Genomic DNA, 132,278 nt, shown 5'->3' on the forward strand with positions numbered 1-132,278 from the left:
TAGGCCAGAAACACTGGTTCACGCCAATCAAAACATAACACGCCAGATATTTCATAAACATGTCCTTCCTTGACGCACGTGTAAAAGACGGTAAGCTTATGACTGACCGTAAACCATTGAGTAAAACCAGACAGTATCGATAAAAGACTTTCAAATTAGGTTCAAACACACTCATTATATATTCATAAAAATACGAGAAGAATTTTTAAAACGGTAAAACTCACTTTTCTGAAGTTCAAAACACTCCCGTTTTCGCCAGCACGTCAATTCGCTCACCATCACACGACAACAACAACACAAACTTTGCCGAACATACTTTCGCTTAACAATTAGCGCGAAAATTACCGAAGGATGCATGGTCGGCACTCTTCGGAAAAGAGAGGCGAGAGCAACCTGAGGCGAGGCGAACATGGATGGGTTACGTAACCGCTTCACGCCTTAAACAATACCCGTTGCGAATCTGCCTATGTTTGTTTGTGTTGAATTCAAGGTCTTGAGGTCTTGAAGGACAGTGACCTTGTGAATTTTCTAGACTAACTTAACTCAGGTCATGAGTTTGGGGGAAATGACCAACATAACACACCCATGTTCAAAAAAGAAAATTTTTCAAAGAAAAAGCGTTCTTTTACAAATGTGATATTAAAGGAAATAAGAAATATAAACTCTAAATACGCGAGAGACAGTCTGCAATTAAAGTTTTAGTCTCTGCCCTTGATATGTCTAATATGAAGGTTCAACTCCTGCAACATTAAACTCCATCTTAACAATCTCTGATTTTTTCCTTTTAATTTCTACAGGAAAACAAGAGGGTTGTGATCAATGTACACCACTATAGACTGATTTGAAGAAGTAACATAAACTTCAAATGCTGTAAAGCTAATATCCAGAGTTTCTATGCGATTTTTTTAAATTTGCGTGAAAAATAACAAACAGGATGATCTATCCCATGACTATCCTCTTGTAACAAAACAGCAAGAGCAACCGCATCACTATCATCTACAGCTTACTTGAATGACATACTAAAATCTGATGTAGACAAAACTGGAGCACTTTGAAGTATGGCTTTAAGTGTATCAAATGCCTGTCGGCATTGTTCTGACCAAACAAACTTTACTTTCTTTTTAATGAAGTCAAAGGCTCAGTAATTGTAGAGAAATCTGGACAGAATGTTCTGTAGTAACCAGCCATACCGAGAAAGGGCATCACTTGTCGTTTGCAATTTGGTATGGGAAAACTTGAAATTGCACCGAATTTGGCATACATTATTAGTTAAAGCGATGAAATTCGTTTCTTTGCTTCGATAAAGTGTGTATGTGTGATGTATGATAGTGAGCATGCGTTCGTGAGTGCTTCACGAACTCTACAACGTGTTGAGCGGTTTCAGTCAGAAAAATGTAACAACTTAGCCGGCTGTTGAACCACTCTTTTTTGGGAGTGGAGATTTAGCCGAGCGGTTCTGTCTGTTGCCTCTCAGCTAGGCGACTGATGCCGTATGTTGTGGGTTCGAATCCGATTGAAAACTAGCCGTATTATGCACGGCGAGCTCCAGTTACTTTTACTGGGTGCAATGAAGTCATTGTTCAACAAATATTTGACGTCTTCCAGGAGATGTTTCACTTTCGTTGGATTCAGTCTGTATGAGTGTGTTTCACAGGCTTACTCTCTATCACACGTTGTGATAGATGATGTTTGTCTTCGTTGGAAACGTCTTAGAACAAGTGTTCGTATTTGTGGATCAGTTCTTTCACCTGTTATTGTTGTGAAGGCTGGAGGTGTGCCAACTTTGTAGACTCAAGATACTCAAGGATTTCTGAATTCTAGAGTTCGACCGAGCCCAGCTTTGGTTAAGGGTATTTTTGCTCAAGTCAGTTTCACTATCACTACCTTGATATGGTTTGAACTGACTGCACTGGCAAGCTTTGTTACAGCAGAATTATTCCTTTCTAAATATAGCTTAAGTATATTTATATGGCATAATGACTTTTGTTTTCGTCTGTCAGGTGTAAATATGATGTAATTTAAATCACTTAATTTCTTACTAATTAGATAAGGACCAAAGTAACGAGCATGGAGTGGTTTGCCAGGAACCGGAAGATAAACAAGAACTTTTTGACCTTGTTCAAACTTCCTTTTTGCAGTGTTTTTATCGTATTCGATTTTCATGGACTGCAGGGATGACTCAAAGTCTTCTCTGGCTAATTCAAATGCCTTACAGAGTTTTGTACAAAAATCTGACACATATATTGTAAAATATTCAGAAAATCATTTCGTCTGATAGAAATTTCTCTTTGAAGAGCTTAAGTGGGCCACGGACTGTATGTTCAAATACAAACTCCTGAAAATGGGCTGAAACCAAGAGACACTTAAATTGACTCTCTACAGCAAAGAGTAAAAATTGAATTCCTTCATCCCACTGCTTCTCTGTGTCAAAACAGTAATCCTAATCATATTTTTCAAAGTTTGATGAAATCGCTCGAAAGCAACCAGACTCTGTACAGGAATGCGTCAGAAGTGTGTCTCTGTAGAGAAAGTGTACAATCGTCCTCAATCTACATATTGTCATGACTTTGGTGTGCATCTTTAATCAACTGAAGACAATCGGCAGATGCAAAGGCTGGAAGGTCGCTCCCATCAGTAAATGTGGACATTGCGTCCAGTCAATGCTGATGATTCACCTGTAGCAGTTGTCAAAACAATACATTCACTAAGAGACGTTGGGCGGTTACTTCAGAAGTCCGGTTTCTCAAAAAGGGGAGAGCATTCTCACGATGCATCACGTGAAGGGTTAATCACGGTCACTCACAAAAATAACGGTCAGAGTCATTGTCAGTCGTGAAAACAGATTGATTTAAAATATTTGGTGAATCATAATGTGAAAGGGATATTTTTTAAAAAACACAAGTCAAGGGTAAGTATTCTGTTGTATAACTTCGGGATGTTAAGAATTTTGCAATAAAATGGGCAGCCGGATTTGCTGCAGTGAACATTGAGTTTGCGACAAATGTGAACGAGAGTGAACCCTAGGGCACACCTGACGTAGCAGTGTACCATTTTGACGAGCAACTACCGAACACCACCCTCTGTCGTCTAAGCTGGAGATAAGAAGCCAGCCAACTATACAGATTACCAAATATACCGATTTTGGCGGCTTTGTACAGTAAAAGTGAGTGACAGAGACAGTCAAACGCCTTGCTAAAGTTCGTGTAAATACAATCTACCTCTTGTTTATTGTTCAATGAAACAGAGATGGAATCTGTGTAATCTACTAAAGGTTAGTTGTATTATATATATATATATATATATATATATATATATATATATATATATAATATATATATATATATATATATATATATATATATATTATATATATATTATATTACATTCGCTTTGTGGTAAAATTGACTCTGAATAAAGCTTAAGCATTTTTAAGAAACATCGAAAATGATGCTTATTCAGCTTGAAAAATACGAACAACGATGGCCATATTTACTTTCAAGTGAGAGAGCATTAGTCAAAGTTTGACGTATGGTATTGTTTAGTGAATATCATTAAACTAATGGTGGCCAATACGTCCCTCCGGATTTTGAAGCAAAGTTTGCGTATACTTCAATCAAATTTCATGACGTTTCGTATGTCAGGATGCTCTTTCTTTTACTCCAATGTTTGAAAACACAGTTTTCTTACGTGTTGTATGTTACAATGACCTTAAGAAGCCACAACAATAAGTACAAGAACTAATATTCATATGAAGGCTCCATAGAGGAGAAGTATAAAGCCAATACAACCAAAGGGTCTACCAGCCATAGTATCAAATCGCATCTCGAACGCATTACATTTTATCTACTTTAACTGCATGTCCTGTTACAGTGCGTTGTTGACAAGAAAACCTCTCAAAGGCTGTGTATGATGAGAAGCGAACCAATTTCTCAGTTACCGTATGAAACGCCACATTATCTGAGTCTTGATTGAACAGATAAAGTGAAACGCCACCACTAAGCAATATTTGAATATATAGCGAAGACATTCAAGTGCATATACAGCTGGCTTACTTTATTTTTTGAATGTCAGGAGAAACTGTTTTTACGTTTATGGACGGTCTAGAGCATGTTATGGATTTACGGTATAGAAATATAAATATCATCATTACTATTTAATATTATTATTATCTGCTTAGTCATGCTTAATTCAGGTGCTGTCCGATTGAACTCATATCATCCTATAAGCCTTTTGTGCAGCAAACTCTTTCTCTCTGTTCCCGATCACTGCCTCTCTTTGTCATTATCAGTGTCTTTCTGCGTGCATCTGTGTCCCTCTCTGTCTCTTTCTCTCGCCTCTCTCTGTTACTCTACCTGCCTATCTTTGTCTGCTCTGTCTGTCTGTCCGTCCGACAGTCCGTCCGTCCGTCCGTCTGTCCGTCTGTCTGTCTGTCCGTCCGACTTTGTGTCCGACTGTCTGTCTGCCTGCCTGTCTGTCTGTCTGTCCGTCCGTCCGTCCGTCCGTCCGTCCGTCCGTCTGTCTTCTGTCTGTCTGTCTGTCTGTCTGTCTGTCTGTCTGTCTTACTTTACCTGCGTATCTTTGTCTGCACTGTCTGTCTGTCCGTCTGTCCGTCCAACTGTCTGTTCGTCTGTTAATCTCTCTCTGTCTGTTTGTCTGTCTATCTGTCTGTCTGTCTGTCCGCCTGTCCGTCTGTCTGTCTGTCCGTCCGACTTTCTGTCCGACTGTGTGTCTGCCTGCCTGACTGTCTGTCCGTCCGTCCGTCCGTCCGTCCGTCCGTCTGTCTGTCTGTCTGTCTGTCTGTCTGTCTGTCCGTCCGTCTGTTATCTGTCTGTCTGTCCGTCTGTCTGTCTGTCTGTCTCTCTCTGTCTCCTGTCTGTCTGTCTGTCTCCAAAATTAATACATCTTCAAAAAGGCCTATGACAGCTGCTGTGATAAACACATTACTGAATTTATATAGGTTCCTGAGATCAAATAAGTTGCCACAACAAACACGTTTTTATGTGTGATGATAAAAGAGATAATTTCTTCATTTCTCTTATAAGCGCCTTTCAAAATAACCGTTCCCCGAAAATGTGTGTCATGCATCGTACACAGTTCTCCAAAGCTGGAACAGTCTTCATTTTCAATCCCTCACGCATGGTACCGAGCTTTCGGGCATTGTTAAGCTTTCCTTTTTCCAAGTTTACCAAGCTTCATAAAAATTATATCTATGGAATACATTTCGTTTGTACCATGCATACCATGTATGAGATGTGTGACAATGTGTTTGTGAAGAACTTGCGCAGAGCGCAGACGTCGACCCCTTATGTTGTAAATTTTAGCACGCATGAAACTTTCAAAAAATATGCGACAGGTAGTCAGAGCTGCAAAGCACTTTGGGAGAGTGGTTAGGGTGCCGGTCTCATTATCAGAGGATGGTGAGTTCGAGACTGGGTAAGTCCAAAGTAACGGAGTCACTGTCGAAAGATGATAAGTGTGAGACAGGGTGTAGAGCAAAGCATTTTACTCCTCATTGCTGCATTGAGGTATAGTGTTATATATATATATTATATATATATATATATATATATATATATATAATATATATATATATATATATATATATATATATATCACATTCGCCTTATCGTAAAATTCACTCCGAATAAAGCTGAAGCATTTTAAGTTTGATCGAAATTGATGCTTATTCAGCTGGAAAAATACGAAAAACGATGGCCATATTTACTTTCCAGTGAGAGAGCATTAGTCAAAGTTTGACGTATGGTATTGTTTAGTGAATATCATTAAACTAATGGTGGCCAATACGTCCCTCCGGATTTTGAAGCAAAGTTTGCGTATACTTCAATCAAATTTCATGACGTTTCGTATGTCAGGATTCTCTTTTTTTTACTCCAATTTCTGAAAACACAGTTTTCTTACGTGTTGTATGTTACAATGACCTTAAGAAGCCACAACAATAAGTACAAGAACTAATATTCATATGAAGGCTCCATAGAGGAGAAGTATAAAGCCAAAACAACCAAAGAGTCTACCAGCCATAGTATCAAATCGCATCTCGAACGCATTACATTTTATCTACTTTTATTACATGTCCTGTTTCAGTGCGTTGTTGACAAAAAACCTCTCAAGGCTGTGTATGATGAGAAGCAAACCAATTTCTCAGTTACCGTACGAAACGCCACATTATCTGAGTCTTGATTTAACAGATAAAGCGAAACGCCACCACTTAGCAATATTTGAATATATAGCGAAGACATTCAAGTGCATATACAGCTGGCTTACTTTATTTTTTGAATGTCAGGAGAAACTGTTTTTACGTTTATGGACGGTCTAGAGCATGTTATGGATTTACGGTATAGAAATATATATCATCATTACTATTTAATATTATTATTATCTGCTTAGTCATGCTTAATTCAGGTGCTGTCCGATTGAACTCATATCATCCTATAAGCCTTTTGTGCAGCAAACTCTTTCTCTCTGTTCCCGATCACTGCCTCTCTTTGTCATTATCAGTGTCTTTCTGCGTGCATCTGTGTCCCTCTCTGTCTCTTTCTCTCGCCTCTCTCTGTTACTCTACCTGCCTATCTTTGTCTGTCTGTCTGTCTGTCCGCCTGTCCGTCTGTCCGTCCGATTTTCTGTCCGACTGTCTGTCTGCCTGCCTGTCTGTCTGTCTGTCTGTCCGTCTGTCTGTCTGTCTTTCCGTTCGACTCTGTCCGCAGCCTTTACCTGACACGTGCGTATCTTTGTCTGCACTGTCTGTCTGTCCGTCTGTCCGTCCGACTGTCTGTCCGACAGTTAATCTGTCTGTCTGTCTGTCTGTCTGTCTGTCTGTCTGTCTGTCTGTCTGTCTGTCTGTCTGTCTGTCTGTCCACCTGTCCGTCTGTCTTTCCGTTCGACTCTGTCCGCAGCCTTTACCTGACACGAGCGAGAAAATTATTTGCTAGTTGTGTCCCTAAAGCTGTTAATAGCAAAAATCCCCGACCTCTGACTCAATATCATGGCGCCATAGCTCCACACAAGTGCATGGCTTTAAACACTAAAAAGACTGGAAACCAAATATTAAATATAAAATTACTCCCTCTGATACATTATATACAATAATTAGTAGGCGAAGTTTGGAGATTTGTCATTGGCTTGTGCTGTGACCATTTACTGTGTCAATCGAAACGTAAATAATCTATAGATAGCGCCACAGAATTTAAAATCTTGCCCATTTTGGCCGTCTGCCTCATCTTATATCAGCAGATATGACCATTTAAGTAACGGTACTGCAGACGAAGAAGTGAACTAGAAACGTTCATTTAGTGTAAGTATTATTGTAGACAAAAGAAATCAAGCAAGCTCAATCAATCATGGTGCATCCGGGTACACAACTGTGGATTGAAAAGCCTGGTACACACGACGAAGAGATACATAACTATCATATCACGAATGCACAAGACTTAAGTTTTTTTGAGTATTCCTTTAATATTTAGATACAGCACTTACATTAATTACAGTACTTCTGAGAAACTACAATACTATAGACGAACCCCTTTTGCAACTAAGACGTCCGCATGTCAGGAATCGATTCTTTGGAGTGTGTTACAAGTGTGCCTCTCATAATAGTGAAGCTATGGGTAGAACAACACTGAGAATATTTTCTTCATACATTCCTTTGTCAAACTGCGAATTCCCTCACAAAATCCTGGGCTCCAGTAACCTCCATAGAGTGCTGGGTCGCAGTTTGGACTTTCAGGGGGAAACAGAGGCGGGACCGGCACCTCTCGGTATGCATCAAGTTTACTTTGCAGGAAATGGACCAGAAACGGATAATCATCCGCCAGGTTGCACTCTTCATAGGGGTCATCTGAAACATAAGAAACATGAGAGTATGGATATTTGTCATCTTCCTTTACCACTTTGAAAATACAATTAGCTGTAACGTTTGCTTTGCTTTAAATAAGTTTGCTTTGCGTGTACGTTTCTTGCATACTTTTAAACCTATGTCACAATTCTTTGAACGCTGTCTCTAGGTGGGAAACGCGCTGTGATTGTTAAGAACTAAATTTGAGTCCTTAAGACAATAAACGTGTCAAGAAAAACATACCATATTATTCATGATGGACTGATAAGACTTTGTATTTTCAATATACTTTAAATGGAACAAATTTCATTGAAATATGTAAAAAAGTAACCTGTAGTGTATAAACCCCTTCAATATAAAAGAAAGCCGAAATGAGATGATGCAGAAAAGGAAGGTCAGAAATAGCATGAAAAACAGGCAGAATGGATAACAAAATATGGCTTTGGGTTTGATATCAAAGTTAACACAGACAACTATTTGGCCATCGAAATTCCAACACAAACTTTAGAATAGGGAATGTTCGGGAATAACGGCAGTGGTGCAGCAATACACATACGTATCCGAACTAAGTCCGCCGTATTCAAAAACAAAAGATACAGTTACTTACATCGCGAATCAAACAGCCACGATGTAGTATTTGCTATAGGAAGAGAAGCTACAACGTTCATATCATTGTAAGGAGGCTTGTGCCGATCGATTGTAGAACGAACAAGAGAAAATTATACATAAGCGCGCCATGGATTACCCGATTGAAAACTAGCCGTATTTTCTACCCTGGGTTGGTAGCTCTGCTGATGGACAGAATTGCCCCCGAGGTTATCGCTCGCCCAGATAAAGCGATGTAGTCGTTGCTTCGCTTTGATAAAGTTTTCATGTGTGATGTGTGATAGTGAGCATTCGTGCGTGAGTGCTTCATGAACTCTACAACCTGTGGAACGGTCTCAGTCAGAAAAATGTAACAACTTAGCCGGCTATTGAAGCACTCTTTTTTTGGAGTGGAGATTTAGCCGAGTGGTTCTCTCTGTGGCCTCTCAGCTAGGCGACTGATGCCGTATGTTTTGGGTTCGAGCCCGATTGAAAACTAGCCGTATAGTCATTGAGTACGTAAGTTCCCTAGCCTTCCAGACGTCCGTCTATCGGCTTGCCAATCCGTCTTCACCCTTTCTTCTTTGTGTCTCTCTGATTTTTTTTTTTTTTCGTCTGTCTGTCTGTTTGTTTGTTTGTTTTGTTTGTTTGTTGTTTGTTTGTTTGTTTGTTTGTTTGTTTGTCTGTCTGTCTGTCTGTCTGTCTGTCTGTCTGTCAGCTAATGAGCCTATCTTTATTACTTATGATATTGTTTTGTATTACACTATACATAAATACAAAAAGACACCAAGCAAGCTATGAAAAAATACAAAACTAAGGTAACGCCGACTGTGCGAGTATCTCTAGGGCAAGTGTTTGCAACGAACAGAAGTTCACTTTTTCCAGATACGCGGCTATCTCAAGAACTGCAGGAAGCAAATTGAGTGTTTTCAACATGCTTTGAAATTTTTATTGTATCAAGATTTATCAGTCATTGATTTTTTTTATAGAAATGTCGATTGATTTCGCCGATCCTGCAGTAATTATATTAATATCTTGACAAAAGGGAGAAATACTCACAAAACGCCCATTGCGGCTGTGTTGAGATGGCTGGGTAACCTTCGATCAGTTTCCAATCGCGATATCTGTTACAACATTGAAGAGTATGTTACACACTTGCTGCAATGTAGACTTCCAGGTTTGATAATCTTTGACAGCTATTAAACATAGTCATATTTATATTGATATTTATTAAAGCATATTTAAAACTAACGTCAAGCTTGCCCCGAAAAACATAGCCGATGTCCTGCCCAAAATTCACGTGTTTCATACGACTGTGAAGTCAATAGCGCCCCTTACGTCCTTCGCAATATACTTTGACAAACATAAATAAAACAACGGTGATAACAGCTATATTTCCAAGGATGTTGATGAAACATCATACCTAAGAGCTGCTACTGTGGTATCCTGTGGTATAATAATCACAATGAGGAACTCATCACGGGGAGATTGGCAACCCGTGGACAGTGATTGCCATATATCAACACCGTCGATTTCATCTATCATGGTCGATGGTAAATAAAGCCACCGTTACATTTGCACACTTTGCATTCGATTTCTTAATTTAAATTTGTGTTTGGGTTTCAATATGCAGAATGGAATGCTATGTGATATCGTTAATCTTTTATCGACATCCCCTCGTTACCATTTCCGGTCTATTTTGACTTGAGCAAAGATCAATCATAGAAATTTTAGTCTGAACCTAAATTCCTAACGTGGTGATCTCCTTGCTGGTTGATGATTGCCAAATGGGTGTCAGTCGAAGTAGAAGAGTAAAGAGAAACACTAACATTGAAAATCATTTTTTCGGAATGAATTTATCTGAAAGAAAATACGAATATTGGTATAGTGCCTTTAGTGACAGATTCTTCAAGGGTTGGGAACATATCGGTCACATGAAGAGAGAGTTGACAGATACATAAATAGAAGCCAACGGTCTACGGAGATCTGTGTCATAAACGGCCAAACGAAACTTTGTTTGTGGCAACTTGTTGCGTGGGGCCTTCCGCTAGTGATTCGAGATAATTGCCGAAATATGAAAATGATCACAAAGATATCGATATCCTACCAATCTATGCGTAACTTTTTTCAGATGATCCCTATGAAAAACGCAACCTGGCTGATGATAATCCAGAGATGGACGACTTCCTGCAATATAAACTAGACGAATACAGAGTGGTGTCGATACCACCGACCTACAACTAAAAATTGGATTCTGGAGCCCGGGTTTGCTGCTAGAGAATTTATCTTCACAAAACAGTGGTAGCGACATCGTCTGTATAGCAGTTGCAATTGTTCAAAAATATATAACGCTCTTTTGTGGGGTAGGGGCCGGCAACAAGAGATAGTCTGCTTGGTGACTTGTACGTGCCGTACCGAATATGTCGACTGTCTGGACACTCCCAACTTGTTTGAATCTGTGAAAGGAATAAAAAGTGATCTGCTTTTGTCGTTTACACATAATGTTTGTACTTCTGTTCTCTTGGGCCTAATCACTTCTTGTTGATCAACACTCGTTTCGTTTCCTTCCCACCCTGTATGACTTAAATGCGTAGATTTGCCTGAAATTTTTGGCGTCATTTCTATGTCTTACTTCTTTAAATGCAACAAACGTTCTTGATATCGGATCTGGATACTTGAATAATTATCCAATTCTTCTATGAAGCGATGGTTGGGAAACTTCTCCGAAGAAGACTGAAAACGGTGCACGCCAATCTTTAAAGATAAGGCGATTGGAACTAATTTGGGAGAATAAGATCTTTATTGTTCAAATTTATCCCAAGTGTTAGGTGCCCTATGGCTGAAAGTTGCAATATTCAAAAGTTCAATATTTGCAAAATTTCCCATGAAACAAAGTGCATTGCCAAAAATTAGATGAGCTTAATTTCCTGATTGGATAAACATTATTACAATACTATATTCTCAAAATTAGTTCCAATCATGTTAAATTTGTATGAAAGGACAATCGACAAGAATTCAGGGACTTTTGCTTTGAATGCTGGGAATTCTTACAGAAAGAAAAGTAAAATACAGGGATTTCGTTAGGCCAACCCGAAAACTCTGTATTAGAATAAAAATGACACGAATCAACAGTCATATGCATCTGCACAGAAAACAACCATGAACAAGAATGGGCAATGCACGAAATGTTGTATAGTGGTTGACCAGAATTTTCGGCTCTAGAGATTCTGCTGTTTAAAATCGGGAAGTTACAGGACCGTGGGCGCAAAATGGGGGATTACTGATGACGTAGCCATTTGTATACATTGGCGGGAGTTTTTGAATTCTCATAGCATCGCTTTGATCGTATGAGAAACTTGAATAATCATGATGGGCATTTTCGTGACATTTCCAAAGAGGGGTCAAAGTGGGGTCGTACAGGGAACACATTTTGAAACATATGCGTTCTCAGAAAAACGGAACATTTTCCAGACAATATATGCAAGATTCAGTGACAATGAAAGCCTGAAACATGGCAAAATTATGAGATTCTGGGACCAAACACGGCACTTCCGATCAGTAGCGTGGCCTTTTTTACATTTGCATATTAGATTTACTATAATCCGGTTTTTATAGTGGAAGTTCCTGTTTAAACCTGTTAGTCCAAGAACAGCGCATTGGCTTCTGAATCTACATGTATCTACTTACTTGAAGTAAACTTACTCAGCAGTTTCTTGTCTATCGATGTTCACCACATATTCAAATATATGTTAGAAAGGAAAACGATAGAAATGAGAATAATTTAGGAATAAAGTATGACGTGCTACAATAAAGCATTGGTGGACAGTGAAATTACGGATAAGTCTGAGAAGGAACTTGGAAACTAAAGAATTGTTTTGGTATTGTAAAAAGTTACAATACAGTGTATGAATTGTTTTCGTCTTATCTTGTCGGTCTTGGGAGTTTACTAGCTGCTGAGAGGTACTTTAATATCTTCGACTGAGTAGAGACTCACAAAGTTCTTGGGTGTCAATCGATTGTGGTCTATGGCTGAAGTGTCTGTCATGTTTCACAGAATCAGTTCTTACCGAGTCTTTAATCTCGTAATCGATTTCCGAGTACCATGTTTTCGTTATCAGATCTTTGGTCGTTGTGATCGTAGTCGGCTGCCAGTTCTGGGACGGCCATCGTCAGAGAGTGTCTGCGATGAAGAGTTGTCATATACTTAACCATGTGAGCGTGCTTCTTACCCGGATTCTCCACCATGTGTTGCCATTGACAATTATCTTCCTCGGGGAATCACCATGCGAGAGGATGTCGGGATACAGAAACAGCGTAGAGACTCCAAGTCTTCAAAGATAACATCGTTGATTTCTTATAAATGGATGCTACATATTGCCACATAGTTCCTTCTCTCAAGATGTTGTCCCTTCGTCTGAGCTGGTGTTCGTAAAGACACCTTGTATATACAATTCAATGCGTACAATCCTTATTTACATACAAATGAAATGCAACGTCTCTCCCTGACGTATTTGGTGCCAAGGTACCCACATGTATCAATGGCCAAGATCATAAACACCAGAACAGTATGTACTTGCTAGATTTCTTACAAAACACTGAAACAGTATGTACTTGCTAGATTTCTCACCTAAGGTATAATCATCGCACATAATTAATAAGTCTGAACCTGTCTGAACCTGATAATTAACCTTTATACAGAATTGACGCCAAAGTCAACGAACTCTGTAACAGAATAACGGAAAGTTGCTGTGGAAAGGTTACATAAATAGGAATGATGAAATTAAAGGTCGCAGTCAGGATCAATGGAGAAAAGATCGGCTAGGTCGACTCTGGTAAGCTACAACACATATATTAACACTTCAAAGGACTTGTTTAGCTCAATACTCTCTTATGAAATCCTTACCCAAGCAATGAATCCCATGGAAGTGAAATGTTTTGGTGGAAATCTCCATTCTCCACTACTTGGACCAAGCTTATTTCCTGTTTCTAGTCTCGGACAACAGCGCCCTCAGACCAATTGCCTTCACAATGCTTTCCTTTTGTTCTTGAGCATGTGCTGTTACATGCTCTTCTACTGGCGAAATCCTGTAGTACCAGTCCTTTCAATCCAACTTTGTGTACCGGATTCTCCACCTTGATTGATTGATCTTGCTTGATTTCTTTTTACTACAATAATACTAATACTACATTAAAATCTTTTCTAGTTCACTACTTCTTCTGCTGTATCCTTACTTAAGCGGTCACTTCTGCTGATGTAAGATGAAGCAGATTGCCCAAATGGGCAAGATAAAATTCTGTGGCGGTATCTATAGGTTGTCACAGTAAATGGTCACAGCACAAGCCATTGACATATCTCCAAACTTCGCCTACTAATTATTGTATTTAATGTACCAGAGGGAGTAATTTTATATTTATGACTTGATTTCCAGTCTTTTTAGTTTTTAAAGCCGTGCACTTGCGTGGAGCTATGGCGCAATGATATTTAGCCAGAGGTCGGTTTTTTGCTATTAACAGCTCTGGAGACACATCTAGTAAGGAACTTTCTTGGTGGTGTCAGAAAGAGGGCGCTTTGCGATGTGGTCGCGAACTCCCACTTAAAAACCTAACAGATGTACCGGATTTTAGGCAAAACTGACACAACAAACTGAGACGGATGTCCATACAGTGGACAGGCTTTGTCCGCATCATTTCTGAATGACGGTACTTTGTGACTGATGCAGTGTTTATGAATGTAAGCGTGTATTGGGCCAAAAATGGAATGAATACTTATTGTTCTGACTTCCCTCAACTAATTCAACGCGTCGTGGCAGAAGGTTTGATTCACAAGTGTTCTGCGCTTTACGCATTTTCAAACTTTTAGCTTTACTTTACATGTAAATACATTTATCACATACTGCATTCCCCTCGAAAATTAACTTTGGGCCTTCATGTCGAATAGAATGAGTCAAATAATTCAAAAAGTATGGTCAAGCACACATAGAATCTATGATGATAATAACCTCTCTGCTTATTGAAATACGGGATGTACTCAGTCAGTGGAAAAATCTCTAGAAATAGAGTTAATTTTTTACATACTCAGGAATTTTTCGTAGTCAAAGTCGAAAAGAAGATATATGAAAATCCGCGAGCATATCACTTGCTGTCCCTGCTACAGCAATACTACTCAGTTAGCTTTCCTAAAAGACGCAGCTATCCATTTTCCTGCTTTTTATTAAATAAAAAATATTTTTTTTACTCAATCCATCATCCAACAGGCGAACGCCCAAATACACGATGAGGTACCATTAACACACTACCCTAATGGAGCAATGAGAAGTAAAGTGTACATTTGCTCAACACCGTGTCTCACACTAACCATCTTTTGACGGTGACTGCGTTACACTGCACTTACCTGGCCTCGGACTCACGATCCTCTAATAATGAGACCGGTACCCTAACCACTGCCCCATAGTGCTTTGCGGCTTTGACTACGGGTCACGTAATAAGCTTATCTGAGGGTTTTATGGCGTACAAAAATATTCCACATATGAGGGCGACCTCTGCCCACGTGGCACAGCGCAAGGTCTCGCTGAACACACTGGCACACATCTCACACATGGTATGCATGGTACAAACGTAATAAATTCCATAGATATAATTTTTCATGAAGCTTGGTAAAGTGGGAAAAAGGAAAGCTTAAAAAGTGCCCGAAAGCTCGGTACCATGTGTGGGGGGATTGAAAATGAAAACTGTTCTAACTTCAATGACACACATTTTCGGGGAACGGTAATTTTGAAAGGCGCTTATAGGAGAAATGAAGAAATTAACCATTTTATCATCACGCTAAAAACGTGTTTGATATGGCAACTTCATATAAATTCAGTAATATCTTTATCACAGCAGCTGTCGTGGGCCTTTTTGAAGATGTATTGGTTTTTGAGACAGACAGACAGACAGGAGACCGACAGAATGATAGAGACAGACAGACAGACAGACAGATAGACAGACAGACAGTACAGACCGACGGACGGACAGACAGACAGTGCAAACAAAGACAGGCAGCAGAGTAATGGAGAGGAGGGAGACAGAGACAGACAGGGACACAGATACACGTAGAAAGACAGAGATAATGACACAGAGAGGCAGAGAGAGGGAACAAAGAGAGATGGATTGCTGCACAAAAGGCTTATAGGGTGAAATGAATTCAATCGGACAGCACGCGAGGGAGACATGACTAAGCAGATAATAAATAGTAATAATAAATAGTAATAATAAATAGTATCATATAAAGTATATTAGTCGCGCCAGCGGCTTACTGACTACGCATGCGCAGATTCATAATATACTATGCGAGTAACCGAAAGTGTACCAGACTTTCATGGGTCGGGAAGTGTACCCGACTTTTATTATCCACCATGTCATTGATACAAAATATCATTACTATCACGCCTACAAATAGAAAAAGAGAGAAAACTGTCCTGCATATAAACGAGGACATACGCAAAGAATGCTGGGATTGAAGTTTGGAAAAGTGCCCTCTGTGTCAATAACTAGATGCAAAAATTTCCAGTTTTTAGACGGAACGCTAGTTTTCAGCTTGCAAGTCGAAGTTGCAGGGCAGTGCAGTTACTATTGCAACGATGATGGCACAATATATCCCTTGATAAACACAATAGGTAGTTATCATGTTAAAAATTGCCAATCTTTGTCCAATAGTTTTACACATTGAACAGAAAATCTATACCTGTAGGGTCTGACATCGTGTACGTGAACAGTTTTCATCAGAGGGTAAACTGGGCATAGTTGTCGTTCAAACGTATACAGCAAGTAACAATTAATTCAATTTTATCCTTTCCAACAGTCTATCGAGTTAAATAAAGTCTAATAATAATAATAATTACTAATATTATATAGGGCTCAGCCCTTGGTGTCGCGCCAGGGGTTAAGATTGGCAATGTTATTTGTATTGATTCATGATAAAATGTAATTAATTGTTACTTCATAAACGTTTATATGACAACTATGCCCAGTTTCCCTCTGATGAAAGCAGTTCACGTACGTACACGATGTCAAACCCTGCAGCAGTGCAGGTAGGCCTATAGATTTTCTGTAACGTGTAAAAATTTTGGACAAAAATTGGCAATTTTTACAATGATAACAGCCTATTGCGTTAAACAAGGGACGTATCATGCAATCATTATCATTGCAATGGTAACCGCACTGCCCAACTTCCACTTGCAAGCTGAAAACTATAGCGTTCCGTCTAAAAACTGGCAATTTTTGAATTTAATTATTGACACAGGGGGCGCTTTTCTAAAATTCAATCCCAGCATTCTTTGCGTATGCCACCGTTCATATGCACGACAGTTTTCTCCCTTTATCTATATTAACGATATTTTGTATCAGCGACAAGGTGCACAATAATATTTATTGGCTAATAAAAGAGGTATATTTTATAAATGGCATGTTATATAATTTTAATTTGTTTCGTATTTGTTTATTTACGAGTACTCAAAAAAACATGGCGGCGCTCATGAAAAAAGGGTACACTTCCGGTTACTCGCATAGTATATTATGAATAAGCGCATGCGTAGTCAGTAAGCCGCTGGCCCGACTATTACTAATCATGAATCAATACAAATATTTCTAATTTAAACCCCTTGCGAGACACCAAGGGCTGAGCCCTATATAAATATCAATAATATTTATTTTTCCTATACCGAAATCCATAATATTACCTTAGCAGTTCACAAATGTAAATACAACTCCCGACACTAAAAAAAGAGAGAAAAGTAAAGCCAGGTATAATTTATATGCACTTATATGTTTTCGCTATATGATAAAATATATCCATGTGGTATATAGCGCTTCGCTTTTTAACTGTACTATCAAGAGTCAGATAATATTGCGTTTCATACGGTAATTGAGAATTTGTTTTGCCTCCTCATCCTACACAATCCTCATAAGGTTTTCTTTTCAACGACTGGCTGTAACAGGATATGCAAAAAATAGATAAAAATCTAAACCATGTATCAGTGTATGTCAATGCGTTCGAGATGCGATTCAATATTATGGCTGGTAGACTGTTTCGTAAGTTCAGCTTAAGAATATTAGTTCTTGTACTTATTGTTGTGGCTTCGTAACGTCATCATAACACACAACACGTAAGAAAAGCAGTGTTTCAAACATTGGAGTAAAATGTGAATCCTGACATACGAAACGTCATGAAATTTGATTAAAGTATACGCAAACTTTGCTTCAAAATCTGGAGGGACGTATTGGCGACCATTAATCTAATTGTGTCCATTAAATAATAGCATATGCCAAACTTCGACTAATACTCTCTCGCTGAAAAGTAAATATGGCCATCATTGTTCGTAGTTTTCCAGCGAATATAAGCATCAATTTCGATGTGTCTTAAAAATGCTTCAAGCTTTATTCGGAGTCAATTTTACGACAAAGCGAATGTGATATATATATATATATATATATATATATATATATATATATATATATATATATATATATATATATATATATATATTATAATAATATATACCACAAAGCGAATGTGATATATATATATATATATATATATATATATATATATATATATATATATATATATATATATATATATATATATATATATATATATATATATATATATATATATATATATATATATATATATATATATATATATATATATATTTACCAGAAACATATATTTACCAGAAACACATCGCTATTTCCGAGGTCGTAGGCCAAGGGGTATAGCGATGTGTTTCTGGTAACACACGGCCACGAGGGAAAACAAACGGGCGCTATAGCCCGTATAAAGACCAGATCATAGGTGTTTTATAACACACCACATGCTCATGTTGTATTATGTTATATAGTTTTTAATGTGTTTTGAAATTTTGCACCGCAACAATCCATTGTGCCAAGTTAGGCGATGTTTCCACAGCAGTTTCAGTTGTACGTGGTACGACTTTCTTTCGGAAAATATTCTAAGCATATCTAGCGACATCCTTAGTGGCACTTTAATCTTTTCCGTCGATAAGCTGTTCAAGTTCCTCCGCTGTTGGAATGTTGGAAAATGTTGGAAAATCTGTTTTAGAGAAAGTGTCGTCGCTTATCCCGGACGCACATCACATTCTAGTCACCCGCCATTGTTGCAAAGCTGCAGATGACACTACGGTCACGTGACCTGGCACTTTTCCAAATTTAGTCAAAACTTTTTCCCTAGGGAAATACCTTTTTCAAAAATACCCTCTGACGACAATTTTGTCGATCTGGTGGGGACTTGACGTATCTATTTTATCGTCATGTGACGTATTCTGGCGAATCGCGACACGGAATGAGCATGTGGTGTTTCATACATACATACATACAACATACATACATACATACATACATACATACATACATACATACATACATACATACATTATATATATATATATATATATATATATATATATATATATATATATATATATACGGTAAAAAATGATAACAAGTAGAACACAGGACTTAGGCGTTACTCAGAGTTTCACGCTACATGTGCTCTCTGTATATATATATATATATATATAATATATATATATATTATATATAAATACATCGAAATATACAGATGTCCTCGAGGAAAATTACAGTGCTCCATACTAAAGCATAGCGTTATAAATAATAACACAAATTACTTCAAGTTCAAATTAATAATATATTTCACTAAAGTTTCATACATACATACATACATACATACATACATACATACATACATACATACATACATACATACATACATACATACATACATACATACATACATACATACATACATGTGCATATGTATATTTTTCTGTACAAAAAAAAACAAAAAGTGATATCTGTAGGTCGTCAAATATATCAGCAAAAACAGGAAAAGCAAACCTTATTGTTTTTACATTAATAGAAAGCGCTGCTCTGACGTGCACATATTCCGATATTCCGAGATTTATGGCACCATATTATGCATCCATTAATCAATCAACCAATTATTCAACCAATTGCGAGTAAAATTTTTATATAATGGCCGGTTTATCAGCACATTTTCACAGTGCATCTGCTGCTATCTGATACAACGTGTACGAAGCAATCTGTGGTAAGTATGACATTTCTTGCTCCCGATGCACGCCTTATCATACTGGCAGTTCGTATCATGTTATCGTCATGTTGCGTTTTCGGTCTAGCTCATACGTACCTGTTCGCCGTTCTTAGTTTCTGCGTCAATGGATCTGTCGGGATTTCTTTCTGTTATTGGAGTAACGTTACGTGGCTGTGGCCGACAACTTATCGTCGTCTCATTGCGCGTCTCGGGTGTAAGAAAGCGCTGGCAAGGCACTAACAAAGTGGGAGATTTACGCCGTTGCACAAAAAAATAATATCGATGGCCCGTAGAGGCCTAAGGCCTAGCAGGAAGGCTTCATAGATAAAGATAGGCTTTCTAAGTATAAAGCTCTGATGCTGAAACTCTGTTATGTTTTGATAAAAAGTACTGCCCTACATACCCAAAATAAGTGTACACTATAATGACTTGATACAATTTTTGTTGTCTACTTTTATAAACATTGACCGCTATTGTTTGACATTCAAAACATCGGAAGTTACACGTGTACATAATGATACGACCCTCGTGATGCTGTTATCAAAACGCAAAGTCATACAAAGACAGAGATTGTACGATAATAAGCAATCTGCCACATTGTCACCGACTTTCTTTTCCGGGGCGAAACCGTTATTGACTTTGAGAACTAGATTCCATTTATACACCAGAGACACGTATTAAAACTTGTGGGAAAACAACGGTGGGGAGGAATTTCTTCAAAGTTGCCTCCCCATGTTGTGGCAATCCTCTGCACTCAACTTCGGCTTTTCGGATGTTAAATTATTATATTGATTTTAACAATCGAGTGCGCCCTTCCGTGATGATAGAACAACTCTTTAAATGAAAAACTCCAAATTTCGCTCATCTATATAAGGTGGAGCTTCATGTTGCCAACAAATTTTGTTAAAAGATATATTTCTCATCAAAGATGACTTGGAAACCCCCTCATATCATATATTTTAAAAAACAGAGACTTTAAAGTTTAGTATGGTAGCAATAGCTTACTCGAAGGTTGAAAAGAGTGCATATTTGGAGTAAAAAACCTCAATTTTGGTATTAATGATGTTAATTAATTTAAGTCAAAAACTCGACACTATTTTCTGAAATGCAATTTTGCAATTGAAAGAAGAGTATATGTAGAAAGAAAGGACTTTTTTGTTTTGCATTATCTATCATCATTCTTGAATGGCATGGGTTGAAAGACTGACACTCAAAAAGTGATTAAAATCATGATAAGCAAAATGAAAATGCCTCTTATTCAAAATTAGGAACTTTATTGCCAAACAAAATAGTCATTTTCTTTTTTAGCATTTAAAGAATATAATGTGAAAATTTCGCAAAATTTGACCCAGTCAGAGTGAAGTTAAATTCTTTGGAAATCTTGAAATTAGGAGAATAGAGAAGCCTAAAAATCGGGTGATTTGCTCACATTTGCAGAAAGGAACGATTGTTTGACAAGCTAAAGGGTAAACCCTACCAATATTTTAATCTCTGGTTAACAAATTAATTAAAGTTTAATGAATATTTGCAAAAAAAAAGTGATTTTGAGCAAAATGCACTATGTTGGGTGCAGTGCCCCCTTAAGTTTTAATTTAGTGTGTAATTTTAATTTGTTTCAAAGTCGACAACCTTCGAGTATAGGAAAATGGCAAAAATGGCGAAACCGACGAAAGTTCTGCTCATCATGCTGTTCGTAACACTTACTGCGGGTAAGTACAGGAAAGTGAATTTCATAAAAATTGTTCCCGTCTGCTATTTCTGTGTTAACTGCTGAGTCTGGACAAGTGACAGAGCTTTAAGTTTTCCATTGTCATTCTCACCCTTGTGTTTCCGCTCTTCTTCTGATTTACTTCAAAACGTCAAACTGTCATAACAACATTGGCGAGAGATATTGCTATTCTTAGTATCTTCAATGGCGAACAATAAATCTCTATCTCTCTTTTAATCTGCACTGTCTCATTTATCTGCTGGCGTTTCCTCGACAAACTTTAGCTCTTTGAGATCACTAAGTCTCTTGTATACTCAGCTTTTTCCTATCAGAAATTTCATTCACTTTGGTTCTGTGCACTTAAACCTATCGACAAAAGGTTACCTTCCTGTGTGCAGCAATCTTTACACTAAATTTTGTGGTAACCTGGGCGCAAAACTTAGGAAGAAGGGAGTTTGACGTCTCTTGGTTTTGTTTGATTGTAGCTCCGAGCAAAAATTCTCTGGTAAATAATTTCAACGTATGCTTGTCACGATTGTTCCCCAAGGTTACGATCCTTGTGTAAAATACAGAGAAACAACAAACTAGTTGGAAATGGACATGACATACATAGCTCATGAAAACCCACATCGCTGATTACAGCAATGTTATTTTACGTTTAACAGGTGGCTCTAGTTCGGACTCTGGCTCGAACTCTGCAGCAAGTTCTTCCGAGGAGCAGTCCCCAACACATATCATCTACATGCTTGCAGACGACTTGGGTGGGTTTTCTAGCGGTTGAAATCGTCACCTTTTGTTGCGGACTTTGAATTCTAGTTGAATTCTAGTTTGAAACTAGTGCAATGAAAAATACATGTCATGTGATATATTGGGTATTATATCATAACAGTGTATTGATGGCGGAAATGCTGCGATCTGATTGGTCGAGACGCGATAACAACCATGGTATATTGGCGATATACCATGGCAAGCATGCACGCGAGCTCTCAGCTTAAGTAAAAATCCGTTTTTGACGTTCCACGCCAGAATTTTAATATACTGTTATCATATAATAGCAATAAATCACACCCAGCGACGGTATATCACTCGATTTTGACTAGTTCACTTCATATATGCACTCGCTATCGCCCGTGCATATATGTCGTGAACTGGTCAAAATCTCGTGGTATACCATCGCAGAGTGTGCTTTATTGCTTAATCATAAGATAGCACATGACACAGTCTAACTTATAGTATGTGGACAATCCGTGACAAATCACGGCCAATCTGTTTAATACAACAATATTTCAATAAAGGAATTCGAAAATAGTATTTTTGATTTTCATGCTAGGCTAAAATCTGTCGCATATTGAAATATATCCTATTTCTTTTTTCTATTTTCAATATCAATTTATCATTTCAAAATAGGCATTATGGTGCTGTTGCGTGGCAGAAAGTGGGCAGTCGCCCTGTCCAGTTTATTATCAGGCTAGCGTAAATTGAAAATAAGAAATGCAGGCTATTTCCTATTTTCAATTTGGTGCAGTCATGCGCAATGACATGTAGTGCCGCCAACCCAGACAGCAAAGGGAGTCCAACGTAATTAAATGAAATTAAATGTTGGAAATTAACATTGCATACTTAGCTCATGAAAACCTACAGCGCTGATTACAGCAATGTTGTTTTACGTTTACCATGTGGCTCTAGTTCGGACAACATTTCGTTAAGTTTGTTGAGACTGTCGACAGTCGTTTGCGCCATTTCGTCGCTGCAGTTGCGCTGGATTCGGCTGACTCAAAGGGTCCATGTCTGGGCGCAAGTCTTCGGCCTTTACTAGCATTCCCCCGGTGGCGACACTCTCAGAGAGCATGGACATCCATGCTCATTCCACAAAATTTCAAAATACCCCTAATCTGGGATTTTTCAACAAAAACGACCCCCTTATTTTAAGGAACACGGAAGAAAACGCGACCAAAAGTACCCCCTTACTTTCAAAATCAAGGAGAGGGAGATGTAATGTTAGAGTCAGGTCAATGCTGAATTATTGTTTTCACAGAATTCACACATCAGAGTCTGAAAGAAACTGTCAACTTTGGAACAGGAATGTCAAACTCATAAAATTCATTAGATTTCGAATTACAGTTTTAAACCAGATCAAAGCATAGGAAAAGCACAATGAAACTTTTGGTGAAGTTTGAGTGTCTGATAGGTATTTCCTGGGATATTTCAAGCCTTTCTTAAGCCAGTTTTTTGGAAAAGTACCCCTTTTTTCTCGATTTCACTGACCCGTGATAAGGAATAAAAAACACTCCCCTCCCCGTGATTTTAGGACGACGCATGGATACCCATTTCCCCCAACAGTGACACCACCGGGGGCATTCCTGACTCGCGCCTTCGACGCTACGCTTGCGGCCCCAGTCCCGGGCCCCACCCCAACCCTGTATATGCAAGAGACAATATCAATAATAGAAAAGAAAAGGCGCAAGGGACTGTCGATAGTCTAAGTTTTGTTTGCCCCATTCCAACCAGGCCCTGACAACAGGTTGGCACTTTGACAAATTGTACCAAGAAGAAAGATCTCTCCCAGGCATTCGTTTGGTTTGATAAATTTATTGACTCGTACATAGCGGACCATTTTGGCATATGCGATGCTCTTTATAAACCCGGAACGCGGTCTTGGCACTCACAGAAAAAGCTGGGTACTGATGCATGTTACTCAAAATTTCAAAACAGTCCTTACTTGGATCTTTGGTTTTCAAGAAAAAGGACACCCTTATAATAGTGCGAAATATAGGAGAAATATGAACCAGAAAAAGTACCTAATTAATTAAGAGTCAGCGAAATAATTACAGATACAGTTACAACCATGTCAATGACCAATGACACTATCTTGACACATTAGTGTAATCTTTGTTGTTGTCTAACAGCTGACCACCACTTATACAGTCTGGGGCAACGAGACAACTTTTGGGAAAAGAGTGTTCATGATGATGCCCTTATCAAAATAACCACATTTTCACCTCAGCGCTGAAATGGTTGTACGTGTAAGAACATTGTTTACCAGATTTCAAAGTGTTATTCTAATCTTTTCATGGATAAACCTTTGCAAAAAGTACGTGTTTGCACGGGTCTAGATGATGAACAAAAAACTCCCGCTTTTCCATGATTTTGAGAACATGCTTGGGTATCCAAATTTCCATTAGAGAACAACAATCAGGTTTATAACCCCTTTGTGAAGAGCAAATCTGGCACCAAATACGAATCCACTTCCGGGCTGATAATTCGATGAATGTAATGTACATTCACAGTCCCTCCGAGGAGCTGTGGTACAGTGTAGCAATTACCGTGCGACGCGACGCACCGTCTCTGACGTCTGGTTAGCGATGTAGCATGCCACTGCACATGTCTGCACCAAATTGGAAATAGGAAATAGCCTGTGTTTCCTATTTTCAATTTACGTCGGGCTAGTGAGTGAACAAGACGTCGCGTTGGCCGCAATCTGCTATCCGGAATTACCATTATGCTTATTTCGAAATCATACGCTTATATTAAAAATAGGAAATAGAAATATCAGTATATTTCAGTATTCAATAGATTTTAGCGTACAAGCAAAATCAACAAAACATCTATTTTCAAATTTCTTTATTAAAATTTCGTTGCGGTAAACAGATTGGCCGCGATTTGTCACGGATTGTGGACCTATAGAAGCTTAACCTGTACGTTATGGCACTCAAAGCACTCAAATCGGGGGCAAGGGGTGCCGTTAATATTTTCAACGTCGGTGGTAATATTATCAGTCAACGTAGAGCTGGTGCGATGCCACAGTGCCGTCAAATTTAAGAGCTACATGTTTAAAATCTACAAAAAAGGCTAAATTTAAGCAAGCTGCTTCTCTTTGGTAGGATGGAACGACTTAAGTTGGCATGACAACTCCATGATCACACCGAACTTGCAACGACTGGCTGACGAGGGCGTCATACTGGAGAACTTGTACACGATGGCCGCCTGCAGCCCGTGAGTATTTCCTTTTGCCTCAGTCCCTCCAACAAAAGTGGAGGGACCGTGATTCGACAAATTATGGCTATGATATTAGGGCCGTCGATAATAAAAGCTGACGCACGACAAACGTAATTCCTTCGTTTAGGGGGAGGGGGTAAAAGCTCATTTCGTTTTGTGTGCGTCAAAATCGCATAAGGATTTTGTTTTCGAAGTGCGACTTTGCAGCAATAACACAAAACTACCTTCGCGTTCATCGAGAACAGAATGACCACAAAATACGGAGACAGAAAAGACACCGAAAAGACATGAATGTGAAATAAGAACTTGTATCCTTTTTCAACTTGAAACATGTATGTGAAATATTTTCCTACGTGCGAAATACATTAAAATGTTCTATCTTAAAAAGTGAAACGCGTAAAGTGGAGGTTTATTATTAATTAATGTGCCCTTCCGGTATTTTTTCATGGGCGTGCGGATCGGAGAGGTGCGTGTGGGTTTGTCAGAAACGGCATCATAATGCGAAAGTAATTTCGCATAAGAACTTTCGTTTTGAGGGGGGAGGGGGTTTCAAGTGAAACGAAGGAATTACGTTTCTTGTACGTCGGCTTTTATTATCGACGGCCCCTTAAGTTGCTACAATTGAGATCAAGTCTGTTTCGTTGCTGTATCACTATAAACGAGAGCAAACGCTATAGCATCAATTTCGAGGCTGAATCTGTTTGAGTATGTTCACATCAGAATATCTCTCTGGTAAGCTTAAATTTGTTGACGACTCAAGCGAATTTCATATTAAAAATCAATTATAGAAGAAATTACTACTACTAAAAGAACTAAGCTGGCTGAGATACACTTGGCGATGAAGAATTAGTTTGTGCGGCTAGATTTGTAGGCTTCGCATTGGAACAGCAATTAACAGATTCTTCACTTATACTCCCCCCCCCCTCTCTCTCTCTCTCTCTCTCTCTCTCTCTCTCTCTCTCTCTCTCTCTCTCTCTCATACTGTAATGGTAGGACACGTACATCTCTTATGACGGGCAAGTACGCGTCACGCACGGGAACCCAGGTGAGATTTCATCAATCGACTATCGTACTGATAAGTATTTGGTATGTGATTCAGACGGTCCATTCCACCGCTGTAGCTCTTTTGTAATCAAGTAATCAATATCGCAAACAGTTACCAGTCGGACAATACATAAGAAAACACAGTTGAGGGATAGAAAAAACAATAAAGGGAAAATGTCTACTTTTCCAAAATACCACGATGAGGTCATCATAAACACTACTGCATTTGAGGCTGCGAATTTCACTGCAAGCTTGGAAAAACTAAAATTACGTTAAATCCCTTTTGAATCTTTCACTGCAATATGTTTATGAAATTGTACAATTCTAAGCTCCCAAAGTCCCAAAAGGCCTAAGCTATCACGTTGTTCTTCTCGACTGTCCTCTTTTAGCACATTGTATTCTTGCCTTGTGCACCCACCGGATTACCAACTGACCTTAAAACGCTGTCCGAGTCATTGAAGGAAGTCGGTTACAAGACATACACCGTTGGCAAGTAAGTGGCCAAAATTTCTCTGTGTAAAGTCTCGGTTTTTATTTGTCGTCACAATGTTCTTCCAGAAACTGAGCTCCAAACCACAACTGCGGTTACTCCCGTTTTCAAATTTTAACCCTCATAGTTTGATGAGACTTGATTAAGACGGTTTTGAAAACTTTCTGTCGCTGATCAAACACAAGATCGGCGATGAAACATTTACGTTATCAGGCTCAAGCAGAAAATTGAGATGTGGTGTTTGAATTTGCAATTTTTTAGGTGGCATTTGGGCATGTGCAAGGAAGAATATCTCCCAAACAGTCGTGGTTTTGACAAATTTTATGGCTTCTACCAAGGAGGAATGGACTATTACACTCATACCCTTTCTGAATTCGGTAAGAAATTACGCCCACGCAATTTAAAGGTAGTATGCGCCTATCGGATTCTCACATTTTAATGATTCTTTTCTGATCTACCACTTGTTAGGCTCTTTTTAAAGCCCTTGGAGTGAAAAACTTTTTACTGTCATAGTTTTTTTCGAAAATCGAAACATTTTATTGTATAAACAGAGATAACACAGGGATGGAGGCCACTTTGAATTTCAAATAGGTAAATCTAAGATGATGTGGATTTTAATACCAAAATTTGTTCGGTGACCCCTGATTTTTATTCTTGATTTGGTAAGAGTATAGTTAAGAGTTTCATAAAGGAAAGTTTAGGTAAAGTTGCTTTCACCTTTGAGGCGCATACAATCTTAAAGTCATAGACCCTAGCTCGATTTTTTGTCTGCTGTAGAAAGTAAGAGCCAAAAATCTTCGGAAAACGATTTAATGCATTCAAATGGCGAAGTTTACTTTGTTTTCACTGTATAATACTATTGTACGACGCCGTCCGAGAAACTGAAACGTTAAACAGTCTATCGGAATTTCGATTGATTGCAGGACCGTTCGCACCTGGACAGTTTTCTGGTGTTGATTTGCACGAGGACATTGCCGGCCAAACATCCATTCGGGTCAACGCTACATCTTCATACTCAACGGTAAATATTTTTCTATCCCACATATTCCGTTGTATTTCACGACTTGCATAGCATAGCATATCATGGCAGAGCACACAGCATAGCATACATAGCATAGCGTAGCTTCGAATACACCGCCCGCATACTTTAACAAAGCATTAAGTGACATAAAGAGAATTAATTTTATATATATATATATCATAACCACGCCACCGACAACACCGGGGACAACCTGAAAAACCACAGTCGAACATATATATATATATATATATATATATATATATATATATATATATATATATATATATATATATATATATATATATATATATATATATATATATATGTCCTATTCGTTCTGCGATCGCTCGAATACTATGCTCTCGAATTCAGTTACAGTTAGTGATACAATGTTTGATAATTGTCTTAACTTGAGGATAAAACTGTATCTTTCAACAGGAACTCTTCCGGGATAAAATTCTCCAATACATTGACGACCATGACAAATCTGACCCGATGTTTCTGTTAGTGTCCTTCCAACAACCCCACTCACCCACCGACGTGAGTACACGGAATTAAATTCTTTCCAATTTCTAGAGTTGTAAACTCTCCGACAAGTTTTTGAGTCTGTCTCATGATTATCTTATTTGCTTCATGCCTTTTGTTGTTGTAGCGACAATAGGATCGAACGTAGTTTAGAGGAGAGGTTAATTGATAATCGCAGCGGGTTTTCAAAATGAAGTTTAGCCACCAAATTTCAAAGAATGAAGATGACAGCGCTTAGGGAGGCCTGCTTTACTAATATTGCTTTCATTTTGTTAATCTAATATGTACGTCTCCAATGGGGAATCGAGCAGTTGCTTTTCTCTTTTGCCGATGTTCACATACAACAAAATCCGACTTGCCAGGCGAATATTTCATCACCTCTATTCACTATAATTTCTTTCATCGTTACTGACGCAATGCAAAAATTAAAGAGAGCAGACGTTATAAACCATCATATATGTACTCGGCCCGATTAGCCGATACGACCACCAAAAAAGACCAACTAAATTACAAATTTACATCACACTCAATACAATGGTGTCTTATTTTCCAAGGGAAAGACACGTGGACGATCATTTTTTGATTCATTGACCCAAGCTTCGTGGGAAGATAAGTATGAATAAGTAGATAAGTAGGGTCAACTTTTGTAGGAATAAAGATCTTAAAATATACCTCTCTCTCTCTCTCTCTCTCTCTCTCTCTCTCTCTCTCTCTCTCTCTCTCTCTCTTACCTCTCTCTACCTCTCTCTCTACCTCTCTACCTCTCTACCTCTCTGTCTTCAATATTAATATCTCTGATGGATAATTAGGTGACTGAAAGTAAATTTCAATGTATGTTCGTCTTCCTTTACTTCGTTTTTTTCTTCCAGGTACCGTCTAAATGGGCAGCTTTCTACGCAGACTCCGTGTCAAACCTTGTCAGAAGGAATTACTCAGGTGATGAAGCCCGTCGCCTCATCTATTGAACGTTTCCAAATAAGAGTATTACAAATTCTCTGGTCCCACTGTGACATCAGACAACGCATTTGCTGGGCTTAGAATGCAGGGTTGAAAGTTTGTTACGCAAGGTGGTATAATTTAACACTGAGAATAAAAGCAGCTTGATCAAAATCAGAGCGAACTAACTCGATGAATTTTGATATTGGCAGGTCAAGTCACCCTCATGGATGATGTTGTTGGCGATATCCGTGATAAATTGGAAGAGAAGGGAATGTTTGACGACTCATTGATAATTTTCCACAGTGATGTAAGTATTGTATCATGATGCCGGTTGGTAATTCTCTGATCGAGCGTCTCAAATTGACAACGTTACTTTTAGAAAACGTCGACTAATTGCAATCACACTGCACATATATACTTGAATGGAAGGCAGCATGGCACATACCATTACCATGTAGGTGTAGCAGCATAATACGTAACTTCATGGATCAATCTCTCGGGCTTGAAAAACTTTGTACCTGTCTTTCACCTTAATTTAGAATGGTGGTTCAGTTCGATTCATGGCCAGTAATTGGCCATACAGGGGTAACAAAGGAACTTACTTCGAAGGAGGCATAAAAGCAGTCGGGCTTATTGCTGGGAAAGGAATTCAGAAAACCGGATACAAAAACTATGAGTAAGTATGTTTCACAATCACGAATATTTTATAGGACAGAAACACTGTAAAGGTATAGTTCCTCAGCCAGTGATGTTGACAAATCTCTATCAATACTAATTGTCATTTATACTGTAGAGATTAGATGGAGACACTGTTGAGGTTCACTGTAATTGGCTCTCAAGCAAATGCTCGCTCCGGAACTGATTCCTCAATGAAACTTTCAACCTTGCCAAATCAAGTTTAAAATCGGGAGTCATCTTAAGGATTTCTGTACTACAGACAATTACATAATATCTATTGGTATTTGAATTTCAAAATGGCCGCAATCCTGTCACAACTCTCTGAGATAAAAATAATTTTCGATTTCTATTGATCTAAGACGCTGAAAACTTTATTAAATCCATGAGCTTCAAATGAGTTCCTCCCTCCCGAAGCGGTAGATCGGAAAAGCATTGGAAAAAGTTGAGAGTTTGAGGAGGTGCATTCAATAGCTCTTTTACCGGTTCCATGATGCAGTGCGCGCCCGGGTATACAATGCGTACGTTACGCATAGAACTTTTTAGGCATAAGGTACACGCGGGCTATGTTACTCATAGAGTTCTATGGCAGATTACACCCTAACCTATGTTTTCGTCGCTGATGGATAGATTATACATAGGCCATTATCTGACATTGCAAATTTGTACCATTCTTCAATAGCAATCCGTTGTACAACACAGATCAGTATGTTTTCGTTGTTTTGAGCATATATACGGTACTTGATATATCCACCAAAATGCATTGTGGGATAGCAGGGAAAAGGTCTATTGAATTCATGTTCAAGACACACTTAGGTATGCAGTGTCACTTTCTATTCCGTTTTGTAGATTATATCACGTGACCGATATGTACCCAACCCTTGTGAAATCTGTCGCTGAAGGCACTATTACCCGTGAGTTCGAATATTTACATTTTCTGTCGGATAAATTCATTTCGGTAAAGTAATTTCCATCGCTTGTTTTTTACTATAGACTTCGACTGAGTTCATTTAGCAATCATCAACCAGCAAGGAGATCACAACATTAGGAATTTTGTTCAGACTAAAATTTGTATGAAAGATCTTTGCTCAGCACAAAATAGGCTTGAAATCTTAACAATCAAGGACAAATCAGTGGAGGATTGGTACGACGATATCACAAAGCATTCCACACTGCATATTGTAGCCCCATGACAAATTTAAATCGGAAGAGAGATGTGTTGCGAACGAACTCGACTGCCAAGTATGAAAATATATTTGAGAAAGCACCGATAAACTTGTCTTCTAACATTGCCTTTGTTTACAATCGACCATGATAGATGAAATCGACGGTGTTGATATATGGCAGTCCCTGTCCACGGGTTCCCAATCTCCCCGTGCTGAGTTCCTCATTGTGGTTGATGAAGATATTCCACAAGATACCAAAGTAGCAGCTCTGAGGTATGATGTTCTAACTATATATATATTCTTGGAAACATAAACAGGCAATAATCATGGAGAAAGTACATTTGTGGTATTTATTTGTCAAAATATATGGCGAATTATGTGGGGGGCACTGTTGACTTCACGGCCATACAAAACACGAGTATTTGAGCAGGAGTTCCTCGGGGCTAGTTTGGTTGTCAATGAAGGATATTAGTTTTAAATATAAGGATGCTTAATAGTTTCCCAAGATTATCAAATCAGGAAGTCTACATCCCTGCAAGTGTGATAATAACGTAAACTTAACTCGTCTTACAGATATCACGATTGGAAACTGATCGAAGGTTACCCGGCGATCTCAATGCAGCAGAGATCACCGTTCTGTGAGTATTTCTAACTTTAGTTCTGATGGATCGGCGAAAGCAAAAGAAAGCTCAATCGAAATATCAATGACTGATAAATGTTGATACAAAAAATTTCAAAGCATGTTGAAAACACTCAATCTACTTCCCGCAGTTCTTGAGTAGCCGCGTATCTTGAAAAAACAATGTGAACTTTTGTTCGTCGCAACATGTGCTTTAGAAATAGCCGAGGAATGGGTGTACCTTACTTCTGTATTTGTCATAACTTGCTTGGTGTCGTTTTGCATTTATGAATGGCGTACCAAAAAATGATCGTAAGTAACAAAGATAGGCTCATTAGCTGAGAGACAGACCAACACAGACCGACACAGCAAGCAAACAAACAAACAAACAAACAAACAAACAAACAAACAAACAAACAAACGAAAATAGAAATCAGAGAGACACAAAGAAAAGGATAGACGAGCAGGCAAACAGATAGACGGACGTCTGGAAGGGTCGACGTGCTCAATGATACTGTAATCCATGGCTCGCTTATGCATCAGTTTCTCTTGTTTTTTCTACAGTCGATCGGTACAAGCCTCCTTACAATGGTATGGACGTTGTAGCTTCTCCTCCTATAGCAGATACTACAACATGGCTGTTTGATTTGCGAAGTAAGTTACTGTATCTTTTGTTTTTGAGTTCGACGTACTTAGTCCGGATGCAGCATTTTTCACAGCCGTCAGTGTATTGTTGCATTTTCCTTCTTATTAAAGTGGTAAGGCAGGTGACAAATATCAATACTCTTATTTTCCCCGTGTTTCAGATGATCCCTATGAAGAGTACAACCTAGCGGATGATTATCCGTGTCTGCTCCAATTCTTGCAATGTAAACTTGATGCATACCGAGAGGTGTCGATACCGCCTGTGTTTCCCCCTGAAAGTCCAAATTGCAACCCAGCACTCTATGGAGGTTACTGGAGCCCAGGATTTTGTTAGGGAATTCGCATTGTGACAAAGAAATTTATGACGAAAACATTCTCAGTGATGACGTACCCATAGTTGCACATTTATGTGAGGCACATTCGTAACACACTCCTTAGTGTCGATTCCTTACACGCGGACGTTTTAGTTTCAAAAGGGATTCGTCTATGGTACTGTAGTTTCTCAGAAGAACTGTAGTTAAATATAAGTGCTGTATCTAAATATTAAAGGAATACTGAAAAAGATTTACAGTGACGGCACCAATTATTTTGACGATGAGATACAGCTGGATATTGATACACTACCGAATTAGTTTGTCAGTTTGCTCACAAATTTACCCTTTTAGTGGTCAACTTTTACAACTTTGCGCCAACATCAGACAGACTAAAACAGCAGGTGACGCAGCAAGATGTCTGTAAACTAATTTACTATGTAGTATGTTTATATCTTTATAGCAGCTATCAGTTTCAATGGTGACACACACAGAGACTGGTTGCCAAGTTTTACAAGCAGTTCAAATTCACGGAGAGGTGGTAAAAGAACGACGTTACTGCAAATTTAGACTCAGAGGACAGTGTTCTTTGTAGTTGAATATCAATAAAGTTCATGACTTCAAAAATAATAGAGTGATGTGTAAAATGAACAAACTTTACTTTGGTTATCAACAAATCACGCCTATAAATGCTTGGTTTTACACTTTTGTAGTATTAATATGCTCCAGAACATTTGCAGTCAGTTTTTTACCGATGTTCCAGATGATTTGCCTGGCAGAAAACTGCCAGTTTTCAAGTACCGCAAAACAATGTTGTTGGCCGTTTGCTTTGAAACACCACCACAACGTTTACCAATTTCTGAAAATAACAGACCGTTTAAATACAACTGAACAATCTTCTCTCTCACTTCAGCTGGTGTCGTCTGGGAGCCATCTATGTTGTTTTTTTTGTCTGGTTCAACGTCTGTTTGTACAAATGTACAGATCATTACGCCAGTGAAACTGATAGCTGCTAATTACGTGTCAGCGTATGTATACAAAGCCCCACCATGGCTGGCAATACCAGAACATGTCGTTGTCTGAGTTTTATTAGACTAGAAAGTTGCTGACTCAAAGCCCTGACTTCCAGACATTGCTATCGCTACTCAAACGTTCTGATTCTTTCAGATCGATTTGTGTTGTTAGTTTTAGATTTTTTTTGAAGTCATGAATTTTATTGATATTCAACTACAAAGAACACTGTCCTCCGAGTCTAAATTTGCAGTAACGTCGTTCTTTTACCACCTCTCCGTGAATTTGAACTGCTTGTAAAACTTGGCAACCAGTCTCTGTGTGTGTCACCATTGAAACTGATAGCTGCTGTAAAGATATAAACATACTACATAGTAAATTAGTTTACAGACATCTTGCTGCGTCACCTGCTGTTTTAGTCTGTCTGATGTTGGTGCAAAGTTGTAAAAGTTGACCACTAAAAGGGTAAATTTGTGAGCAAACTGACAAACCTAATTCGGTAGTGTATCAATATCCAGCTGTATCTCATCGTCAAAATAATTGGTGCCGTCACTGTAAGTCTTGTGCATTCGTGATATGATAGTTATGTATCTCTTCATCGTGTGTACCAGTCCTTTCAATTCAACTTTGTGTACCCGGATTCTCCACCTTGATTAATTGCTCTTGCTTGATTTCTTTTGTCGACAATAATACTAACACTACACTAAACCTTCTCTAGTTCACTTCTTCGTCTGCAGTACCCTTACTTAAATGGTCATCTCTGCTGATGTAAGATGAGGCAGACGGCGCAAATGGGCAAGATTTTAAGTTTAAGTTTTAAGTAAATAGTCAAATTAGAAACCAATGGCATATCTTCTCAACTCTGCCCACTAATTATTGTATTTACTGTACCAGAGGTAGTAATTTTATATTTGGGGTTTGATATCCAGTCTTTATAGTTTTTAAAGCCATGCACTTGTGTAGAGCTATGGCACCATGGTATTGAGCCATATGTCGTCTTTCTGTTAATAGCTCTGAGGACACATCTGGAACTTTCACACTTGTGTCAAGAAGAGGGCGCTTTTGTGATGTAGTCGACCTTGAGGTCGCTAACTCCCACTTAGAAAAACTAATAGATGTACAAGATTTTTAGGCAAAACTGGCACAACGAACTGAGACGGGCACAACGAACTGAGACGGACGTCCATACAGCAGACAGGCTTTGTCTGCATCATTTCTAAATGACGATACTTTGTGACCGATGCAGTGTTTTTGAACTTAAGCGTCTATTCGGCCAAAAATGATATACTACTTGTACTGACTTCCATAACTATAGTATAACGCATCATGGCAGGCGGCTTGATTAAAAAATGTTCTACTCTTTATTCATTTTCATACTCGAAGTCTGTTGCTTTACTTTTGTTACATTTTCATTCACTGCATTCCCTCGAAATTAAATTGTTTTGTCAAATAGAGTGAGTCCAGTAAGCAAAAAGTATGGTCCTATAAGCATCTTCCAAGCAAACTCTGTGGAGTCTATGATAATGATAACCTCTCTGCTTATTGAAATACGCAATGTACTCAGTGGAGAAATGCTAAAAATAATGTTATTTTTTGCGTACTCGGGAATTTTTCGTTAGGAAGGCACTTGCTTTACCGAGATGCAGTGAAAGTTGATAAGCAGAAATATGCAAATCCGCGAGTATATCACCAGCTGTCGCCGCTACGACAACGTTACTCAGTTAGCTTTCCTGAAAAGAAGTGACGCTCGTAGCTATCCATTTTCCAATCCATAATCTTTTGTTCAACCCAGCATCCAACAGGCGAAGGCCCAATTGCGGGATGAGGTACCCATAACCTACTTCCCTAATGGAGCAGTGAGGAGGAAAAGGCTTTGCTCAAGGGTAGAACACCGTGTCTAAAACTAACTTACCGGTACCCCAACTACCGGGTATACTGCTCCTCTCTTTGCGACTTTGACTAAGTGTCACATAGTTTGTGTGGGCTTTGTGGCGTGCAAAAAAAATCAACGTTTGAGGGCGACGTCTGCTCACTGCGCCAGTTCTTGCCGAACTCACTGGCACACATGTCACACATCATATACATGGTACAAACTAAATAAATTCGATAGACATAATGTTCATGAAGTATGGGTAAACTGACACTGTGAAAAACGAAAGCTTCAAAATTGTCTGAAGGGTTGTACCGTGGTAATGGATTGACTCTTCTAAGTTTGGAGAACTGTGTACGATCCCAGACAAACACTCACTTGGAACAGAGATTTAAAAAGGCACTTATCAGGGAAGGAAGAAGTTATTTATTTTACCATCACGCTAAGTAAAAGTGTTTGTTGTGGCAGTTTCTTTCATATCAGGACACTGTATGAATTCAGTTATGTTTTCGTTGTAGCAGCTGAATATGTAAAAATTGTTGTATTAATCAGAAATATGAAAAAACTATTCAATGTTTTTTGAAAACAAAATTGGTAACACGGCAAAATATAATCGTTCGTAGCGGGAAAATTTATCAGTAACATTTCAACTCTACTCTGGATACAAAACTATAAAATTGCACATTATACATCAAGAGCCCCTTGTAGCTTGAACGTATGCTCATATTATCAATCTTCTTCTGAGAAAAAAAGCCATGTTAGACAATTTTTGAACATCTTTACGGTGACGTAAGGAAACCTGGGAAGACATTGGAGGACATGGGAATGTTTGAAGATTCATTGATTATTTTCCACCGTGATGTAAGTGTAAGTGTAAGTAAGTATAAATGATCTCAATTTGCCATTCTTTGAATGAGCATTTCCCATCGACTAACTATTTCCGCCTTCTGCAAATGCTCCGCTCTGGCATTTGCCTGCCCTAACTGCATGGCAAACTGTTACAACCTTGACATTCAAGCTCATTGATATAGCATAGCGGTGACGTTCGATTCATGGCCAGTAATTGGCCGTACGGGGTGACAAAGGAACCTACTATAACAGGAGTCACGCGCATTGCTGCAAATGGATTAAGAAAACTGGATAGATAAACTGTGAGTGAAAGTACATACTTTTGAAGAAAATTTTAATTTGTTTCTATTTGTAACAAATAGATACTTTCTCTGATTGATACAGGGGCTCATGTTACTGTAGCACCTTAGCAATTGTTAGATTTAAAGAAACTACAGAAACGGCCTCTTCTGCTTTATATCGGGATATTTTTCTTGAATTTAACTCTAATGGTCACCATTCTTCTAGGCTATTGACAAGAGAGATGATTTCAACTTTAGTGTCATTAATTTCCCACACTTCATAAGTAATGTTCCACTCTCACCAACTTACGGAGTATACATATCCTAGCTTATTCGATATGCAAGAGCATGCACTTCATATAGTGATTTTGTAGAGAGACATAGCCATCTCTCTTACAAACTGTTAAATCAAGGTTACACCAAAGAAAGACTTGTCTCTACATTCAAATGCTTTTCTGGCAGGTATTGCAATCCAGTAGATAAATACAATACCTTTCTTCGACAAATGATCACTGATGGCATAAGAGACATTGGGCCTTAGTTGGTGACTACTACATATTTGACTTACAGAGTGATATATGGCGGGTGCCACATGTGGGGCAGGATGCGCTTACTATATTCGAAACACTTGACATCACTTCTTGGTCTTTTGGCCAGAGGTCCATATGTCATTCTTTCATGAATTTGACTTTGTTGTGTGTATCGGTGATTTACTGTCTGTTCTGTGCTGTTTTGTGTTTATAACTATTGTATTATGAATTTTGACCTAGTGTTATCGGATTATGGATTGGTATGATTGCGATTATTTTAATACCTGCTTTACAGAGATATGCAATTTTTGAATAGATATAGTTGTGTACAAGCATCAGGAAAAAGAAAAATGAATGTTGGATTCATGAAAATTCCTGCTTATGTTGGAAACAAGTATGTAATGTTGAATGTTACCTTAGTCAATACTCATGATTTAATTATGGGCGCAGATTTTCTGAAGCGTTACACGGCTCTTATCGATTTTACTGCAAATAGTGTTAAGTTACAATCTTATGTACCATTGAGACTTGTTGTCGATGTGATAATTCCCCCAGGGCATGAAATGATAATTCCTGTTAAGGTGCCATATAAGTATTCTGGTGGCGTGCAGGGCTACTTTTGTCATAAATATACCCAATTAGCGCCTGTTGTGTTTTAGTGGCGAATGGGTTGGTCTATTCGAATATCAAATCTTTTACCATGAGAATTGTGAATACATTAGATACCGATGTTAAGATCAAGGAAAACATTGTGGGCGTATTCTCTCCCCTTCCTTCACCCAGTGAAATTATTGCACCTGTCGAACCCATGATTAATAATGTTCAAACAAGTCACAGCCCATCACAGTCTGAAAGAGATTATTTAATTAGTCAATTAAATCTTGAAGAGTTAGAAGTAACTGACACACCATGCAACCAACTTAAAGATGTGTTATTGCAAAATATAGAATGCATTTGTTGATTCTAGTGGTAAAGTTTGTCATTGTGATTTTATTAAGCATAAGATTCAATTACTGGAAAGTGTGTGCCCTTTTTACCATGCTCGTATGGGGTTAATCGAGACAAAAGAAAGGAAATATAACGGCAAGTTGAAAGCTTATTAGAACAAGGTGTTATAGAACCACCTATCTCACCTTTTGCTAGCCCAGTGGCTCTAGTTTAGAAACCTGACAAATCTTGCCACTTTTTGTACTGATTTTCGATATTTGAACAAGCTAACTGTATCTGATTTCTTCCCTTTGCCAAGAACAGATGGATCTTTAGAAATGCTTGGTAAAACAGTCAGAAGTATTCCTCGACTTCAGATGTGCAATCCAGATTTTTTCCCATTAGAATTAGATGACGAAAGTAGGCAGAAAACAGCTTTTGTCACATATCAAGGATTGTAACAGTATGAAAGGCTCGCCCAAGGGTTACTAAACAACTCTAGTTGTTTTCAACTTACCATGCAATATGTCTTACACAACATTAATTGGCAATATATTTTGTGTTATATTGCCGACATTATTATTTTTGGCAATACCTTCGAGGAACATTTGCAGCATATTGACACAGCTTTAATAAAGTTACATGGAGCATTATGAAGCGTAGTGTCAATTTTTGGACATATCATAAGTGAAGATGGAATTTCAGTCGATCAAAGAAAAGTAGAAGCTGTTAAGAAGTACCCCCGCTCTCACACAGTCAAGCAGCTTAAGTCATTTTTGTAAAAGGCCAATTACTATTGGAACTTTATATAGAATTTTTCTATCATTGCTAGGCCTTTACACAAATCATTGGGAAAGGGTGTAAAATTTGAATGGACTGATAAATGCGATAAAGCATTCCAGAAATTAAAAGGATTATTGTGTGAAGCACCAACTTTGGGGTAACCTGATATGAACACAGATTTCATTATTTATACTGATTGTTCAACTTATGCGGTTGCATTTCTATTAGCTCAACAACAAAATTGTGTCGAGCCCGTTATTTTGTATGGAGGGAGATGTTTAAACTGTCATGAACAGAATTACTCGATTACTGAATTAGAAGCGTTTGCTGTTATACATGCTATTCGACATTGCGATCCCTACATAAGGAGAAATCATATAGTCATCTAATCTAACATACATGTAAACAAAAGTGACCAAAACGTTGGATTGATCGATGGACATTGCAACAATATGATTATGAAATTATTTATAGGCCTGGAAAGAAACACATGAATGCTGATGGGTTGTCAAGGCGACCATATCAACAGTGTGAAGGTTATTCTTCGGATGTTACCGATTTGAATGATACTCCCGAGATAAAACGTCGGCCCCCATGGTTGTCCAAAACTTAAATTTGCTATGTTCACTTGTTTCAAAGAACTTGCATCGCTACGCCCATACTACGGAAGGTCGTCTACAGCTTAAAGTGAGGCCCGCAGGCCATACATAAATTAGAATTAAAATTACCTGAATCTACTCTCATAATCTGCAATCAGAACAAACATGAAAAAGAATGGGCAATGCTAGAAACTTTGTCAGAGGCTGAACAGTATTTTCGGCACTGGAGGTTCTAATGTACTTGTTCGTCAGAGAACAGCGCGGCTTGCAGAAATACATCTGTTTGTCGCCTTAATCTCTCTATTGACTCATAGTAAACTTACACAGCAACTGCTTCTACATCGATCTTTAACCTAATATTTGAATACCATGGAAAATGTCAGCTACTACCCTGGCTGAAAGCAAACAAACAAACAAGCAAACAAACAAACAATACTACTACGCATACTCATTGAGTGTAAATCAATCACTATGGCATTTTCAATTTGAAACATCTTGTTCTAGTTTGCCCTATTGATCAAAAAATGGCCTATCTCATCATAATTTTCATATAGGACAAGTTAATACGCAGGGCTGAGAATGCGATTAATTACCGTGCATTTCGTCATTTAGGCCATTTAAAGAAGATTCTTTGTTTGCTGTCCTTGGATTTTTGAAAACCTACCAGCCAGCCAGGAAAAAAACAAACACAAACAAAAAACACAAGTGTATTTACATTTAATTATTATTGGTTTCCTGTGGAAAAGTAATATTTTATTATTTGTAATAGTGTTAATATTGTGTTTGTTTTCATAGTTTTCTCTGAAAACCTACAAGCATGCCATAGAACAAAATATGACACTATCATATTTCGACACTCTGAGTATCGAACTTCCATTTGCAGTCGAGAACGTTTTTAAGTCTTGCCTTTTACGAAAAGACAATCATATGACTAAGTTACTTTTCAAAGTGAAAACTGTGTATAAGAAATGCATAGCAAATGTACATAATGCAAAGCGAACGTACCTCATGCGAAGGGTGAGATCTACATACACCATACGGAAAACGTCTCAATTTCACATAGAGTCAATAAATGTACATTGATTTACCAGATATTTTCAGTTTCAGTTTCAAAATTTGACAAGCTACGATCATTAGCAAAAACTTGTAAAGTATTCTCTATTATTGTAAAAAATGGTCAAGTCTCTGTGTATTATCATATGCACGGTAAAAGATTTATCTCATTCATCGCAGCCTCATTATGAAAAAAAAAGCAAAACAAAACACATGTTGGATGGGTGGCATGGTGCTTCATCTTTATTTCCAACACTCTCTGGTGTGAATGTTTTCAAAAAATATAAATTCCAATTTAGTCATTGTTATCCCAAATGCCGATTACATTATCTGGGTATTTTGCCTGGACAGCGACGGAAATATTTTTCAGGAAACACATCAGATCTGCTCAAACATCTGCATCACACACAAAAGAAATAAATGTTTGAGAAAATTCATTTTTTTTTATTTTCAATGAAACATACATTACCAGAAAAGAACTATCTCTGTAAAATCTATATCAGAAAGGAAAACCATAAATATCAGTCCTCTTTAGGGATAAAGTACGAGCTGTTACAATAAACTATTTGGTGAACAGTGAAAATACACAAGTCTGTGAAGGAGGAAAATTGAGGGAATGTTTTGGTATAGAAGAAGGTTAGAACATGAACAACAGAAAGTTGCTGTGGAAAGGTAATATAAAATGGGAATGATGAAATTATTTGAATGTCTATGTGTATGCAAAACGATCTGGACGTATGTCAAATATAATTGAATTCGCAGAGTACGTACATTACTGTAGAGACAAACTATAGAGACGTCGGCTGAATAACGATCTAACAGTGATACCAAACAGTAGATGCAAATCAATGTGGAAATCATAACTACCATAAGCAAGAATATAGCACAGTGATACAGATTCACACTGGTCTCATTGTCCTAATTCAACATGGCCGACTTCATTAATTATGTACGCCTAGTTGTAGGTCACCTTGCCCCTACAGGGAATGACCTCTACTGCCGGAAAGATTTATAAACACTGAGGGGATATTATAGACTATGTAGCATTTCCATGGACACCAAATGCAAATTGGACTTTGAATTCAAATGCAATGCACCATCAGATGCAATAAGTTATGGAGATACACGCAGAGTTACGCTCCCTCCATAAAGTGGCTGAGTACAAAAGTCTCTAGAAGGTGAAAAGCCATGCGAAAGTCACTAGGAAATGTTTCACAACAAATTTACTGTAAAAACTGAAAGTAACAGGTAAATAGACTTTTACGTCAATGACATTTCTTTCAGATTTGACTTAGCAAAGCACACATAACAGAGCACAAAAACACAACTTGTGGTAAATAAGTCCACTGGCCCACTCTGCATTTAGCGGTAACAACAATATGTAGAAAAACTTGAGAGAACAATAATGAACCCCTTATGAAGTAACAAACAACTGAATTAAAGCAGCAAAGTCAGAAACATAAAAAAACGTGCACTAAGTAAAAATGATGCACTTAAGTTAACTGTTTTTGATATTATCATAAATAGCACTTTAGAAGAAAACACGATTGGAACTAATTTGGGATGATTGGATGGTGAAGTAATGCCGATTTAATCTACAAATGTAATCTCATCTGCTTTTCTTTTTACATTACGCACTTGTTTTTATGAGTAATTTGTAATATTGCAACATTCAGCTATACGGCACCTAACACTTTTGAGAAATTTGAAAAATATGAAAATCCAATTATCCCAAATTAGTTCCAATTGTGTTAGAAAGTTATTATGTTAATACACATTTTCATTGATAATTTGAACTATTTGCATAGTCATTATTAGAATTCTCCTATTTGCTACACCTATTAACAATGGGAGAAACATTCATAGTGCTGACTTAAAAATATCCTGAAAATCAGTCAAGGTACGCAAGAATTATCATTAAATTGCTGACAATATACAATACATACACACAGTCATACTTTTTGTATGATAAAAAAATTCCATCAAACATTATTGCCTTCGAGGAACAACGTGAAATGCTTCTTGCTCCTGAATGCATAGAAATGTGATCGATATAAATTATATTTCAGATCTTGGGTGTAATATTGTCATGTATATGTACTGTTGGTACCTGCTCACTTGGGCATTGGGCCTGAGTAATTTAATTCTTTGTTTTACATCCATGAGAAATGTTGAAAGGCAAGCAGTTCAAAAACTCAGAAAATTTGACACTTGCATGTTTTACAATTACTTGAAAGGTTCCATGTAAATTAAATATGAGTGTCTATTCAAGAATAAAAACAGGAACTTATCTTTTCAGCTCCATAAATTTCAGTACAATGTGACAATCTGTAAGCATGCAGGCCTTTTAAGTACATTTTACAAATTTTCAAACAAAGGATTTGCAGGCAGAAAAGCAACGCTGTTAAGTGCTATTCAAATACACTGTATTTTTTTTCAAGGAATACCTCAAAAAAGTTATGGATGTGGGGATGCAAAAAAAAAAATTTATTAACTTCAGCCTTTATAAAACTGAACAGGTTATTATTTGAAGCACAAGTATGATGTCACTGCTATTTGTAAATAGACGAGATCTCACACTAATTGAAATTTGACAAATGTGTACACTCTTTACATTTGCTGGATCTAAGTTTCATAACTTAACTTAGTGCACTATTCAATGCCGTTGCTAAATGGCGATATGTTCCATCTAAAATTTTACCTTGCTCGCTACGTTTTAAAACACTTTAACATTAATTAACTGTGACTATCTTGCCATCATAATTCTAACTCTATACTTCAAATGCTTTGCAATTTATTCCCTCGTGTCATGATTCCTGTTCTCTATAACCCTACATTAACTTTCAAACAGCAATGATCAACATCAAAAATAGAGCACAGCCAATCAGACGTGTAGGCTTGATAACTTTGCCTGTTAAACGGCACACTTATGTTGGTTTTGGAAACATTCAGTGAAATACAGCTTGTCAATCTTCCTTCAGAAAAAAGGGAAACTAGATTTGTAGAATCCAATACTTTAAAGCTATAAAACTACATATGTACATAATCTCCTTGTGGGATGGTACACAAAACTTCAACAAATGTGCTTTCATATTTGTTTCTAAAATTCTGTATTCAAATTGAAAATGCAAGAACTCAAGCTGAGAATTTTGTTTCAAGCCTAGCATATATGCTCTTAAAACAGTACTGTGGCTATTTTACTAGTGGGCAATTTTAAGTGGTGTAAGTTGTAGAACTGGCAAGTAGAAATAAATGACATCATGTGAAATACAAATGGTTAAAAAAAACACTGCTTCTTCTTATAAGTACATGATTTATAGTCCTTTACAACTCACTACATCCATACTACATCCATTCTGTTTTAAATTTATGGCAGTTAAAATAGCAAAGAACTGGCACCGACATGATACTTTCTAAAACTTGCTGTTTTTGCATTCCTAGTGAATTATTAAATCTAGCAGTCAAATTTGATAAACGCATCCAAGTTAGTGATAAAAATTGTTCACATATTACAAAATTTTGCTCATTTCTTTAACAAAATATATCAAAGTTCATGGTTTAAACTTTGATTCCATATTTTAAAATATTTTCTGAACCTGCCAATCGTCCTTGCTCGTGCAGTAGCATGGTGGAGGGAATGGCATCATGTTGATCAAGGTAGATGGCATGGTAGTTTTTATACCAGGAGACCAAACTCGTGGTTTATTCTAGATTTCTACCAGGATATCTTCTCTACAAAATCTTTTAAGACTAGAAAGTATGAAATATTTCACAAGTTCTTACACCAGGAGACCAACTCCTGTAATATCAATATTTCCTCTCAGATACCTTCTCTGCAAAATCCTTTAACATGAGGAAGTACAAAATATTTCACATCATTACTCAACTTTAATAAGACCACATTCTGTGGTACATTTGATTAATAAAAGCACATGGTCACCAAGATAAGATGACTGCCTAAGTTTACACACATTTATATCTTCCATGTTTTACATGCAAACCAACATTCACTGATTTTGAGTCTGAAGAGATCTTTTCTTCACCAATATTTACAAAATACACAGACTATGATCACTATGTGCTCTTAATACCATTATCGCACTTACAATTAGGTCTTTAACTTGGAACTTGCATGTGTAAACTTAAAACTTGATTGACTCAGAGTAAACATGATTTACTCTGAATTTCAATAACATTTAACTATTTGATCACGTCAGTGGGATATTGTGATGGGGGTTGGCAGGACACTGATGCTTAATTTCTGTTTCTCTATTAAGTTTTAACCCTTATAACACACACTGATCTGATATTATTGGGGAGACACCTCTGATCTTCAACTGTATGCTTTAGACCAATGTGACCAAAAAATCAATAATTTTTCATTTAATTAATGTATTTGAGTACAATATTTCAGTACTGAATTTCATATATGTCATGGCTGCTTAAAGACACATGCATACAACTTTTGTACTCCTCAAGTGACCTAAGTCTTGAACATTCTTTCACAGAAGCATTAACGACAAACAAGAGTTGTCAATATTTTTAAAGTCCATAGACAAACACTTTTATCATTGTTTTAAACAATAACACCGTGCAACCAATGAAAACAATGCTGCACCAAAAAATAAAGCTGAAATGAAAACTTTGGTGGTATTTCGGCAGTAGGGTAGGACATCAATATATAACAGAATCGGGGAATCTTCAACAACACACTTAAAAATACATCTTGAAGCATACAACTTCACAAAAACCAAGGTGCATATTGATACATAGAATAGAATTATCACAATTTCTTTCTTCATAATTCTCTTTTGTCTAAAGAATAGAAATCAGGTTTTCCATTTAAACAAAGAAGAAAGTACCCTCTATACATCAGTGATTGTCTCTGTTGGATTGAAAGTGTGCTATACAAGGGGAATGGTGGTTTAGAGGACAGTTATGATTGGTGGACATGTTTCGTAGTTTAAACTACTTTTGTCGAAATTGCAGATATCAACGTTAAAGCTCAGGGAACAGAAAGTCTATATTTACTTACTGAAAGCATCCAAAAAATCTTTTATAGGAAACATTTAGTATCTGGTCCCTGATATTTGATGATGATGTGACTTTGTTTTTGTTTTCTGTTTTCAGAACAACTTTGGTATCAGATTTCTAAAACAGATATTGTTTTACCACTGATTCAAAGTATTATCTCTTTCTTATCACCACTGTGGGCCTTAAACAAGAAGCAACTAAACAAAGAAAGTCTATTCTTGGCACCTTGAAATTGATTTTGCCATCTAGTCATAAATAAAACTCCCTTGCAGTTGGCCATATTTTCAGTATGGCAAATTTTTATGGGAAGAACACATAAGATTAGAGAAGTCAAAGTAAAGTTTTATTTTTCACAGGAATTTAACGCCAGAAATGCCTAAAAAGATGAATAAGTTCAGCTAGTTTCATGAACACACATAACTTTTTGCCTTAAAGTAATAACGTTTTAGCGTTAAAAGTACTCGTAAGGTCACTATCTTAAATCTTGCTTTGGTGAGAAGTCGGTTTTACCCACAATGCATTGCAATTTCATGTAGTTTGCCCTCAGCACAAGATAAAAGCTATTCAAGGTGGCAAGAATTTATGAACACAATGATGTAAATCATTTAAAGGTATACTGTCACCTGTTCCAATTTGCCATAGTTACCATGGAAAGAGAAAATCCAACCAATCAGAGATTTTACACAGGTGGCCACTTTTTAAAAACAGCGCCCTCACATGGATATTTTGAATACTAAGGAACGCCCCTTTGACTATATATGGGCATATTTAGATTACAGGTGACTGTATACCTTTAATGTGTGCTAGCTATTTGTTTGGGAACACTGTAAGGATTTTGTTGAACATAATCAAGGGAGTCAAAAATACATGATGTGCATGTCACAAGGTGATGCTAGCTAATGACCAGAAACAAAATCTATTTTGAGGGCCCTAGTCAGCCACCTCTTTGGAATGTTTACGATTGCATTTGTTTCACTTTGGTTGCTTTTTGCCTTCTTTGATGACATGTTCACAGACCTCTTTCAGCAGCACTGGATTGTCCATTTTCACTAGTCTTTGGAGTAACTCTTCAACAGTGTATCCTTGCGGCCCTACGTAATCAAAGACAGCCATGGTTTTCTTGGTGAAGTTCTTCAGGATTAGCTCGTCAATGTCCCACAGCCGTCCAAAGTGAAACCAATACTTGTGGGTACGATCACTGGGCTCTGGATCAAGTCTTAGGGCCACTTTTTCCTTGGCTTCGTAGCTGAAATCCTGGATCTTCTGATCTATTATTGTGTCATAACAAAAGTAAAAGCTTCAGGACTTGTCCTGTAACTGTGATTATGAGGACTAAAGAAATGTGAAAATCAACTTTACTGTAAGTGAACTGCGAAACACTTCACCTGTATTCTGAGAGCAGACATATTTTGGTCAATTGAAACTATTTAACAGTAATTACCTAAATCAAAATTTCCTAAATTAATTAATCCTAACAATTGTAAAATATCTTTTGTCAGAAAACATTCTGCTTCAGAAAAAATATTAAAAAAATTTAGTTTCTTCTTTTGAAAAGAAGATACCTGCCTGGAACAACATCTATCAACAGTGACATATTAACACAACATACAGATTTTACAGTGTATCGACTGTATTTTCTTTGATTATTTCACACTCGGAGGTTTTACTGAATGCTCTTACAATTCCTGCCTACAACAAAATATCAACTTCTACAACTCTTTAAACTTTAAACTTTTATTTTTTTCAGTGAAATTTTTGAGTTTTACAGCCACAATGAAGATGGAGCAACTTTTTGTACTCCTGAATGGCTGAGTACAGCTCCTGTGTTCCTATATGTCTACAAACAAAAGAATACGCTTACACATAAAAAAGAGGTAAAAGGCCATTACCACATTCCTATCTTGATTTTTATCATTGTGATGTAATAAGAATGCAATGTTGAAACATTTTTACATGGTTTACTGAGCATAATACACTGTAGCAGATATACATACCTTTGCCAATCAAGCATGCCTGTTGGTACACTCGATCAAGTTCCTTGTTTTTCTGAAATAATTAAGACAGAAAGTAAAGTTTGTGATGTATTTGGTGTTGCCCATCATCATCCATAAGTGGGATCCTAACACTAGTGATCAGATTTCTCTCATTGAAATGCACCATGGGAAGGCTGTGTTACACCGTATGTTTATCCAGATGATGAATAAGTCATCATAAATAAAAAAGATGAAGATTTGCCCAATTTATATGTCAATCATTGAATTCTTTCAAATACCATTCACAATTTTATTCTGTAAAAGACTGTATTTTCTAAAAGCAGAGGCAAATTGCTGAAGATTCAATATTTTTTGACCAAATATTGAGATTCTATTTAATACATACAATGTCAGTGTGCATGGCATGTCTCTGGTTCCTTTGGGTCTGTAGCTGCTGGCTTTCAGTGTCTCCAGCAGGTGCTGAGAAAGACCTCATGAAGTTTGGCCGTTTGCTACCCTTGAGGCCATGCTGAGATGACGGGCGGAGCAGTGGTTCAATTTCTGTGGGAGAGTCGTATGGCTCGCAGTCGCTCTCACCAGATCTTGATCTAAAATTACAAATTAGAGTAAGACACTCTTGTTTATTAGAAACAAAACTGCACTGATTGTGTATATCTGTCAGTTTGATTTGGCATACTGTATTGATAAAATGTGATATCAGGACAATTTCATATTGAACATTGTACACAAACATTATTTACAGAAGGTAATAAATTTACTAGTTCACACCTTGAGATTAAACCTTGGTACATATGTGAAATAACTGTTGGAAAGTGCAAGTTGTTGTTGGCCCTGAATGAAAAGGAAACAATTGGTACATGACTTATGTGTATTTTGATCACTTTCTTAAATGGATGAAGCCCTTACCCAATGTCGCCTGTGAATCGTACTCTCTGATTTCTCTTGGGGACAACCATCACTGTGGGAAGAATACATGCAATGCAAATATTGAAAAACATTGAATTCAAGCCAATATAGATGCTAGAATTTGTGACAATATGTAGAAACCATGATTGAGGGAACTGCAGTGTGGTTGAAGATGATATCAATGACAGTAGAGGTATACGGTAGTGTCAGTGACGCTCAGCATCAGAACTGACATACCGGTAATGCATGATGCATGTGTGAACATTGCTGACTTCTATACAGTGGACATTTGCTCCCGTACAAATTAATTGGTTTTCAACAGCATATATCTATTACACTTACACTAAACTTATAACCAAACTGTAAATATGAAAATTTCATAATTCCAAACTCCAGCACATGAATTTTGAAAGCTATATGACAGACAACAGGGAAGATGCAACATGCAAATTTCATGATCATTTCATCTCACAGAAATCTCACCATTCATCAGAATCTTTGAAACCAAACTTGAAAGATATCAGATACCTAGCTTCACGGCATACAAAACTGACCTTAACATTTGATGCAATGATGAAATTGACTCCTACAGTTATTTGCAAATTTTATCATCATTTCAGGAGACCTGAATAAGGTCAGCTACAGTATCTAGCCTAAAAAAACGTACTAGCAGCTCCAGAGAAGAGTTTGGTCAAAAATGGAAACACTGGCCAGAAAAATTTGCAAAGACAAATGTTATCATGATTTGAAAAATATCTGAACAAATTAATACTGGCAAATTATAGATCAATTATTATAGAATCTTTCAGGCCAGGTGGTTCAGAGAGATTTCCTACTTGGTGAAAATTCTGAAAAAAGTGAATGTCAATGTCAAGAACTCTGAATAAAACCTTCCAAAGAAATTTATGTACTGCAGTCAAAGCTTTTTGGACCAATAGCTCTCTTTTTGATATATTTGATCATTTGGATATTTTCCTAATTTTTTTGCTCATTTTTATGACACACATATAAATTTGAAAAAATACCATCTGTTCATCTGCTTGGATTGCTCAGAACTGTTTAATCTTCATTATGGCCAAATAAGTTAGGAGATGATATTTTGTTATGCTGACAGATTTATGTATTTATGACACAAATGAATGTATGTTGATATCACAATTTTCAAACTGTGCTTTCAACAAATGCTGTTTATGATTTTTCAATACTTTCAAAGAAAATTGTTGGTTTTTGATAATTCTCTTACCTTCTGGCATTTCAATATCTTCAACTCTGTCATGATTGGTTGCACCTGCAAAAGGGGCATCACACTGAAGTATAAATACTTTCCTAATCGGTGAACTTGTTGGATGAAAAAAGAAAGCGATCCCAAGCTGAGCTTTAGGAGTAGGCTTCAAGTTGTTATGGTAAACATCAAAACAGACAACTAGATTCAAATGCAACAAAGCAAATCCAAAGATACCTGTCAAGTTTCCTCAGATCTATGCAAGACTTATCAAAAACTGCAAGAAGAATGAACACGTTTTTGGACAACCTAAATATTTGGTAATTATGATCCAAACAAATTTCAATGTTGTCTTCAGCAGGCTGTCATGTGGTATGAACTAATATTGGCTTACAACCTACCAAACATAAATTCAAAATTTGTGACTAGAATCGATGTGATTATAGCGGACATGATGAGCTTGAAAAGTGTAGCATTTGTTCAAGTATACGATGAAATACTGTTCATGACACAAAATATTGTGTGTAAATTATATTGTCATCAAGGCTCCTAAAAACCTCAAACATTCTAAAATAAACAACAATGAACAGGTTGAAGTCACCTTCAAATGGACTGTTAATAAGACCAGTCATGGTGAAACAATTTATAGTCGCATGAAAACTCTTTCTGTGTTACAGAAACAGGTTTCAAAATTTTTGACGGTTCTTACAATTTCTTATCTTGAAACCATTGGACAATGCATCATAGGCAATAACAATGCATCATTTTCTGTGTAGTTTACTCACTTTTTGTTTTTAAAATACATACATTGAAAGGCTTACAAAACCAGAGTGTTAGGGAAAATTTCTGATTTTGAGAAGTTAACTGTCCTTCTTGTCACCGTTACTCTGATGGGGTAGCGTAGCCGTGTTTTTGTCAAGGCAAGTCTAATTGCGCCCTCTACCAACATTAGTCATCTTTTTTGTTTTTTAGTAAATACTAGTACATCTTTTTAACCGCTATACAATATTCTACTTTCGGTATCTTTTGTAGTAATCTTTTGAAAATCAGATGATTTGGTTGCTGATTTTCAAGCTTTGCCAGATAAATATGAAGTTTGGCAATCAAAATTAGAAAATTAACCAATGTGGAGAGGACAAAAGGAACAAATGGACTTTTACACAACCAGAAATGGGATGATATTTTAACAACTCTTTTTCCTAGAACCACAAAACAGTGAATTTATTAGATGTAATTTGAAAATCTAATGTGCATATAGTCTCCGAGAAGTCTTTACTGACATTTATTGATATCATTGCATTGTAGTGTTTGTAATAGACATGTCTGTACCCTCCCACTATTGAGACTGTACCCTATTTTGATGACCTCATTCAAAAAAAATAAGAAACACACTTTGGAGAAAGAAAGAGTCGCGTAATCTTATGTCATTGGCAAGGCCCTGAACATTTACAATATTTAAAATGCTGTGTTGTATTTTAAAAGTGAAGTTCATCTTTATGTGCACGCTTCTTTCATGTTATGCAATTAAATAGCACTTTTATTGTAAAAAAGTACCAGTCCATCTTGGGCAAACACTCTGAATCCTGAAGGTCAAGCTTGTTGAAGTTTATATTGACATTAATTTCTGGATCAGCTTGTTTATGAGGCTCTCTGGTTGGGTAAAATAGATACTTCTTCACAATGTAATTTGTATCATTTGAAAATCAACATTACTTGACGGTGACAAACTGTGCTTTGCTACATTTAACACACTTCACATATTGTGTACTAGGCAATAGCTACTTGACAGCCTGTCTGCGGCAGGTAAATTTTTAGCATGACAATTCACTATTGCTTGCCCATTGGACAGGTGACAATGACTCTTGATATTTGCTTTTTTGTGATCAAATAGCGAGGTAATTAGGATATACAGCTTGTTATACAGTCACAATCATGCTTTTTAGACAGATTAAAGTACCGTAATCCGTTAATTCCTTTATCAAAATCTAATGAAGAGTGTGCTTATAACTCTGTCGACTATTTGCAAACACTTCCCTTACCGAATTTTAGGCCTCCCGCAAACTGTTACTGCAAATTTGCCGCAAGCTTTGCAGTAAATTTGCAGCAAACTATTTGCCGCAAATATGCGGGTGGTTCATTTTTCAGATGCAAATTAGGTTTCTTGTGAACTTGCTGCAAATATGCAGCAAACTCCCTGCTGCAACGTTGCTGCAAACTCTTTGCAGCAAATTTGCGGCACAATCCTTGCAGCAAACTTGCGGCAAAATAATTTGAATGTTACTGAAAATTTGCCGCAAACTCCATACAGCAAATTATTTTATTTGCGCTGACCATTGTTTCTCGTGAAAGTGGTATTTCAGAGTTTAGTTGGATAAAACACATCTTGTGCTGTCCACAGTCGGCCAATATATAAATATTATTTATCCAACTTAACTTTGAAATACCAGTTTCACGAGAAACAATGGTCAGCGCAAGTAAAGTTATTATAAACAAAAAGATGACAGAGAAAAAAGGTTAAATTCAATTGTGGTACAATTTATTTTATATGCCATGTTCATTTCATGCCACATAAGTGTCATGATCATGTCAAGATTTTCTTTTGACTTGAGAAGTTTCATGTAACATTTACATTACTGTCAAAGGCTGCGATTTGGCTTTCTGTTCTCTGAATTTCTTGTCCCTTTAGTGTACCAGCAATGGATTCTGAAAAATATAAATCGTTCAGGGAAGAGTGTAAGTCTTTACCGTTTGACCAAACATTGTAAATTTCATGAAAGAAATCCATAATTATTTGAAAATGAGACAAAATCAAGTTGAAAATTGAAGCAGAAAATGCATAAATATTCATGATCGAAATTAAATTAATAATGATTAAAATGTCCGACAGCGGACAACTCGCCGTATGTTGTTTACATACACGACGGCGACAATCTGCAAAAATCTCAGCACTTACTGTACTTAAAGTAACTGTTGTGAAACGAAAGTGAATTCAGTATGAATCAGTACTCAACGAAAATTTATCTTTAGGTAAAGATTGCAATACAACGGTTACAGAACATAATTATAGCGATCGATGTACAGACGAATGGTACATTGACTTACATTTCTGAACGGCTCGCAGACGCTGGACGATTCCTGGTCCGGTTGCAGGTCTCACCGTGCTGTGTGTAAATACCGTACTCAGAAAATATAGTCGGCATCTTTACTGCCGCTCGCGTTCACAAATTTAGAACTCCGCCTGTCCCTGGTACTGTATACACGTTTTTGCAACTATGTGATATCATTTGGCTGGCGATTCCATAGGAAGATCACGAAATTGTCCACTAGAAAACTCCCTGCTCACAAGTACGCAGCCGACACTGGCCGATGGTACTAAAATCTAACTTCGCGCCGATCAAGCCTCATGACGATAACGGAAGTGCGATCTATAAATCATTACGCGATTGATAATGTAGTCCCGTTTTTAAATGCTGGAATTGACTCTACATCTGCACCAATCCGTTATATTTCATACTTAATATAGCATTTAATTTATTAGTTTAATGAAAATGGTTATTTTTATCATAGAAAGACTAAAAGAGAGTAAAAATTCTTTCAGCACGAAGAATCAATATCAATGCGCGAACTGACCTTGATGAACCGTGACCGGAGAGTGTAAACATGTCGGCTGCTCGCAGCTGATACACAGGACGTGTTGGACGTTGGTGAAGCGGCGCTTTGAATTTTCGTACAGCGACTCGGGATGGAGTGTAATCCTAAATCTCAAATTTGTGCTCGGCAATATAACTCTAACGCTGAAAACATGGACAAAAGCCTTTTACCTCGACCCATGTTATCAGAAGGCGAGATTTTATCAGCGGCATCGATGGGACAGACTGTAAGCTGCAGTGCATTGTACGTACCGTATACATGTACTATATTGATGGGATGAATAGCTTGGAGCACAGCCACTACTCTCCTTGGAGGTAGTAGCGGAAACATTACTGTACAGATTTGCAGTAACAAAAGTCTACGACGTGTCCTTACAGACCATCATCAAACGCACATTTCGTTCGAAACTGTTTGCATTTTGGTATCATTCGCAGAAATACAGGGTGTAACTTGCAAGACAGACAAGTCCCTGTTTCAAAAATTTGTTTCCCTAAAAATTCAGTTTTCGATCCAACCATAATTTACCCAACCAGATTGTCAAAGGGCACTTTTATTACATCATGTCACTACAGTATATACTATAGATGCACTCTATATCCATGCGATGCTTTCACCAGCATAACTGAAGCTGTTCATTATCTAGCATTACCAGTTATTATAATTTAAAAAGTGGATTGTCTGTTATGAAATAAAGGAACATAAAATATAAATGAAAGATCAATTTTATGTTGCTTACACATGACTGGTCACGAAGTGCAACAGTACTCAGTGTGTAGTGTGTACTCCCTGGTAATGAAATAGTGGGAAATATGTCAATCATGTGTTGCTGCATATTTGCAGCAATAATCTGGTTTGCCGCAAATTTGCAGCAACTTAGTCGTTTACCGCAAATTTGCTGCAAACTGACTTAAGGTTTGCAGGAGGGTCACATCTACCTGCAAACTTCTGCAACTCCTTCCTGCAAGCTATATGCTTGCTGCATATTTGCAGCAAACTTACGGCAAATTTGCAGTAGAAATAATTTTCGGTAAGGGTTTTTAGAAAACAGTCCATTTTGATGGTTTGTCAAGTACGGTATATGGTGAAACACACATTTTTCATTTCTAGGTTTTGAGAAATGAACAATTGTTGGCCGAGTCATACCTGAACCGTTGTTTCCTTTCCGGTGCTTTCTCCACCGTTTGATCCCAATAACTGCTATTGCAACAAAGACCAGTACAAGAACTCCAATAGCCATCAGAGCAAGGGTTTTCCAGCTTCCTGTAAGGCAAGCAAGAAATTTTACATTAAGACTGGGAATCCTCAAAATTACACACTCTATAATTTTAAAATAGGGCGTCATCGTGGGGGCAGATGTTAGGGTACTATCAGAGGATGGTGAGTTTGCGACCCAGTAAGTTCGGAGTAACAAACTCACTGTCAGAGAATGGTGAATTTAAGACTCCAGCATGGTTATTGTGCCCTTGAGCAAGGTACTTTACTCCTCATTTCTCCATTCGGTAGTGGGTTATGAGCACCTGATCCTAAAATTAGGCGTTCGCCTGTTAGATGATGGATTGAACAAAAAAAAATTTCAGATCATGAACTTTTCTAAATAGCTGTATGTGCAGGTGCAGTACTTTTTTGCTTTTATAGGATAAGAGTCAACTGAATTAATGACAGTAAATGGATGTCCATACCCCTGAAAATCCCCTCATGGGGTACCCTGCTATAGTCTATCACAGTCAGGTTACCATACCGACAATACATGTATCAGTTGACATACCTGAATTGTCAGAGTCAGCATATCCATTGACTTGGTCATTCTCAGGCTGCTGGGATGGTCTGGAAGGAGTCACAGAAGCTGACACTGATGGCGTAGTTGATGGAGTAGTTGTGGGAGTGGTAGTAGTGTGAACGCTGGTGCGCTGTGTTGTCACGTCAGGGCAGCCAGGGTGATCATGGCCTTGAAGCTCTGAGCAAGCGATGCAAACACTGGTACCGTCTAACATCACAAAGCTGAAAAAAGAAGGTGAAAAATGCATTGTGGCATGAGCAGCCATTAAATTGTCAGGGCTTTAAGCCCTTTCACCCCCGGTTCCCTGTATACAGGTCCAACTTTACCATAGAAAACAATGGATTTGGGACAAACCATGGTGGTGAAAGGGTTAAGACCTAATTCTGGCTGCAGACTCTATGTGCTGTCCTTGTATGATTCTATGGTCATTGGTGAAAGACTGTCTGTTCTTACGGATCGCACTGTTTGTTTCACTGCACTTATGATTATAACAATGTATTTTCCATTATTACACAATTGTATAGTGTCTAAGCTCAATTTCAGAAGATTTCTAGATAGATGAATTTTGGAAAACACAAATTGGAAGAAGTCAAATCATTGTACACTCAGTGTGACAGTTTTCGGACAGGGTAGTAAATTTCGCCCAAAGTCGTTTCGTAAATGACCAGCAATACGAAATCTTATTACCATACCTTTCGAAACTTTATTGTGGTTATCCTCAAACTCAGTTGACACGACGAGAGTGATATTTCGGGGTCAAAGTTGCCAAAGTTTTGACCCCATGTCGATGGCGTAGTAATCGGACTGCAATCCCAGAAATCGGACGTCGTGTTTGGAATGTGATTAGGAGCTATAAGTATTGATAATTTGAAACTTCAAACCACCGATTTTTAATGTCGATGTGTTTAGAAAGCTGTATATAAGAATATTTTATGATAATTAGTTATGTTTAATCCATGACGACTCAACCATATTTCGACGTGTGTGGCGCTTACTTTACCGCACATGGGCTGTCTGTGTGTGTTGCTTTCGGCACCTTGTATCGTACGGTGTGGCTAACTTCGGTAAGTTTGTTCCGTGAGTATTACTTATAATTGTTTCCATCGCATATTTTGTTTGTATTAGAATCGCATAGGCATTATTTAATAAAAATAGCGAGTATATTTCATCGTATGGAATTATTTACCTGTCAAGTTTTTACACGGTAAGTCACTTACTACGTTCACACGATTATGCTAAATATTTTCTGTCCGAAAACTTGTACACTTCTTACATTCATTAAATGTACTTTTTTTCTCGAAACAACTGCGCAGTTTTAGTTAAAACTACATGCAATCATAACGAACAATGGAAAGATTATTTTCAACATCATTATTCGCCCCCACATTCAAAATTCAATGCTAAATCAGGACTTTAGTCAAAATTTCAGTTACTTTGACCTGACGGCAGTATGTTGACAGTATCACTGACGCGGTGTCAGACGACAATTTGTTACCGCTGCTCGTAGTGCCCTCAATAGCTTCTACCAAAAAAAATATCGAAAACGGGACAACAGTGTCACCTGACGTAATATGAGGTCACATGACCTGTAAAATGCTATCGATACGGAGCGAAGTGAGTGTAACTAACAGCATATCACTAAATGTCCGGAAACTGAGGTCGTCCGAAAACTGTCACACTGATTGTATTGCTGTATGGGAAGGAAAATGACAAGCTTAACAACCATTTATATGACTTGATGCAAATTGACAAACTGAACTTAACAGGCAATATTATAATACTTTTAAAAATGGAGTTATCTTTTGAATAAAACATTACCCAGGTTTGCAGTCACCACACAAAGTATCCTGCTTGGTGTTACATGGTCTCAACACTTCTCTGTTCTCACACTGTTGGCAGTGGCGGCAACGTTTGGCACCATCGTTGTCACTAAACGTTTTCCCTATCACGCACTCTATGCAGGAATAACGCTGACCAACTCCATTCCCACAGCTCTGGAAATGGTAGCAAAGAATCAATCGATTGCATATTCAAGGTACTCTTGTGGTGGATAATCGAAATCGCTGGGATATACAATAGATCTAAAAGTATCCCTTACTGAAATTTTAGGCCTCCCGCAAACTGTTACTGCAAATTTGCCGCAAGCTTTGCAGTAAATTTGCAGCAAACTATTTGCCGCAAATATGCGGGTGGTTCATTTTTCAGATGCAAATTAGGTTTCTTGTGAACTTGCTGCAAATATGCAGCAAACTCCCTGCCGCAACGTTGCTGCAAACTCTTTGCAGCAAATTTGCGGCACAACCCTTGCAGCAAACTTGCGGCAAATTAATTCGAATGTTACTGAAAATTTGCTGCAAACTCCATACAGCAATTTATTTTATTTGCGCTGACCAAATTTGTTTCTCGTGAAACTGGTATTTCAGAGTTTAGTTGGATAAAACACATCTTGTGCTGTCCACAGTCCGCCAATATATAAATATTATTTATCCAACTAAACTCTGACATACCAGTTTCACGAGAAACAAATTTGGTCAGCGCAAATAAAATAAATTATAATTTATAAACAAAAAGATGACAGAGAAAAAAGGTTAAATTCAATTGTGGTACAATTTATTTTATATGCCATGTTCATTTCATGCCACATAAGTGTCATGATCATGTCAAGATTTTCTTTTGACTTGAGAAGTTTCATGTAACATTTACATTACTGTCAAAGGCTGCGAATTGGCTTTCTGTTCTCTGAATTTCTTGTCCCTTTAGTGTACCAGCAATGGATTCTGAAAATATAAATCGTTCAGGGAAGAGTGTAAGTCTTTACCGTTTGACCAAACATTGTAAATTTCATGAAAGAAATCCATAATTATTTGAAAATGAGACAAAATCAAGTTGAAAAATTGAAGCAGAAAATGCATAAATATTCATGATTGAAATTAAAATAATAATGATTAAAATGTCCGACAGCGGACAACTCGCCGTATGTTGTTTACATACACGACGGCGACCATCTGCAAAAATCTCAGCACTTACTGTAGTGTAAGTAACTGTTGTGAAACGAAAGTGAATTCAGTATGAATCAGTACTCAACGAAAATTTATCTTTAGGTAAAGATTGCAATACAACGATTACAGAACATAATTATAGCGATCGATGTACAGACGAACGGTACATTGACTTACATTTCTGAACGGCTCGCAGACGCTGGATTCCCGGTCCGGTTGCAGGTCTCACCGTGCTGTGTGTAAATACCGTACTCAGAAAATATAGTCGGCATCTTTACTGCCGCTCGCGTTCCAAATTTAGAACTCCGCCTGTCCCTGGTACTGTATACACGTTTTTGCAACTATGTGATATCATTTGGCTGGCGATTCCATAGAAAGATCACGAAATTGTCCACTAGAAAACTCCCTGCTCACAAGTACGCGGCTGACACTGGCCGATGGTACTAAAATCTAACTTCGCGCCGATCAAGCCTCATGACGATAACGGAAGTGCGATCTATAAATCATTACGCGATTGATAATGTAGTCCCGTTTTTAAATGCTGGAATTGACTCTACATCTGCACCAATCCGTTATATTTCATACTTAATATAGTATTTAATTTATTAGTTCAATGAAAATGGTTATTATCATCATAGAAAGACTAAAAAGAGAGTAAAAATTCTTTCAGCACGAAGAATCAATATCAATGCGCGAACTGACCTTGATGAACCGTGACCGGAGAGTGTAAACATGTCGGCTGCTCGCAGCTGATACGCAGGACATGTTGGACGTTGGTGAAGCGGCGCTTTGAATTTTCGTACAGCGACTCGGGATGGAGTGTAATCCTAAACCTCAAATTTGTGCTCGGCAATATAACTCTAACGCTGAAAACATGGACAAAAGCCTTTTACCTCGACCCATGTTATCAGAAGGCGAGATTTTGTCAGCGGCATCGATGGGACAGACTGTAAGCTGCAGTGCATTGTACGTACCGTATGTACTATATTGATGGGATGAATAGAATAGCTTGGAGCACAGCCACTACTCTGCTTGGAGGTAGTAGCGGAAATATTACTGTACAGATTTGCAGTAACAAAAGTCTACGACGTGTCCTTACAGACCATCATCAAGCGCACATTTCGTTCCAAACTGTTTGCATTTTGGTATCATTCGCAGAAATACAGGGTGTAACTTGCAAGACAGACAAGTCCCTGTTTCAAAAATGTTTCCCTAAAAATTCAGTTTTCGATCCAACCATAATTTACCCAACCAGATTGTCAAAGGGTACTTTTATTACATCATGTCACTACAGTATATACTATAGATGCACTCTATATCCATGCAATGCTTTCACCAGCTTAACTGAAGCTGTCCATTATCTAGCATTACCAGTTATTATAATTTAAAAACTGGATTGTCTGTTATGAAATAAATGAACATAAAATATAAATAAAAGATCAATTTTATGTTGCTTACACATGACTGGTCACGAAGTGCAACAGTACTCAGTGTGTAGTGTGTACTCCCTGGTAATGAAATAGTGGGAAATATGTCAATCATGTGTTGCTGCATATTTGCAGCAATAATCTGGTTTGCCGCAAATTTGCAGCAACTTAGTCGTTTACCGCAAATTTGCTGCAAACTGACTTAAGGGTTTGCAGGAGGGTCACATCTACCTGCAAACTTCTGCAACTCCTTCCTGCAAGCTATATGCTTGCTGCACATTTGCAGCAAACTTACGGCAAATTTGCAGTAGAAATAATTTTCGGTAAGGGATAATAATTTTTCACTGTTTGCCTTTTGCAAAAACTTTGAATGGTAGACGCTGAAGCATGATGATTGGCTCATTTGTAGCTGTGATATCGCAGCGGTACTTGTGGCGTGTGTTGAACGCGCTCGGGTCATTGGGGTCATCGCCACAGTCCCGCTGCAAGCCAACGCATAGGCTTCGTCGGAAGTTTACTACGACACCGACTGGTGTCGTAGATTTAGCTCGCAAAATAATGAACTATATTAGCTTTTGAATAAATAAACTTGTATCATCTTTATCATTGACTATCTGAGACTCATTCTGTACGCCTGCTAACTACCTTGACGATAAGAACACGTATTTTCGACCATTTCCCGTGAGCCGTCGACGGTTTCTGCGATGTTAGCCCGATCACGCGTACAACACACTGAATATGTTGGAGGTCAAAAGTTCAAATTCGAGCAGGAACCATCGACGGCTCACCGAAAAACTGTCGAAAATACATGTTGTCACAGTCGGGTTCGTTAGCAGGAGTAGAAGATGAGTCGTAGGTAGTCAGTGATACAGTAGGTATAATTTGATTTATTCCAAGCTTTATCTATTTTATTATTTTGCGAGCTAAATCTAGGACACCGGTCAGTGTTGTAGTAAATAATAAACTGCCAACGAAGCCTATGCGTTGGCTCGCAGCGGGACTGTGGCAATGACCCCAATGACCCGAGCGCGTTCGACACACGCCACAAGTACCGCTGCGATATCACAGCTAGCTCATTTGAAATTATCATGTCAAAGCAAGTGATATAGCGACCAACATACCAGTATAGTTGCACTGTGGTATTATACTGTCAATGAAACAAACGAACCAATGAACAAAACTGAAAAAACAGAAACTGAATATCAGCATGCCTCACAATGAGTTATTAAGCTCTTCTGTAAGATTCCGTAGCAACTGTCAAAAGACCTACCCCGGAAGGTTCATATCCCAGAGCACACTGCGTACACATTTTGCAGCGATTTTCCTCCTCGTCCCAAAATACATCGTAGGCAGTGCAGTTTGCTTTATCTAGAATGATGCTGTCAATAGGAACTTCTATGACCTTTAAAAACAGAAATGACAAGGCGTGGTGATAAGTTGCATTTTGTTGACCATTGTTAATCCTAACTATCCTGCCAAGTTCATCTGTCACTCTCTGAGGTCAAGTTGGTTAGAGTCAACTAGGAAAGTAACCAATCACCATGATATGAATATTTGAATGCCACTGAAGGCATGGATACTGTAAACATGATTCTGGTACTGTAACATACCGGTACATGCCATATGTTTTATGAACATTATGTACATTTTGGCTCAAGATCACTTTTATCGACTTGGCAGATGAAAAGTGACAGCTAGGCCTGGCAGGAAAAGGGAATGAAACGTGTACGTATACCGGTACAGAACACCTTAGAACATTACATATACCATCAGCATTAACATCATTACATAATATATATACTACAACACTGGATAAATAGTAAAATACAGGGGTGAGCCGGAAGGAGCACAGCTCTTACAAGTTTGAAAATCATTTAAATACTGCAATATCCTGTCTCATTATTGTGATCATGGATAGGGAATAGATTGCTGTACAGTGGTGCAAGGAAAGTGAAGTGTACCGGAATGGGTTTAAAACTCCGAACTTTGATTCAAATGGAAGCTAGGTCAAGCAAAATTAAGCCATTACAAAATTTCCGACAGAAGGCGATCGATACGTCAATGATTATTTTCTGATGATGGGGAATAATATATAATATGGATAATGAGGTGGAAAAAATAACAGACATTTAAAAAGACATGCTGACTTTAATGTAAGTTCACAGAAATGAAAATTTGATACAAGCATACTCATCCGGCCTCGTTGTGTTCATTTTACAAATTCACTTACAAACAATGTCAATCACATTCTTTAGAGCACGTCCTGTATTGGAGAGACAACAAAGCCAGTGTCAAGTTTAGATTACAGCAAAGTCACAACAGAACATTACTCAAAGTCAAAATGAAATTATTCTTACCCGAGCTACATAGGACAAAATCAATAAGCTGAAGAGGAAGGTTTTTGTTGGCAAACCAGACATCTTGGTGTGGAATTATTTGTATGCTTTCACTGTGTAGTTGATAGCTGTAAAACTGAAAAAAAGGAACATTTGATTAGTGAAGCACCTTGGCATCATTCCAATTCTTGACAACAAACACTCAATTATCTTCCCTTGTAAACAGGATGTGTGCAATCTCAGGTGAGAATTATGCATTGAAGGAAGTGAGAGACCTAACCATTCAAGTATGGGTAAGGCCAATATATGGCAGTTTTGGACCAATCTGAATAATTGTATTGTACACCTGTGTGTGTAACCTATGGAGTTTTATTGTTCAGTAAGTTTTTTTTATCAGAGGACGCAAAGTCCAATAACTTTGATGCGAGTACAAAAACTTGAGATGTTATTGGATGCAATTTGACCTTTGACCTAATAACACCTCTATGTCAACACAATTTGACATCTTTACAAATATTCCTTAGGGGACGTCGATAATAAAAGCTGACGCACGACAAATGTAATTCTTTCGTTTAGGGGGGGAGGGGGTAAAAGCTCATTTTGTTTTGTGTGCGTCAAAATCGCATAAGGATTTTCTATTGTTTTCAAAGTGCGACTTCGCAGCGGGAATGCAATGTTACCTTCGCGTTCAACGAGAACAGAATGACCACAAAATACAGAGACAGAAAAGACAATGAAAAGACATGAATGTGAAATAGACACTTGTATGCTTTTTTAACGTGAAACATGTACGTGAAACATTTTCCTATGTGCGAAATACATTAAAGTGTGCTGTCTTAGAAAGTGAAACGCGTTAAAGTGGACGCATAGTGGACGTTTATTAATTGATGTGGCCTTCCGGTATATTTTCATGGGCATGCGGATCGGAGATCATGCGTGTGGGTTTGTCAGAAACGGCATCACACCCGGTAATACGAAATTGAAATTTACGAAATTTCGTTTTGAGGGGGGAGGGAGGGGGTTTCAAGTAAAACGAAGGAATTACATTTCTTGTGCGTCAGCTTTTATTATCGACGGCCCCTCACGTCACACAGTGAATGATGGTCAGTCCAAAACCTGTGAATTTGAGTGAAATTATGTTGTTGCTACCAAGTGTACTGCACTGCATCATAATACGAAATTGAAATTTACGAAATTTCGTTTTGAGGGGGGAGGGAGGGGGTTTCAAGTAAAACGAAGGAATTACATTTCTTGTGCGTCAGCTTTTATTATCGACGGCCCCTCACGTCACACAGTGAATAATGGTCAGTCCAAAACCTGTGAATTTGAGTGAAATTATGTTGTTGCTACCAAGTGTACTGCACTGTGTGGGTTGAAATTTTGTTCTCAGCGTTTAGCAGATGTACTGAATGCATTTCCAGTCTCATAATCGTGCAACGCAGTGCATAGCAGGCATCCTAAAAACACTATACTTATGACTTGTTTTGGTAAAATTGGACTAAAGACGGGTATAAAATAAGATTATTTGCAAAATACTGAGATTTTTATCTTCTACGGTACGCTTTGGTATTGCCCTCGATGCTTCATGTATCAGACAGTATGATATACCGTACTTCAATATAAATTCGGGTATTTGTGAATAATTATTACATCGGATATTTAATAAGTAAGTAAGTGAATGAGTAATATAGTAATATATTATATTCCATGGGAGTATGCAGTATATGGATTACCAGTAAAAGTGTGATATCTCAAGGACTGCCTATAAAGTAGCATGTAGGACAGAGAAATGGTGAAAAACAAAAGAACTGAGAAATATCAATCAGATGATAAAGTTTTACAGATGAAGAATTCAGAAGAACTTTGTATGCAGTGATGTGTATGTAACAAAAATCTACACTGATAAATCAGGGCTTTTAAACAATCCATATACTTCTAGAAGTATTTTGACACTGTTAAGTGAGATCTTGTTAACTGTGTTCGCGCTGCCCATTCGCCACATTCGCAAATGCGAATTGAAATCAGTAGTGGCGAAGAAAAATCGATCCTAATTCGCCACAGTGGCGAAAGTGATTTTTGTTGAAAAAATTCTGCAAAATAAGCAAAAACGTGGGGTTTTTTAGTCTTTTGTTGATCTGCGCTTCTCTTTCAGCGATTTGCGAAAAAACTATATCTACTTCCATATTGTTCTCTCCGACGTACGCAATTGCAATCGAGCCAAGTCTCGCGAGAGATTTGACGTCAATTTGTATAGTGCACAGCATGCACATAAATGACTATCGCGAGAATTGAAAATGCAGGCAGAAGACGCAATCGCGCCCTAGACTCGCGATAAATTTGACATCATTTTGTCTAGTGTACAGCAAGCAAAGCAAACACTCGCGAGAATTGAAACTTTAGCTACAGCAGCAGTGTTTCCGCTGCCCGCTCGCCAAATCGCAAATGCGAGAAAAAAGTAGCATTTTGCGAGAAGATTTTGGCAAAAGTTAGCCAAACTTGCGAATCGAAAATTGCACTATGACGTCATCACTTTGTCTGTCCGCGCGCACATGTCCTGCATTCAACTTGAGACGTAATGCTTTATCTCTGTGCATCCCCGACCTTATGCGTCAGGAGATCCTATTTGTAACACATACAGTATGAATAAAATTGTAACGAAATAACTCACAAATCAATAGTCCCGTATATCAAGACTAGTTGACTAAAATGTTGTGAAGTTTTGGGTTTGACTACGCGCAATGTGTGCCTACAGATAACTCCGTGCAGTGACAGCCATGTCATCGTCAACACTGAATTGAAGGATCGTAGTGACGGTGAAACTAGGCAAAAGCGGCAAACTTTCCTTTTTGACTTTGGCTGCTCCACCAATATGGGGGGAACCACCCCTACAACACACATTCTAAGCGCAAGTAAAACTATGAAATGGAAAGAAAGATTATGATCAATGTGGGAAAGTCGACCGTGAATTTGGAAAGGAAGGTAGCGGCATGCATGGTCAAAAGCATACGCATGGCATTTTTTAGAACGTAGAGCGAGTAACATGAGTAAGGCACTCCTGAATAGCGAAAATGTTCGTGGTGTATTGCTGCCAACAAGAAAATACCTTTACTGGCGTTAGAAAATTGTGTGAATTGGCTTTGTTAAAGGCAGGGGGAGCCTATAAATACCCCCTATCTCCCTGGGCATTCATAATCCAACATGAGTGGCACATGGTGACAACGTCAACGAATGCTCCCGGAAATCTGGAGCGTTCAACAACCATGGTGTAAATTAAAGCACTGTTCCAACATATTACGTTTTGTGAATACTTGTGGCATCACCTTGTTGGCGAAATTCTCTCATTTTTACCATTTTAAGTAGATTTTTGATGCGAAAACTGCTTCGATGCCATGTTCGAAGCATCCAACAAACAATAGATGAAAGCATTCAACAGCTGCCAATCACGAGGGGACACGCAAAGGTGCAAAACGATCAAACATTTGTTGTGTACATCGGATCGATTACGATGTCAACAATGAATAAACGATTCTTTCAACTGAGCAAAATACTTGACCAACGGTTACTGAACACGAATCTCAGATGAGTTCAGACACAAATGGACTATTTCATGGTTTCAAGCAGATTGCCTCTCCCTGTTTGTTTGTTGATCTGTGTACCTGTAGGCCTATGAATGGGTGATGTGTATGTTGACCTGCAGTACGATATTTTACGATAGATCTCTTTTGGAAGTATATTGTGGCCTAGCCCTGCGTACGATGCCGTGGCGTCCCGGCGTTATACTGCCTCCCACCACAGCTATGTTGATTGCCATGGACAAAACCGGCAACATGCAGATCCAATTTGGACGGAGCACGAAAAACTATTAACTGTTTTCGGCCGAAATCAACTCGATTCCGATCTATGCATACCCAAATCACTCAACCGCTCACAGACTGCGAAAAAAATGCTCTCGTGACGTCCAAAACCGTTGTTTGCTGGCGATGCACGGTCAATGGCCCATGCAGTGGATGGCCATCGGAAACGTTCACGCCACGATTATACAGGTGCCCATGAGCTGCATTATTTCCTGTTGGGTAGGGGCGATGAAACTAGATCGCGATTGATTCATCTGTGTCAGATTTGACCAAAAAGAGACACTTGACATAGATTATAGCACCAAATGTTGACCGTTCAGACTCATGATGAAAGGTCTGAAGATGCCGTGATGTCGTTCTTCTCTATACGTTTTTCTGAGCTTGTTTTTTACTATCTGACATTTTTTTGTTTTTTTTTGTTACCTCTTTTACTTTCATAGTAACTTAGGATTCATTTAATTCGCAGATTTATAGACTTATGTTCTTCTTCGATTGTTTGAAACTGATTTTGCTATCGCGATATAGATATTGCGTTCGCACTGAGGTGTCTCGAAACTTACGTCATTCACTGAATAATTTTCGGACAAACTCAAGAAATTCGACAACTACAAACGAATAGTCGGCAAAATTTACAAAGACTAGCAATAATAATTATGGTCATTCCACCGTCTTTAGCTAAGCGGACTCGCTTGGCGGAAGCAGTATATAACGATCTGAGTTCCCATTTTTACCCTACCGTGTGAGTGTAGTATTCGAACGAGTGAGATCATAATCTTACGCTGTTCCGAGTGCCCTGGAGATTTTTTATAATATACAATAAATTGACCTTATCAAAATAACTCTGTTTTACAATGCTTGGATATTGATATGTTTTCTATACTTTTTTACTTTTGATTCGAAGTCTTTTGATTCTCCATTGGCGGCAGCACATGTACGGTTACAACCGTCATGTGATGACCGGAGTGTGCTTGTCAAGTTGTCAGGAAGTTGTTCAGAAGAAAAAGCATTTTGTATTTAGAGGCTGCAGTTCGGGATTTTTCAAGATGAACAACACATTATACATTTCCTACATTTTTGAAACGGGGATTACGGTAATCTCTTTGCCATGTGTTCCCCCGATGAGTGTGAACTGATTCTTTGTTAGTAAAAATCGTCAGAAATGGTCCAGTGACCGTGATAAAATAGACACAGATGTAAAACCATTGCGAGGAAGATAGTAAGAAATTCACAATATTTGCTGTCGTATTTCTCAGCAGGAATAATCAATTTTTATACGTTGTGTATAAGACCAGCAAGCAGGTGTTTGGCGGTCAATTGCTTCTATCATAATGATCTTGATCGTAGCTGTTTGGCGAGAAGACAGCGGGTACTTATAATCTCGCAAAATTATTGATATCATGTCTTTGTATTGAAAATTTTCAATCGGAGGCAGCTCAAATCAACAGCCGTGGTATATTGGCAATCATGCTCTCACTGGACACCTAACTACCTGCTATCAACAGGTAACATTCGTCGTAATCTTGTCTAATTCTGCCCCGCCTTTTGTACCGTCCAGAAATTTCAAAGCTAGAATTTTTTTACCCTGACATAAAATACGGCGACCTTGCACACTAATGATCATTCAACTGTTTCTGTTGGGATTTGTTGGTTTTTTAATTTGTTCCGAGGCCCGGTAAAATTTTTTCAATACGATACACAGTTTGAATTTTTTTCAAGGTAAATTTAGTATATTCCCAGTTTGTGGGGTAAAGTTGTCTGGAGTGAAAGTTTGAGTTGACGCTGACAGAGTAGACGTCGAGCCCGGTCGGTTTGGGGTCGTTTAGTCCGGAAACCTGCAGAGTTTGTTTTTTTTTTTTTTTTTTTTTTTTTTTTTTAACGTTTTTATTGGAGTTATCAAAATTTTCAAATACATGTCTCGTTAAATCTGAGAAAAAAAAAAGACATTACAGAAGTCAATAAAGTAGTGATCATACATCATTATTGTATGATCACCGTTCGGCATTTGGGTGAATTTTTATTGGTCAAAGTAATTCAGTAACAATATACGCAAGATTCTTTGTGTTGTTTTTGTCACCGTCATACGCGTATATGGACGGTTTTTGATTAAAAACGGTAAAAATATCCAGTGCTCGTAAATGCATGCAAAGTTTATTCAGTGACTGTTTACGCAGCAGTCGTAAATACGGCTAGGATTTACCACCACGTAAGAACTGTAAACACCGCATCAATAGTCCATACGAAAATTTTGTGCTGAATCGAGGGAGATAACAATTGCAGTAGGAAAGGTCAGTCCACCATCCGTCAAAGTTGTTGATGGGAAAAATCTTCACTGTGCACCAACTACATGAGTGGCTGTTATAGTTGTACACATAGTTCCATGGGCTTTCCACTGTCCCTTGTTACGAGCTATGTTCAAAGTGTGTCAAGCTACGAATATTTTCATGTATGGAGTTACAGACATCGGTGAAGTACCGGTACGTTGATTATGTTCAAAACCACTGCCTGTTTGCTCCTCATTGTTTTTTTTGTGTCCCTAACGTCGACTGGCTCTATGTGCGTACAAACATAGCAGTCGGGATTAAGATTTCCTGGATAAATAGATACACTCATCGTTTATTCCGCCTCTGACGCAAAGATACATGCTGTTTTACATGTGCCACTCCTAGGCCCTGGGATCGATTTCCATACCTTTAAATATAAATTTGCGACAATTTTCAGTGTATTACGGACCGTGGTGTATTGTGACGGGACATCGTATACAGAAGTTTCAGAAAAGGCTCTCGCTCGTCCGCCGAGTCGGCCTAGTTCCGCGTTCACATCGTGCAAATAAATACGCAAAGTCTTGTTGCGATATTAGAGCATTTAACTTGATCGTCAGTGAAACAAAAAGATGTTTCTCCATATTTACCGATTTTCTGTAATACAGTTATTTATGTGGTTTACAGAAATCTTTGTGACAGCTTCAGGTAAAAAGAGACGACAACATTTCATTTATGTCAGGAAATCATAGCACGTACGTCTTGAGCAGGTGAACTCTACGGAATTTTCTGATGTCAAAGATGTTTGCTAATGTACAATGATACTCATACTTAACGAGATTTCCTGTCTAAATTCCCGCAGATCACCAAGAAAATCTAAAAATTACTACATGTAATTAAGACTATGTGTAGAAGTGTCGTTTGATGACGTTCTGAACGTCTGTGCCACATGTACGCGACGTCTTGTATGATGTGACAAAGACGCTACGTGTACTGATGGAACGCAATTACGTGTAACCAAACTTCTATTGTAATCGCAGTCTGAACGTTCAGTGTTGCTGTCATGCTGTTGATTTACATTGCGGTCCAAACCTTCCGTGTTGCAGTTCATTTTAATCGTGGTCTTAACGTTGCGTGCTGCTGTCGATTTGCATCGCGGTCCAGAATCAAGCAATTTCCAGTGTTAAAATGAAGACAATTGGATACAAGGTTGATGTGTTGATAGTTTATTCTTGTGCATGCAACCGACATTGGAGATTATAGCATTACAGTAAGCTTTGTTTTCGTAATAATGTGTGGCTAATAAAATTTGTCTGTGGCTAATAAAATTTGAAAATATTCGCCACAGTGGCTAATAGCTTTCTAAACCCAGCGCTAACACAGGTTAATACAAGATGTTTTCACAAAATCACTGGAAACCTTTTCTTAATTATTGCTATAAGCATGTACAGTTTACATGCATAGGAAAGTTTGATGACACGCTATTGTTACTTTCTGCACATGGTGAGCTTCAGCAAAAAGCCACAGGAAAATTTACATATCAATACGTCAGATGCAACAGGTGGCTGCACCTTCAACATTATTATTGAGGTCATCTTTAGAAGCAAAGTTAGAAACATGTTGAATTCTCAAATAATCTCATCAAATTTGATCAGAAATTGCATTCGAAGCTTTCAACATGACTTACATTACACCATGGCAAGAAAAAAGAACACTTGTTCAAATCTTCTTTACAACTAAGTTTTCTTAGCATGGGCTCGGCCACACACTTCACATCAATCATTATATTGATTTTGCTCTCTGAAATAATTGATGGTTCATATTTTGCTTGTGTTATTCTTTACCACTTCAAGTTTTTTCTTTCAAGTATAATTGTAATTGTAAAAGTAGACTGATTGTGGCATTGATGACTTTGGGTGGCCTTCACAGAAAAAGCAATTTGTAACATAACAAGCTACCAAAAAGGTGAAAAAAGGGTATTTTCATTCTGATATGAAATTTTTGAACATTACTATGTGTGGGGAAAAGAAAATGATCAGATACTGATATACAGTTTTCTGCATACATAATTCTCACTAGTCTGGTTCCCTGACCCATTCCCCGGTAGAGGGCGTGGGGAAATATAGGGTCAGGTACCGGGTAGCCATCTTGAACAGAATTTTGTTCAAGATGGCGGAGGTTAGTCACCTGACAGAACATGGTACAATAAATATGGCTGCTAACATGAAACAGCCGGTCAAATTAGACTGGAGCAGAATTATGTTCGAACACTGGTATCCGAACCAAAAACATTGGCACACGAGATGGGAAACATAAACTGAAAGGATTAATCCAGAAGTACGGGGAAATAGAGGTGACTGAGGCTGGCTGTGATATCGCAGCAGTACTTGTGGCGTGTATCGAACGCGCAAGGGTCATTGAGGTCATCGCCGACTGTGGAGTGACCCAATGACCGAGCACGTTCGATACACGCCACAAGTACTGCTGCGAAATCACAGCTAATTGAAAGCAAACTTTGTTGGAACTGCGAACGACGATTGATTTCGATGGATAGAATGGTGTCCGAATTTCGTAAAAAATGCCAGGCATCATGTGGACATTCTAAAAGTATCAAGAGGTGTGCTAAATCACAGTAGTTTAATCATAGAGGTAAAAAGTCTTTCTTTCTACCTCCACGGCTTTGTGGTGCAAACAAGAAATTGGTGTCAAGTGAGCCTGAAAGTGCGAAACCCAAGAAACATGGGAAAAAGTTACAAGTGTTACTTTCATCCAATCACAGCTTGTTTTATTTTAAACCAATAGCGTCCATGCTTACACTAGCAGGTACCTGACCCTATATTTCCCCACGCCTCTACCGGGGAAATGGGTCAGGGAACCAGACTAAATTCTCACAGAACTGAAAGTTCATGACCCAAATTGTTTGGGGATGACATCATCGCATAACATTTGCATACGGCACAATGAAGGGTGTGGCCTTTTTTTACAGTAGTTTTGCCCTTAACATGACCTGAGACACACACACACACCCAGTCACCAGTGGTGGCAATTGACCAAGGAAAACTTCCAAGTACACAACAAAATCCTATTTACTTAAATATAGACATACTGAATTTCAGCCACAGTTCTTTTTCATAATTACAAACTTTTTTAAATCTTTTTTTCATGACAATTGTTATTTCACTTCTACTCCTACCTTTTATTTTTGATAAAATACATGCAACATTTTCTCATGTCTGAACCAATCAATTGATTAAACTGTACCAATCTGAGTTCTGGTTTAATAGTTCTATGGGTATGTTAAGTGGGGCGCAGTACCAGTGATTTTTGACAATTTTTGCATTGTTTTTGACGGAAAAGAAGTCCATTTTTCTTCTCTCTATAGAATGGTGACATGTAAAAGTATACGCATTTTGCAAATTGAATGTATATGGTGCAGAAAACACAATTATATTTTTGTCAAATGAATTGTCTGGCCTTGGCTGAAATTCAGGTATCAACAACAATGCTGGACAATATCTACACCACACAATTCTGGCGGTGTTAAATAGAGTTCACAGATTCAATAGGCATGTTGACATCGATTTGAAAATGGAACAACAGCCTGTATTCTATAAGTGAACATAAAAAGGGGAACTCACCAAGACTTCAACTAATTGAGCTTTAATTGGTGGATGACACAAACATCTACTGGTCAATACATTGTATCATGAACATGATCAGCAAATGACAAACTCAGGTTAAATTACTATAGTTGCAAAACTATGACTACAATGGGCATGTCTGAAATAAGTTGACCTGATCGATTCTACATAAAGAGTTTTGGTTGATGTGATAATAAATCAAGAAGGACAGTCCAGCCCTGGTACTGTATAATACTACTCTGATTCCAATCACATTTGGATATTAAAGTGTTAAAGCCCATACTGCAACTTTATTTTTTATTAATTGCAGTTCAAACTATCTGCCTCAAGTTAACCACTATTTTTTGAATAAAGTCATTATTTCAACATTCAGCAATAATCTAAACAGAGATTTTAGCTGGTTACAGTAATTAATACTGACGGCTAGCTAAGTTGTTTGGAACATTAATTTGTTGTACTTTTCGAGCCATCTTGTGCAGAAATGGTACAAAATGGCATTTCTCTCCGGGGAGCGAAACGTGGGAGCAACAAATATGATGTCCTTTATGATGGTCGAGATGCTAAACAGTTTTTAACATCCACACAGATAACAAATTCACTGCAAGTAAAAAGACATGCGGTACTTGATTCAGAGGAGTAATATTTACGCGAGTAATATTTCGCGGTAGCGCTATGTATGTTGAATTGCTAGACAGGCGACAGTCCCTTTATTTAAATTCACATTTGCTGTAACGACTGAATGTTGGTAGCCCTCTGATTCCCGTCGAGCTTACGCAAACGTTTTGGTAGCAAACGACTTTTGTCATCGAGATACTTGCTTGTTATAGGAGCAACTTTGTGGGTTACAATAAACCAATTTTCATCGAATATTACTCAATCAGCTACTGTTATTTGTGTGTGAAAATGACTGTTCACTTGGCCTTTCGGCATCGTATGTATTCACAGGGTGACGTCATTCATTCACCGCGTCGACCGTGCACTCGTTCATTTGTCAGACGATGAATAAAGTTGTGTTTTGTGAAGTAGCGACAAAAAAGCACTAAAACTTTGAAGCTTGTTTCCATGAGATACATGGGCCAAAATGTAAACACACAATAGAAGTTGTTAAGCTGAGCAAATCTGTGAGAAACATCGTCTTTATATTGCATCATATCACACGGCGCGGCGAGTGAAGCCATACATATCATTGTTGCACAGGACATGTCTCAACATGTTTCTCCATAGGTTTACCACAGCGCGAAAAAGTCGCGTTTTTTAAAAGGACTGACAGGCCTGTTGAACTGTCAAACTGTTTCAACACCACGGAGCAGGAGCAGGAGCAGTACTTTCTGAATCTCAGTCAGTTTTACCGAAGAGACAATTGAAATTAAACACAAATCTAACTTTTGCTCATCGACAGGCTCGAGGCATGCACGGCGTACATGCACCACTTGTATAGTAGTAGTAAAACGTCAGTTGAACGTTGCGTTGCATGCTGACACTGCCAGCTCGGCCCGCAAGCGATGCGCCTTTCTTTCGAACGGCACTGTCAGTAGCGAAAAGGTGTACTACGCACCTTTCTAGTTTTATAAATGGGGAGCGAAACAGAAAGGGAGGTTGAAACAGTATTACTCACCCGAAATAGACATTAGTCACCACTTTGTCGTTGACCGCCTCTCTATCGCTCGCTCAGTAGCGAGCCGCAAGTTTATTTTGCTGAATCAGTAGTTCGAGGGGGATTTCCCCAAGTCATGTGACTGCCACATGACTCTCGTATTATACGCGAGTTCCGTTCCAAAAACGTGAGCGCGAAAAAACCACAGCTAGCGAACATGGCGTCGACCATAGGCAGTCAAGCTGTATTCGCAGGATTCACCGGCTGAAATATATGAAGCGTGTCTTAGGCTAGCTGACTGACACCGTATCGATCATTGTCTGCGACATTGCATCGCAAGAATCTGGTTTTCACCCCGGCGTCTGACACAATTGTGCCGACCAATCGCTGATAAAAAGAGAGGCAGACGACTGTTTCGGGAACAACAAAGCGGAAAGCCAGACCAGACATACATCAGCTATTTCTAGCTCGTCGACAGAGCTTGGCCTGGTATTTCGCGACGCCGGACGTTTGAAGACCATTAAGCTTGTTTTATAATGGATAAGATGTCGAAAAGGTTGGTATAGTCAGATATGACTTCTCTCGTTTGCGATGTAACAATGGAAATTGACCCTCATATGCACATAAAATTTGGGAAATTGTTGAATTGTAGATTGCTGTTGAATTTAGTATCAGTACCCCCACCGGAAGAAGGTCACACATCACGCCTCTTGAAGATGTAGTAGCAATAACCTTCCTTCATTTGACTTGACATTGGTCAAAAATATTTTCCACAGGTGCTAAAAATCAGCAATGAAATATTCGACTAGGGAGTACAAACGTTAGGTTGAACAGCCAAAATATGGCGGGTGTCTGGTTGGTCCCTCCAATCTGAAAGTAGGTTGATCACCAATAATAATAAAGAAACTTAGGGAACAGAATGTCTTGTAAAAATTTAGGCATGAGCACATTCTGCATGTGTCCAATAAGATGATTGTTATCCAATTTCAAGAGGTTCATAATGAAAATCTTATTAGACGATTATTATATAAAATGATATACCAAAATAATGAATAAAAATAAAATGTGAATAATGATCAAGGAAATGATGTATTGGTGTTTAAATATGTTTTCAATTGTATTATCTGAAGAAATAAGGCTCAGAGACTGCAAAATTGAATAAATCACCAGTGCTAATGCATTATTCATGTACTTGCATACATAATTAATTAGACTCATGAATATTTAACAACATTAATAATTAATCGGATAATTTAGTATGCATAACATGATTTATTTGTTTGTTTATGTTTTATTGTCTTGACAATTTTTGTCATGACACCACCATCTAACTGAGATGTGAAAAGTTAAATATACAATCAAGCCTTACTATGTCATATTCTCTTTTGGTATGACAAAATATTTCAATGTTAGGTAAAAATAATTTATTATTTAATCTTTTGCTGTTCATGACTACACCAGCATTCCAACGGCCAAGACCAAAGTAGGAATAGTAGTAGCATATAGGTAATTAATAAGAATTGAGGGTTGGAAAGAAACTGAATTTGAATGAAACTGATATTACATCCATATGCACTCATCCATAAGGGAATCAGAAATAAGGATTATATTTGCCCTTTCCTGTCAGATGTTCAAGAAATTAGTCTTTAGATTTTTTACATGAAAAAGCTTAATTGTAGCTTGAGCAATGGACAGGATGAAACATCACAATGAGCAGTGAGACACCACCAGTTATACTCTAACTGGTTCGATCATAAGCAGTCTGACTGAGTTGCATATCTACTGGCATTTATTCGGTTATCAGCTTGTGAAATTTCAGAGACTTGTGTCTGGTATACATCTGGCGCCACGACAAGTCGTAGATGTGTTTCCCATTGGCAAGTGAGAATCTAGATATACTATGCACTGAGTAGTATCACAGATCTTAATATATCCCATGGTCCCATGGTCCATTAGAGATTCCTCAGTAAAGTCTGACATGTCATCTCAGTGTAGCATACAAACAGCATATAAGGCAGTTTTTCTGTTTATATTATAAAAAAAACTTTTAGGCAGACAAAAATTGTTTGATTGAGAGAGGAGATAGCATTTTTTTTTCAAATTTTCCAACAATTGAGTTCATCAGCCATACATACACTCTGGATGAACCAGGAAGACCAGTTGCTGCACTTTATCAAACACAAGTTCTAATGGATATCGTGAAGAAAGAATAACATGTTATTCCTCAGAGAATTACAACTTCAGTTGGTCATAACTTGCTCATAGTATCTGCAGACCTACATTCTGTACCATGCATATGTGTAAACAAACTGGCGAGCAGGCCATGACCACCAGTGACATCAACGTTTAAGTCATATAAATTTCAGCTTATTGGTTGTAAATCGCTTTAAAGTCAACAAATGAAGGTTAAATTTGATGATTTCATTAAAAATTTCTCTACCTCGCGTGTTTTCACTTGAAAATCGGGATTACAGACTCTACTGTGATATTCAGCATGGCCACTCTATCCAATGACATGATTGACTTTGCATTTCAAACTTCCTAATGACTGGTTGAACTTGATGCAACGTTCACACACCAGCTGATTGCCATGAATCGTAAATTTACCTGTAAAGCGTTTTCAAATTTCAAAATCTGGAAATGGAAGAAGTGGCTTGATGATCTCTGACCTCTTAAACCCCTTCAATACCATACAAGGACTAAGATAATGACACAATTTACCATTTCCAAAAATATATGCAAAACCAGGTCAGGTATTTTTATCCTGAATACATAATTAGGCCAGGTTGCTAAATCAGCTAAAGTGAGATGAGTCTCTGAAAAGTATTGGGCCAAGTGTAACATAATCACTTCCTTCCATTCATATGGCACATGCACACAAGTCACCATACCTTTCAGAGACTAATACCTTGAAAAGCCTTGATTTGCAAAACTTGTTAAAATTGAATAATTTATTATGGCCTTCTCTATCAGAACCGACTCCCCCCAAAATTTTCAAACAGAGGGGAACATTACTCCCTTGGGAGAGAAACTGGAGGAAACACTGGCTTTGTTGTCATCACAATAAGTTAGCCCAAAGTTTCGTCATAATTTTCTTGAAAAGCAGCTTTGAGACTGATAATTATCCATGTCAATGTGTTTGCTTTATAATATATGCAAATTAAGATGTAAAGTAGTATGCAAATTATCCACTCCCTCAGCGATGTAGAAATTTTGGTTGCAGGTGGCAAAAATAAAAGTGAAGTTTACAAGTAGTGTATGTGTCCTGATTTTTTACTAAAACTAAATTTTCACGATCAGCAAATTTCAGCTGAAAGCTGGTTTTTGCCAGTTGCAGGCTATTTTCTTCATCCCTGCCCCTTCTTCTTTGAATTCTTGGAGAATCAGTAATATGTTCACTGCAACTGCATGGCATGATATGAACTTCACAACAAGTTTGCTGTGGATTTTTTTCATTTGAATAAATTTTGGACTGTTCATGATGCACAATGTCAATACTGAGTGAGGGTATATTGAAATCAATGTAAAACATCATATTCACTAAACTAACCTGATGTATTTTGTGTCCTTAGGTCAGGACTTGATTCCATAATAAACAAGTTACAATATACACCTGCTGAACCTGAGAAGAAGGTAAGGCTCATAATTGTTTTGTCTCAAGTTGTGACTTTTTACTAGAAAACAGCAGTGTACGGGATGCATGATGGAGCAAAACGGTTTTGATGAAAATTACAAGCACTATCGTTCATAAAAGCTGCTCTGCTTGTTCTACGGCACAGTGTCTAGACAGTGGTAGCAGTGATCTTATTCAAAATCTACTGTTCATCCATGCATCTTATGACATGCCTCGAAGTGAGTGCAAATCAGTGCATTGATTGAGTGCAAATCAGTGCATTGATTTGAATAGGAACATCTGGGATGTTAGCGGGCCGGTGAACGATGTACTGACCGGTCTCCATGGTTACCCGGTCCAGTGAAGCCCTTCGACATTTTTGACGTCAAAGTAAACGCTTAACGCTAGATGTAAAATATCCATGCGCGCTGCTATTTTGACTTTCATTCAATTCATTCAATATCTTGAATTTCATTCAATATCTGTTTGATGCTGGTCGATAATGGAAAAATTGTTTGAAAAGGCCCTGCATGTAGCTAAATGTAATATAGCATTAACTGTGAAGCAGCAGGAGACAATTTGCCCTCCTGGCGTCGGGCAAATTGTCACCTGCTCTCGGGCACATAAACCCATGTATTCAGGCAATAATATATAGTACTGACAGGTTTCCATGGTTACCCGGTCCAGTAAAGCCCTTCAACGTTTATCCATTCGTGCACTTCTAAACTATTTTAATTTTCGTTAAAATTTGTTTGATGCTGGTCCATAATAGTAAAATTGTTTTAAAATCCCCTGCATGTAACTAAATGCCATATAGCATTAACTGTGAAGAGGCATGTAATAAAAATATTATTGCCTGAATACATGGGTTTATGTGCCCTCACAGCAGGAGACAATTTGCCCTCCATGGCGTCGGGCAAATTGTCACCTGCTCTCAAGCACATAAACCCATGTAATGAGGTAATAATATATGATAGTGAATTGTTAATTTCACCACTGTAGCTACATGTAGTTGAAGCAGATAACCACATATCTGTCAGGGTTGTGCGTTTTTTGGAAATGTGGTATTATCGGTGACACTGAGACTATTGATCATATTGTCTGCAGGGCAAGTATCTCTCGGTACTACATGTATAATAAAGTGTTAAGTATACTCTGTTGAGAATACTTGTCTTGAACTAATGTATTTTTTTTATCAGCTATTTAATCTGTATTTATTAATTTTCAAATTTTGATTAGCACTGCATTCAAATTATTGGTAATTTGCATATTTAATGAATTTCAGTACACTTATGCCCTGATTTCAACTGGATCTCCAAAATTCGTTGATTCATACTTAGATTTAGTCACGTTGAAAATTTGATTTTTACAAGGCATTATAATTATTAGCTCATTTACATATGGTATTGTAGTGAATTTCTGTATTAAGGCTATGTATCAATACTGAATGCACTGATTTGAACCATACCCCTGGTATTCATTGATCATGCATAGGTTTAGTTATAAAGCCTCGCTTTTATTTTCCAGGAACCTGCTAGGACTGGCTCATCGAAAAGGTAAGGAATCTGTCAAGCACATCCTTGGGAAATCTCACAAATGGATTTTGGGCCTCGATAATCACCTGATTTGGCATTTTGTTCAGGAAGCCTTAGGCATGTCAGAATGTTAGAGATTCTGACATGCTTGCTGCATTATTAGAATGTCATGTGATAGTGACTGTTCATTGATCAAGTGGTGCATGTGTGAGAAGTCCAAAGTAACATTTCACAGTAAGAAATTCAAATTCATAGTGATCCAGTGCTGATCACACTGACAACATTGAAACAAAAAGACTTAAAAATATGCAAATATTACTGCGCTCTAGCATTCTGGAAATTGTTATATGCTTCATAGATGAAAAGTATGGATAGAGCATATCAGATTTTAGAAAAACTCTCATTGATTATCAATGTATTATGATGATGACAATGTTATTAGTTTTTGTTATTCTTTTATTGAAACAAACGCAAAAAACTAGATTTACTCAGGCTGTCGGCATGTGTTGCATGATCAAAGGATTTATGCATAATGAGCATCACCACCATCTTGCTGCCTTTTATATTCCACCTACCCTTTAAGATGCTGACAAGGAGGAAGGGTTGGCAGATGGAGGGTGGTGGATGGTTTGCAAAGAGCGCCCTCAAGTGACAGTTCTATCAATTATGTCTACTCCTGCTATGTGAAAAAAAGTTTCTTGATGTGAAGGTATAACAGTTATGTAGATGGGACACTTATGCATCCCATCCTTGTACTCCTTGTGCCATTTCGCTGTTCACCAGGACATCTTCCTTGTCAATGTCAATCGAGATGGACCCAAATGCAGTATTGAAATATTACCTGTTTCTTGCAGGAAACCTGCTGTGACTAGACATGTGTTATCTGGAGACAATGACAGCGATGACGACTTTGTCGATCCGCCACCTTCTCTGATCAAAGCCGACAACTCTGCTAGTACTGCGGTCAGTGAAACTGAAGACAATGCTGATGTCGTCACAGCCCGTGAAGAGCTGCCTCTCGGTGTAAAAGAAGAAGTCAAGCCAAGTGAATCAAGCCAAGGGGAGGACAATGAGGACATGAAGATTGAAGTCAATGAGGAGGGAACTCTCATGCTACCCGATGGTAAATGATATTTTATCAAATTTGGCCAAGCTAACAGTAAGGGGACAGTAGCTGTAACTTTTTAGTCCCCACGGACACCGTCCGGGGGGACTTATAGGTTTAAACATGTCTGTACGTGCGTGCGTGCGTGCGTGCGTCCGTCCGTGCGTGCGTGCGTGCGTCCGTCCGTCCGTTCACGCAGATATCTCTGAGATGCCTGGAGCAATTTCATTCAAACTTGATACAAGGATTACTTTATATGGCATACAGATGCACGTCAATTTGTTTTGTGATACGATCCAATATGGCCGCCAGGCGGCCATTTATTACGATTTTTTCATGTACAGAGCCATAACTCAGGCATGTTCCAACCGATTTTATTCAAAGTTGGTACAAGGACATTGACCAATGTCATACAGATGCACGTCAATTTGTTTTGTGATACGATCCAATATGGCCGCCAGGCGGCCATTTTATTACGATTTTTCATGTACAGAGCCATTACTCAGGCATGTTTCGACCGATTTTATTCAGAGTTGGTACAAGGACATTGACCAATGTCATAGATATGCACATCAATTTGTTTTGTGATACGATCCAATATGGCCGCCAGGCGGCCATTTTATTACGATTTTTTCATGTACAGAGCCATTACTCAGGCATGTTTTGACCGATTTTATTCAGAGTTGGTACAAGGACATTGACCAATGTCATAGATATGCATGTCAATTTGTTTTGTGATACGATCCAATATGGCCGCCGTGTGGCCATTTTATTACAATTTTTCATGTACAGAGCCATTACTCAGGCATGTTTTGACCAATTTTATTCAGAGTGGTACAAGGACATTGACCAATGTCATAGATATGCATGTCAATTTGTTTTGTGATACGATCCAATATGGCCGCCAGGCGGCCATTTTATTACGATTTTTTCATGTACAGAGCCATAACTCAGGCATGTTTCAACCGATTTTATTCAAAGTTGGTACAAGCTTATTGACAAATGTCATAGCTGTGCACGGCAATTTGTTTTGTGATACGATCCAAAATGGCCGCTGTGCGGCCATTTTATTACGATTTTTCATGTACAGAGCCATAACTCAGGCATATCTCAACTGATTTTATTCAAAGTTGGTACAAGGACATTGACCTATGTCATACATATGCACGTCAATCTGTTTTGTGATACGATCCAATATGGCCGCCGGCGGCCATTTTATTACGATTTTTTCATGTACAGAGCCATTTCTCAGGCATATCCGCATGTTTTGACCAATTTTATTCAAAGTTGGTACAAGGACATCGACCAATGTCATAGCTATGCACATCAATTTGTTTTGTGATGCGATCCAATATGGCCGCTGTGCGACCATTTTGTTACGACTTTTTTCATGTCCTGAACCATAACTCAGACATGTATCAAGCGAATTCATTCAAAAGTATTTTTATCACAGACCTAATGAAGAGGACTCTATCCTCTTTGAGGACCTGTAATCAAAATACCGATTAACAAGTGGGGACTGTGTCATCAACGATGACTTGTTGAAAATACTTTTGTTGTCTTTGTTGCAGAAAGCAAACAAGCACCAAACCAGCACTTTCCATATTTTACACTATGCAATCTTATTGTTGATAAATGGATTACATACCAGAATAACAATGGCTTGCTAACAATAACATTTGACATTAGGCAAAAGAAAGGAAAGGCTTTGTTTCTCATCCTCATACATTAGTTTATCCGGACCAGCTGTATCACCTTACCATTCTTTGAAATCAATGCCACATACTATATTAGCAAGGAAGGCTATCACAAACTGACTTTCCTGATTATATAGCTATCTTTGGTACTCATCTGAAAATGTCTTTTTCCTCTGACACTGAGCAGGAAAAATGATGAACAGGTGAACCTTGGTAATGATTAACATGCTCAATGCCATCCTTATTTGTGTTCAAAAGGTCCATCAACAGTCATTTGGGGTCCTATAACGTACCTCATATATTAAATGCATATCAACACACACCAAGGTAGCTTGATGGCCTAGAATGCCACATAGTCATCATTTGGCCCAAACTGACCTGGAATTATTTTCAACTTGACAACTTGACAATTTCCATTTTGCAATTACATATTGTGTATCTCATAATGCTTTTGGGAGTATAACAAGAAACTGATCTGTAGTGTAGATTAAAAACGAAAACTGTGCAAAATAATATTATCATAAGCTACAGCTCTTCATATTGTAATTGGTTGCCGGTTTTGAAATTCTTAGCCATGTATTGTGTCCAGCTGTTCCTACATTTGAATTTCGTACAATTGACATTTCTGTAATATTGGTACAATCATGCACGGCTTATAAAGTTCCCACATGTACTTCAACTAATCTGAGTGTGTTTTGCTGCCTTTCCAGGTACAGTGGTTGTACAGCCAGAACCAGTACCAGACGATAAACCTGACCACGACGCTAGAGGTAGATCGCGATCATCAGGCTCTGTCAAATCAATAGGTAAATAAATCTGTGATATAATCATCAAAATGAGTTTTCTCATTTAGTCGATTGAATGTTCAATTTATAACAGGCTTCTCTTTTGGTTGAAAAAAATGTTTAATATGAGAGAGCCAATTGCAGCAATTCCGTTTTTCCAACGACAAACCATTTTACAGCAGAGAAACATGAGCGCTATGGATTATTAGCACAAGTAAGGTATATCTCATTCAAGAAAGGGAGAAGGTACTTTATTCACATTTTTTGTTATTTTCACATAGGCACTGGTAGCCAAGATGGGGACATTGGCATTGTGCACTGCAGCTCTTGCGGAGACCAGGTGAATCCCAGTAACAAAAGCAATGTCAGAAGACATCCTGTATTAAAGCTCTTAGTGTGTAGGGTGAGTATGGAGATGCACTGTCCAAAGCAAGACAAGATTGGTTGCTGTCGACTGTACTGCAGGAGACAATGGTCCCTAGTGTATCCCTTTTCCTGCCGAGCGTCCTTGTCCGTTATCCTGCCAAGTCAGTAGAAAACCGCCCCATAATATGTGCCTGCAAAAGATTAGCTCTCCTGCATGTTATCCTGCCAGGCATTTTGGCAGAAATCGCCCATTTTCAGGGTAGTTTTAGCCGTACTTATACGTGTTAGACTTCGATAATTTCTACATGCCCGTAGACAGGGGAAGGAGCTCAAGGGTTGCTGCAGAAAAAAATTGAGGTCACCGGCTTTCTTTGCCCCTGGGAGTGCGTCATTTTATTGCCGTTTCATGTTTATTTTTACCTTCTCGTGTCTATTTATAGACAGAGAAGGTATTAGAGTTGAAAACCAATATGCTGCTGTCAAGAACTTCCGTCTGTCAAGACTTCCGTCTGTCAAGATCCGTTGACGTCATGCCATTGTGATGGGTCATATCATAAACTGGTGGGGGTGTTCATGGCTCAGGTTGAGGTGTGGGAGAACGATTTTGAGCTATGACAAAAATCAAAAGGGACTTAGCGGCATAGCCACAGTGTTAAGCCTTTCTCCAAGGTTTCTTAGTTGACTACAATCTATTACAGACTACTGAGCTGACGTTAGGGGTACTCACTTTGTGTTTGCTCACTCTGTGAGCGCTAGTGTTTGGTACTGAGTTGCGTGGATATCCCCTCATGGCCTCACGTGATCTGGGCCTGTTGCACGCAATCTGCAGAGATGATCATATGCCTCCGAGTCTGAAAACTGTCATTGTGTAAGCCTGTCGGCATTTTCCTTGCATTTTTTCTCATTTAATTTTGCAAAATATCGACGAGTACCTCAATATTTCAAGATAACCCTTTCTTCCAAATCGTTTCCTGGAGTTTCAGAGTCATATGAACGAAAATGAGTGAAAGTTTTAGACAGGAAAATCGGACGTCGGCCATGTTCAATGTTTACAGTACAATCAGAAGTTTACGTGGAGGAATTAACTAACAAACACAGGAGTGTTCATGATGCCCGCCCTCTAGAGGCAGACCCTCCTATATGAAGTACCACATTTGATGCTTGTGGAAAGCTTGACCACACAATGGAGCATTTAAACTTTTAGCAAATGACAAACTGAATAAGAAAGTATTCAGAAAATGTCAAATACTGAGGAAAAATGCGCAAATATTCAAAATAAACAGGTTAACTGATTGGTCAGCTATAAAAAACAATGAAAATGTTTATGATCAAAAGTTTTTGAGATGCGCACATTTTAACAAATACAGAAATTATTAACATTATAAATATAAGACCAAACTATTTTTTCAGGGATGGGACAGGTTGGAAATGAGGGGTGAGAGACAAAGGCACTCCTATTGCTGCCTGTGGATGCAGCCACACCATTTCATTTACAGCATACTTATTCACTGTGTTGTGTTCAAGTTCCATATTGTACTGACTGTCATACAAGGATAACATAAGCAAATCAAATCAAATTAGAAAAGGATCAATGCTTTTGTGTGGATTTTGCTGAACATGGCTGATATTTCGCCCTATATATTTGGTATCCAGCAAAGGCATATTTTGATGTAAAGTCAAAATTAACACTACATTGCTGACAACATATTTTACAGTTTCTGCATGAATTTTTCTTTTTTAAATTATAGTATATTAGTACTTCAAACAGATTAACAGTTATCGTGATGTCAACCCTAATTTTACATCACAAAGACTGTAATTCTGCCAATTTTTTTTGTTTTTCAGTCATTTTATAAATTTTGCACTGCACAAGATGATTGAACAAATTGCAATGTTTGAATTTGTAAACTCAAAGAATAAAAATCCTTTGGTCACAAATTAAATTATTTTTTGAAAAGAAATTTACTCTTAAACACTTTTAGCATATATTCTTTACACGGTCATGTATTTCAAGGAAAATATGCCTATTAAAAACAGTAATTTCTTCACTTTCAATTTTTTTCAATACTATGACAATTATCAGCCATGAGGTTATACAAACACAAGACCAGATAGGCGTTTTTCATCATTTCCACAGGACTCTTTGGAAAATCCATTAAAAACAGTTAAAAGTGACTGGAAATGATCACTTGGTATACATTTAATTTACAGATGCCAGGTTGTGTATTTCACATGCACTCAGGTCAGTAAGGAAGTGCGTCATTACTATTTTGGACTGTTAATTCTTATTTCTGAATTGTTTAACTTTTTTCCACATTGAATTATCTTTAGGCAGTTTATACTGTAGCTTCGAATTTTTTTGATTGATGTATTTAATCATCTTTTGGGTTCTTTGGGTCCATATCCCACCTCATGCCCCTACATCATCAACTATTTACCAACAACTCCATGCCAACAACCAATTACCTGACCTGGCCACACATTAGAGAAGGTACAGCGTCATTGACGGTATTTTTTCTGAAATAAACTCCTTCAGTATTACGCACGTCCGTTTGGCACAAACATCACCTCACTCGTCTGTTAGTCAGAGACCCTGAGGGTCGTGCTAGGGGTGCAGCAGCACCGTCAAACCTGTCCTGTTTCCCCAGGGTAGGGGCAATTGAATACGTACCTTCAACGACTTGGCAGTGTAGCACAAAAACTACGTTTTTGCCGTTGTATTAACGACATGGCTGAGCCATTGAAGCACAGCTCCACGTAGTTTAGCCAGCTCAGTTGGGAGTTGGCTTACGAGTGTTACCGTTCATTACCGTTCATTACTAACTTAATCGAGTGGTCCTCAGTCAGGTACGGGTTTGTACCGACATGGCTTCGCTTGGGCTGCAGCTAACCAGTGATAACCAGTCACTACACCCAAGTCTTCAGTTCACTTTTGCGATGCACGGGTGCAACGCAATATGCTTCCATTGTTCTAGCCATCGACGTGTCCACATGCCTGGCAGCCATATTGTACTGCTAGCTGGTTTGCATAACAAAAGCAGTCCCTGCTAACTGCAGGCGATATCCCCGTAGCATATTGACCTTATGTCACCTTTTGAATTCTCTGTACGCAAACAGCGTACGTAGTTACTAATGCGTCGGCAAGAGGATACGTTTGCCTGCAAACCAGAGCCAATACTTCGGACGATGGAATAAATAAGAAATCCAAAGCTACGTCCATTGAATGGCATGGCCAAGGCGGTGAAGGACGTTGCCTGGCTTGAACTTGCAGAGCTGAAGCCCAGCTTAGTACGTCGGACACCAGTTTGTAATGGTATTTCCGAGTCGTTCATATCCGTTCCATCGGAGGAACAAGTCAAGCCGTCCCGTCAAAAATATGTTCTCATTTTCAGTCACGCACAACTGAATAAGTGACTTTCGTCTCGCACCATCGGCACCATCTGCCAAGTCGTTTGCAAGAGGTAGCCTTCTAGATTAGCATTGCCGAGTTGGTCAAGTTCGGCAGCAATCTGTATAGTGCCAGGCAGCCAAGTACGTCCAACTCGCCAGAAAACGTCACCATGCTATCCTGCCAAGTCCGCTAAAAAGCTTTAAAAAAAACCCAGCCCCCCTCGGGTGTTGGGGACTGGCGGACAGGTTTCTGCACCTTTCCCTGTCTATCGACTCCCTGCGAACCCATTTCGAGGGGAAAAGGCGTTCCTTGTCAGAAAACCTCTCCTCGGATGACCCCTAAACGCACAGGGGATAGCAAAACGTAGTGCCGTCTACTTGGCAGGAAAGGGGGTACCCAAAAAGGCCCGATTTCCACCGGGTTGGGAGAATAACGGTCACCAGTGCTTAGATTCTGGCTACACCAAATTTCAAGCGGATTTTCACCGACTTGACAGGAAAAGGGGTATTCAAAGTAGGGATAGCGGACAGTTAACAAATCTGAGCTGGTTTTCCTCAAGACACGCTCATAATTTTATGCAAACGCAGGCCCTGTCTCATTGTCAACTGTCAAGGGATGTGTAAAATTGCTTCTTTTGTATACATACTATGGAAGAAGCAAACTTCGAAAGAGCAAAAAACTTGTCAAACTTTTACAATGTGCCAATTTAAAAATGTTATTTGTCTGTTATCTAGCAAATGCATGCAACAAATGAACAGAAAATGGACATATTGCATGCAGGAGCTACATGTACCACAAGCAGTCCAAACATCTTCGTGTGAGATCATTTCATGGGGCCTTTGATGCTACTAGTGTAAACATTGTATGCCAATCAAACATGCACATACTGTACTTCATATTAGCAATCATACAACTCTGAGGATTATTTTCTGAAAGAAGAATGAATTCCTTGCTCTTTTTCAACAGAGGTGTTACAAATACTATACCAGCGGTAAAATAACACAGGATGAGGATGGTATCGATGAACAGTGTAAGCTGTGCGGGGAAGGAGGCAAGCTGCTGTGTTGCGACTTCTGCACCTCAACCTTTTGCCGCCCCTGTGTGAAACGTGTCCTCGGGAGACGGGAGCTCTCCACCATCGACGAGGCAGACCAGTGGCGATGCTACTGCTGCGATCCTAGTCCCCTGTCTGAACAAATAACTCTGTGCAATGCGGTGTTCGATTCTCTCGAAGGCAAATTGGCCAAGGAAAAGTTGAAGGATGCCAGTATGAAACAGAAAAGGAGAGGCTCTGTCAGCAGTCAGGGGTTAGGTTCAGATACTCAATCAGATGCCGAATCCATTACTGAGGAGGTTGAAAAATTGGCGAATGACACCAAGAGGATCGGTCAGGTCATCAGAAAGAAAGAAGGCAAGACTAAAAATGAAGCGGTTGAAATCTGGAAGAGAAATATCCTCTCCAAACACAGCGGAGGGAAAGGCGACGATGTTGGAAATCTCCGCAGCGCCCTGAAGGACATCAGAGCCAAGGCCAAGCTGCTTGAACAGCAGCTTGAAAAGTACGAGGGAAAGTCGGAGAAACACAGACAGAGCGAGAAAGGCAAGAAACGGAAACAGGACGATGCTGAGGAAGAACCCCAGCCGTCAACTTCAGACGGCAAGCGCAGCCGGCTTGATATTGAATGTGAGAAGGCGCTGCTGGATGAAATCAAGGCTATGGGAGGCGACAGTGATGGCAGTGGGGACGAGCAAGGTGACCGAAGTGACTCGGATGCCAGTTCAGTGAAAAGTAACTTCTCCAGTGACCTGGACAAACACACCAGGAAAAAGATTAAAGTGAAACTTCAGTTTGGCAAACACAAGAAGGCTGAAAAACCAGAGGAATCTGACGAAGATTCTGATCCGGAAATCCAGTTTCCAAAAAGTCCAGCTCTGAAGAAAAAACATAAGAAGGGCAAATCAACCGATGGGGAACCCCATTCTTCAGGCCATGATTCCGACCTAGAGGAGGAAATAGGCTGTCTGGAAAGAAATGTGAAAAACAAATACAAGTCTAAAAAGCATAGATCAAAAGGTAAGTTTGTGGACTCGGATGGGCAGGTTAGTTCAGAAGATCTTCCGACTGAAGCCGGTCTTGAATCAGATAGCAGTAAGAACATGCAAGGGAAAGCTGAGTCAAAAACGGATAAAAAAGATGGGAAGCATGGTAAGGAGAAGAAGAAGAAGAGCCTCTCAGACAGTTCAAGTGGTTCCTCCAGCTCATCAGAAGAAGATGATGTCACTGAAAGAGAGAGTAAGCGGAGAGAAAAGAGGGACCCAAATGTTAGCGACTCAGACCAGGGTTTGAACGACTCAGACCACTTGATGGACAATGATAACGACGACTTTGACCAGCAGGAATCGGACGCTGAGAGACAAAAATTCAAGCAGAAAGACGAGCTGGACTCCAGCGATGATTCAGACAATGAAGAGGCAAAGAGGAAACTGATGGAAGAGATTGACGACAGCGACAGCTCTTCCGACGAAGACGTGGGCAAAAAGAAGAAATCATCGCAGGAGAAGAAGGGTAAAGGCAAACGGCAAAAAAGCGATGAATCCAGCAACGAGGGAAGCGACAGTGATGAAGAGAATGTCAAAAGTAAAAAATCACGGAGGCGCAACAGGCTGCTGGCGAGAAAGTTGTCAGAATCGAGTGACAGTGAAGTGGGTAAAAAAAGGAGCAAGAAAAGGACGCAGGACAGTTCCTCAGATGGATCCTTCTTCAGTTCAGAGTCCTCATCGTCAATCAGTGACAGCAGCGATTCCTCCGTAGATTTTTACAAGCGCAAAAGACGCCGAGGGAGGAAAGGGAGAGGCAGGAAGCGGAGAAACAGATCCCAGTCGGATACGGAGGACAGCAAGAGGAAGAGAAGCTACAACAAAAAGGGGAAGAGGAGGCGACGGATCAAGGTGGCGGACAACTCATCTGAATCTGCAGAATCTGATGAGGTAGTGCACTTTTTTCGGTTGATTTACCAAATTTACTAACCCATGGAAAGTAAAACATTGTGATACTGACAAAAATGAATTAAGTGTCGATTGGTAAATTTCGGTTGAAAGTGTTCTGACATGCATAATTGTGGACCAAAGAAAGATTACCTTGTATTTACTGCAACAGTCATTACACAAGCAAGGTTCTCCATAAGGGCATTTTAGGAGTGGGCCATCCCGCTGTTTTTGGAGCAATCTAGTCGTATATTAATAATAATGCAAAAGAATTCATTTTCACAAGAAAACAATATGCAAATGAACCATTGTTATGTAAAATAGATGCCCTCTGATTTTCAAAACTCTTGAGAACACTGCACAAGTGTACAGGATAACAACTGGAAAATTTATTTTGTTAAATACAAAGCAAGCCTCATTTACACCTTTGAAATATTGAAATATATGGAATATATATGGAATTGAAGTTAGTTTTATTTCTACTGATGTAGAGTTCAGAATCCGGTGAAAATGAGAGCACACCAAAGGGAAAAGGCAGGAAGAAGATCCGGAAGGTGATCAGCAAGAGCAAGTTGCAAGATGAAACAATAAGAGCTGCAAGAGAGGAGGAGGAGAGAAGAAAGAGAATTGCACAAAAACGGCGAGAGGTAAGAAAATTTTGTATCCATGCTCCAATAGTTGGGAAATGATTGGTATAAGGCGATTTGCAAAATACCAGCATTATGTTGTAGGCGTCGGTACGTTCTCTGAGTAACATATCACCAATGATATATGTCAGCACCTTGTACTTGGATATAAATCTTGAATTTGTGAATGACCTTGCCACTATTTACTTTTAAAAGTTAAAATTTGTAAGCAAAGTCAAAAATATTGTGTTTAATGAATGCTTTGTGTGTAACACATTCTGACAGAGGCCACATGTCCAGTGTATTAGCTAAGGTAAGGGAATAAATAATCTCTTGGCACTTAGAAGTAATTTTAGTTGATAAGAATTATTGCACAAAAATTCATAGGTCTTAACTTGTCTTTGTTCATTATATGACATAATAATATAATTATATGACATAATTATCATGAGAAATGTTTCTTAGAAAATCTGAATAGCATCAGACCCTTCCGTTGTTCATATGAAAGAGTTATGAGGTCAAAGGTCAAACACTGTCCAATACCAACCAAGCTTATTGTACTGAGTGTCACTGTTATCAGACTTTTTCCCTGATCTCAAAACTTACTGTAGGCTACACCTTTATAGGTTACAGCAGCAGGTGTACAGTAATGATTTGAATGTGGCATTGATGACACCAAAACTTGATGGCAAAGGTACCGTGGACGCCGCTTCTTTGCTGGCTGCTTTTTCAATGATATCGAATTGCTCTGTCCCAACAGGTGATCCAGATTGAAGACGAATCATCTCCGCAGAAGTGTCCAATCACTACAAAGCTAGTGTTAGAGTCAGACCCTGAAACCAAGGAACCTATTGTCGCTGTCAACCAGACTCTGGTGCGCAAACTGAAGCCGCATCAAGTGGATGCCGTGCAGTTCATATGGGACTCCTGTGTGGAGTCACTGGAGAAACTGAAGAAGGAAGATGGAGGGGGATGTATACTTGCACACTGTATGGGTCTTGGGAAAACATTGTCTGTAAGTGGAGTGTACTGGATTTGTAAGTTTTGTAAATGACTGTTTGTAATTTGTTTGGATGTTTTCCTTCCCATCATGCCATTTTTTCCTCCAGAACACCCTCTTGCATGATTCCCCCTTTATCTAATCAAAATCGTCTTGAAATAGTCACAAACGTGGGCAATGTCACCCCAACAATGAGATCTTGAGATGTTGGTTACACCGAGTATTGATTGTGGTGTTCAGTTCCATGATTAGTGCCCATGATGAAACATCACAGACTACCTCCAGATTACAAAACTGTATGTGAATTGATATGGACAAAGTTCGAACGATCAGTGTAAAGCTACTTATATATTGGTACATGATGGTATAAATATTTCCCACAGAGACAAGAAGAAACAACAGCACACTCAAACCTTAATGTGTGAATACCTAGATAAACCTTAATTTGCATAATTTATTATGCCCCCCCCCCTCAATCAGAACCAAATCCCCCTAAATTTTTCAAGCAGAGAGGGACATCCCCCTCGTAAGAGAAACCTGGAGAAAACACTGTCTCCCTTGTAATTTTTACGAGTCACATTGTTGAGAATGGTTCTGTTAGAGTTTCAGTTTTAACAGAGCTGTGGCATAAGCAGTGATCTCCCCAGGATTTTCTGATAGAGTGGCGGCTAATTTGCATAACAATAACTGTAATTGTTATGGTAATGAGTTTCTATTGTTTACCAAAAATTATAGAGTGGCGGCCACCACTCTATAATAGCTCTGGGGAGAACACTGATAAGTAAACCAGTCTGATGTACACATGACAGAAAGTCACACCACAAATCAAAATTTTTGTTTTTCCCACAGAGTTCACACAGAGATGGCGGCCATTTTGAATTTCAAATTTTGCTAAATGTTAGGCACTTTATTTCTCTAGTACCAAACTTTGCACAGTGACCCTCAATTTTTTTTTGATTTGGTTAGACTGAGAGTCATTAGGGAAAGACTGCATTAACTTGCATGGTACCTGAAACCCGGGTCCTTGCCTGACCTACTCGGGTGACAAACAGAAGACTTTTAATCCCAAAAGGCGTTAACCCTTTTCCTGCCGAGCGCCCTTGTCCGTTATTCTCCCAAGTCAGTAGAAAACCGCCCCATAATATGTGCCTGCAAAAGATTGGCTCTCCTGCATGTTATCCTGCCAGGCATTTTGGCAGAAATCGCCCATTTTCAGGGTAGTTTTAGCCGTACTTATACGTGTTAGACTTCGATAATTTCTACATGCCCGTAGACAGGGGAAGGAGCTCAAGGGTTGCTGCAGAAAAAAATTGAGGTCACCGGCTTTGTTTGCCCCTGGGAGTGCGTCATTTTATTGCCGTTTCATGTTTATTTTTTCGGAAATAAACTCCTTCAGTATTACGTACGTCCGCTAGGCACAAACATCACCTCACTCGTCTGTTAGTCAGAGACCCTGAGGGTCGTGCTAGGGGTGCAGCAGCACCGTCAAACCTGTCCTGTTTCCCCAGGGTAGGGTCAATTGAATACGTACCTCCAACGACTTGGCAGTGTAGCACAAAAACTACGTTTTTGCCGTTGTATTAACGACATGGCTGAGCCATTGAAGCACAGCTTTACGTAGTTTTGCCAGCTCAGTTGGGAGTTGGCTTACGAGTGTTACCGTTCATTACTGACTTAATCGAGTGGTCCTCAGTCAGGTACGGGTTTGTACCGACATGGCTTGGGCTGCAGCTAACCAGTGATAACCAGTCACTACCCCCAAGTCTTCAGTTCACTTTTGCGATGCACGGGTGCAACGCAATATGCTTCCATTGTTCTAGCCATCGACGTGTCCACATGCTGGCAGCCATATTGTACTGCTAGCTGGTTTGCATAACAAAAGCAGTCCCTGCTAACTGCAGACGGTATCCCCGTACATGTAGCATATTGACCTCATGTGCCCTTTTGAATTCTCTGTACGCAAACAGCGTACGTAGTTTCATGCGTCGGCAAGAGGATACGTTTGCCTGCAAACCAGAGCCAGTACTTCGGACGGTGGAATAAATAAAAAATCCAAAGCTACGTCCATTGAATGGCACGGCCAAGGCAGTGAAGGACGTTGCCTGGCTTGAACTTGCAGAGCTGAAGCCCAGCTTAGTACGTCGGACACCAGTTTGTAATGGTATTTCCGAGTCGTTCATATCCGTTCCATGGGAGGAACAAGTCGAGCCGTCCCGTCAAAAATACGTTCTCATTTTCAGTCACGCACAACTGAATAAGTGACTTTCGTCTCGCACCATCGGCATATCTGCCAAGTCGTTTGCAAGAGGTAGCCTTCTAGATTAGCATTGCCGAGTTGGTCAAGTTCGGCAGCAATCTGTATAGTGCCAGGCAGCCAAGTACGTCCAACTCCGCCAGAAAACGTCACCATGCTATCCTGCAAGTCCGCTAAAAAGCGGTAAAAAAAAAACCAGCCCCCTCGGGTGTGGGGACTGGCGGACAGGTTTCTGCACCTTTCCCTGTCCTTGGACTCCTGTGAACCATTTCGAGAGCAAACGCCGTTCCTCGCCCAAAACCTGTCCTCGAACGACCCCTAGCGTGAGCAAGGGTTTGCTACACGTAGTTCCGTCGACTAGGCAGGAAAGGGGGTACCAAAAAGGAGCCCGATTTCCACCGCCTTAGGAGGATAACGGCCGTGGCTGCTCAGCTTCTAGCTACACCGAATTTCAAGCGGATTTTCACCGACTTGGCAGGAAAAGGGTTAATGTTCCATTGTTATGTTTATCTTATCCAGCTGGTGCCATTGTAGGAAAGGCAGGTCTGTGAAATTGATACTCTGATAACAAAGTAGGGAAGTGGAGTATTCCAAAGTTAATGGAGCTTTCCCGTAATGTTTCTGGGGAAAGTTTGAGCAAAAGTTTAAGCCTTTCACTTTTTAGGCGCCCACTACCTTAATATCAGTGTGGTGTGATTCATGAGGCCTTTCACAAACATGAAAGTTACCAACTGTCGATTGCAAATGCCAGAACAGTTACATGCATGTCTTTTGCATTTCAGGTATTTACCTTTTTACACACATTATTATCTACTCGGGTCTGCAAGGTGAGATCAGTATTAGTTGTGGCACCGCTGAACACGGTCTTGAATTGGATGGATGAGTGCATCATGTGGTTGGACAGGAAAGACAGAGTGGAGGTAAGTTCTTCCATTTTCCTCCTACAAGTATATGCACCAGAAGTACATGATGAAAACTTGTACCAGTAAAAACTGTGAGTTTATTTTCTCATATCCTTTGGGATAATCTTGCCCTCTTGCTGCTCAGGAAGCCTTATCTTACACTGCAGCTGTGGTCTGTATTGCATCTAAAAACAATGCAACAGTGTATTTCTTATGTAAAGCCAGGTAAACCTGTCATGATTGAACCATTGCCATGGACCCAGTGTTGTTGTCTGACATAAGAGCCCTCCAACTGATACAACACCATTGGTTACTGCAGTTAAGCTAGACTGAAAGATCTGTTGCCTGAGGGCGCTCTCTACGCTCCCCTCTCTTAACCCTTTCACCACCATGGTTTGTCCCAAATCCATTGTTTTCTATGGTTAAGTTGGACCTGTATACAGGGAACTGGGGTGAAAGGGTTGAGAGAAGGGGAGCGAAGAGAGCGTCCTCAAGTGACGGATCTTTCAGTCCACAGTTAAGCATCCATTGAACAAATTCCCGGATTGTTGTGACAGCAGAACATAGAGAAATGGACTAATCTTGGACAGCCTTCCAAGAGAGCTGAGAGCAACCCCTGATGTTTGCACCGTTGAAAGGCCCATCTCGTGCATTCTGATTTGGTCACAAATTATGCAGATATGGCAGTAGAGCATATCAGCAATGATGTCACAGTTCTCTTATTGATGCAAAAGTATATAGTTACTCTTTGTAAAATGTTATTCTACACTTTGATGTCATACATGCAAGCTTCAGATAGCCAAAACGGAACCTTCACAAGCGTACTGATAAAATTACTAAACGTCACCCATCCCTGTCAAAGGATCACCTGCTTAACGCAACAGGAAGAAAAAACAATTGCACAAGAGACCAAGTTTATCTGCATGTCTGTTGCCTGAAGCCAACATAACAATACTGTTTTCAGTGACAAGCCAATGATAGTTTTATCAAAGCTATGCACAGAGTAGTTGGAAAGAAAGCCAAGGCACGTTCTTCACATTGTCACACACGGGGATGAAATGATGTATTTCATTACTTTGATTTTTTTTTTCATCTTTCAAAGGTTGCTGAGCTAACCAGTGTCAGAGAAAACTGGAAGAGGGCAGACGCTCTGGAAGCCTGGCATGAAGATGGAGGCATTATGATCATGGGCTATGACATGTACCGAATGCTAGCCAAAGCGACTCGCGTCAAACAAAAAAGGCTAAAGAGAATATTCCACGAGTGTCTTGTAGACCCCGGTAAGGTTACGATGAACGTGTTGGCTGTACTTGTACGTAAACTGCTATCATTACAAAACAATAAAACAGTAAAAGCTAAAATAAGAATAGTAGATTGTTGATATTGCAGTACATGCATTTTCTAGCATAAAGAAAAAAATCCAAGTTTAAAGATTGTCTCGAGCAAAATAATGTCAGTCTAGAACTACTTCCTCCAGAACTTCAGTGACATACTCTAAAAGTATCACCATATGACGTAAACTAGCTCATTGTCCACTGTTACATTGTATATCCTTGCAAGTTAGTTGGCAAATTTTTTCAATATGGAAACAAATGACGTTATATTTACCAATGTATGATGTGAAGTTGTCAGTGGCGGCCTGCTCTGTGTTAAGGGTAGTGAGGAACTTAAATTTCAAACTTTCACAAAAGGAAGACGATAAAATCTTTACTCACTCCAAGAGCTTCAAAGTGAGCCCAAAAATGTGATAGATCCGAAAGTATCTGTCCGTAGGTGCATTGTGCCTTCACCTTAAAATTTGTTCGTATTAATCACAAAAGTAAATGCTGTCGACTTTTAAAATGGAACTTTGCTGCAATGTTTATGTAATATGTTCAAACCTCTGTCCAACTATGTCTTAAATCTTATGTTTAACACTGTCTTTGTTAAGTTTGTTGATAGGTATCTGTATATTTATTTGACTTATTTTTTGTTGGCTTTGCAGGCCCTGACATCGTCGTGTGTGATGAAGGTCACATATTGAAAAACGATGCGTCTTCCATATCGGAGGCCCTCAGCAACATCAGGACAAGGAGGAGGATTTGTCTGACAGGCACACCTCTCCAAAACAATCTGTTTGAGTGTAAGGCTTACTCTTTTCAATGGTTCCAAATCTGAAAACCAATATTGAGCATCTGGCAATATCATAAATGAAGATACTCTTTCGTGAAGATTTAAACACTTGCTGCCAGACAATATCACTTACCATCGACCGAGTCAGTAAAAAGCAGCACGAGCCAAAACCATACACATTTTTACCCACTTGGCCTTATATGTTATAGCAGCTTTGTCAGTAAAAATCATGTGTACAGCATGTATGTTTACTGGGGCCTTCAAGTTTTTGTTAAAATGCACCATATGGGGCACGTCGTGCCTCACTACTTTTAACCAACTTGACTTGATTGTGAAATATGAACTTGGCAGGAAGAGGGTTAAATTGCATATACAGCTTCAGCAAAGTATCTGCTGAAATCCCTTGCCAAGCGTTGTACAAGATTTTGTACAATGTTCTTTTTTGTTATTTTACTGATGTTTATAAGGAATATTTGTCATTTTAGTCAATAAATTGTTCGTGACTGCCCTTTATTTGTTAAAAATACATTTATTTTTACTTCCAAATTTCAATGTATCCATATCAAATCAAGAGTCTTGTTCTGAGCCAGACTTTTCACTCATTTCTTTTCTTTCATCTTCTCAGATCACTGCATGGTGAGCTTTGTGAAACCCAGCCTGTTAGGTACGCGCAAGGAGTTTGCCAACCGTTTCGCCAACCCTATCAACAACGGACAGCACTCCGACTCCACTCCTTACGATGTCAAACTGATGAAAAAACGAGCCCACGTCCTGCATGATCTACTGTCAGGCTGTGTACAGGTGTGTTTCCAGATATGTATTTTCTAATCGATTAGTAAAGAGAAAGCACTGGAGCTGCACCAAGTTCGCCCTTTAGCAAAGATTTTATTCATACCGTTCAACATATTTACAGGCTGTTGTGAAATTGGTGAAAGAAATTGACAGGCTGTATGTGTATGTGTTTTGTAAGAGGTCTTTCACTGTATGTACTCACTGACGTCAACGCCTCCCACCCTGCTTATTCTTCCTCTTCTGACAACTTTCCATTTCAGAGAAAGGACTACTCTGCCCTGACAAAGTTCTTGCCCCCGAAACATGAGTACGTGATATCAGTCAGACTCTCAGATGTCCAGATCAAACTCTATGAGCATTACCTGAGAACGATTTCATCTGCCCCGAGTTGTGGTGGATCTGCAGGCAGTGGTACTAGTCTCTTCTCCGATTACAATTCCTTGATGAGGATCTGGACACATCCGTATATTCTGAGACTTGGAACAATACGAGAACAGAACAGGGTAGGTTTCGCTACAGGTACATTGATAAGTGTGAACTCTCAAAAGTGTGTAACCTTCTCTGGTTTGATCAAAAATATGGTTTTGAATATAATGATGCTCATCAATTGGCAATATTATTTTCAAAACCATATTTTCATTTCATTCCAGTTTATAACCATCAATGGGCACCGAGAATGCTTTATGCGTGCTGCCAATTCACTTCAGATACTTCTGTCACTAGTTTTGGTCAGTTATTTTGAGTTACTGATAATGGCCACTGCCTTTGAAATCGAAGGAAAGTGCTGTGATAAGCCATTGCTATCATCCAGTGAAGGCCCAGTGTGCCAGGTAACAGCCAAGAAATATTTGTACACACTCAGACAGTTGGTGAGAATTATTGTCCCCTAAACACGTAATGAACAAAGTGTACATAATATGATTGTATCGTTCACAGTGAAAATACAAATCCTTTGTTTCTAACTCAAACAGTTAGCTACTGTCTCAAAATTACCAGTCACTTGCCATTTGCCAAAGTCGGTTAAAAAAAACAGTATTTAGCCAAAATCTACATGCATTTGTGCCTTATATGGAAGTATGTGATAGCGGATCAAGTCAGTTAACCTTTAAGCAACAAAGTCTATTTTTGTCACCTTCATAAAATATAACGTGGACAACATTTTTTAGATCCTGACATTTTTTTTTGCAGATTTTCCCCAAAATTTTGATCAAAATCTGTGCTGAGTGAAAAGTTGTGTCCATGTGGTCCAAAATTATCAAAAAATTACTGAAAAATTCATAAAAACTGGTATACTGTTGTACTAACATTTTGTTGGAAAAAATAACAGCACTCAAAGGGTTAAAGCCATGTTTTCAGTATCTATTTTTCAGGGGCCTTCCCATGTTCAAGTCTTTCTTGAAATGCAATCTACAGGACGTGTCATGCATCACTGGTTTTAACCAACTTGACATGATAGTGACAGAATGATGAACTTGGCAGGATAAAGGGGGAGGGTTCATGAAAAGGAGGGCATGACTGAGTTTTGCCTTGTTTCACGTGAATCAAAGTTACACTCTGGGACTCATCTTTTTTTTTTGCGATGTCCGTTCTCTCTCAGACCAAGTATTACGACTCGGATTCCATGGATGATTTCATCGCTGGATCTGATGAAAATTCTACCAGCCAACTCAGTGACAACAGTGTTATTGAGGTCGGGGATTCTGATGACAGTGAGAAAAGGAAGAAAAAGTGAGTCTGATGTCACTTGTAATGATCCTGGAGTTAATTTGGTCAATGAAAAAAAGTACAGAATGGTTGTAGGTTTGAGGTTCAAGTGATTGAACTGAAATTTCTGAAATTATTTGCAGTGAATTTTGCAGTGTGTTACCATCTATGTACTAGTATGTATAATGAAATTTGGCTGTTGATGATAGTTCATTGCTTCTGTTGTAGATTGAGTCCTATGGATTCATTCTTCAGTCCATCCATTTCTTTGTCTGTCTGTCTGTCTGTCTGTCTGTCTGTTTGTCTATCTGTCAGTGCATCAAGATGTTTTCAACATACTGCCATACCCGTTTCACAAACAGAGCAAATAAATCCATTTCTTCTATTGGCCACCACAAACACGGTTTTACCTGTTCACCCCCACCCCACCCCCCCTGTCTGTACCCAGTTCCACATTCACCATTGATAACAATAGGTTTTGGGCCAAACATGGGATGGTGATGAAAGGGTTAAAGTTTTGTGTATTGGTGTCGCTGTCTCTTCACAGGTTAAATGGCAAGGGCAAAGGTAGAGGTTATGACTCTGACAGCAGTGTGGAAGTGGTGAACACCTGGAAAAGTAGAACCAGGGGAAAAGATGGAAATAATCTTGAAGAAGAAGAGACAGGTAGGTTGAACAATTTCAGATAGCTCCGGAATGAGACACGGAAAGGGCAACCACAAACTTTCATGACCTCCGTATTTTGCGCCAGTTCAGGGTGCTCCTCAAGGGGATTTTGAGGGATGAGTCACCCCTCTGTTTTTTTTTCAGCAATCTACGTGCTAATAGCCGTAAAAAAGAATACATTTTCCCAACAAAGGAATATGCAAGTCATGTATTGTTATGTAAATTGGTCATCCCTCTGGTTTGCCAGAACACTTGGGTTTGATCGGAATGTTGTCACAGCCAACCATGTATACTGAATTCTGTACCAAATTGCCGCCGTCACTGTCCTTCAGACAAAAAGTCACATTTCTTATCGTAAACTGTTTTATTCCAAAAGCTGTACGAAAGTGAGCCCTCCAAGTTACATCAAAGCAAGTTCTCTTTGACCCAAGAAAATTATGCACTTTAGATATGGTGGTGTACACCTGATGCAATAAAAGTAGATTGACTCGAAAGAGTTCAAAACTGTCAGGCCGAGGACACCCTGTTGTACACCACTAAACTGCAAGAATAGAAGGTCATTTAGGGGTCATGAAAATTTGCAATTCCATTTGTATTTGGTATATATACGTGTCCACAAGTGTTTACGGTTAACTTGCGATATCTTTTGACTATATCTGAGTGTATGTTCAGACACTGCATTTCCTGACTGCCTTTTTGTTCTGTGTTTCTCTGTGCTCCAGAAACCAAAGTGGTGCCAGGTTTAGGCGAAACTGAGAGCAAAGAATGGTACAGTGACTTTGTCAATGCAGACCACGCGTACAACTTAGAGCTCAGTGGCAAGCTGTGTCTTTTGATGGAAATCCTCAGACTGTCGGAAGAAATTGGTGATAAAATGTAAGTCTTTGTAGCATTCTGTCCTGCCTGTCTCTCCTCCTCTGCCTCAGTCCTGTTACACCTCCCTTCTCTGTGCCCTCATCAGTCACTCTCATTAATTATTACATGCCTCGTGTATCGAAGGTCTCACATTCCATATGGTTCAACGGTAACTTATTTGACGACTTTAGGATGTAAAATGTTCAAATTACATGTTTTACATAGGAAATCCAGTTTTTAGAAAAATTATGCATGAAAACTCAAGAAACCATAATAGTGAATTAAATATATCAATGTGCCATTCGATGATGAAAATTGTTCTGTTTTTTTTAAACAGATTTTCATCTAAACATGGAAATAAAATATATGACTGTCATTTGTATGCAGTGAACCCCAAAATTTAGATTGAAAACTATGTAAGAGAGGCATGTAGTAAAAATATGATGGCGCTAATAAGGGACTATGTACCCTAGAGGCAGGAGACCATTTTCTATCCTGACATCAAACAAATGGTCACCTACCCTTGGGCACACAGTCCCCTGTTTAGGCTTTAATATATATTCTTTCCCTCCCAGGCGATCAACATGAGCTCACATACACATTGTTTCATGTTAAGTAATAAGTAATTGTGTTCCAGACTTCAGGGACATGTGCTAATGAACTGTAGATAGGAGGTGGTCATAAACTCAATGATGTTGTGAACTCAGCAAGTTGACATGCTCCATTCTAGTCTGTGTCAAGCAGGTAATTGATTTCAGCCTACAAAATACGTAATAGGCTGCATCAACAGCACAGCCATGATATGACACAGGCCCATATATTAGCTTTGGGGAGGGAGGGAGGGAGGGAGAGAGAGAGAGAGAGAGAGAGAGAGAGAGAGAGAGAGAGAGAGAGAGAGAGAGAGAGAGAGAGAGAGAGAGATCAATTGATCTATAAATGGATAGATTTTGTATACATGTATTAAGAAATGAATGGAAAATGAGCACTAATCTAGTGATTGTGATTTCTGTTATGGTTTCAGTCTTGTCTTTAGCCAGAGTTTGCTCTCCTTAGACATCATAGAAGACTTCTTGGAGTACATAGAAAACAAAGCCGAAGAAGCCAAAGACGGCAAAGAGCCACATCCCATCTTGAAAGTAAGTTCAAAGGTCAGGAGATCTTGTCTTGGGATATTCAGAATCAAGTATGGAATATATATATACCTTACGCATAGTCGCAGTGCACTTTCTCACTTTTCCGACTTCTAAACTCTGTGAGTCAGTTTAGGAATTTGTAGAAAGTTGACTGAGTTAGTCCCATGACAGGACATTTACTAGTAATGTGTAAAATGTTCTTGACTCAAAAAAGAATATTCTTTGTCATTGAGTCGGTGACGTGTCAAATTGGCATAGCAACCACATCACATTGTTGCCTGTCATTCAGAAATGGTGACATTGTTTTAGATTCAGCAATATCCCAATGTTCCCAACCCCCTTCCTCTGTAGAAGGTTGTCCACTCGTAAATTTGTCTCCCAGTTATATTGTGAAGTTGAAAACAGGGAGGCAAATACGCTGCTGATAATGACTTTAACATGGTGCAGACCGTGGTAAATATATTTGATAATTTATATTAGCTACTTGTTGTATTATTATTCTTTCAATACAATCAATAATTTCTGTACTTATTTCCAATTCATGTTATTGTTTGCTATTTCCATCAATAATTCAGTGCTGCGGAAACGGTGCATGGGTGAAGAACATAGATTATTACAGAATGGATGGCTCAACAAATGCTCACAATAGGAAGAGATGGTGTGAAATCTTCAACGATCCAACCAATTTACGGTAAGTTTCCCCCCGTCCCATAAGTTATTTAAAATTTTCTTTCCCTTTAGAGGAGCAGGGAAGCTTGAAGTTGAACAATGACTAGTTTATCAGACAGAGAAGAAAATTGAAACAGACTGGATACACTTGATAATTGTCTTTTTGATGGTCTCTTTAACCTGTTCACTCCCGATTCCCTATAAACAGGTCCACAATCACCATTGATAACAATGGGTTTGAGCTAAACCATGACAATGAAAGGGTTAAACATCGCTAATTGCACGGGATGAGTTTGTGGTAGCAATCAGTTCTACTGTACACTAGTAGCCATCATCATTTCGGCCAATGGAAAATCTTGATGTATTGAAATGATATTGAGTGTCACATGAAATTTTATTCACATATAAAAGATTTCTCACTCTGAAGGAGGTGGGTATCAGAAATGAAGATTTGTTTCATCTATTGTACCCTATTATTCACTTTCACGAGAGTACTGATACCTAACAAGTTTGTGATGTCAGACATTATTTCAAACCAGGAGAAAAATGATAATTTTAGGGTCCAATGTAAACAATCAAATGTGTTTCTTTGTTTGTTTGTTAGTTTATTTTATTAGCTACTATAGACTATAGTCTATAGAAGCTATTGGGATGGGTATCCGTCCGGCGTCCGCGTCAGTCTGTATGTATGTATGTATGTATGTATGTCCGTTTGTGAGGCGTCCGTCCACTCAAATATCTTGAGAACCGCAGTACTTACTGATTCGATATTTGTTGTGTAGATTAAAAATATGATTTTAAGAAACTGGTTTTTTTAATTTTTTGATATTGTTGAAAATAGGCAAATTAATGCCAAAAAAGGTGTTTTTGATAAAAAATCTTCTTCTTCATAACCGCTGGTCAGACAGCTTTGTTATTTGGTATACAGGTCCCTAGGGGTAACCCAACTTAGATTTGTTCAAATTGTGATGAAATATGCAAATGTGTATTTTTAAGGAATTTTTTGTCATTTTTGGTCAAAATTTGACTTGCATTGTATGTAATTCTTGTACTGTATAAACCCTATCAATTCACCCAGAAAAAAAAAATTAATATGATTTTAAATAATTGAATTAATTAGGAAATCATCAAAGCCAAAATAATTTTTATGTAGAATTATCACAAAGTTCAACCTTTTTTGACAGTTCGTAGTGAAATGCTTACCATCTTGGAGGATTAAAACATGTAAACGCAACTTTCCTGAATCCCAACTTTGACATATTCTGAACCGTCATTTATTGTGCCCTGTATGTTATCTAACAGAAATTGCTCAAAATAGTCAATAGAGATAGAGATAGAGAAAGTTCTAATTTCCATTTATGGTTGACTTGGTAAGGATAAAATAAAATTACTTTTTGAGGAAAAAATAGAGTGGTCAATTAAAAGAGTGGTCAAAGTGATAGGGTTTTTATGGTAAAGCTTCGCTGTAAGATTCCTCATGTGCTATTTATAGCAATTGTGCAATCTGTGTAAACAGTGCAATGAAAGTACATGATTCCTTATAATGCTTTTGATGACCTTGAACTTCTTAAGTTTCAAACATTGTCTCTTCAGTGTGCTTTCTCTGCGTATGTACAGTCTCAACTTATTCAACAGAACTCACTTACAATGTTAATCAAAGATATCCACCTTCTTCATCAATACATGTGTCACAAAAGGTTATTCTCTACATATTACACAGCAGAGCTCTGTCAACTGTTGAGTTGCTTGTTTTTTCAAAACCGCTGGTCAGACAGCTTTAACATTTGGTTTACAAGTCCCTAGGATGACCTTAGTGAGATAATTTCATACAGTCAGGAAATACTTAATTTTGTATCCATGTCTATTGTAGCTTCAGGGACTTTGGCCCTATTTTTATAATCTAAATGTTAAAAGTTGTCACATTTGATTTTTTTTTTCCACTCTCAGGGCAAGGCTTTTCCTCATCTCAACAAAGGCTGGCTCACTGGGTATCAACTTAATCGCTGCAAACCGTGTCATTATCTTTGATGCTTCCTGGAATCCCACCCACGACGTCCAGTCCATATTCAGGGTGTACAGATTTGGTCAGGAGAAAGCCTGCTACGTGTACAGATTCCTTGCACAGGTGAGCTGTCCTGCGTATGTAAATACTTGGCCTGCGTCTCTTGCGTAGTACTTCTAGTGGTATTTTGCCAGTTGGTTCAAAGTGTGATGTTTCACCCTCCTCCAGCTGTGAATGCTGAACCAGAGTGCAGTCACTGTAGTTTTGCCGACCATATGTTGTTTGTCCACGAATCTGCGTGTCCATTGCTCACAAGAGCCACAGTAGATTGTGCAAGTCGTCCGTGAAAATATGTACTAGACATGGGACAGCTGGTTGCTACCCCATTTGATGTTATTGCACACTTTTGCTTTCCAATTGCTGTCTTTCAGCCCGACCTCACAGCCTGCAGTCGCTCAGTTCTTTCAACATCAGCGCTAAGGTCATCCCTTTTTGCACAATGCTCAATTTTAGGCCAATGGATACTCTCAATTGATAATGACCCATTACACATTGATTTGCATACTCACACAGTGTTCATTAATGCATGTTGCATAAATGACTACCATAATAATTATTGTGGAAACTAAGCATGAGATGCCTGTTTTTGCTACTGCGGGTCTGGCATAAGAAAATGGTTTCATAACACAGAATATACACAGTGCTGTCTAAAGTTGATCATGCTAATTATAATGTGCCATTGAAATGTCCCCAGTGTTGGAGAAAAAAGTTTCATGCATCAAGTCCAGTCATTTGAACAGTCTTCAGAGACAAGTCATTTGTTCACAGTGGTACTGTAACAGCTACTTTAACTAACAAGCCCATAAACTATTAATCAATTCTCCCATAAAATTATTTACATTTGTTCATATACATTTTCTTTCCAGGGTACAATGGAAGAGAAGATATATGAGAGACAGGTATGGCAGACTTTGGAAATATTAAAGCAGTTTGCAGTTCGCTAAATGTTTTAGTGAGGTTGCTTAAGGTAGAAACCTAGAAATGCCTTGGGGATATATATTCAGACTCTCAGACTCTCAAACTGTTCTAAATACCTTTTTGGTGTACCACTTGTGGCAGCTCATTTTGAACTGACCGAGTAAATAAAGTTTGCAATGGCTTACTTTTCTGAAAATGGAAAATGTAGTATTTGGCCATAGAGTTATCACAGGGATGTGGCCATTTTGAATTTCAAAACTAAGTATTGGGTATTGTTTTTCTAGTGCCAAAATATTGCATGATAACCCCAGACTTTTATCCTTGATTTCGAAAAGGCAATGGTTTGACATTTCTGTATGGAAAGCCAGGTCAACAGTTATTGTAGCATTTACAATTTCAAGGCACATACTATTTTAACAATGGTTTTGCCCAAACCCATTCTTTTAAATGGCAAGGGTCGATCTACGTACAGAGAAGTGGGATGAAAGTACCTATTAATAACTCCCATTCGTTATTCCTGTTATGAATTAGGTTGCCATGAGGCAATGCAGAGAAACAATTTTGTAACGTATATTATTTTCCTTTTCGATCCTTCATACAGATTATCAAACAGTCCCTGTCTCAGCGTGTCGTCGATGAACACCAAATTAACAGGCATTTTACATCGGCTGACCTGGCTGAACTTTACAACTTTTCACCGGACATCTATAATCCAGACAAGGAACAGCCAACACCAATGCTGCCAAAAGTAAGACACATACAAATTTTATCACCAATTAGCATATCTCTATAGATGAATAGTTTTCATTTTCTAATATGAGTGAAGTTTGTTTGCATGGCACTGGTCCCTCTCTATTTGCCGACAACAGGGAGTTAAAACAAGGAGTAACCATGGCCAAGATTTTGAAATCGTAGTGACAGAGATAATTCCCGCCTGTTTACACAGCCTTTTGAATAATACAACATCTCAAGGTGTAGTCGGGTCGGAAGGTAGGGTTCCCATGCACCCCATGGATGTATTTTTAACCTACATTTTGTAATCCTTAGGGTCTATATTTAATGAATTTTGATGTTCCCAAAATCAAATCGTGTCCCATGGGGTTCATTTGGCGCCATCTTTGCCGCCATCTTGGCCGCCATCTTGGATTTCAACGATGGGGTAGGGGTCACGTATCTACCGCTCGACGGAAACAGAAACAATGAAATACTATAAACGTTACATTTTTAGAAAGCCAAGATCATGGCCTTTTCATTGATATATAACTTAATAGGGATTAATTAATATTCGAACGTCGATTAGACTTTATATCGGTCATTGGCCGTAAATCGTAAAATTTGCTAAATTTCACACCCAATAATTAAGTTCCCGTTCCTCCAAACAATTTTTCATAAAGTATTTATATATTTTTTGGAAGAACTCAGTCCAATAAACAAGGAAAACAACATTAAAAGTATGTGTCTTGAGATTTAGTGGGCGTATGAGCTTGTTTTCTTATTACGCGGTATGCCACATATCCGTGTGTAACATAAGGGGTAGGGGTAATGTTTCCCTTTCTGTTTCGAATCATGAATGATGAAACCATATAAATGTTACATTTTTTGAAAGTGCTGCATCAGGCCTTTCTAAAAATATATAGATTTATGGGGAAAAGTTGCATAATTAAACGTTACAAAGCTTAAACCTTTCGGTTTGTGTCGATTTTAAGTGATTTTTAAGAACGAAATTACAACATATGGGTAGGGGTAATGTTTCCCTTTCTGCCTCGAATCATGAATTACGAAACCATATAAATGTTACACTGTTTGAAAGCTCTGACATTGGCCTTTCCAAACATGTATAGTTTTATTGGGAAAAGTCCATATTTTAAAGTAACAAAGCTTATGCCTTTCAGTTTGTGTCAATTTTAAGTGATTTTTAAGGACGAAATTACAACATATGGGGTAGGGGTAATGTTTCCCTTTCTGTCTCGAACCATGAATTACGAAACCATATAAATGTTATACTGTTTAAAAGCTCTGACATTGGCCTTTCCAAACATGTATAGTTTTGTTGGGAAAAGTCCATATTTTAAAGTTACAAAGCTTAACCTTTCGGTTTGTGTCAATTTTAAGTCATTTTTAAACAAAATTTTAATATAAGGGGTAGGGGTAATGTTTCCCGTTCTGCCTTGAACCATGAATTATGAAACCATATAAATGTTATACCGTTTGAAAGCTCTGAAATTGGCCTTTCCAAACATGTATAGTTTTATTGGGAAAAGTCCATATTTTAAAGTTATAAAGCTTATGCCTTTCAGTTTGTGTTAATTTTAAGTGATTTTTTAAACAAAATTATAATATAAGGGGTAGGGGTAATATTTCCCGTTCTGCCTTGAACCATGATTATGGAACCATATAAATATTATACCGTTTGAAAGCTCTGAAATTGGCCTTTCCAAACATGTATAGTTCATTGGAGAAAGTTGCATATTGAAAGTTACAAAGCTTAAGCCGTCCAGTTTGTGTCAATTTTAAGTGATTTTTTGAACAATATGCACAAAACAGTTAGTCTGTTGGCCAGGTATCGAAATCATCCCCTCTAAGGCATTTTACCCACTATGATTTTTTGTTAGCTAGTATTCTCAGCTGTCATAATCTGCTTATTTTCCATTATCTGATGGTGTGTGAGAGTGTAACGACTTGTTTGTGAAGGGCTGTCACGCCCTCCGTAGTAAAATAGGAATGGGTTAGGGGTAACATAACATATTTACCGCTAGTCGGAAACAAAAACAAAAAAGTACCATAAACAATACATTCTTAGAAAGCCCAGATATAAGCTTTTTCCTTTTTTGATAATTATTCGACTTTAGATGGCGCCGATATTCCGTATGTGCATGGCGGTCAGCAGCTGAATCATTCACTTAACGAACGTTGATATGGCCTGAAACTTCGGTAAATTCATTCAAGCAAACTCTTGTTTGATTAAGTTGATAGTTTTCCTTTCTTTTTTATTTCGAGTATTTGCCATGGCATGACTGAAACGAACCTTGAAACGAAGGCTGTACGTATCTATATTAGTCCGAGCCTGAGCGTGATCTGAGAGCAAACAGATCCGCAGATAATGCGAACGATCGCAACCGTTACCAACAGACTCATTATGCAGAGCCATGCCCCAAAACGCCCAACCATACTTGGCACTAATCATGATCCCAGTCCATTTCAAGCCGGGCTTTAAGGGAAGTGCAGTGGCCTTTGAAAGACCCTTTGGTTTGGTTTTGTACCGTAGTATAGGAAGAAAACCCGACCTGTCGTCGTTGCTGTGAATGTTTGTGTTGTTTTTAGCCTCTTTTTTCGCCTATTTGAAGAATCGTCTTTGCAGCCTTCCATCCTGCGTTCTGTGTAGCGAGTGTCTTCGATCGCTCTCTTAAGTTTGTGATGTACAACTGTCTTGAGTCTCGGTGCTTTATTGGGTGTAGAGGTAAATAGTTAGAGATCAGGGTGATAAATTGGTTGCCGCAGTGTCTTTCCAGGTGTTGCCACTTTTGAAGGAATTCAACACTCGGTATTTTGGCCTGGTAAGTATTCTTTAAGGTGTACCTGTAGGCTAAGTGGTACTGAATAGGGGCACTTAGGTTTCAACACATTCGATACTCTTGGCTTTCGCTTATACCCCGTTGTATGAGTAACTGGGATCGGAAATGGGAAAGGCTTAATTAATATCCATCTTTGCTAATATTAATTCTCGTTTGGCTTACAAATGGCCACCTCTACTTGTTTCGGTGAAAATTTGACTTTCAATTGGACAAAACATTGAATATGACTTTCTTCTGTGTGTTATTTAGGCCTATGAAAATATGAAATTGCATTATATATTGTTGTCAAATATCTCAAATCTTAGATTGTAAGAGATAGGCTTAGGCTTCCCTGTAATCATACAAATGAGTTAAATGGGAATTTATTGGAGTAGATTACAGTAATCGAAGAGAATGGTTGACACTATAGAAAGACTTATCTCGGATTGCGGGGACCTAACTATAAAAGAACAGCACAGAATACTTGCCGGATGTATTGACTGTTCATGTATAGTACAGGCTAGTACAACATGGAATGTAAAACATACAAATCAAAGAAGTGGCAAATTTTCTCAACTTTTCACAAAGTTTATATTCCATCATTACTATCAGGATTAGGATTTTCCAAATCTATAAATAAGCTATTACTTGATTACACCTCGATTCAGCATGACCAACATTTTGCATTTGCCACGCAACCAGCCATGCCCGTCCCTTGGATCGCGAACAATGCCTTTAACGAAGCTTTTGAACGCTTTTTGTGAATTGTGTAAGAATGTCCTCTCTGTGGAGTATAATGTGTGAAGCCGTTGTCTAGCTCGCTTGACTCTGATGATTATGTTGACTTATTTTTTCTCAGCTGCTGGTGGCTGATCTAGCTGGAAAGTTAGATCAATCTAGTCTCTCTGATTCGATCATGCTGGTGGGAATGGTATCTTCAAGCATTGACCCTAAAACGTCCGTTTGTAGGGTCTTTGCTTCAAAGACGTCAGGGTCTAACATTGGTTAAATGTCATCCATGATAAGAAACTAATGATAGATTCACTCACAAGGCATTTTAAACATTGAGGTGTCAATGGGAATATAAGCCTTTTTAGTCATTTTCTGAGGTTTGTCTCGCCTTCTTATTGCTTGGTGTAGAGAGTGTTTGTTCGCCTTCTGTTTACTATTTAGTTGCGTAATTTGAATGCGTTCTGTGACATTTGGCTTTTCGGGTTTTAGTTCCAGAATTATTTTGCTATTGAATTTTAGTACCTAGTCGAAATGTAATCCTCATTGTGAGTATATAGTGTTCTGCGTTGTAAAATAATTTCGAAAAATTGGTTATGATCTCTTGTTTTCTGGTAAGGAAGGTAAAGTGTTGTCGATCCATCTTATCTTATTATGGAGAAGCTATATTGTGGATTAATGGTGATTGGTTTTCAGCGATAAAAGATTCTCTCGTATTCCCGTGTGGTATTAAAAATAACACTATTAATAGTGAGCTCTGATTTGCCCAGACGGTCACGTGACTGTGCATGTATTTACGATATACTGTAAAGTTGGCCATTCCTATCTCCAAAGTGGGTTTCTTTCACATTGTTTGTATTTTCATCACAAGTTTCAATATACTGATATAATATAGCGATAAACATCCCCTATAAGTTGGGTACACCACTCGAGCTCGGTTTGACCATTTCACTCCTTATACACACGACTGAAGTTCGTGCGTATATGTTGTTTACCGGTCGAAACCGTGTGGTATCCTTTCAAAGTGGTGCTTTATTGCTTATATATCTCTCGCGATACAATTAAAGAAAAGGGATTGATTGTTGCTGCTGTCATATCAACTTTGCATGACGACTATGACATCCAATTTAGTGTTTGTGGGTTTGGAATATATAATTTTTGACATATTATAGCTGTTAACTTTCTTTCCCTAATTTGAGTTATTGAAATGAGTAAAACGTCTTTTATTAACCACCATTGTAGCTTTTAGTGCTATTCAATGCCTATAGAGTATTTTTCTATGTTCCTTTTAACAAGTAAATGTCAGTAAAGTAACACAAACTTTTGAGTTTAGGCATTTTCACTGCATAATTTTGAGTTTACCCCATCAAGCCATATCTTGTTGGAAAAACAACTGCGTTAGTGTTTCAGAGATATGATATTTATGTGGCTTCCTTATTCGCTGCGTTTGGTAGGAGAGGAATCATACCCATACCCCTATCCCTTAAATGTATATTATAGAGGGATGTACGGCATACCATATATTAGGTAAACAATCGACGCACCCCATAAGTCCCAAGAAGATACACTCTTTTATGTTTTTTACTTCTCTATTGCATTAAGTTCTTTCAAATGATATATAAATACCTCGTAAAAATTGTTTGGAGGAACATGAACTTAATTATTGGGTTTGAAATTAAGCAAATTTTACAATTTACATTTCATGTCCGATATAAAATCTAATCAATTTTGAATATCGATTTATCCCCATTTAGTTGTATACCAATGGTAAGGAGATTATCTGGGCTTTCTAAGAATGTATTGTTTATGGTACTTTTTTGTTTTTGTTTCCGACTAGCGGTAAATATGTTACCCCTAACCCATTCCTATTTTACTACTGAGGGCGTGACAGCCCTTCACAAACAAGTCGTTACACTCTCACACACCATCAGTTAAATGGAAAATAAGCAGATTATGACAGCTGAGAATACTAGCTAACAAAAAAATCATAGTGGGTAAAATGCCTTAGAGGGGATGATTTCGATACCTGGCCAACAGACTAACTGTTTTGTGCATATTGTTCAAAAAATCACTTAAAATTGACACAAACTGGACGGCTTAAGCTTTGTAACTTTCAAATATGCAACTTTCTCCAATGAAACTATACATGTTTGAAAAGGCCAATGTCAGAGCTTTCAAACGGTATAATATTTATATGGTTTCATAATTCATGGTTCAAGGCAGAACGGGAAACATTACCCCTACCCCTTATATTATAATTTTGTTTACAAAATCACCTAAAATTGACACAAACTGAAAGGCATAAGCTTTGTAACTTTAAAATATGGACTTTTCCTGATAAGACTATACATATTTGGAAAGGCCCATTTCAGAGCTTTCAAACAGTATAACATTTATATGGTTTCATAATTCATAATTCGAGGCAGAAAGGGAAACATTACCCCTACCCCTATATGTTGTAATTTCGTTCTTAAAAATGACTTAAAATTGACACAAACTGAAAGGTTTAAGCTTTGTAACTTTAAAATATGGACTTTTCCCAATAAAACTATACATGATTGGAAAGGCCAATGTCAGAGCTTTCAAACAGTATTACATTTATATGGTTTCATAATTCATGATCCGAGACAGAAAGGGAAACATTACCCCTACCCAATATGTTGTAATTTCGTTCTTAAAAAATCACTTAAAATTGACACAAACTGAAAGGCATAAGCTTTGTAACTTTAAAATATGGACTTTTCCCAATAAAAATATACATGATTGGAAAGGCCCATTTCAGAGCTTTCAAACAGTATAACATTTATATGGTTTCATAATTCATAATTCGAGGCAGAAAGGGAAACATTACCCCTACCCCATATGTTGTAATTTCGTTCTTACAAATGACTTAAAATTGACACAAACTGAAAGGTTTAAGCTTTGTAACTTTAAAATATGGACTTTTCCCACTAAAACTATACATGTTTGGAAAGGCCAATGTCAGAGCTTTCAAACAGTATTTCATTTATATGGTTTCATAATTCATGATCCGAGGCAGAAAGGGAAACATTACCCCTACCCAATATGTTGTAATTTCGTTCTTAAAAATCACTTAAAATTGACACAAGCTGAAAGGCATAAGCTTTGTAAGTTTAAAATATGGACTTTTCCCAATAAAACTATACATGATTGGAAAGGCCCATTTCAGAGCTTTCAAACAGTGTAACATTTATATGGTTTCGTAATTCATGATTCGAGACAGAAAGGGAAACATTACCCCTACCCCATATGTTGTAATTTCGTTCTTAAAAAATCACTTAAAATCGACACAAACCGAAAGGTTTAAGCTTTGTAACTTTTAATTATGCAACTTTTCCCATAAATCTATATATTTTTAGAAAGGTCTGATGCAGCACTTTCAAAAAATGTAACATTTATATGGTTTTATCATTCATGATTCGAAACAGAATGGGAAACATTACCCTACCCCTTATGTTACACACGGATATGTGGCATACCGCGTAATAAGAAAACAAGCTCATGCACCACTAAATCTCAAGACACATACTTTTAATGTTGTTTTTCTTGTTTATTGGACTGAGTTCTTCCAAAAAATATATAAATACCTTATGAAAAATTGTTTGGAGGAACGGGAACTTAATTATTGGGTGTGAAATTTAGCAAATTTTACGATTTACGGTCAATGGCCGATATAAAGTCTAATCGACGTTCGAATATTAATTAATCCCTATTAAGTTATATATCAATGAAAAGGCCATGATCTTGGCTTTCTAAAAATGTAACGTTTATAGTATTTTTTTGTTTCTGTTTCCGTCGAGCGGTAGATACGTGACCCCTACCCCATCGTTGAAATCCAAGATGGCGGCCAAGATGGCGGCAAAGATGGCGCCAAATGAACCCCATGGGACACGATTTGATTTTGGGAACATCAAAATTCATTAAATATAGACCCTAAGGATTACAAAAATGTAGGTTAAAAAAATACATCCATGGGGTGCATGGGAACCCTACCTTCCGACTAGACTAGTGTATTATTCATTCAATATCACAGCAAATCTCAGGGGAAATCTGACACTGACTTGGTACCATACACATCCAGTGCTTTGGTGGCAAATGTTCTTGACTTCCTTTGAACTTTGCTCAAAAGTGGCAAATACCTCGGAGGGAAAAAGAAAACACAAATACTATATAAGCAGGGTGGCACTCCCTCAGACACAATTTCAGATGCTGTAAAACCTGTTGTCAAAAAATGATGGGATCAGTCGATTAAGGTTTTTGGAGTTTTGCCTAGCAATTATGCAGGAACTACCACGGTGTCTATGGAAAACAAAATGCACTATTACTCCATGGTTTTTCAAACTCCATGCAAAGATACACTGAAGCAAATTTAATAGCGCAAGTGATTATTGATATGCAATAAGAAACACAGTCGTCATGGTGTCTGAGCTGCATTGACAATTGAGTTCAATTAAATTTTTGAGCAAAAACAATCTGTTGACGAGATTTTACTGAATAGTTGTACAAGCTGTCAAACCAAGTATAAAGTGCAGTGAAACCTGTACTTAGGGACACCTCTCTAATCAGGACACCTTTTTATTAAGGACAGATTTATCAAACCGAATGTTACACTTTGAATAGAATTTCACCTTTCTGTTTAGGACACCTCTGTATTCAGGACACTTTTTTAGTCCCCACGGACACCGTCCGGGGGGACTTATAGGTTTGGTCGTGTCCGTGCGTCCGTCCGTGTGTGCGTGCGTCCGTGCGTCCGTCCGTTCACGCAGATATCTCAGAGACGCCTGGAACGATTTCGTTCAAACTTGGTACAAGGATAGTACCCTACCTCATACAGATGCACATCGATTTGTTTCACAATGCGATCAAATTTGGCCGTGTTAGAGGACTTTTTAGTTTTCACCTCCATAGACTCCTATGTATAAGGCAGTCCATAGACTCCCATGTATAAGGCAGTCCATAGACTCCCATGTATAAGGAAGTCCATAGACTCCCATGTATAAGGCAGTCCATAGACTCCCATGTATAAGGCAGTCCATAGACTCCCATGTATAAGGCCAAGAAAAATAAAAATTTAGTTTCTCATCGTATTCATATTGCAAAAAGGATGCAGTGACACAGTTTTTAGTCCCCACAGATAAAGTCCAGGGGGCTTGTAGATTGGGTCATGTCCGTCCGTGAGTCCATCCATGAGTCCATCCGTTCACGCAGATATCTCAGACACTTTGACAAAATGTCATGTGACCTTGGTGACCTTTGACCTTGAATATACATATTTGTCCATAACTCAGTAACCACACGTCCTAAACCTTTCATATATGGTATGATGGGACACCCTATCACACCACATATTGTACCTCATTAATTATGTGCATATCTAATTTTGAGCAAGCCAATAGAGCTTAGAGGTCTGATTTTTGGTATATATGGATAACTTAGCAGTACAATTTTTTTGACAAAACGTCACGTGACCTCGGTGACCTTTGACCTCAAATATACATATTTGTCCATAGCTCAGTAACCACAAGTGCTACAGCCTTCATATTTGGTATGATGGGACACCTTATGACGCCACATATTGTACCTCATTAATTATGTGCATATCTAATTTTGAGCGAGCCAATAGAGCTAGAGGTCTGATTTTTGGTATGTAGGGATAACTTAGCAATACATTTTTTTTGACAAAACGTCACGTGACCTCAATGACTTTTGACCTCAAATATACGTATTTGTCCATAACTCAGTAACCACAAGTGCTACACCCTTCATATTTGGTATGATTGGACACCTTATGACGCCACATATTGTACCTCATTAATTATGTGCATATCTAATTTTGAGCGAGCCAATAGAGCTGGAGGTCTGATTTTTGGTAAATATGGATAACTTAGCAGTACAATTTTTTTGACAAAATGTCACGTGACCTCGGTGACCTTTGACCTCAAATATACATATTTGTGCATAACTCAGTAACCACAAGTGCTACACCCTTCATATATGGTATGATGGGACACCTTATGACACCACATATTGTACCTCATTAATTATGGCAATCTAATTTTGAGCGAGCCAATAGAGCTAGAGGTCTGATTTTTGGTAAATATGGATAACTTAGCAGTACAATTTTTTTGACAAAATGTCACGTGACCTCGGTGACCTTTGACCTCAAATATACATATTTGTGCATAACTCAGTAACCACAAGTGCTACACCCTTCATATATTGTATGATGGGACACCTTATGACGCCACATATTGTACCTCATTAATTATGTGCATATCTAATTTTGAGCGAGCCAATAGAGCTAGAGGTCTGATTTTTGGTAAATATGGATAACTTAGCAGTACAATTTTTTTGACAAAATGTCATGTGACCTTGATAACCTTTTACCTAAAATACACGATTATTTCAATAAATAAGTAACCACAAGTGCTATGTCCTTTATATTTAGTAGGATGGGAGACCTTATGACAGCACATGCTTTACCTCTATTAATTATGCACATTTATAATTGTGGGCAAGCCAATAGAGCTAGAGGTCTGAATTTTGGCATATATGAATTAATTAGCATTACAATTTTTTTTTTCAAAATGTCACGTGACCTTGATGACCTTTGACCTTGATTAAGCGTATATATGCATAACTCAGTAACCACAAGTTCTATACGCTTTAATTTTGATAGAATAATAGACCTTAAGATGTCACATCTTGTACCTCATTTATTATGCCCATATGTTTTTCTTGGCTGGCCAATACAGCTAGAGGTCTGATCTTTTTTCCCGATTTAGAACCATAACTTAGACATACCTCTGGTTGCAAATTGGGAACAATGACATAGACCTATGTGTCCATAGATTTGAACATATACAGTGAAAACCTGTCTATTAAGGACACCTTCGGGAATGGAAAAAGTGTCCTTAATATAGAGGTGTCCTTATAGACAGGTGAAATTCTATTCAAAGTGTAACTTTTGGTTTGATAAATCTGTCCTTAATAGAGAGGTGTCCGTAAGGACAGGTTTCACTGTACACTCCAGTGATACTTCTTCATGACCACATTTCCCTGCCCCATCAAGACTAATACTCCTATTACAAGTGGGGACTATGTCATTGTCAATGACTTGTCCATTCTTGAAGATGTCCTCAATAGAAAGGTTTCACTGTACTTTTTAGAGGCAGTCCAAGAAACTGTGGTAGATACATAGAATGAAATGTAGAGATAAAATTATCTTTTCATCGCAGCAAGTGTTTATAACCAAATTTGAAATGTTTACAGGTTAACCTTTGTCATGACAGATTCAAAGGCATGTATCCAGTTGCATGTGGGCCAAAATCCTAACCTTTTTGCCTTGCTTGTCTCTCTCGCTTTTCTACAACCAAAGGATTACATCCTGGCTGAACTTCTAACCAGCAAGAAAGAATGGATATTGAAGTTCCACGAGCACGACTCTCTCCTGGAGAACATAATCTCTGAGGAGCTGTCGGAGGAAGACCGACGGGCGGCCTGGGCTGAGTACAATGCCGAGAAGGAAGGGCGTGTGCAGCGGCCAGCAGTGGATCCAGAACTAGCCATGCGATGGATGCAGCAACAGAGGATCTACCAGCAACAACAACAGCAGCAGCAGCAGCAGGCGCAGCAACAACAGCATCTGGCTAGCAGTCAGATGTATGAGCATTTACAGGTACAAAAACAAAACAAAATGAACGAACGAGAAATGACCTCATGATCATGATCTCCCAGTTAAAACATTACCACGTGAAAAGTTCACTTCTGTAGAGGAAACAGTATGCACATACTGGACAGTCCATGAATGTAACAGCATACAGTTGCTCCCCAGGGCCCTGAGAGTCACCCGAAAACAATCAGTTTCATGAGGGGGGAAACAGACCGTTTTGGAGAAACTTGGTCCCAAGGGAACACAAATATATGCTTTTACCTGAATACGGCCAGTTAATATGTGTTATGTAACACACCTTATCCAATTTTCTCTTCAAAAAATCTAAACTTTCTTCAATGCTGTCCGTTTTTACAGAGATTACTAAGTAATGGTGCTACTTTGTTGACCAGTGGTGAGAGAATTCTACAGAGTCAGCAACAACCTGGATACCTTGCGCCGTTCATGGTGAGATTTCCTTCAGTCTTGTAATTTAGACAGCAGCTTTACAGTGTGTTTGCAAAGCTCCCCTCAGTCTTTCATCCCAAAGTAGAAATAAAATCACCTTTGGCAACAGATAATCAGATTCTGAAATTTTAAGGTATTATGCACCTCAAAAGTGAAAACTTCAACTTTTGCTCAAAATTTCCTCAGTGAAACTTTTGACCATTGACTCACCTAATCAAGAATAAAAAATCAGGGGTCACCATTCAAATTTTGGTACTGGAGAAACAAATTACCCAAAATTTGCCGATATTTAAAATTCAAAATGGCCTCCATCCCTGTGTCAACTCTATGGAGAAAAACAAAACTTTTGATTTTTTGCAAAACTAGGATGGTGAAATTTTTTCTTACACAACTCCCACAAGAGGTAGATCAGAAAAATTTGAAAAGTTTTAGAGTCAGAATATCTGTCCCCAAAGTGCATTCTACCTTAATGCATTTTGTTGTCACAGTGTCAGGAATGCTAATGAGCACATTTATTGGTCTATGCATTTTTTTCAGCGGGAGGATCATCTGCGGAGACTACAGCAGGCCCAGGCTCAGTTTGCTGTGGCACAGCAGCAGAGGCAGTTTGCCACCATGGCTCAACAAGGCACCATGCCACGAACCAATTTCTCCGCCACAGTTCGAGAGATCCTGCAGTCCTGGCCGATGAGACCGAGCACCCAGCGTCCACAGCCTCAAGATGGTGGAACCATAGAGTAGGGTGGAAGCTGTCTAGGGCCTTCACATACACACACACACCACAGACACACACATACACACACACATGTTCATACAAAAATCAGTAAATCTGTGTAAACAAAATTTTAACCTGAGAAAACTTTATGGTCACATAATATTTATGAATACCTGTGATATCCTAGCATGGAGATAATATTTATTGTGTGATTTTCTGAAATCTTGTGTCTTACACATCATATTTTAATACTGTTCTGTGGTGTGTTAAATTTTCTCATTGTGGATATTATCTAAAAAAAACTTCTTTGTCATGCTCTACAGTAAGCGTCTGTGATATGTTTGTACCTCCACAACTGTCTGGAAACCACAGAAAATATGATTGTGTGTATATCAACTTGAGTTTTGATGTATGTGTGGTTAAGTACAGGCTGAAATTTGCATCATTTCCGTCGTATTTTATCTCCTCTCTCACTCTTTTTTCAACCGATCGCATCCATTCACAATGGTCACAATCAATGGTGATGGACCAGGCCTAATATTTGCGGCAATAGAGCGGACATAGGAGTATACAATATGCGGACGGTTCACAATGAACTTTGTGTGATTTCATGTCCAGTGCCATGGATAGATGCCATTTAGTCGAGACATTGTAATTTTATGATCATAGTATTTATAGTAGATGGGAACAAAAATTATATTGCTTGGTTGTTCACATCACCTTGTTACGGATGTATATGCTACTATAGTTTGATCAAAGCACCTCTGTAGGTAAATGCCTTGTATTGTCTACAGTGCATTAGTTTCATACTACCGGTATGTAGAGTACCTATCTGGCTTTCATAATATATGTATAGCTACAGCCTAGAGCCTAGCTATGATTTTCGGATATGCGATCGAAGGTATTTGCAACAATGTATGCATGCAGTTGGAATACCTCAGCCTGGTCTGGTATGCACAAACGTCCCTGATTTTTCCCCAGGGACATTTATGCAAATTAGTAGAACACATGAACCAATCACATCGCAGGGCTATCATTCAAGTTTGACTGCATGTAGAGTTCTAAGTTCCCGTAGCATGTAATGACACATTCTCATGAATTGTCACTATCAATAGAATCTATTTGGAATAGACCAGTTTGTGGTATTCCATGCATAGCATAGCAGGCTACATTCACACACCAGCTTGCACAGAAACACAGCCTCTCAGCGGAGGAGACCCTAGGGTCTTTGCTCTCTAAGTAAACACCACAGCTTGAAAAGTCTGATTTATCATGACTCTGCCCAGCTAGCTACAGAGAACATAATTATTTGTGAATGTATGAAAAATTCAAGTGATGTAATATGTACAATAAGCACTTTTCACCTCAGCAAACGTTTCACAACTTTGCCTCTCCTAAAGGAAAGGTTTGTCACGGTGTTGTACAATTACATTCTGAAGACAAGAGAGAAATTCAAGACTATCCTAATATAATATTATTTTCAAATATATGATATGTTATGATGTTGTGATATGTGACAGGGTTTCTTTTTTTGAAATGTGCTATATATATGACCAAGGCAATATTTCGTTTACATGTTACTTATTATCCCGTTATGCCATAGTACTACTATTGACTTCAACTGAGAACGTTTAATTTTTCATTTCCATTAGTTAGTACGTTGTACATACCATTTGTAGTGTGTAGCTTCTCCGTTTGTTCCTGTTATTTACGAAATTTCAAGGATTTTTCATATCATGGCAGGTGATGAAGTATCCGTCGCTATGGTGTAACTGTACTTTATTTGAGCAGTGTTCAGAATTTCAATAAATAATAGCTGGCAACGGTAAAAGATGTTCAGTTTTGCTTCTCCCTGAATCAATCATTTCACTGAGATGTCTCTCATCTACTTTTAGCTATACTTTTTCATACTCTAGTACTCTTCTGTTAATTCCAAAAAGGTGGTGATATCTTACGGTATTTTTTTGGGGGGGGTGGGGGGGAACATCATCAAGGTAGTATGTGCTCATGAAATTGAAAGACTTGGACTTTTCTTCCTCACAAAAACCTTCAACCATTCTTTTTTAGAAATCCAAAATAAAAATCAGGGGTTACTGTGCAAAACTTGGTAATACGGAAACAAAAATTACCTTAAATTTACAAAGAGTTTGAATTCAGCATAGCCACTGTCCCCATGTTAACTCTGGGCGCAAAAATTAAATTTTCGATTTTCATAAGAATAAGGCTGGGAATACTATTAATCCAAGGGCTGTACAATGAGCCCCCATAGGCAGTAGATCAGAAAAGAATTGCAAAGATTTGAGAGTCTGTATAACCGTCCTTGAGGCACATCCTACCTTAAAGGTATACTGTCACCTGTTTCAATTTTGCCACAGTTACCATGGAAAGAAAAAATCTAACCAATCACAGATTTTAAGCGGGTGGCCGCTTTTTAAAAACAGCGCCTCACATGGGCATTTTGAATACCAAGGAACGCCCCTTTGACCATATATGGGCATATTTAGATTACAGGTGACTGTATACCTTCAACTATTTCACACTCATTTCCAAGTTTACAGGCCAAACCATACTTTTGAAAGGTAAAGTGACACCCAAGTTTAATATTGACATGCTTGAGTGGCAGAGTGTTGGAACATACCACAGAATTAGTGAGGTTCACATACCATTAACACATGACTTTACATGACTATGCTGGAAAAACGTAAATGTGTGACAGACTGGTTCCAAATTATGCTGAACTGGCAACTTGACAACCCACACTTATGCTATCATGAATTTCCACAGAATAGAAGAAAATTTTGTACATAGTTCTGGTTTCAAAAGTTTAATGTTGCAGGCAGGGGTACACCTTTGCAATCACAGTACATGAAATACCAAATTTTCATGTTCATATGTTTTTATGTGCCAGAGCTTTCATTTTTGGAATCACTTTTACCGTGAGGAGCAATAGTTGTAAATTTGCTTAATAAGCTAAGCCATGAAAAGATGGCACTTGTATCTGGAGATCCCTAGGATTCATACATTAGGGGACGTTTCCATCTAAAAAACAATGCATATTCAGTGCATATTCACCCCTTGAAATAGGGGTTTCAAGGGGTATGGAGCTCCTAATTAAAGTTATTTGCCATCTCGTAAGCTGTTTGCAATATGTGATTAGAGATAGCGATTAAGTGGGTGTACAGGGAAGACATCTCTGCCTTACACACTTCACTCATACAGATAATCGTTCGCCTTGAACTTCTTTGAACCATGTACCCTAATTTTCACAGAATAGAACCTATGAATATACTACAAGCAATATGTTAGTTCAAATTAATAAAAGTAGGAACAAATTCCGATGTCCTGAAATGATAATACTGTTGTCAAGGTTTACACGAGACTGAGTTTGTGCCGCTTCACTGTACAATACCTTGGATAAAGTAGTACCGGCCAAGCTATTGGTATCTGAAGTTGTTGACTGAGCGTTATGTAATGTTTGATTATATCTGATATACGGTAACTACTTTAGATTGCATATTATCAGTGCAGAAAGAGCCCAAAAAGTGCACTGTTTTTTAGATGCAAGCATCCCGTCATGTAGAGTTGTGTAAGATGGGAACTCATAGAGTTGTTGTAAGATGGGACTCATAGAGGGTTGGTTATGCTGAACAGGACTGGTAGAGGGTTGGCTATGCTGGATGGGACTCATAGAGGGTTGGTTATGCTTGACCTGAAGGAAAGGTCCCAATGTCTAGATTTAAAAAAAAAATTAGCAGTTCGATTTTGTGTGAGTTTGAAGCAATGTCCCTTGAAGGACAGTGACTAAGATATCAACAATTATTGTAACACACCTCATCCGCAGTCTGTATTCTAATTCGCCATTAATAGTCATGTGGGATGCATTCTCTTTGTGCTGATCCACGTAAACGACGTCATCAGGTATAATTTGTTTGAACTGTTGCCTGCCAGGCATCAGTTCCGAAAGATGATGCCCGCTGACGTCAAAAACGACATTGACGCATGCGCGTACCGGAATGTAAACAAACTGGGGATGTCGTCTGCGGCCGATCGAAACGATAGTCGAGAAATTTCTCGGTTGTAAACTCCTGTCGCCCTCGAGTTTCAGTGAGTAAGTCCAACCTGACTGCAGTAAACAGCAAGGTGAATGCAGGCACTGGTGATCAAAGGGCAACAGAGTGTCACATTACTGAAAGTGTTTTCAAAACATTTACCCTCAAAAATCATCTGAAATAAAGAACGTGAACAAAATGGTAAACAGGATTTTTGAAGTCATATAGTTGGAGGTGAATAAAATGGCAGACAAACTGTTTATAAATGTTCACATGTATTCAACAAAATTAAAAACATTCATTTGTCATTCTGTTTTACACAATCACTGCTTACTCCATGCATATGTGATTTCACCTGTTCTGGAATGTTCAGAAAGCAACACATAATTTTGTCATAATGCGTATAGTGTATCAGGCTTGACAGAGGACATGGTGACCTTAAGAACAGTTTGAGATAAAAAGCAGGCTCATTTTATCGTACTTATATATATAGTCACATCTGAGACATTTCAGCAGATACTGGAAATTTTCTTCCATATCACGATGTGTGCTAGCCAGGTATGCTGCAATAAGAACATGCAAATGATGTACCTTTATTACCAGCTGTTTACACATATTGACTTATTAACTCAAAGTGCTTGTAAGATTTCTAATATCTGTTAACATCATCCTGAGATAAATTATTGTGTTAAGTTTTAATAATCTTATCTATAAATATACCTATTCTCGTTTGTGTATACTGCTATTGCAATATTCTAACCACTAATTTACAGATGGATATAACATATGTGAGGTTCTCATGCATCAAATTTAAAGGGCAAGTAATGCGAACTTTTGATGATTTTTTTCATTATTTTTATTTTGTATATCAATTGCAACTTCTTATTCTACTCCCCAAAGAATGTTGAAACACCAACTATTTAGCTTTTCAACTTGGCTTCTGTAAAATGCATTGTTATTGTTTACATTTGAATTCTAGTCCAGATATAACAATGCAGTTTACACACATATGGGCTGAGTTGACAAGCTGAACAATGTTTATATCAACATGCTTTGGGGAGTAGAACAAGGAATTATTGTTCAAATTCAAAACAAAAGTGGTGAAAAAATTATCAAAAGTTAGCATAATACTGGCCCTTTAATTATGACATAGAGGCTTTTTTCCACTATCTGTAGTATTTTCCAGTATTTTTTTGAAAATGCTGTTTTGTTCTTCAACCCATACCCCCTGAATCATGTTGAAACGCCTATGTGTTCAACTGGTGTACTTAGCCTATATGTGTATTATATTATGAAACATAAACTTAAATCCACACGAGAATTAGTGTCAATAATTACATTAAATATTGTGCACAATGCATCGAGTTTGATAGGAAGTTACTCTCTCTTTCCACATGCTTGAGGGAGAAGAAAGAGAAAACAATGTACTAGTTTCCCAGAAGAAATTTTAAAACAACGATAACATCATCGGCAAAGTTTTCAATACAAATCCAGGCTACACCGCCCATGAACAGAAAAGAGATTTAACATCCAAATCAAGGCCACTTAATCTAAGTGTATACACACCTGTAAATTATTTTGTTTGTAGGAAGAGCAGTTTTCTTGATATGTTACATCTTCAATATAATTTTGCCAAAGTTTAGAAGTCGTGCACTGTGTTGAAAGTCATGTGAGTGTTAGGTATATTATATTTTATCCCTTGGGAGAATTTGCTATCGATACATACTTTTATCGGTACATTTTGCCAAACACGCAATCTTTTTGAAGTTGTAAAAACGCTGTGTTTGTGTCATGATCCACAACCCGGGCACTGCACGGGTTCAAAGCACTCCACAACCCCTGGGCTCAAAGCCCATCTCGTATGATGTCGTGTTTGAATTGACGTCCTTTGCCAGAGAGCCAATTTGCTGCTTGTTAAAACAGTGAAACATTGATTCTCTCATAATACGAGTTCACAGAGTGACCTATGCAGATCTCATCTTCATTGAGTTCAAACCAATAAACCAAAAGAGGTCGAGTGGCATGGGGTACAGGTTAAGGTAGAATGCGCCTCAGGGACAGATATTTGATCTCTCAAACTTTTACAATATTATTATTTTGCCTAGCTACCACTTGTAGGGGCCCATTTTGAACCCTATTGAGTAAGTAATGCTTTCACCAGCTTGTGTGCATTAAAACATAGTTTTGTGAAAAATTGGGAATTTTATTTTACCCCATAGAGATAACACAAGCATGGCGGCCATTTTGAATTTCAAATTTTGAATTTCACTATTGAGTAATTTGTTTCAGTAGTACCACAATTTGCATGGTGATCCCCGATTTTTATTCTTGATTTTGAAAAAGAATGGTTTCAAGTTTGCTTTAGGAAAGTTTGAACAAAAGTTGATTTTCGTTCATTTTCCAGGCATGAACTACCTTTAAACTTGATCTATTTCCTGTATTATGTATACCCTGAATGAAATCTCATTTGTATAACTGAAATATTGCTCTATATGCAAGTATGGTGAATACATGTTTTGATGGGTGGTGCAATATCTCACCCTGGAGAATACGGGGAAAAGCTGTTTTACTTCGTCCTTACAATTTCAATCTTCCTGAGTACACAGCGGCTATGATACCATAAAACTAACTTTTGTCAAATTCAACGTGACGAACAAATATCCAGAGGAACGGTAGATATTCTGTCAAATGTGAGTTTCCATTAAGTCTTGATATGCAGTAGACCCATGGCATATATACACCATGATTGTTGATTCTACTAAATGTGAAGAGCCAAATTACTTAGCTCTCTCAATAGTCATTTTTATGACCCTTTCATGACCTCAAACATAGTACTGTCATAGGTGAGTATGCTGGGACACTTTGTGACATCCGACCATATATATATATATTCACTTATCATATGTTACCATTAGTCCACTTGCATGCAGTGATGTCTTTTTTTTTTCTTGCAACAAGATGTCACAGTAGGAATACCTCAAACTACCAAAAAATGCCCAAGATCTAAGTTCAAGGTCATATAGAGGCCATGAAATACCCTATACAGAATGCTGCAAGAATTTGGCCTCAAGGACAGATATTTAGACTCTCAAACTTTATAACAACAATATTTTAGCCTACCACTTGTGGGGGGCTCATTTTGAATGAGTAAAGATTTCATCCGCTTACTTTTGTGAAAATCAGGAATATTTTTCCCTATAGAGATGACACGGGGATGGTGGCCATTTTGAATTTCAAATATCGGTGAACATTGGGAAATTTGTGCCTGTAGTACAAAAATTTGCAGGGTGACCCCCCGATTTTTATTCTTGTTTTTGAAAGACATTGGCTGAAAGTTTGCTTGAGGAAATTATGAGCAAAAGTTCAAGTCTTTAATTTTGGAGGCACAAAACCTCAACCCCTGGCAGTTTCTTTTAGTGGTGTAGTTTGACTCTTATATTAGGTACCCGAGGAAAGGGTCAGGCTGCATGAAACTGTCATTGCAAACTGCTATCACGTACAGTGTTGGTACACCATCGTTATATTACAAATAACATTCTTGATGGAATATCAGTTATTTTTGTTGTTTATCCATATTTCCCGTGTTTCAATTACATGAGATAGTTTGATGAAAAAAAGGTTATTCTCTGAAAACTTATTTTTTGTGATTTTCCAAATTTCCTTTTGGCAGCAGGCGAGCTGCTCAAGTAGCACACGCTATATATGTCAAGTTCATTGTAATTCACAGTTTCCACTGAAGTCACAGGAGTTATAATATTGTATAATGAACCTATTGTTACATGTAACATTTTAAAGAATGGCAGAAGGCCCTCTTCTGTCCACAAAGTATAACTACGTGTCATACAATTAGAGTTTAATAAAATGTTTTTTGAGATCAATATAGCTCCTGTCTGTGATGATTTGTTTTATATATTGAATTTTGTATGTGTGGTCACAGGGAACTATGACTGAATAACAGTAAACAATACAAGTAAATAAAAAAAAATTAAAAAAAGAAAGTAAAAAAAAATAGAATAAACGAAAAACAAACAAAAATAAACAAGTAAAGCAAAAATGACTGACAGATCAATGGTGAGGCTAAAAACAGTAAAAAAAAGACAAAATAAACAAGAAAGCAAAACAAGTGAACAAGCAAACAAACAAATGACGACCATACCATGGCAAGTGTGAATCTTGTCTGTTTCATGGAAATCTCACAATTGATAGGTCAGTTGTTTGTTTGCTTGTTCATTTGTTTGTTTTTGTTTACTTTTTGTTTTGTTTCTACTTCTTTTTCTATTTTTAATCTACTTGGTCACTGTTATTTAGTCAGAGTTCCCTATGGTGTGCATAGCATGAGAAAATTATATCTAAAGGTCTAGAAGTTACATAAAAAAGACAACTTGATGGCGCTTTGTTGTTGCTGTGAATCTAAATTGTTAGGCAAAGACCATGTACCTCCATGCAAAGACCAAAAAAATCTGTTCCTCTGGCAAGATTGTCACAAAATATAGTTTGGTAGTTTGGTAGTTTGGTTCTTTTTACTTTGCTTTCCAAGTTCCTTTGCAAATGACTTTTGTACCTTTTGAGTAATAAAATGTACCATGGTCCCTTTTGTGGAGGGACCTTGCATGTACCAAATAGTATTTAGGTTTAATACAGTGGCGGGCATATCGACTACGGGATCAATAGATCAATCCGAAAATTGATCTCCTTAGCAGACTACCCAGCTAAGGAGCGCCTGTGGTGTGAAGGCGCATTGTGTGATCCTTGCTGAGCAAGCGTCTTGTCAAACAAGAAAACTGAGTAACATAAGGAGTATTGGACACACAAGTTCAAATGTTATCTGAGCTAGGTACTCTAGTGACCTGCCTTGCGCAGGAAAACTGCGCAGAATGCCTACAGGATTACTTATCAGCTGAGAGAAATCAATGAAGGGGTATCCAGTTTCAGTTTGGAAAGCGGCACTACTGTGTGTTGCCGTTAAAATTTATCAACATCAGCAAGGGCTCCGAATTGCCGAATCCATCCTCTCCACTGTCAGTTGAAGAGGAGAAGCTTGAGCCGGCAACAAGAACGAGGCAAGTACAAGATAAACATTGTTTTTAAAATTAGGATTGAAAAGACATGTGACGTAAGAACTTTGCGAAAGCGAACGTTACGATTGTCTGTAGTGTATTGCCGACAGACAATCATGACAATAGACCCTTGCAAGGGAACAATAGGGTTGATGGTGCTTGCACTTTTACGTTAACAAGTTGATTAGAAGCCTTTTATAAGATGGCCACAGGCTAAGCATCCGTTAGTATAAATTTGCACTCCTGGTAGACACCATCAACCCTTCGTGTGACTCCGATGTCCTTGAGACAGCTTTGTCACTGGTGCCAAGATCTTAGATGTAAGCATATCAATAACACGGGCGCCCTCTATTCGTTCTATTGCACATTCAGTAAACTTCACTGAGAAACGAATAAACATGCTAATAATACTATAATGAGAGGGTAGATATGAAATTATAATTAGACCAGTACAGCTACAGCGTGTCACAATGGCTAGAAACTCCCCCTCTTTGCAAGAATAGATATCACTTAGATAGCCCCGGGAGATGGTGTGATACCGGGGCTATTCATGGGATATAGAATGGTCCAACTCTTCCTTGGTTTATAGAAAGACTGTGATGGGATTAATATAATGATCCATCTTTGGAGGTTACATGTGTTCTTCAAGCGAAATTTTCAAGATTCAGGTGTAATATTGCTAGAAAAATAGTGAGCTTTGGTTATGTTTACAATGTGGCCAGGTGACAAAAGAAATAGTAATGGGAATAGTTATGTAGATGATAATACAAATTTTAATTGACACTACTGTTCTGCAGCCCAGTGCTTGTGGTAACTAAAAGAGTCTAGAGATATATATATATGAAGGTACAAAAACATTGCTTAATAGACAGTGTCCTCATGTGAAAATACTGTAATGCACCTTGTAGACTAAATTGATGACATTTCAGTTTAACCATAGACCTTCCGTTTTTAGGGTCTATGGTTTAACCCTAGGCTTCCCCTGTGCAGTCTTATCAACTGCAATTCTACCAAGTCAGTGAAGAGAGCTGTAACCAATTTTCATCAACTGAGCATGTCTCCTATACCAGTGTAGAACCTCTCAGTAATTTTGGTATGGTACAAAAAAAAACTTTGGGTGCTGCGGCAACTACAAAGAAGTTCTTGATAAGAATGCAGCTTGGCAGATGTCCTTTTTGTAAAGAACCCACCCTTAGGAAAAATGTTGCGTTTCAGGGGACTTGGCAGGCTAATATACAAAGACCTTGCAGAATTACATTGACCTTGTAGTTTTAGACAGCCCCCAGCTAACAGTAGATGCCAGCTGGGCAACCTGAAAATCAATGCAATTTCCAATTTCTTAGCAGGATAAGGGTTTAATAGTTAACGCTATAACTTTGTTAATAGAAATTTAAGGGTATTTTTTCAGTCATTTGAAAAAGGACACCGGATGAAAGTGGAACCTCATTCTTATTTGGGCATTCGTTTGATTGTGTGAGAATATTTTTGCGTCCTTTTTATGGAATGTGAATGCTTACTTTTCATTATGTCATGAAAGTGTCGTACGAGTATGCTCAGCATGATTACTGGCTGGGTAGATATCATTTACTTGTACAATACTTTGCATCGTCTTGCAACACTTTCAAAGGAAGGTGGACAGTGCCCCCTAGAGACAAGAGCTTACAATACCTCCTGGCTTTTTTTACATACATGTATGATCAGATGGTCGCGAGATGCACACTTGTAATATTGACAACATTTTTTACCAATGTAGAGTATTTGCACTAGTTTGTGGTGGGATTGAAATACTGTATTGTCATTCTGATTTGCTTTGCTTTACCGTAAGGACAGTGCATGAGATGCTTAAAGTGGAGCGTATATCAACTCAGTCATATTACATGTAAACTTGTGAGATCAATATTTATTGTTGTATTTGTAAAGATGGTTTTGGTAAGTGTGATGGAGGCGTGGACATGAAACTGGTAGAATGAGTAAACTGAAAGGGGTTTTGCTGGGGGCGCCTTGTTCAAGGTCAGTACCCCTACCCTGAAATTGACCCTTCTTTACTTGAAATTTGAAACACTTTCGCAGCTAGAGGGTACAGTGCTGTATGTAAATAAAGCTTCGATGATTTTTAAAGGTAGTTTCACTGGAATTGATATTGTTTAGTTTCCATTTTCAAAAAATGTCCTGAAAATTGCGTCTGCCAAATTGTTAACAGATTATTAGTGTACAAATGTGTATGTTTGCACTATTGGGTTGTTTGGCATCCTTTAAAGCCCCAGTAATGCCAACTTTTGATAATAATTTCACCATTTTAATTTTTAGCTACTATAGACTATAGTCTATAGAAGCTATTGGGATGGGTATCCGTCCGGCGTCCGTCGTCAGTCTGTATGTATGTATGTATGTATGTATGTCCGTTTGTGAGGCGTCCGTCCACTCAAATATCTTGAGAACCGCTGTACTTACTGATTTGATATTTGTTGTGTAGATGAAAAATATGATTTTGAGAAACTATTTTTTTTAATTTTTTGATATTGTTGAAAATAGGCAATTAATGCCAAAAAAAATTGTTTTTGGTAAAAAATCTTCTTCTTCATAACTGCTGGTCAGACAGCTTTGTTATTTGGTATACAGGTCCCTAGGGGTAACCCAACTTAGACTTGTTCAAATTGTGATGAAATATGCAAATCTGTATTTTTCAGGAATTTTTTTGTCATTTTTGGTCAAAATTTGACTTACATTGTATGTAATTCTTGTACTGTATAAACCCTATCAATTCACCCAGAAAAAAATAATTAATATGATTTTAAATAATTGAATTAATTAGGAAATCTTCAAAGCCAAAATAATTTTAGTGTAGAATTATCAGAAAGTTCAACTTTTTTTGACAGTTCATAGTGAAATGCTTACCATCTTGGAGGATTAAAACATGTAAAGGCAACTTTCCTGAATCCCAACTTTGACAACTTCTGAACCGTCATTTATTGTGCCCTGTATGTTATCTAAAAGAAATTGCTCAAAATAGTCAATAGAGATAGAGATAGAGATAGAGAAAGTTCTAATTTCCATTTATGGTTGACTTGGTAAGGATAAAATAAAATTACTTTTTGAGGAAAAAAATAGAGTGGTCAATGGTTCTACTCCGGAATAAAAAGGACGCAATGCGTTCTACAGACTCAGTACGCCCAAATAATCACGTGATGCCGGTACAAACAAACCCACATGTGTACTAGCGCGTATGGAAATACACGTACGTCTATGCGCGTTTGCGCACATGGCTTTGTTTGTACCGTGGTCGATTCGAATTCCGGGTTGGCCTATTAAAAGAGTGGTCAAAGTGATAGGGTTTTTATGGTAAAGCTGGGCTGTATAAAGATTCCTCATGTGCTATTTATAGCAATTATGCAATCTGTGTAAACAGTGCAATGAAAGTGTAACATGATTCCTTATAATGCTTTTGATGACCTTGAACTTCTTAAGTTTCAAACCTTTGTCTCTTCAGTGTGCTTTCTCTGAGTATGTACAGTCTCAACTTATTAAACAGAACTCACAATGTTAATCAAAGATATCCACCTTCTTCATCAATACATGTGTCACAAAAGGTTATTCTCTACATAACTCAACAGAGCTCTGTCAACTGTTGAGTTGCTTGTTCTTCAAAACCGCTGGTCAGACAGCTTTAATATTTAGTTTACTTGTCCGTAGGGTGACCTTAGTGAGATAATTTCATATAGTAAGGAAATACTTAATTTTGTATCCATGTCTATAGTAGCTTCAGGGACTTTGGCCCTATGTTTAATGTGAACCATAATTCCTTTTTCTTCCTCCTAAAGAATGTTGACATAAACAGTATCCAGCTTGTCAACTCAGCGCCTATGGGTTGTAAACTGCATTGTTGTTGTTGAAAAGTGACTTCTGGTCTGGACTACAATTCAAATATAAACAATAAAAATGCATTTTACACATTTGAACGACAAGTTGACAAGCTAAATAGTGGGTGTTTCAACATTATTTGGGGAGTAGAATAAGAAGTTGCAATTGATTAAATAATGAACAAATCATCAAAATTTAGCATTACTGGGGCTTTAATAAAAAAAACATTCTTTATCCTATCGACACTCTGTACATGTAGGTCTTTTCTAGCGTGTTTTTCACATAAATGAACAAATCAAGACCTAATTTGCCCATTTCAGATGGAGAAAAGAGGAGATTTTCTACTTTTTATTGATGATATACTAGTAATATGATGTATCCCATAGTGTAATTTATTCTGTATGTTAAACTTCAGTAGTTGTCTCTTCTCTTGACAAGATATGCCCTGGCCGCAGCTCATATCAGCACAGTGCAATGCTGCCCTCTATTGAGCTTTGACAGACAGGTCACTGAAGTTTGAGATGTAATTGAAATAACAGCTGTGGCCCGATAAGATTGCAATATGGCACCATCATTCAAGTGTATGCAGTTCAGTCTCCTGAGTATTGAAACCCTGTCCAGAGTGTTTGTAGAGTAGTACATGTATGTGTATCGCTTCAAGGGTATCAGTAACTAGAGATAAATTGAGATACGTACGGGTATAGTACATACTGTATGTAGTGAATCGCGAGCTACTTTTAGTTTAGCACTGACCATATACCTTGGTTGGTCAAGAAATCGCATTGAGAGGAGCTCTGAAAAATTTGATTACTGAAACCTTTCTAGGGTCTTTGCAGAAAGGGCACTGTGTCTTTCCACTACATGCTGACTGTTCTCCCGAACTTTCATTTCACTGAGAAAACACCAAACACTTGACTATAATTAGTTTGTTGAATCCATGGCAAGTCAGACGGATTACCCATTAGCCTGTGAAGTTTGATATGTTACATGTACGTTGTATCTATTACCCTGAAAGTGTCAAAGAAATCAAACCCTGACAGGTACAAATAATTGCCTTTGAGGTCCCCAGCTGGTTGTACGTGTGTCCGCAACAAAAATTAAAATGGAAATCTTCACATGCGATATTTGGAGCATTATTGGTGATGGATGTGAATTATGCTGATATACGTAGTCCAGGCCTTCAAGGCTTGACAGACATAATTTATCCAGGCATGCAGACATTTTAATAGGTGTCTTGCTATTGTACGAGCTCTGGCCTCGCAATGTAAGCATTTTGTTCTTCAAAAAAAATGATATTTGTGAATCTCTTTCTGTCATCGACCCCAACAAGACAATGCCATAAGAATTCTTGTTTTTGTACTATTCTGTTTTTCACTTTCGACAGATAAGGAATCAAATATCAGGTTTTTCACAGCTGAGGTTTTCAAAGCTGTCATCCATGGTGGCTTGTTGAAAATGTGTGCATGATTTTCAGTCATACATGTAGGAGGATTGTCTTCGTGGACAGTCTTTAAGCAAGCCCTTTTTTTTTGTCCCCTGCTCACTCTTTACTTTTTTGACCGACTGATTTTTCTCTCTTCAATACAAGGTCAGATTCATCTGTCACATACATACTGTACGAATAGTAAATTGGAATTTAACAGGGACTTTTCTTGAACAATAGGTAGCGTTTTCCCTAGCCTAGAATCCTATTCCGTCCGCTTGCCTCC

At 38.3% G+C, this 132,278-nt stretch overlaps 3 protein-coding genes and 1 long non-coding RNA gene across 5 annotated transcripts; 2 read left to right on the plus strand and 2 right to left on the minus strand.

Annotated features, from left to right (window-relative positions):
• The first annotated feature begins 19,531 nt into the window (after positions 1-19,531).
• Positions 19,532-32,969, plus strand: LOC139131202 (arylsulfatase B-like). Its single transcript, XM_070697169.1, has 17 exons — positions 19,532-19,562; positions 21,187-21,274; positions 21,939-22,034; positions 25,155-25,266; positions 26,263-26,314; positions 26,703-26,806; positions 27,065-27,180; positions 27,727-27,824; positions 28,263-28,364; positions 29,219-29,285; positions 29,498-29,595; positions 29,828-29,964; positions 30,813-30,877; positions 31,282-31,402; positions 31,703-31,767; positions 32,313-32,402; positions 32,555-32,969. The coding sequence occupies exons 2-17, from the start codon at positions 21,211-21,213 to the stop codon at positions 32,725-32,727; spliced, it is 1,560 nt and encodes a 519-aa protein (XP_070553270.1). The 5' UTR covers positions 19,532-19,562; positions 21,187-21,210; the 3' UTR covers positions 32,728-32,969.
• Positions 32,970-40,823: 7,854 nt separating this feature from the next.
• LOC139131204 (tumor necrosis factor receptor superfamily member EDAR-like) lies at positions 40,824-73,471 on the minus strand. Of its 2 annotated transcripts, none has more exons than XM_070697171.1 (11): positions 73,322-73,471; positions 61,975-62,089; positions 60,888-61,019; positions 57,010-57,185; positions 55,180-55,412; positions 54,558-54,674; positions 49,785-49,829; positions 48,542-48,593; positions 48,021-48,222; positions 47,636-47,687; positions 40,824-46,909 (listed from the first exon to the last, which is right to left on the minus strand). In XM_070697171.1, exons 2-11 carry the CDS (start codon positions 62,035-62,037, stop codon positions 46,614-46,616), a joined length of 1,368 nt encoding a protein of 455 aa, XP_070553272.1. In that variant the 5' UTR covers positions 62,038-62,089; positions 73,322-73,471; the 3' UTR covers positions 40,824-46,613. The 2 variants fall into 2 exon arrangements, with proteins under 2 accessions (XP_070553272.1, XP_070553273.1); XM_070697172.1 differs by lacking the exon at positions 73,322-73,471 and adding an exon at positions 61,848-61,880 and having other exon boundaries at positions 61,975-62,095.
• On the minus strand, positions 52,278-53,844 carry LOC139131205 (uncharacterized). The gene is made up of 2 exons (XR_011552081.1): positions 52,866-53,844; positions 52,278-52,466 (listed from the first exon to the last, which is right to left on the minus strand). It is a non-coding gene; the product is annotated as an uncharacterized lncRNA (long non-coding RNA).
• A 35-nt stretch (positions 73,472-73,506) lies between the features above and the next one.
• LOC139131203 (transcriptional regulator ATRX homolog) lies at positions 73,507-119,444 on the plus strand. The gene is made up of 25 exons (XM_070697170.1): positions 73,507-73,856; positions 76,873-76,933; positions 78,441-78,469; positions 79,303-79,571; positions 81,961-82,056; positions 82,317-82,438; positions 86,759-88,780; positions 89,269-89,424; positions 90,164-90,418; positions 93,440-93,577; positions 94,662-94,839; positions 95,544-95,681; positions 96,297-96,472; positions 96,724-96,966; positions 98,061-98,191; positions 98,715-98,833; positions 99,556-99,709; positions 100,710-100,824; positions 101,397-101,512; positions 103,438-103,615; positions 104,419-104,451; positions 105,072-105,218; positions 116,150-116,449; positions 116,801-116,890; positions 117,428-119,444. The coding sequence occupies exons 1-25, from the start codon at positions 73,837-73,839 to the stop codon at positions 117,629-117,631; spliced, it is 5,490 nt and encodes a 1,829-aa protein (XP_070553271.1). The 5' UTR covers positions 73,507-73,836; the 3' UTR covers positions 117,632-119,444.
• Positions 119,445-132,278: the final 12,834 nt, after the last annotated feature.

The sequence above is a fragment of the Ptychodera flava genome, chromosome 4, assembly GCF_041260155.1.
Source record: "Ptychodera flava strain L36383 chromosome 4, AS_Pfla_20210202, whole genome shotgun sequence".
Taxonomy (NCBI): Eukaryota; Metazoa; Hemichordata; class Enteropneusta; family Ptychoderidae; genus Ptychodera; species Ptychodera flava.

What these genes read in the sequence shown, in the direction of transcription:
- LOC139131202 (XM_070697169.1), top strand. Translation starts at nt 21,211, where the DNA reads ATGGCAAAAATGGCGAAACCGACGAAAGTTCTGCTCATCATGCTGTTC. An exon ending in ACGATGGCCGCCTGCAGCCC is followed by an intron (nt 25,267 to 26,262) that starts GTGAGTATTTCC and finishes CTGTAATGGTAG; the next exon opens with GACACGTACATCTCTTATGA. An exon ending in ACCAAAGTAGCAGCTCTGAG is followed by an intron (nt 31,403 to 31,702) that starts GTATGATGTTCT and finishes CTCGTCTTACAG; the next exon opens with ATATCACGATTGGAAACTGA.
- LOC139131204 (XM_070697171.1), bottom strand. Translation starts at nt 62,037, where the DNA reads ATGTCTGGTTTGCCAACAAAAACCTTCCTCTTCAGCTTATTGATTTTG. An exon ending in CGATTCACAGGCGACATTGG is followed by an intron (nt 48,223 to 48,541) that starts GTAAGGGCTTCA and finishes TTGTAATTTTAG; the next exon opens with ATCAAGATCTGGTGAGAGCG. An exon ending in GGCATGCTTGATTGGCAAAG is followed by an intron (nt 46,910 to 47,635) that starts GTATGTATATCT and finishes ACACAATAATAG; the next exon opens with ATCAGAAGATCCAGGATTTC.
- LOC139131203 (XM_070697170.1), top strand. Translation starts at nt 73,837, where the DNA reads ATGGATAAGATGTCGAAAAG. An exon ending in AGGACTGGCTCATCGAAAAG is followed by an intron (nt 78,470 to 79,302) that starts GTAAGGAATCTG and finishes TGTTTCTTGCAG; the next exon opens with GAAACCTGCTGTGACTAGAC. An exon ending in TCTTGAAGAAGAAGAGACAG is followed by an intron (nt 98,834 to 99,555) that starts GTAGGTTGAACA and finishes TCTGTGCTCCAG; the next exon opens with AAACCAAAGTGGTGCCAGGT.